General features: G+C 42.1%; 4 protein-coding genes across 6 annotated transcripts; all 4 read left to right on the top strand.

Moving 5' to 3' along the window:
- Window positions 1-47,963: 47,963 nt before the first annotated feature.
- Window positions 47,964-69,133, top strand: RNPC3 (RNA binding region (RNP1, RRM) containing 3). 2 transcript variants are annotated; one of them, XM_074961232.1, is made up of 14 exons: window positions 47,964-48,173; window positions 50,474-50,521; window positions 53,285-53,403; window positions 55,025-55,108; window positions 55,883-55,994; window positions 57,238-57,306; window positions 58,858-59,006; window positions 60,247-60,372; window positions 62,888-63,024; window positions 64,316-64,483; window positions 64,744-64,838; window positions 64,917-64,975; window positions 65,781-65,913; window positions 66,715-69,133. In XM_074961232.1, the coding sequence occupies exons 1-14, from the start codon at window positions 47,979-47,981 to the stop codon at window positions 66,772-66,774; spliced, it is 1,554 nt and encodes a 517-aa protein (XP_074817333.1). In that variant the 5' UTR covers window positions 47,964-47,978; the 3' UTR covers window positions 66,775-69,133. The 2 variants fall into 2 exon arrangements, with proteins under 2 accessions (XP_074817333.1, XP_074817334.1); XM_074961233.1 differs by lacking the exons at window positions 64,917-64,975; window positions 66,715-69,133.
- A 6,658-nt stretch (window positions 69,134-75,791) lies between these two features.
- Window positions 75,792-85,198, top strand: LOC141992882 (uncharacterized). Of its 2 annotated transcripts, XM_074962215.1 has the most exons (3): window positions 75,792-75,873; window positions 83,788-84,184; window positions 84,852-85,198. In XM_074962215.1, the coding sequence occupies exons 2-3, from the start codon at window positions 83,800-83,802 to the stop codon at window positions 85,148-85,150; spliced, it is 684 nt and encodes a 227-aa protein (XP_074818316.1). In that variant the 5' UTR covers window positions 75,792-75,873; window positions 83,788-83,799; the 3' UTR covers window positions 85,151-85,198. The 2 variants fall into 2 exon arrangements, with proteins under 2 accessions (XP_074818316.1, XP_074818315.1); XM_074962214.1 differs by lacking the exon at window positions 75,792-75,873 and having other exon boundaries at window positions 83,657-84,184.
- Window positions 85,199-89,829: 4,631 nt separating this feature from the next.
- On the top strand, window positions 89,830-101,172 carry LOC141992881 (pancreatic alpha-amylase). Its single transcript, XM_074962213.1, has 10 exons — window positions 89,830-90,063; window positions 91,499-91,645; window positions 92,467-92,664; window positions 95,589-95,819; window positions 96,973-97,106; window positions 97,195-97,317; window positions 97,450-97,549; window positions 97,700-97,821; window positions 97,913-98,038; window positions 99,877-101,172. The coding sequence occupies exons 1-10, from the start codon at window positions 89,863-89,865 to the stop codon at window positions 100,064-100,066; spliced, it is 1,572 nt and encodes a 523-aa protein (XP_074818314.1). The 5' UTR covers window positions 89,830-89,862; the 3' UTR covers window positions 100,067-101,172.
- Window positions 101,173-106,825: 5,653 nt separating this feature from the next.
- Window positions 106,826-113,816, top strand: LOC141992879 (pancreatic alpha-amylase-like). The gene is made up of 10 exons (XM_074962212.1): window positions 106,826-107,049; window positions 107,737-107,883; window positions 108,115-108,312; window positions 109,045-109,275; window positions 110,276-110,409; window positions 110,497-110,619; window positions 110,714-110,813; window positions 111,065-111,186; window positions 111,296-111,421; window positions 113,522-113,816. The coding sequence occupies exons 1-10, from the start codon at window positions 106,882-106,884 to the stop codon at window positions 113,709-113,711; spliced, it is 1,539 nt and encodes a 512-aa protein (XP_074818313.1). The 5' UTR covers window positions 106,826-106,881; the 3' UTR covers window positions 113,712-113,816.
- The last annotated feature ends 30,363 nt before the right edge of the window (window positions 113,817-144,179 follow it).

Genomic DNA, 144,179 nt, shown 5'->3' with positions numbered 1-144,179 from the left:
CTTCTTGGGTTATCTCCACCTTCTCATCATCTATGTCTGGTTTTCAGGAAGGAAGTATTATATATAACAGACACAGGGTAGTCATGGAAATCCGGAAGACATTCCCCATAACTCCCACAGAGGATTGAAGTTTTGGGCTTTCTTTTCTGTTTTAGTTGAAATTTATTCATAGACTAATAGCTAGTAGATAGATAATACCTACTTCCAAATATTGGCCATTTCTTAATGGGTGTTAGAAGCTGTAACCGTACACATATACAGAATCAATTATGGATTAAAAAAAGATTACATGGCACTGTGTTAAAATGATGTGTTAAGCAGTGGCCCAAATCTTCGTCCATATCACGCTGAGAACCGTTTTATTCTGTTGAGAATAAATTTGATATTGGTGGGACTACTCGTGGAGTAAGGGAAGGGAAGGTGACAAAAGCTAGCAGAGCAGAAGCCAAAAGAAGAACAACTCATGCTATAGTCTATCAAAGGTATGGGTTTGTGAGAGAGCAGAGGTAGTTAGGGAACTGCCTGGAGGAGACTCGAAGCCTGAAGCAGGCTTGCTAAATGAGTCAACCAGAAACACCTGGTGCAGGGAGGGAACCTCAGACAATTGGTTCCTTATAAGAGAGAGGAAGTAGGCCTTGAAGGGGGTTGACTCTGGTAAGCCTGTAAGGAAAACAGCTCTCAGCTGAGTAGTTGTAAGCGAAACCCTAGACTGGGTCACCTTCTAAGAACTGATAAAAGGGCCCTGTAAAGGAACTTTTTCACTTAAGCAGCCTCTGAGGTAAGAGCTATGCTCCGGGACAGACTTTTGGTATTTTTACTTTTGAGTTCATTTTGTCTGAATGACTGTAGCTCCAATAAGGGTGGTGATTGGGGGATCAAAGTGCATGGAGTCTGTATGAAAGGACAGTGCAGAGGTAGTCAGGCTACAAGGGGTCACATGATGGTAGCCAATTAGTTGACTCGGTTGTATCTTGCAGACATATAGCTCATCTCAGCTTTAGACAATATATAATGTTGGGGTGAGGCTTGCTAAAACATGTTGTTTAAAAAAAAACCTACATTTTTGTATATAGTGACTTGTTTTGTTTTTTGGCTACAGCTTTGACCATAGTTATGTTGTTTTAGGCAATGTTTTTAGCTTATGTAAATAGTAACTCACCCCTCCGCCCACTGGTTTGCTTGCATACACTAACTGGTGCACAGCGAGGCAGAGCTATGGTCCCACCAGCTCCCTTTGCTATGAAGTACCATGCACTCCAAGAGAGTAGAGAGGGAACAATTCCTGTGCTTCTCTGATGAAAGGACTGGATCGCTGCCTGACCTGTACAGGGGCTATACAAGTGTTGCAGGCGGCTACCTTTTTTTCTTCCATCTTGTATTAGGCATCCACCTAATGGCCAGGCAGAATCTGGCACAAGATCGTCCCGCAGATCCCACTATAGCATCCATATTTACAAAACTTGTCCCATGTGGTCAGCAAAGAACCACACAGACCAAGCTGTAATCATGGTCTGAGAGAAAACCACTATTGTAAACATTTGAGCCCTTTCACATTTCTTCAACTTGTCAGACATTTAACGCTTAGGTCATCCTATCAGGGAAAAGAATGAACATGTGATCCTGCTTTGCTCAAATACAATGAGTGTGATGGAGAAAAATCATGGTGTGAAAGTCCCTCACCCATGAAATTTGAAGAGGTTCTTAACATTGTTCTGTCTAATTTCAGGTTTCAGAGTAACAGTCGTGTTAGTCTGTATTTGCAAAAAGAAAAGGAGTACTTGTGGCACCTTAGAGACTAACCAATTTATTTGAGCATAAGCTTTCGTGAGCTACAGCTCACTTCATCGGATGCATATTGTGGAAACTGTGGATTTGTGCTGGAAATGGCCCAACTTGATTATCATACACATTGTAGGGAGAGTGATCACTTTAGATAAGCTATTACCAGTAGGAGAGTGGGGTGGGAGGAGGTATTGTTTCATGGTCTCTGTGTATGTAATGTCTTCTGCAGTTTCCACAATATGCATCCGATGAAGTGAGTTGTAGCTCACGAAAGCTTATGCTCAAATAAATTGGTTAGTCTCTAAGGTGCCACAAGTACTCCTTTTCTTTCTGTCTAATTGATTCCTTAATGAGGTGCTCATTTGCAAGGGAATCCTAGAAATGTAGGGCTGGACCTTGAGAGGTCATCTAGTTCAGCCCCCTGTGCTGAGATAGGATCAAGTATATCTAGATCATCTGTGATTAGGTATCTGTCTGTTCTTACAAACCTCCAGTGGTGGGGGTTCCACACCCACCCTTGGAAACATATTCCAGTGCTTAACCATCCATATAGTTAAGGACTGTTATACTTTCTTTCTATGTTTATGAAAGTCTTCATGCTGAGAGGTGAATCTTTTGCCATTTCCTTGGGCTGATGGAAAGAACATGGAGACATTTTCCTGTGGCTTTGCATGAGACATAAGAGAGGTACATTGCATCTGTCCTAAACTGCCAGCATGAATATGCAGGGCTTCTGTAGGATATATCATCCAGGGAGCATGCACTTGTTGTTCTTGATTTTTTTTTTTATTTTAACCTGTTCCATATGTACTGCTATGCACACAGGTGTCTATCAGTCTCTTTAGAAATCTGCACCATTTATTCATGCACATAGCTAAAGCGTTTTGTGTCCAAAAACAGCTTTGTTTCAACCAAGTTTGAGATGAATTTGATTTGAGATGGAGGGATTTAGAATAGGAGTATGTTAAAACAAAATAAAGACCAAACAACCCCCCCATTTTTTCTCGGGTATTTTTGTGGCAATGCCTCTTTAAAATATGGCATCATCTGGGACATGTCTGTATTCAACCTAAGATAAATCATCATCTCTCTTGCAGAGTTCAGATGAAGACTGCAGTGTAATGGAATCACTTTACAGTTAGAGAGTCCCATGATCAACTACACATATTCAACATCTATGAGATCAACCTCCAGGTAGAATTCAGTGTTTAAAGAATTAGATGAGTACAAACTTCATTTTATTTAACTATTTAAAATAACTGGCTACTACTATTAGCATTTTTGTTACAACTGTGCTCTCTGAGGATTGTAGGGGGATACCAAAGATAAGTTTAATACAGTGAAGAGGCTCTTCAAAACAAATGCCCTTTTTCACCAGACATCAAAAATTGTAAAACAGTGTAAGGAAGTCCTATCTCAATTTTCTGAAAGCAAAGAGGTGATTTTTTTCCAGGAAACAAGGATAATGCTTCAAACCAACCACAGGACAGTTATACCATTTGGTGACATGAGAAAAAGTCTATCACGTGTATTTCAATCTTCCAACCTATAGTGCATGTATTTTATTTAGAACTTTTTAGGGCCAAATCCAATTTAGCTCTCCAACATTCCTTGGCAACAAGTGGGCTTAAGTAAAACCAGAGTTAATATGGTCAACCTTATTAATATATTCACACATCAATGTACTCAGTGTTTATTCACTGTTTACTCAAATCTCACTTGGGCAAACTTTCACTGATGTCAACTGACTTTACTTTGCCTGAGTAAAAATTAAGTACAGCGATCAGAATTTGACCATATACATTAAGGAATTACCACTGAGCATCAACATATTTAACTTTTTAAAATGTTATGCTAATCAGGGAAAGGTCATAAATTGATGGTTAAAATAAACTAACTGTGCTGGAGTTCAACCTTATCACCTTTATGTATGTTGCAAAAGACAATCCAGCTGTCTTCTCCAATGCAGTTTCATGGCAACCCGTATGATTCTAGGAAGCATTGGAGAGCTACAATGGGTGCTCTTAGGGTTTTTGCCATTTAGGGAGAGATTATTGGATTCCAGCAATTCCTTCACCCCCATTTTAAGTAAAGGGAATTTCTCTGAAACCGGTAAAAACCTTCAAAGCAAAAGAACTTTTAAAGTAAGGTGTGGCAACCGTCACATACTTGTGATGAGAAAGGGTTCAAAAATAACCATATTAGGAGCTTGCAAAAGAAAAACATAACAAAAGAACATTCCTGCAACATTTGAATAATTACCATAAAAATATCTGTGATGGGCTTTTCAAACAAAATAAAATTGTCTGTTAGCTTCCTGTTCTTAGAATAGATATACCTTTAAAAATTCTGCTAGATCTGGTGGAATTTCCCCATCTTTTTAAAGATGCCCCTTGAAAGTGGAATTGAATAAACCAAGTCTGCTAAACGCAATTATTTTGTTTTTGTACCAAATATTTACTGGAACACTCAGAAAGAACCAATACATGGCAGATATGTTGTACATATCAAATGATTTGTTCCTCTGACTAATGAAGTGTAATCCCCTTTTTTTTCTTCACAAATTAACTTTGAACATTCACAGTTATTTGGATCTGCTGTGTGAATAACCATTTAAAACATTAGCAACTGTTCAAATCTGTTGTGTGAATATCTGGTTTTTGAGAAGGCTGTCAGAGTACTTTGTGTACAAACTCTTGCCAATATTTATGCTAGCATTCATGAAGCTCTTGCTTTCTACAGACATTCTTATAAACAAAACCGTGCTCACCAAAATGTTTTTGTATAAATGAATATTGGATTGTGAATAGCAGCAAACAAATTGGCAGTTTTTATTTGCAATAATATTCTCATGTACTTTATCTGCTCTGTGCTTGACCAAATGAACCTCTCATGTTCTAATGGCAGCCTAGCTAAAAGCTCCACAGATCCTTAAACAGTACTTCCTGATCCAAAATCCACTGAAGTCAGTGGACTTCCTCTGGCTTTGTATTAAGCAGTTATAGAAGTACCAATTAAAGAGTGTGCTTATCTCTAATAGTCTGTTTATTGGTTGTTCAGTATGTGTAAGGCCCTGGTCACATGACATGTACTACATGAATGGACCAATGTCTACCTACTATAGCTAGAGGATTGGGGCCCTGATTTGTATCTTTGACCCTTAGTCTGTGATGGGGGGAAGTTGTTGAAGTTGTTGAAACTTCTTTATGAATTTCTATGTACTGACTTACATCTGGGTTGAAAAGTGAGAAGGCATTTTGGATTATTCTTTCACCCCACCAGCTTTCTAAAATAACAGGCCATCCAAAATTACTGAGAGCAAGCACAGAACATTTGTATCAATGAGCGGGAACCACAACTACAGAGTGCTGAATGACGCTGATATTTTTCATCCTTGGTTTGACCACAGGAAAGTCCAAGAATAGAAGAGAGAGTGGAGGAAGCTATATTTTTATCAACTGCACCATATTTTCCAAAATCTGGGTAGGGCAGCACAGTCAGAATGATGTCTGATCAACTAGGGCAGGGGAGAATCCTGGCCTTCAATTTATCCTCCTCGCTAAAGTTTTTATCTTATTTTAAAAGCAGGAACCTTTAGCATGCACTGCAGTTTGAAGTGAAAGCCTGGCCCCACTGAAGTCAATAGCAAGACTCCCAATGGCTTCAGTGAAGCCAAGATTTTACACTTGGTCTCTTGAGGCCAAATTTTGATCCCACTGAAGTAAATGGAAATTTTGGTTCTTGATATTTAAAAGGATAATAAGAAAATGTTTTACACAACATATAATTAGCTAGTGACATGCAAAGTCACAGAATGCTATTCAGGCTTATGTAAAAGGTTATTAAAAATCTAACTAAACAAGAATAACACATGCAGTTACAGTACTATAGTACTAGGAAAAAAATATAAGGATTATCAATCCTTAGTCTTCAAAGAATAAATTTCTTCCCTGATGCAGAAAGACTAGTCTTCTTTTGTTATAATATTGCTTAATTAAATACTTTTATACCTTTCCCTGAAATATATCGGGCACTGGTTACAGATGGACACAAAATACTGGATTTGACGTACCAATTATTCTATTCTAGTATTGGCATTTTTTGTATTGTTATGACAAAGTATTTTGTCTTTAGAGGAGAATTTATAACTGAGGTTTAGGAAGCCTTAGTAAGTCTTAATGGGCCTGGTCCAAAGCCCATTGAAATCAGTGCTCCCATCAACTTCAGTGGAAGCTAAATCAAGCCCAAAAGCGGTATCTGTATTTGGTAAATCCATCCTTATTTTTACTCACTCGGTTTTGTGCAGTATTCTCTAACGAGACTGCTGACTGGATCTTTAACTTAATTGTTGGTGGGTTTGTTTGAACCTGTATTCTTTGTTATGTTGAAACTGTTATGGGGGTAGACCTCAGTACTGACACACGTTGTTAATACAATTTTTTTATTATTTGCCTTGTCCTTTACTGAATTTTAGGACATGCTTACAATTGTTTTCATACACGTGATGCCTGGAGAATGATAGCTCACCTGTTTATAGTTTTGTTTCTTGGCTTTGGGGGGTTTTTAGTTGCTTATGACATGAAATGTTCAAGATAATAAGGAACTTCCTATATCTTTGCTTTCTGAACAAGTGACAAGTACCAAAAGTGTTGGGGATAACAACTCTTTTGCCTTAAGAACATTCATTACCTCAAAGTATGTTTAATTCTGGAATGCAGCTTAACCTGTTTTTAACATTCTATACTTTTTTCTTTTATACTGTGTTTTGAAAGATGCATTGGGGTGTTAGCTATTGTGATTTGATTTTTTTTTTTTTTTTGCCTTGCATAGACTATTTAACAGGAGTTTTTAATTGCTAGTTGTAAATGTAGTACAAATGATAGATATAAATGTAGTGGGAACCATTTGGTCAAAAGGCAAACAGCTTACAAGTGAGTCTTCTCAAAGGAGAGGACGCCTTCCCTTATACAAGTTATACCAGTTTGGTATAGACATGATCTTTATTTTATTTCAAGAAATTTGCTTTAGAAGGAACCCTAGTTGTGTACAAGAATATAAGACTATTTTCTGTGCAAGAAGATTGACGCTTAGGATATATTATCAGAGCTATAAAGCTATACCTATGCTCCATGCAGTTCAGACTGCAGAGATGTGCATTGCAGTGTGCACTGAAGTGCTGCACTGTAACTCCCCCATGTGGATGCTGCAGGTGCAAACTAAACAGTTCCTAGTTCTCATTCATGTAATCCTGCTTGACGAGGAGTATGTTAATACAAACTAGGAACCTTTTAGTTTGCTCCTGGAGCATCCACACAGGGGAGTTACCAGGGCCGGCTCTAGGATCTTTCCCACCCCAAGGAAAACAATTTTTGGCCACCCCTGCTCTTTTTTGTGCCCACCCACCCCCGGCTCCACCCCAACTCCGCCCCTTCCCAACCTCTTCTCCAAATCCCTGGCCCCATTTCCTCCCCCGGGCTTGCCACATTTCTCCCCCCCACCCTCCCATTGCTTCCTGTGGCTCCGCCCCCCCTGCAACCTCCAGCCCTAGCTCACCTCTGCTCCACCTACTCCCCTGAACACACCACCGCCGCTCCACTTGTCCCCCCTCCCTCTCAGGTGAGGGAGAGGCAGTGCGTTCAGAGGAGCAGGCAGAGTGGAAGTGGGGGGGGGGGAGGAACCGTTCCTCACCTCTGCTCCACCACGACCTTCCTCGAGTGTGCCGCCGCTCGGCTTCTCCTCCTTCCCTCCGCTACACCTGCCCTGGGAGTTACAACACAGCACGTTGGTGTGCACTGCTATTCACACCCCGATAGTTGAACTGCGGGGCAGTGTAAGCAAGCCCTAAGTCATAAAAGTGAACTTTTTTTAACTCCTCTTTGCAAAGAGAAAAACATTAGCTTTAAATGCACTTAAAGAATTCTAGAACTAACCTTATTTAAACTTATTTCTTTTAGAAACATTTTAAAGTGTTTATTCTTCAAGTGTTAAGGAGAGTTTATGGTTGGGAATGTTTTACAGAAGATTGGTTATTTCCAACTCACGTTTCCACTTAAACGTGAACTTTTTTCTCCCTCAAATGCTTAAGGTGGCATAAACACTTTTTGATATATATATGTGCAAATATTTTGTATTTAAGTTCAAGCCTTCATATACTAACTGCATGATGTCATTAGAAAGATGTTTTGTATACAAAGATAGCAAGATCATTTAATAGTATGACTGTTTTCCAATATAAAGCCATTTGAGTATAATTATATTAATTGAGGAATTAATTAGTTATCTGGCAATGCTCAAGCAACACCTTGCCAAACTCCGACAAAAAGAAACCTGAAGACATATAAAAAGAAAAGACAGTATCCTCTTTTATGACCATCCAAGTTTAAAGACTCTTCAATGATCATTTAAGTTTTACATACCAGACCTTTATATAGAAAATGTTTGGACACATTTGAAACAGAATTTCAACTACTGTTACACCGTTCAGGAACAAAAGGGATAGGTCAGAAAATGAAATGAACAAACAAGCTAAAACTCTGTCTTTAAAGATGCTATGATTTCCCACTACAGAGACAAAAGCTACTACTTCCCTGCTGCATATGCATGAGTGGATTACATACTCATGACCTGAAGATGCTATTAAGACCATTCAAATATCAACTCCTGCCACTTTTTCATTGACTCATCCCATAAAGTTGATGAACCAATGAAAAGGTGACAGCAGCTGACATTTGAACCTAGCCAAGCCCTGAAAGAGGTGTTCCTTTCACCTTCACTGAAACTATGGAAAGAGAAGAGTATAAATCACTCAATTAAGACCAACAGAGCAGTACTTTCATCTCTGCTCAGTAGGTTCATCTGATCTCTACAATCAGGCACACCAGCAACAAGACAGCTAAGAAGAAGAAGCCACAATACAGCACACAGAAGAAGCAACCTTCTAGCCCAGCATGACTTCTGCAAAATGATGACATCACCAAGACTTTTTGTTAATGAGATGAAGTTTGCAAAAGCACAGTCAAGCAATTAGATTTAAATTTTTCTTGGTTCATGATGTATGGGTATGCTTAAGAAGGCTTTGCTTCAATCTATATGGCAGTTAATACTAGGTTTAGAATGGTGCCCTATCCCCTTCCAGTTTACGGACTATTGGTCAGACAGAACGTCCGAAGTGAAAAGGACAGACCTCACTGGGGGTGCGAGAGCCCAAAAGGGCTGAACAGGGAAAGTACTTAAATCATGTGTTCCAGAAGACACTCTTGGATGTTACAAGTACACATGGGATCCCATGGAAAATCACTGTCACCTACCCTTATCTGGGGTGACCTCAGGCTCCTCCTGGCTGTGCAGGAGTTCAGATGTCTGAAGGGATGAAGACAGCGTCTGCATTTAATAGCTCCACATCCATTGTGGAGCATTCCTCAGACTGCCAGGCCTCCTGGTTAAAAAACAAACAAACAAAAAAACTAATTGTTCAAGCTAGGTGCCTTGCTCTATCTCTTCAATGGCAAGATGGGAGGAACTGGTGAGGAATGGTGCCTCGTGCTCAGTGCTGCTGCTGCTCCTGCCCCCTCTCTTCTCTAGTGAGATGGGCAAAGCCAATGAGTAGGGCCCACCCAAATTTACGTCCATGAAAAATGTATCATGGACTGTGAAATCTGGTCTTGTGTACTTTTACCCTATACAATACAGATCTCACAGGGAGATCAGCATTTCTCAAATGGGGGGTCCCAACCCAAAAGGGGTGTGCAGGGGTCACAAGGCTATTGTAGGGGGCTTGCAATATTGCCACCTTTACTTCTGTGCTGCCTTCAGAGCTTGGTGGCTGGAGAGTAGCAGATGCTGGCCAGCCGCCCAGCTCTGAAGGCAGTGCCACAGCCAGCAGCAGTGCAGAAGTAAAGGTGGCAATACCATACCATGCCATCCTTACTTCTGTGCTGCTGCTGGCAGTGATGCTGCCTTTGGAGCTGGGCTCCCAGCTAGCAGCCACAGAGCTTCCTGCAGCCAGGGAAGGTTCCTGGAGGTGAGTCTGACCTGGCCTTGGGAGCAGCCCCTGCAGGGGAAGAGGAAGTCCAGTCCTTCACCAGAACGACCAGGACCCGCAGCTGGAGCCCGGCGTATAGTAGGAGCCCTTGGCCAGGGCCCCCCCAGCAACTTACAAATGCAGACTTTGTTACATAACTGCACTCAGACAAAACAATGTAAAACTTCAGAGCCTACAAGTCCACTCAGTCCTACTTGTTCAGCCAATCGCTAAGACAAACAAGTTTGTTGACATTTACAGGAGATAAATGCTACCCTCTTCTTACAATGTCACCAGAAAATAAAAATGGGCATTTGAATGGCACTTTTGTAGCCATCATTGGAAGGTATTTACATGCCAGATATGCTCAACATTCATATGCCACTTCATGCTCTGGCCACCATTCCAGAGGATATGCTTCCATGCTGATGACGCGCATTAAAAAAATTAATGTGTTAATTAAATTTGTGACTAAACTCCTTGGGGAGAATTGTATGTCCCCTGCTCTGTTTCACCCACATTCTGCCATATATTTCATGTTATAGCAATCTCAGATGATGACCCAGCACATGTTCATTTTAAGAACACTTTCAATACAGATTTGACAAAATGCAAGGAAGGTACCAATGTGAGATTTCTAAACGTAGCTACAGCACTTGGCCCAAATTTTAAGAATCTGAAGTGCCTTCCAAAATCTGACAGTGACAAAGTGTAGAGCGTGCTTTCAGAAATCTTAAAAGAGCAACACTCCGATGCGGAAATTACAGAACCCGAACCACCAAAAAAGAAATTCAACATTCTGCTGGTGGCATCTGACTCAAATAATGAAAATGAACATGCATCAGTCCACATTGCTTTGGATTATCATTGAGCAGAACCCATCAGGATGAATGCATGAGCCCTGGAATGGTGGCTGAAGCATGAAGGGACATGAATTTTTAGCACGTCTGGCATGTAAATATCTTGTGATGCTGGCTACAACAGTGCCGTGAGATTGCCTGTTCTTTCAGGTGACATTGTAAACAAGAAGCAGGCAGCATTATCTCCTGCAAATGTAAACAAACTTGTCTGTCTGAGCGATTGGCTGAACAAGAAGTAGGACTGAGTGGACTTGCAGGCTCTAAAATTTCACATTGCTTTATTTTCGAATGCAGGGTTTTTTGTACATAATTCTACATTTGTAAGTTCAACTTTCATGATAAAAAGATTAAGTACTTGTATTAGATGAATTGAAAAATACTATTTCTTTTTTTGACAGTGCAAGTATTTGTAATCAAAAATAAATATAAAGTGATCACTGTACACTTTGTATTTTGTTTGTAATTGAAATCAATATATTTGCATCCAAAATATTTAAATAAATGGTATTCGATTATTGTTTAACAATGCGATTAATCATGATTAATGTTTTTAATTGCTAGACTGCCCTAGAAAAAATATGCCCTTTCACTTAGGGGATGGAATGCTAGTGAGCCAGGTGAAGACCATTAGTTTTTATTGCGGCTCTTAGGCTGACTGGTATTAACTGTGTGTACTCCAGTGCTTATTATTCAGTGAATCTCTATGCCTCTATTTTAGGAGCCAGGCATGTATTATTCTCCACATTTTAGGTGGGGTAACTGAGAGATCGCACAAAGTCACTTCAGGCAAAGCTGGGAACAGAGCCCTGTCTCTAATAGGGCATATCTAAGTCACACCCACAATCACATTGACTTTGAGATTGAATGACAAATCTATGTAGTTTGCTTTGCTATCAAGAGTCCAGTCCCTTCCAGAGGCAGAAATGTAACCCAGGAATCCCAGTTCCCAATATTCCACTGCTATCTGGTAAATAGTTGTGTAAGTCACTGTGTCATAGTGGCTGGTCCACACAGAGGATAATAGTTGTTTGTTGCTGCTATTGTTTGTGCCAGTGTAGAGGGCTGTGGTGAGGAGCAGAAAGTTCTGAGTTCACACTCTGCTGATAACCCATGCAGGGAGTCAGTATGGTTCCGAATTATGGAATTTCTGATTTTTCAGGGTTTTTTAACAGCTAGGAAATTGTTTTTGTAAGTAATGTTAAGTCTGCAAAGTCAAGTAATCTGGTGTTAGGAAATGCCAGAATTAAGATTGCTTGTTCGTGCTGAAATCAGCCAACCCCCTTGTGTATATGCATTATGATACAGTCCTTAATTACAAGATCACCTACTATTTGTTCTACATGGCCTCTCCCTGAGTAGTCTGGGCACATTTTCTATAAAATAAGACGTAGGAGGCATTTTGGGGGAACACTAGGTAAACAAGTTACCTTTCATAATTTTGAATATCCTGAATCTAAAAAAAGTTTACCAAGCTGGATTTTGAATATTTCACCTTCTAAATGGAGTTCAAAATTTAAGTACAGTTTGAAAAAATTGTGCCTTTGTTTTTGTTCCACTGTATATCTTCCACACTGTTTAGACAAGCATAATTTAAGAGTTCCTACATGAGCCAACACACCCCTTACATTGGTATGCACTGGAGCCCATGAATGTGGCCTTTTGCAGCTAAAGAATTGAGAGATGCTCCCTTTGACACAGGCACAGGTAACAATTTCTGCAGAGCCGTCAGGGATTAACTCCAGTGATATTATCTTGAGTTCCAGTTCTTCAATGTGCTTGGTTCAACCCATATTCTCTGGTGAGGGTAATGTGAGGTTGTTGTAGCTTGCCTGTCTCCGATGACTTGGCTTGAAAGTGAGTACTTTGGATGTGATAGTGTAATGCACCGCTTGTTGGGGGCAGTGCCTCTGGTGATCGACACTTGGAAAACAATATCACCTGTGCCTCATTGCAGCCCTCCTCATCTGGTAAATTGTACATTTTACAGATGAACTTTTCTGCTGCAATGGTTTTTATTCAATATATCATCCTTCTCTAAGTTTCTTAGAAGGCCATGAATTCTCCATGAATAGACTGGCCACCTATGAGGAGTTGCCAGACTGTGTGTATGCTGTTTGGTACACAAGCTAGTGCCTCTTCCTCACTGACGTTTAGCCCATGGTATCCAGGATGATCAAGTATATCTGAGTGTCATTGCAGTACTACATGCACCATTGAGAGAAATTCATCTTCCAGCTCAGTCTTGTAAACTGGAAAGGTTGATACACTTTCTTCTCTTGCACTTTAGAGAAAAGGATATGTCAGAATTTGATAGGCACTGATAATGTTTGTGTCTCCAAAGCAAGTAGATCGTGTAACACAATGAAATTGTAAACAGCATCAAGAAGTAAAATAAGTTTTTCTTTGGAGGATGCCATGCGACTTGGAAATGAACGTGGTACCTCTCTCCACCAGCTTCATTTGAGAGAATAGTAATGAGTCCATACCTGTGAAAGTTCCAAAACAGTCATTTTCTGCACAATGTGCTTAACTCATTATTAAGAAAAACCATTGCCAAGCCATTACCACTGTAAGTGAGTTTGTTACTTTTCTCAAGAAATGCTTAGCAATTAAGGTGGTATTTCCCTTCTGAGCCTTATAAGGTCACTTACACCAGCTAAATGTGCACTGAGCTCATGTTCATACTCAGCTGCCTCAAGTATTTGTTTGTTCATTTTGAATGCTGTTACAGAAGAAAGTTTTTGTTTAGAACTTCCATCCTGGCAGAAAATGCAAAGATTCCAGTTCATTCAGGAAACCTTGCTTTGAAGCTTTGAATCACCATCATTTTGGTGATTGTAACACAAGGCTGGGTTTGCAGTCCATCCTTACAGGTTGATGAAGTAGCTTCAAGGAACCTACAAAGTCTGCTAATTTTACTTTTATCTGTGTTTATTGCATAACTTTTTTTTACCAGATTAATGATTCCCTGCATTCAGACTGAAAAGATGTTAGAATTCTATCAATTTTCTCCCTATTTTGGAAATCCCTGAGTGTCTGTCTTGCATTGGTTCCCAATCTGTGTTTACTAGAAGCAAAAATGGTGGTGTCCTCCTTCACTTGTTGGCAAATAATGCATTGTTTATAAGATACTGTTGGGGGATGCTTTGGGTTCAAGACTGGCTTCACATTTTGTCTATGGAATATCTGACAATTATAAATATAATTACCACATGAATATTGAATAAATAACAAATCTTTACCAGTATGTAGCTTATGTCATAGCATAGGTATCCAAATTATAACCCAACTCACACTGAAGCAAAAGTCATCTTTAGGTTAGGTTAGTGGTTAGGTCTAGTAATTAATTTATATTTTGAAAGAGGAGAACTTAAGGAAAAAACTATATCATACTGTGTTGTTGTCAAGGTTCCTCCCCCACTCTGAACTCTAGGGTACAGATGTGGGGACCTGCATGAAAACCTCCTAAGCTTACTTATACCAGCTTAGGTTAAAACTTCCCCAAGGTACAAACTATTTTACCCTTTGCCCTTGGACTTCCACTGCCACCACCAAACGTTTATCTGGGTTTATTTATTACGAAAGCATTGTTTGGAAACGTCTTCCCCCCCAGAATCCTCCCAACCCTTGCACCCCACTTCCTGGGGAAGGTTTGGTAAAAATCCTCACCAATTTGCATAGGTGACCACAGACCCAAACCCTTGGATCTTAAGAACAATGAAAAAGCATTCAGTTTCTTAAAAGAAGGATTTTAATAGAAGTAAAAAGTAAAAAAGAATCACCTTTGTAAAATCAGGATGGTAAATACCTTACAGGGTAATTAGAGTCAAAACATAGAGAATCCCTCTAGGCAAAACCTTAAGTTACAAAAAGACACACAGACAGGAATATCCATTCTATTCAGCACAGCTTAATTTCTCAGCCATTTAAAGAAATCATAATCTAACGCATATCTAGCTAGATTACTTACTAAGTTCTAAGACTCCATTCCTGTTCTATCCCTGGCAAAAGCATCACACAGACAGACACAGACACTTTGTTTTTCTCCCTCCTCCCAGCTTTTGAAAGTATCTTGTCTCCTTATTGGTCATTTTGGTCAGGTGCCAGCAAGGTCATCCTCGCTTCTAACCCTTTACAGGTGAAAGGATTTTTCCTCTGGACAGGAGAGATTTTAAAGGGGTTTACCCTTCCCTTTATATTTATGACAGTTGTGTATCGTACTTTTTGTATATGGCATAGCAGTGCATTTAACTCTTCACATATCAAAAATACCTGAGGAGTAATTAGTTTACTTAATCTTAAATTTTGTCTTTACTGCAAGACCAACAAAATTCAGGTGCATATCATCACATGACTAGAGGAAGCAGAGAGTATGATCTTCAACAGAGATCATCCCCTGCATTTTTTGATAGCACAGTATTTCAAAGAAAGAATGTATTCCATATTTAGTACCTCTATACTTTCTAATTATTTTCTTAAGTTAAAAATGGTAACTTTTTTTGGTTTTTACTTACCTTAAAGTTCAAAATTCAGCTTGGTATACATTTTCAGATTAAGCACATTCAAATTATGAAGGAAAACACATTTATCAACTTTCCCCCACAAATACTTTGTTTCATTGTTATCAACTTGTCTGGGAATTTGGCCTGCTCTTTAGTGCACATAGATACTGAGTCAAGCAAAGAGCTGTAATAAAAGAAGGTTGTTTTCCTTTTGGTTAAGGTAATGGACTGGGACCCAGGAGAGTTGGGCTCTACTCCTGGCTGTGCCACAGACTTCGCATGTAATGATGGGCAAGGGTCCATCATAATGCGTATGCATAAGAGGGCCAAATTAAGTTTGCACAGACAACGTTAAGTGTTCACAGGCTTCCCTGAAATCACTGCTGGCTTTTTGGAATCACAGCCGGTAGAGTTTACAACAGTCAGTAGGCAGCTAAACTCTGCCAAGACTGGCACAAAAGTAGTCCCAGGATCAGCGAGCCAACAACCAGCTTCCTAAAGTCCCCTCGCTCATTGCACTCACTGGAAACACAGTGAAGCAGAGGCTCAGAATGTTCTACTGATTACACTCTGGCCCCAGTCTTGCCATGTGAACCACATGGCCGCAGGGATTTGTGCTCACGTGTCATACTGCAGGGTTGGTACACGTGTTTCTCAACTTTAATGTTAAATAGCAACTTGAGGTTAGTGGAAATAGAGACTGTTTAGTTACTTGGTTTTTAAAACATTTGACCAATGCAGAGCTTAGGAGCTTTGATAGTTCCCTGGTTCTCCCTGCTCTCCCAAGCTTAAATAACCTTTTATGCTTTCTCTTTGTTGCTTTTTTTAAAAAGTGTTTTACAGTGGGCTAATTAACATATTAGCTATCCCGCTATAAAATCCCAGTGAGACACAGAACTGTAGTTTACCATGAAATGAATTAGTATGGTCAAGTACCGGTCATAGGGTTGACCTCTCCTAGCTACTTCACAGTAAAAACTACCCATGCCTTGTCTCCATTAGGATTTTACCATGAGAGAAGTGTTACTTACTGTGACAGGGTAAGGGCCAGATGGCTATAGAAAAGTAGTGGGAGATAGATATATTAGCTCCAGGCTAAACAAATCCCTGGTACCAGGATAAGTGAAATGGCAGCCACTCCAGGTCAATTAAGACACCTGGGGCCAATTAAGAACTTTCCAGAAGTCGGGGAGAATGCTAGGTTGATTGGGACACCTGAAGCCAATCAGGGACTGGCTGAAACTAGTTAAAAGCCTCCCAGTTAGTCAGGTGGGTGTGCATGTCAGGAGCTGTGGGAGGAAGTTGTGCTGTTGGAGAGACTGAGTAGTACAAACCATATCAGGCACAAGGAAGGAGGTCCTGAGGTAAGGGTGAAGTGGAGCTTGAGGAAGTGAGGGCTGCTGTGGGGGACGAAGCCCAGGGAATTGTACATGTCATGTTTCTAAAAGGTCATCTACCATAGCTGATACTATTAGGGTCCCTGGGCTGGAGCCCGGAGTAGAGGGTGGACCCGGGCTCCCCCCACCTTTTGCCCCCTGATTAATCACTGAGACTGGGAAACAACAGAGACTGTGCAAGGAAGGATAACTTCTCCTCACCTCCCTTGCTGGCTTATGATGAAAATGGCTCAGTAGACTGTGACCCTTGTCTCTAGAGAGAGAAGGGTTATGTGGAGGGTCACAGTGAGCCTCTGAGGCTAGCGAAATCCACCAGGAAATGTGGGACTCACAGAGGCAAGGACAGAGCTTTGTCACATTACCTAATTGTGTGTGGTTTTAAAAAAAAAAAACCCTCCCATTATCTTCAACAGAGTCAGGAATCTCACCGTAGAACTCTGTGGGCTTCCTCCCACATCTCTCTTCAACAAAGTTTTAGGAATTAAGGAGGGTCCCCAGCAACGTCTAGTTCATAGTGTCCTGCAGAGATTTGGAATTTCACAGGGTAACCTGCTGTTCCACTCCCCATGGCTTTAACTGCTCTGTGGGGCTTAGAATCTCAACAGGGTTTGTTTCTTTCCCACCTCTTCTTGTCCTGCATGTACTATATAAAGCATATCTAGGGCCACACATACTTTATCAAGTATGCATCACTTTGAAAGGCACATACTGAATTCTACACAGCCTTAGAAGGACATTTGTGGCCAACCTAAACCTTTCTCAATTAACAAAAAAAATTTCAACATTTTGACTATAACACAGTAGCTATAGAATCTTACATTGTTTTCATTATCTCATTTAAGCTCATCTGTATCTATTTTGAATAAATTCTTGATTGCCATGTGACACTTCTACCAACTGTTCATGCCTCCAATTGATTCTGGTGTCATTAATATTCATGATTACATGAAAGTCAGGTGGATGCATTTGAGCCGTACAGTTTTAAAAGAAACACAACATCTCGACATACATATAATGGCTTATTTGTGAAGAATTGCAGCATAACCACAATAATCTGCATATTCCCTGTTAATAACATTTTATCCTCATCCATTTTGTGTTGACAAAAAAAATACCCATTGTTTTTATAGCTGTATTCATCTTCCCCCCGCTTTGTACTGCTGGTCCTTAAAGACATACAGTAATGTCTATATTCCAAATATGTCGTATTTAGGGTCAAATCACATTCATAGATTCCAAGGCCAGAAGCAACTATTGTGATCATCTAGTCTGACCTCCTGTATAACAAGCTGTAGAAACTTCATCAAAAAATTCCTATCTCATATCTTTTAGATATGTATAATAGCATGAGAACTATCAGTGCTGTTGGGGCAAATGTCATAATCCTCACAGTTTGTCATTCAGCTCAGAAAACAGGGAACAAAAGAATCACCTGTTTGTTGAAAAGACAAAAGAGAAATTAATTTTCCTTACCTGGACTACTGGGCTTTCAGAGCTGGCTTTGCTGATCCAAATAATGGAAGCTTAAAGGAGTGAGACAAGGATCTTTGAATTTTCTGACCTTAAGTTACCTCAATATCAGTGATTTTTTTTTTGTAATATCAAACCAGAATGTACAAACATCTACCCATTATTACAAAACAATGTTGCATACTTGTTACTGTAACTTTTCAGATGCATAGCAAGTTCGGTACAGCCTTATGTGCCTATAAGTTGGTATATGGTTCTGTATTTGTGTTCTAGTAATTTTCATATCACATTTGGTGAGTTTACAATAAGTAGGGGGAGTGTTTTTTTGTTTTTTCCCTACTTGCCCATCCTACAAACACAGCCTGGAATCTGTAAGCTGAGCTGGGTTCTTTCTGGCTTTGTATTATCACTAGTAATAAGGACTCTGCTGGCCAAATTATGGTGTCAGCTTTGTCTGTGTATACCTATTACTTTCAATGGTGTAGCAAAGCTGTAAGTAAGGGCATTACTCAAATGTGGGTTATACAGATAGCACTTAAAATGGATCAGGTAGTAAACAATTTAGTTGAGGATGGGTATGCCAGAAAAGATTCCATTTTACTCTGCCTGAGCTATGTTGGTTCTGGTTGGCCGAAAGTAGTAAAAGGTAAAAAATATGGCAACAAAATATGCCAACAAAATATGCCATTTTTGCATAGTCATGTTTCAGAGTAAAACAACACTTTAAATTCTTAATACATGCCAATTCATATACCCATTAAACGCTTGTATCTTAAGAGTACATTGATTATTTAATTTGTTGAACATAATCACATGATATATTGATAGATTTATTAGAAATAAATTGTTAGTTCATCTGATTAATTCAGCCTTGTCATGAAATATCCAGTCCTCTTAAATTATTTGCTCTTCACAATTATTCACTCCAAAGTTACTGATCTGCAAATTATTCCTCAATCTGGCAAGTGTTTCTAAGAAACATGTGAATTGAGGGATGAACTTGGTTTGCAGCAGCACTTCCTGGATTGTTGAGACAACTTTGATCTATGCATATAATGGTCAGTCAGCAAAAGACAGGCATCAGTAAAAAGCCTTTTTAGCTGATTCATTTCACAGAATGGTATGTGACATGTCCGGTATCACTCAGCTAACTGTTTCCTGCTGTTTCTCAGATACTAAATGTATTTAGGCAAGCCCATAGACCCAGTTTCCTGTCACTTTTCGATGCCAGCAGCATAAAGGGAGGAAAACCCAGGGTTTTTTTTTTCCTGAATGGATTAAAGCATAGTGTCTGAATGGATTTTTGGTGGAAAAGCAGCAAACTGCAGTGCAGAGTAAATCTTTCTATATTAAAGCACAACAAAGGCTTTTTATAGCTGTTAGATCTGGCTACGCTATAGCTCCAGCATGGCTTCCCTGAAGAGTGGATAGGGACTACTGTCAGAGAAACACTCAAAACATATGCAAAAAGACTGAATAAGTAAGTAGCTCAGGGCATGGTTTCACTAGCATGGTTCATGCAGCAAAATTCTGTCCAGACTAGTCAGCACTACTATGCCAGATCTGTAGCAGGGGGCAGGGTTTTATACTGCCAGGTCTAGAACATGGTCAGAGTCTTACACTGCCAGTTCTGCAGTGTTGTCAGAATCTTACACTTGTCTCCCATTCTGCCAGTATAACACTTGACAGCACACTTGTTAGGAAAATAGTAACCAGGAAGCGGCTCAATAGTAATAGAGAGCTTAGAGACAGATTGAGTCTGGCCCCATGCATCCTAGTAGCTCCAATGGACATTATGTCTACCGAGGGAACAATGCCTCCCAGAACTGCCACCGAGGCAATGCAGATCTACACCACCTGAGCACAGTGCTATTCTGGAACGGGACAATGGAACCCATTATTTCCAAATAAATTTAACTTATTATTTAAGTGCTCCTTGAGTTCCAGACCTTGAGACTGTTAAATAAACTTGGGTACAATTTTTTTCTTTTGAGCAGATGGAACAATATGGTAAAGACAAAGAAGGGTTGCCATAAGGAGATGTCCAGAAATTGAGGATCATTCACATGAATTTGCAGCAGAGAGATTTGCCTACCAGTACAATTTGATAGGTTGTAGAATTTCACAAGTGGCTCCATTCAGGCTGACTTTGACCTGTGCAGAGCTTCAGTGAAGCCTGTAATTTTTATATTTTTAAATGCAAGATCCTTCCACTACACTACAAAAATCTGATACCAAAATACCATATATAAATAAAGAGTCAATACTGCATTCCAGGTGTAAGCAAAATACCCACGCTAGGATCAGGCTTTTTTTTTCTTTTTTTTTTTCCTGCCTGTAACAGTCAGCTATGGTTCCATAAAATGAGAATATTTTTCTTTCACTGAAGTCCTAACACTTTGCAGTGGAGGCATGGCCTATATTCATCCTATATTATGGAATGAATCTGCAGATTCTTTCCTGGTATGTGATAAGAGGAGAAAATGCTTCTTTTTCAAACTTAATTGAAAGAGGGTGTCATTTTTAACTGTTAAACTCTCCATTTCCTTATTTGAGTACAACCATACCCATGCACAATTACCAAAGGCAACACATTCCTGTAACTAACTTCCTCTCAGTGTGCAGACACTGCCCTTATTTCTGAACATCTTTGGTAAACCAAGCAAACATGACATACTACATAGCCACATAAAACATGAACAAGTGTAATGTAACATCTACGGATAGCCAATCCATTTTGTGTGTTAGAAATTCAGTGTTAAGTAGTGATGACAGATTTATTTTACAGTGTACAACACATGGGAATTACTCTACTTCAGTGGTATTCAGTGGCAATTACTCTGCTGCAGTGGTGAGTGATTTAAATGGAGAAAGGCATATGCATCACAGTATGCTAACAAATAAAACAAGGCTACTGTTAAATAGTTAATGTCTTAAGAATTGTCATGCCAATACATTCAGTGAAGATACAGTCCCATAGTTCCAGAACATAAAATTAATAAACGGGTCTGTTGTGTGTGTGGTTTTTAAAGCTGTAATTGTTGAATTATGTCTTATTTTCAACTTTAGGAAATCTGCAATCCAATATATTTATATTTTGTGAAATCTGTCACTTTTTCACTTCTTCATTTTTCTAATATAGAATAAAACAACAAGGCAAATTGGTGTATTCATAAAATGGAAGTATGGGTTTGTCTGTACAGCAGCCTGGCTTGAAATTGACACAAATCTATCAGAGCTTTTCAGTGCACTTCACATTTCCCCTCCTGCTGTGTCTTTCTGATCCATAAGAAAAGGACTCTGTATTTACTTCCACATGGAGTCACCTTCAGTGAGTCAAGCCCCTTCCCTGCACTGCTCTTTCTAAGTCTCTACATGATGCTACAAACAACCCATGTTTCAAAACTAAGAGAAAAATAACATGTAAGAATATAGGCCCAGGCCATTCAAACACACATGCTTAATGTTCTGCACTGTGAGTGGTTCCATTGATGCTTATTTGTAACTGAAGACGCAGAGTGTAAAGTTAAGCAAGTGCATGAGTGAAGGGTAAAGTGGCATATTGCTATATAAAAGGCGTGGATTTGAAAGAAGAAAGTTTATTCTTTTATTTTCCTCAAATACAGGTTGTTACCCGCATGTACTTCCTCCTCACAACAGTTATAGAACCTGATCAGCATGAAGATCAATTCTTTACAATTATGTATTAAATATTACTTGTATAGCACTATAAGTCTACTCGGCACTTTAAAAAGCATACAGTAAGATATGTGATCTGTCTGGGAGATATGGTTGCCAGGTATTCTTTTTTGACCGGAACGCCAGGTTGAAAAGGGACCCTGGTAGCTCTGGTCAGCACCACTGACCAGGCCGTTAAAAGTCCGGTCGGTGGTGCAGCTCCTTGAAGGCAGGCTCCCTGAAGCTCCCAGAAGCATCTGGCATGTCCCTGCAGCCCCTAGGCACAGGGGCAATCAGGGTAGCCCTGCGCACTGCCTGAGTGTGGGCTCTGCAGCTCCCATTGGTCAGGAACTGCAGCTAATGGGAACTGCAAGGGCGGCACCTGCGGGTGCAGAGGTGCCTGGCTGCCCCTATGCCTAGGAGCCAGACATGCTGGCCACTTCCAGGAGCCATGTGGAGCCAGGGCAGGCAGGGAGCCTGCCTTAGCCCCGCTGCACTGCCCACCAGGAGCTGCCTGAGGTAAGTGCCACCCAAACACCCTCCCACACCCCCACCCTCCATCCCAGCCCTGAGACCCCTCCTGGAGCCTGCACCCTGTCCTACATCCCAGCCCTGAGCATCCTCCCACACCTAAACTCCGCCTCACATCCCAGCCCGCACCTCGCAACCCCTCCCACACCCAGTCCCCTCATCCCCTGCCCCACCCTAGAACCCACACCCCCAGATGGAGCCCACACCTCCTCTCGCACCCGCACCCCCTCCCACACCAGCCCTAAGCTCCATTCTGGAGCCTGCATCCCCTCCCACACCCCCACCCAAGCCCTGAACCTCCTCCCACACCCAAACTCCCTCCTGGAGCCTGCACCCCTTCCCGCACCCCAATCCAAGCCCTGAACCTCCTCCCACACCCAAACTCCCCCATCCCCTGCCCCACACCCCCTCCCGCACCCAACCCTCTACCCCAGCCCTGAGCCCCCTCCTGCACCCCAAACCCCTCATCCCTGGCCCCCAGAGCCTGCACCCCCAGATGGAGCCCTCACACACCCCAACCCCCTGCCCCAGCCCAGTGAAAGTGAGTGCAGGTGGGGGAGAGCAAGCGATGGAGGGAGGGGGGATGGAGTGAGTGGGGCAGAGGGTCTTCGGGGAAGGAGGGTGGGAAGGGGGCCGGTCAAGAGCGTTCGGTTTTGTGCTATTAGAATGTTGGCAACCCTACTGGGAGAGATGATAGTCTTAACACATTTCTCCTAGGTGGTCATCCAGTACAAAGTCACCCATAGAAGTAATAGCAACTTTGAAAATCAAATCTACTTTACAGGAAATACGATTCAGCTTGTTACTATATGCCCTTTATTAATGCTTAAGGAAAAAAGGATAAAAAGTTGAGCATATTTATAATAGGGAAACATTGTGGTAAAAATCAGGAACGCTTCTAGCTCTCTTCCGAAGATCTATCCAAATTAAAATATTTCATACATGTTCACATCAGAACACCTATTTAAAACAGGCCTAGCAGAGCACAGTAAGTTTTAGAACTGATGGCAAGAAAGTGTGCATCGTGCATATATTTTATGTTTTTATTAAATAACTCATTAATTTAAATTCTTTAAAGGCCTTTCAACATTCTGAATACCGATCTACAACACTGTTTCTATTCTAGTAGCCAAAAGGGACTTTTCTCCTCAATAGGGAGGGATTCTGTACACCACTGCAGACTGGCTATAGTATGTGATTTATCCACTACAGCTTTGATTGGGTAGAAAATGAAATGCCCATGAAGGAACCATTGAATTTAGAATGGAATTGTTTTAATTTATATTTGTGTTACTAACATGTAGGCATGTTTGCAAAGATTGCAAGTTTTATGTCTTACAAATCTAATTAGAACCAGAAGTAGGGGCCAGATTGTGCCTGGTCCAAGCACAAGTGCCCAGAAGGGAAGAGGGTGTAAGCCTTCTAGTAAATAGGCCAACTATAAGAACAGTTCCTCACTCAGAGCACAGAAACTGTTCCATCCTGACATACTTCAGAAGTCATCCCACACAGGAAAGAAAGAGGCAGCGACGGGTCAGGCCAGCTGACCAGCTGCATGGGGAAGAGCAGGCTTTACTATACAAAGGGATGGTGCACTGTGCACATGCTCTTTGTGTAAGAAGGAGCTGGGGAGGAATTCTACCTCCTAAGACAATGCACAAAACACAATCTCACCCCAAGGCTACTGAGTGAACATTAAGATATGAGCTCTACTCATCTACTAGAAAGAAAAAAATGGTTTCCTCTGGGAGTGATATATTTCACTTGTAGATCACTGTGTAAAGCGTATGTTAGATTTTTAGAGGTTCATAATTACCACCATTCTTGTCTTCGAAAGAGAAATTTGTGTAACTGTCAGCTACTTAAAGTTATGGCAGATCACTGCATGCTTTGGCTCCCTTCCCTCTTAGCAGTTCAGCACTGTCATCCATTGCATTTAAACACTAGACTGGACCTCACATTTTGACATTGTAGATCATGCATGGTAAACAATCACTATAGATTCTCTGGCATTTCACTACCTACTTTTGTTCCCTAGATTTCATGAGAAGTTTATACTTGCCCTTTGGCAGCTGTGTGTCACTGAGTTGTGCAAAAAAAAAAAAACACTAAAAACCTGAATGTTGGGGGGGGGGGTTTGCCCCCCCAGAAAGGGGGAGAAAAACCAGTTAGACTGTATGGGAAACTTTCATTTGTGAGCAAAATGTGAATGGGATCTCAATTATCTGCGGTCTGCTAATCTGAACTCTGTAATTTGTTTCAAAAAATGGCAGCCACCCACCACTCCTCAGAAGTCATTGGGCCAAATCCTCAACTGGGTGCTCCCATGGGATTAAGGCAAAAGACTGGTTAAGGCTCCCAAACCCTGGGTGGCTCAAAACTGGTCCCAGCCCACCTTTAAGGATTGTTCTGAATTACAGTCGCTGGCTGCAGTTCCCAAGGGGTTATCCACCATTTGATGAGTTCTGGCTATACCACCTTACTGTCTCTCACTGTTCTCTACACTGAGGGCTGCAAGATTAAAGTGACACAGGAGCCAGCCTCACTAATTCTTTGCCTATTGAGGACTCCTATGTTACAGCTGCTGTCCACCCCAATTGCACCCCTTGAAATGGTCACCCAAGGAAATACTAGTCCCATGGATCTACTAAGTGCAGATTTGAGCTTTTCTCTGGCAAGCCACAGGAGAAAATGACTCCATGCAACTCTGCCTACATGTCTCTCTCTTTCCTTCTCCCTTCCATGCACCTTGTTGTTGATAGTAGCTGGTACTGAGGATAGTAGAGGGAGAGATTTACAGGCAAAGTTGCTTGCGAAGCAGAACTATGCAGACATCTGCTCCATCTGGAGAACCTTTGATGTAAGTCTGGTGTAGCTCTATTGATTCAAGAAAGCTGCTGTGGATTTATACCAATGTGAGTGGGAGCAGCACTTCACCTGTACTACAGACCAGAATATACTGTGTGTTAATATTAAATAGATGAACAATGCATTCAAAACACATTAAGGAATATATTCGCCCCAAGATGTTTACACTTAGGCTCCAGAATTTGGCCTTTTCTTGGGCAAAATTCTCTTTGAAGTCAGTGGGAGTTCAGTCCTTACTCAAGCAGAAGTATTTGACCTTTAGTGAATATACATGTAATGTAGTAACAGAAAGATACAGAAGGAAATTGAAGTCTAAAACTTGCAACAGCATGTAGCTTCAATAACTAGTAGCTGATGCATTTCTGGGTTATTTTAAAGCATTTTTCTTGCACACTACATTAATTTTAAACTGGCTGGAACATCCCTATTAATGCCTAATGTAAAAAAAAAATAGATCTACGATGGAATTTCATGTCCGGAGGGTACAAGATACATTTTAAAGGATTTACAAATGTCAAGGTCATTTTAGCTTTTTATTTGTCAACGTCAGTTTGGGAAGTGGAACACATTTTCCTGGAGAAATTACAGCTCTTTTTTCAACTGAATTTCTGAATTCAGATTTGCCTTTGATGTTATAAAATTCTTTAAAATATTGTTGAGAGCAGAAGTGTCAGTCAGGAGCTTGTTTGTATTATGTCAGTTTAAATTATTTTTTTTCTTGATGGGAATAAAGTTTAGGCTGTAAAAGACTTTTTTTAACATAACACAATACAATAAACTCAATGATGATCTGACCTGTCCCATGTCTGATTAAGAATTACTTTATTTTTAAGACTACTATTATAAGAGAGAAAGGGGATATTTTTACAGTATTCCAATATAAACATATTGTCTGACGTGATCAGCACAAGTTCCATTTTCTTTGTCTAAACTGCAGCACTCATGAGTTGGTTCATTTCATGTAAGCTTGAAATGCTATTTAAGGACTGATTAGTGTGTTCAAATAAAAAATACCTTCCCCTGATTTAGAAAAATATCACATATCCAGAGAATACACCCTTTTAAGGCTGCATCCCAATGTTGTGCAGATGACATCATCCTAAAGCAAAAAAAACTGAATTTAATCTAATATCTATCTAATGTCAAATGACCCTAGATTCTACCTGATTTCAGCTCCATTGGGGTATTAAAGGGGCAGAAAAGTACTGCATTAAAGAATGAAGAGAATTCTATATTGTATTAAGTGATTCATTTATCTCACACAATAAAAGATTAAAGGGATACATTCCAAGGCCATCAACTAAGTCTCCATGACCGGGTAAAACTTTGCATCTGTAATTCAGTGTAGGCACTAAATGACAGGCATGCTTAATAGCATCCATAATTTGTATTCATTTTGAAGCCTAGCTACCTGATTTGCACTCAAAGTACTGGTGACTGCTTTTCAAAATATAGGCCTATATTTTCTTTTTGAATATGAAAGAGCCTGAAGAAGAAAGCAGCCTGTACATACTCATTGGTTAATGCTCTCTGGAAGCATTAACCAGGTGAGGCATCAGTCAAGTAGAGTTTTGGCACAAAATGAGTGGCTACTTATCTGGCCCCTAAATCACAAAATGACAGTCTCTAAATTGCAGGAATCTCATAGAAAAAGAGTATTCTGGGAGAAACAGGAAGGGATGAAGACTGCTAGTGCTATAAGAAAGATTAAGAATATACAACTCTCAGTGGTCAACACCAGGGCGTAGCAAAAACCACTACAAGGAAAAACAAAACCATTCCAGCCTCTGGAATTTCAAAGAAATTAAGCTACCTCACACTTTAAAAGTCGTGGGGGAGAGGGGGGAAACTGGTATCTAATGAGAAAGGGAAAAGACTATTACAAGAGTATGGAAACAAATTCAAGGAGAAGGTTCCATCTAAACCAAAAAAACAAGGCCCTAGATTTCCTCCCCCCGCTTCCTGTGACAATATATACAAGAGAGGGAGCATAGGGCAGAAAAACTCTGAGATTCCCCCTCATGGAGTTGCTTTAAATTTGCTCCATCAAAGGGAAAGATATGCATAGAGCTGGTCCTGCAGTTTCTGAAAAGACGTGAAAAATGTTATGTGGGCAGCAATTCCCCACAGGTGTACATACAAACAATCCCCACTAGCCCCTATCAGCACCACTTCCTCCACCACCCTGAGCTGCAAAACACAAAGCCATGGTCCCTCTGCTACTCCACCTTCATGCTCTGTCTTTGAAGAAAGAATGTGCCATTCTCAGTTTTATGTACCACAGCTGTAGCACCAGGTATGCTTCCACTGTGCCCTGAGATGGGTGATCATTCTCAACTTTCTGCTCCAACCCAATTCTGTCCTCTCTGCCTGTTCCCAAACTTCCTGTCAGTTTTCTCTCTGCAAGGCTCTGGCTCCTTCTTCTCTGCTTGCCCCTCCTTACAAACCCTTTCTTTTTCCTCAATTCCCCAAGCCTCCTACATCAGGCCACTTCTCTTCCCCCAAACTCTTCCCCCCTGCCAGCCCCAATACCTGCAAAATTCCATTTGTTTCAGTGGAATTACTACTGATTTTTGTACTGGTAGCAGAGGAAAAATGAAGCCCGAGGACCCTGTTGTATTCTGTATATAAATAAAGTCAATAGAGTTTACATCAAAAACATTTTGCATAATAAAATGAGCAAAACAATAAAAACAGTGCTGGGGCTTACAAACTCAGATATAAAATTCAATAACTAGTGAAATCGTAGTCAAAATAAGCTAAATTTAAAACACATGACAGGCCAAATGCCAGGCACTGTAGGAGAAGTTTTAGAGAGACAGACTAAAAGGTCTTGCTTTATAGAATTTACATGTAAACCTTGAGTTGCCTCAGCATATCATAAAAATAAATACATGAAAAATGTAAAGGATTGTCAATGAGATTTTTCTGGGCAAAGGCTGCAATGACTAATATATCAGAAGAATGACCTTTTGCAAAAATAATTTTTGACTAACAAATAATGTACTTCTTTCAAAGCAGATAAGAAGTTCCTTTCACCTTTTTACTAACTGAAACTTACACAAAGTTTAAACAGGAAAGCCAATCAATGAATAGCTTCTCTAGTCCAGACGGGAGGGAACATTGGAAAAAACAACCCCAACTATACATACAATATGATGGGGGCTAATTTAGCTACAACTAATCAGGAAAAAGATCTTGGAGTCATCATGGATAGTTCTCTGAAGACATCCACACAGTGTGCAGCGGCAGTCAAAAAAGCAAACAGGATGTTAGGAATCATTTAAAAAGGGATAGAGAAAAAGATGGAGAATATCTTATTGCCCTTATATAAATCTATGGTACGCCCACATCTTGAATACTGCGTACAGATGTGGTCCCCTCATCTCTAAAAAGATACACTGGCATTAGAAAAGGTTCAGAAAAGGGCACCTAAAATGATTAGGGGTTTGGAAAGAGTCCCATATGAGGAGAGATTAAAGAGGCTAGGACTTTTCAGCTTGGAAAAGAGGAGACTAAGGGGGGATATGATAGAGGTATATAAAATCATGAGTGGTGTGGAGAAAATGAATAAGGAAAAGTTATTTACTTGTTCCCATAATATAAGAACTAGGGGCCACAAAATGAAATTAATGGGCAGCAGGTTTAAAATAAATAAAAGGAAGTTCTTCTTCACACAGCACACAGTCAACTTGTGGACCTCCTTGCCTGAGGAGGTTGTGAAGGCTAGGACTATAAAAGGGTTTCAAAGAGAACTAGATAAATTCATTGAGGTTAAGTCCATTAATGGCTATTAGCCAGGATGCGTAAGGAATGGTGTCCCTAGCCTCTGTTTGTCAGAGGGTGGAGATGGATGGCAGGAGAGAGATCACATGATCATTACTTGTTAGGTTCACTCCCTCTGGGGCACCTGGCATTGGCCACTGTCGGTAGATAGGATACTGGGCTGGATGGTCCTTTGATCTGACCCAGTATGGCCATTCTTATGTTCTTATGTTGTTCTTATGAACAAAAGCATGGTAAAAACTCATTCTAGCATTATTCCCCAAATTGGAGGCTGGGCTCTCCATATTGCTTAAATGATTTTCAAACATGTAGTAAAAAGAGTGATGATAGCTGTAAGCAAAATATTGTAGCCATACTGAGGCTAGGTTGGGCTTGGCTGTGTAGGAGTGGTTGAAAGCACAAAGAGGCTTCCCCAAACAACCCTTGCAAAATAGAAGCCAATATACTCAGTGCAAAGACTGTTCTTCCTATGTCGGTGATTCTGCAAATCACTGAGGGGGCTTGGAAGGCCTAGGGAGGAGGCAGAGCCATGGCTGGGTATTTTCATGTCACAGGCTATGCCATCCAAAGGAACAGGGCACATGCACTCCCTCTATGTGCAAGAGAGCTGAGGGAGGGAACTCCCAGAGTTCTCGCATGGGCAGTGTCTCTTATGCCACTACCACCCCCTTCAAAGGCCAGGGCAAAATGTAAATTGGAATCTACTCCTTGGGTTTCAAATCTGAAATATACTGAGCACTCTGGTCTCAGTCTAGTCTGAAGTCAATAGGACTATTCACATGCTTAAAGTTAAGCTTGTGCTTAAAAGGCTTTGCTGTAATGGGATCAGAGTACTCAGCACCTTGTACGATCAAGCCCTTGGTGAATAAAGCAACTGGTGTGCAAATATTTTCATAACCATTATCAGAATTCAGTGAAACTGAATGGAATGCTCATCGCCTAAGGCTAGTCATCTTGAAATGTGTCTACCTTACTGGACTAGGAAAAGAAGCATGAGCTGAAGAAAGAAAGCTGAGGATTCTTCATTTTGAAAGCTCTCTAATAGAACATTCTGTAATGTGGTGGTAGGTTGAGTTGAATGTATCAAAGCCATAGTACAAAGAAGTTGCTCTCAATGGATAGTGTGAGGCAAGAGGCTGGGTTACCCTACAACATACTTCTATTTGTTAGCATGTAAAAAGTTTGACTAGCTTTGCCACAAGCAAAAAATAAATAATCTAATCATTAAACATAAAAATTAGTGATTTTAAAACACTGTACAGTATGGAAAACTGCGTACTTGAAAACTTTCTTAGGAGTCACACTCTTATTCAAAAGCATCAGAAGAATCAAAGATTTCTAGATAAAAGTGCCAATTATGGGAGACGTTCACTTCACAGTTGTGGACTGGAGAACATTTGCTGCTAATAATGGCATGGCCCAGTTACGCCTGGATTTGATAGCTGACCGGTTTCTTCACCAAATATTCACTGAACCAAAAAAAAAAAAGTGAGGCTATTGTATGTTTGGTTTTGGTAACTAGTGAGGACATTATAGAAAAGCTGGTTTTAGAAAACAACTTTTTGGATTGTGTGATTGCTAGCTGATTCAGTATAAGTTAAATGGAAGGTTGGTAACTAAGGCTTTCGGTTTCAAAAATCACAGACCTTAAGAAATTAAGGGAACTAGTTAGTGAATTTAGCTGGACTTCAGAGCTCAAGGACTTTAATGTGGAGCAGGTCTGAATTTACATCCCAAGCATGGGAGGAAAAAACATGTATGGAAGGGCTCCAGACCTAACTGGACCTAAAAACAAAGAAAGAAAGAAAAAAAAACAACCATACCTCAAAAAGGCTATTAGGAATAATTAGAAAGTTTACAAGGAATGGAAAAAGAAATTGACCAGCAACAAAAGCTCTGTCTTAGAGGTCAGAATGAGTAGGGATAAAGTATTGCCAAAAGACAAGCTGAGTTAGACTTTGTAAAAGAAATTAAAAAGTAAAAGTTTATTTATCCACATAAATAAAAAGAGAACAAGAAAAGAAGTGGAAAGAAGGGAATGGGGTAGAGATTAAAGATAATCTAGGTATGGCACAAATGAACATTAAATGAATATGTTAGCCTCAGTTATCAATAAGGATGATAATGTAGAACATGGGGACAAAGGCAGGATGACTAATGGGAATGAGTATAGAAATGGAAATGATCACATCTGAAATGGAAGCAAAACTCTAAAATCTTAATGTGCTCAAATTGGGAGGAACCAGATAATGTCCATCCCAGAATACTGAAAGAACTGACACATGAGATTGCTAGTCCAGTAGCAAAGATTTTTCATAAATCTGTCAAATCAGGGGTGATAATGTATGACTGGAGAATAGCAAACAAAGTATCTATATTTAAGAAAGGGAGGGAAAAGTGATCTGGGTAACCGCAAACCCATTAGTCTGACCTCAATAATATGCCAGGGTTTTGAACAATTTTGAAGGAAAGATTAAAGACAAGGAGTTATATGGAAAATGGAATAAAATGCAATATTCGTTTACCAAAGGTACATCATGCCAGACTAACCTGATATCTGTCTCTGATAACTATTTTTTTATACAAGGGAAATAAGGTAGATCTCATCTATTTGGACTTCAGTAAAGCATTTGATATGGTACCACATGGGAAATTATTAGTTAAAATGGAGACGATGGGGATTAGAACAAGAATTATAAGGTGAATAAGAAACTGGTTGAAGGGGCAATGAGAGTAGATCATGCTGAAAGTAGAAGTGTCAAGCTGGAGGGAGGTTACTTGTGGATTAGTCTCCTCAAGGATTAATCTTGGACTAATCTTATTTAATATTTTCATTAATGATCTTGGCACAAATACTAGGATTGTGCTAATGAAAGCTCCTGATAACACAAAGCTGGGAGACTGTCAATACAGAGGTGGATCAGAATATTATACTGGAAGAGTTGGATGACCTTGAGGACTGACCTAATAGGATGAAATGTAATAGTACAAAGTGCAAAATCATGCATTTATGGACTAATAAAATTTTCTGCTATAAGCTGGGGGCTCATCACTTGCCAATGACAGAGGAGAAGAAAGACCTACGTGTATTAGTCAAATGCAGGATGACTATGAACCAGAAATGTGATGTGAAATATGTTGTTTGGTATGTGATGTGGTTATGTGAAATATCTTGAAATATGTGATTATATATTGTATCGGATGAGGTATTTCCAGTAGAGATAGGGAAGTATTAACACTATTGTCCAAGGCACTGGTAAGACTTCATTTGGAACACTGTGTACAGTTCTGGTGACCCAGGTTCAAGAAAAATTCATTCAAATTGGAACAGGTGCAGGGAAGAGATACTAGAATGATCAAGCGAATGTAGACCCTATCTTATGAGATGAGACATAAGAGCTTGGCTTCTGTAGCTTAGCAAAATGAAAGCAGAGAGGGATATGATTGCTCCCAATAAATACTTGGGGGGGGTGCTAAATATCAGGCAGAGAGAAGAGCTATTTAAGCTAAAAGACAACATTGGCACAAGAACAAATGAATATAAACTGGCATGAATAAATGTAGGCTGGAAATTAAAAGGTTTCTACAGTTGAAGGACTCCAAATAGAAGTAATTGGGGCAAACAGCCTAACTAGTTTTAAAATGGAGCGTGCTAAGATTATGAATGTGGTTATATGACAGGGTTACCTGACCTAGCAGGAGACTGGACTTGATGATCTAGGGGTCCCTTCCAGTCCTATTGTACAGCATTATTCATGTATGTACGTTTTAATATGCATGCTCTGATTTATGTCGATGTGGTATCTTGTATAATTTACCTGGGAAATGGTAATGTTGAAAAAATTTTAAAATCACCATCTTGAACTGTCTAGTTGTTAGGCAGCCATGTTGGCCACCCTTCGTTTTGGAACTTTGAAACCCTTTTGTTTGAGTTTGATGCTGTTTTGTGGAAAGGCGTGAAAAGGACTGCTCAGGTGGTCACTAATCTGCCTAGAGACTAGAGGATATAAAAGCCCCATACACAGGGTCTAAGGTGCTGTCCTCCCTAGCAGCAGCCCATGTTTGCATCATCGGATCAAGAACCACCGGAAGATCTCTGAGAGATACCACCACAGCTACTTACTGAGAAGTGATCCTGATCCTGATCCTAATCCTGATCCAGCAGTCATCAAAGGTCTGAGTCCCTCCTGCGCCGCCTGTCATCCCCAAGCGCAGTGGTAGATCCAGATCTCAAGGCCGAGGCAGACGATCAGGCAAACTTTGATCTGTAAAGTATAAATACCTTTGTCTGTCATTTGTAGAGGGAGAGGGTTCTGGGCTTCATGCCCATACAAGCCACTGAGATATTTTGTCCATATACTTACCTTATGTTAAATAAAGCACCTTTTTAGCTTACCTTTACTTGTTCCTTAACCTTATTTGCACTAAGATCAATTAGGTGATAGATCCTAATTCAGGGACAGCAGTACCTGTGACTTCTTAGCAGGGGTCCATAACATCTTTAATTTCTCCCCTCACATTGATACAATGTAACACTATGCTCCTATTTAGGCTATCACAGCTAGGGTGACCTGGGATGAAATTCACCTCAGTGAAATAAAGTTCTTAACTGTAGTATAAGTGATGCAGAAGAACTTGACTAGACCCTCTTCGCTAGGATAAATTTAATATGCTCTGGGTTTGTATAGACTGCAGTTTTGTCATAGATATTCTGTTATTGTGTCATGTTCCTCTTCTTAAAATTTAGATTCTTGATGCCAATCACAGACTGAAATTTGATTGTATCGCTATATAAAGCAGGAGTTCCCAAACTTTTTGCTGGCACTACCCACTTTTAATTAATTATTTGCTTCTGGGACCTCAAACAGAGAGATGCCATTTGGAAAAGCAAAATGGCATCCTTGCACAGCATGAACTTGTATGTACTTGCTCTACAAAATGGCATCCTCCCCTCAGCATGATCTCACATGCACCATATGCATGAGGTCAAGCTGTGCGGAAGACACCATTTTGTAGAGAAAAATGGCATCCTCTGCACACTAGGGATTGCTGCCCCCATCTGCTAATAGCGCGACCCCATTTGGGGTTGTGACCCACAGGTTGGGAACCACAGATGTAAAGCAACTTTAAACAAATAAATGACTGTTTTCAGACTCCTCCATTTATCAGAGACAAAGGGTGAAATCTGCCATATTCCCCATGACTATTTTATGAAATTTTTCACCCTCCTCTGTGATTTACACAAAGCCCTAGCCATATGTGAGTCACTGTGACTCAAATCAATAAATCTCCAGATGGCATTTTTTTAAAACAGTTGTGGTTAAAAAAAATCCTATTTGCATTGAGGGAGTTTCTCATAAGCAGTGATGTTCTGAAAGAACAGCAAGAAACATGTGTAATATTTTTGAAAAATGGGGTACAGACTAAAATTAAAAATAGAGACCTGTCAATTTAACATCTCAGATATACTAAGAATACAATTACAGTTGAATGCACAGCTCTAAAAGATTAGGATATCAGTCAGATAGTGGTTGGCTTAGCTTTGAAGCATAAGGAATTATAGCCCTTACATGTGATAGTATTAAAATAATTATAACTCTCTCATTATCCATATAAATATTTAATCTTGTTTTTAACCCTATTCAGTAATATCTTGTGGCAATGGGTTCCATAGGTTAATTAGGTATTGCATAAAGTATTTTTCTGTATTCCGTTTAAAATTTGCTGTCTTTCAGTTTTGTTGTTCTTGTCTTATGAGATGGTAAATAGGAATATCTGATTTGACTTCACTTTCCCATTCATTATGTTGTATTCCTCTGTAATTTTCATGCTACTCTGTTCAGGACATCCAGAACTGCAAGGAACTGTGTTGCCCCTCTGCCTTAGCAAGAATGAGTATTATGGGAGATTAGACTTTGTGCCAGCTCCCTGCCACACCAGTTCTGTCAGCCTTACCACCAAACTCCTCGAGACTCTGCCAGTTTTAACCTTGCCTTGCAGGTAACAATCAGTGAACCCCAGTTTCCCAGAGATGTCTCATTGTAGTCTCTAGTCCCTCTCACTGGACACTCACAGAAATTATTATGTTTGATGCCTCCAAAGAGACAGTGTACACACCAACCCATTAAGTTAGCTGAGAACTCTCTGCGTGCTTCAGTATAACATCACTGAGACGGTTTATGATAAAACTAAGAATAATTCTAGTAATAAAGAAGAGAGATTTAAGTGATACTAAGCAAGAGAAAAATAGACAGGACTGGTTACAAACAACAAAAAGAAAACTCTTTCTAGTGCTTAAAACTTAATTCTAGAAATCTATATCTTTGCCTAAAACAGGTTGCTGTAAATAAGAATCTATCAGTTCCTCCTGCCTTTCATGCAAAGAAGGTGCTGTGCGCTGTGCCACCTATATGGCGAATATCTAAACTGTCTTTTTTCATCCCCCTTGTATTTTCCAAAGTTCATTGTTTTTTGTCTTAAGAGCCAGGAGGACTTCCTGGGGGTGCAGATTCAGACCCACAGTGTGTTCACTAAATTGTTTTCTCTGCTGCTTGTCAGCATGATTGCTTTGTTTACCTTATATGTAAAAGTTCTTCCATTGTCTTCTGCCTGTAATCAAGCTAGTCAGACAGGTAAATCCACATTCCTTTGTCTAGGGCAGACTTAGTCTATGCACTGCCTCCCAAACAAATGTTAAGACCATATTTCCAGCACATAAACATAATTCTTGGTACACAACCTGTACATAATCACACCGTGATATTCCTGACCAGTGTGACACCAACGTACATAGGATACCTTATAAGATACCTATCATGACAACAGTGTGTTAGGAGTAGTGAGTATGTCAGGCTGTGATGGAGCATCTGCCCCACACTGGCCTGTAAGGGGTTAATGTAGCCCTAGGGAGGCTGAGCAGAAAGCATCCAATAGGAGAAGGGCTGTGAGGAGCAGCCAGTCAGGACCTGGCAGGCCCATATCAGAAGACTTGCAGAGCAGACCAGTTTCAGTTGCTCCCTGGAGCTTGAGGAGGGAGATCTGGCTGCCTTGCAGGTGGAAGAAAGCTAGCAACTGGAATAAAACAGTGCTGGGCAGGATTGGGGGAGTGAGAGTGAGCTCCTGGCTGGCTGCTAAGACTGGCATGCTGAGGCCCTGAGGTAAGGGTGAAGAAGGTGCTAGGGCTGCGAGGAAGTGGCCCAGGGAAATAGACTGAGCAGTTGGATGGGATGCAGCAAGTAGCAGCTATCTACAGAGTCCCTGGGCCGGGAGTAGTGGGGAAGTGGCTAGACAGTAGACTGCGGTCACCACTGAGAGAAGTGGTTGTACAGGGACTACAGAGATGTCCCCTGGAAGGGGGGAGCACAGAGTGCGGCACAGCCAGAGGTCTGTGTCCTGAAGAAGACGCTGTGGTCCTTGGAACGACACGGGTCCAGGAGCAGAAGTGACAGTGGTGAGATATCACCAGAAGAAGGCACACTGGCTAGCAGAGCTAATCCCCAGGACAGCCAGGAGGAGGCGCCTCAGGGGTGAGATCCACCCAGTCACATAGGCCTGTTATGAGTTACAGTATAGTGGGCCCTTTGCCAGTTGGCACTGATGGGCTCTTAGGGTCACAACATCCTCTCCTATTTATTTCTTCTCTAAAGTAAAGAGTTGCAATCTTCTCCGTTTCTCTTCGGTTTCAGTTTGGCAACTGTAGTTCCAGGATGACAGACATAACTATGAAACTAACGATGAAATTACTGAAGAGTTCTTACAAGAATTCAGAAATAATAAAATGTAAACTGGTAGCAAGTTAATTAATACAAAAGCAGAAAGAATAACAGTACTCTTCTGCAAGCAGTTTGAAAAATAATCAACAAAATGGTATGTGAACCTTGAAAATCTGAGTCCTGGACCAACATAGCTAATAGGATATGGATCAAGTCATCAGATACTTAGAAGAAAGCAACATCAAAAGAATGGTTGGTGGCCTGTGGTGAGAGGGCACAGACTTTAATGCCTACGATGATGGTGAGGCAGATTACTCGTTTCTAGCGATAGTATAGAAACAGACAAATTGTCACCCCTAACACTAGCAATGATTGGAAAATGTTTCTGTGGATTGGATTAAGGTGGTTAAGCACTGGAATAAATTGCCTAGGGAGGTTGTGGAATCTCCATCACTGGAGATTTTTAAAAGCAGGTTAGCCAAAGACCTGTCAGGAATGGTCTAGATAATTGGTCCTACCACGAGTGCAGGGGACTGGACAAGATGACCTCTCGAGGTCCCTTCCAGTTTTATGATTCTGTACCAGCAGACTATACTGGCAAAGCACTCTTTGTGTTGACACAGCTTATACTGGCAAAGCTGTGCTGCCAGAGCTGGCATAGCTTCTTCCCCACACACGCACCCCTCACACACACCCCGCCCCCACCGAGTGAAACAACCTATACTGGCAAATGCAGTTTTGCTTGTATAATTGCATCTACACTAGGGGCTTGGCACAGTTATGTCAGTCTGGGATCACACCTCTTCATACCCCAAGCCAGCATAGTTATGCCAGTAGATGTCCGTAGTGTAGATGTAGCCAAGGAGAGAAGCTAGGCAGAGATGATAGTATTTCTGTATGTGTTTCATATTGTATATAACTAATCTATAAAATGTTGCAGGGGATAAAAAATTCTATCAAATGAGAGAATAATTGGAAAAAAAAAACATCTTAAGACTTCCAGCTTCACACATAGTTGGAGCCAGAGCATCATCTAGTGGTCAGTTATTAAAAATAGAAATCTGGAGCCCAATGCATCACTGCATCTTGTGCAGTCATTGTGAACTGACAGCAAAGTTGGTACAAAATGCTACCAGATCAGGATAGCATATTGTACCCACTCTGCACTGGTGTAAATGACAACAAAGAAATACCACATACTTGTGTTGCAGTTATTATCATCTGCCCTAATATATGTAATGTACACTGCAGTCCCAGTGGAAAAATCTTGAGATCCTTATTCCATGATTAGACTTTATTTAGGTAAACTGTAAATGAGTCAAATCCTCAAAATTTGGTCCATTATATGCCAAGCAAAATGAAATATAGCAACCATGATACTAACTCAGGCAGGGACTGTCTTTTGTTATGCACTTATGCAGTGCCTAGCAAATGGGGCCTTGCACCATGCCTGCAACTCCTAGGCACTAGTACAATACAAATGAATAATAGTAGTAATAAGAACCATTATGCTAACTGTGTGATATTTAGTCCTCTAACTTTACCAGTTCTAATGCCACTTTGTCACAGTACACTATTAATTTTAATACTCAGCCATACAGGATTCCTACTATGAAAATCTGATTTCCCAATAGCATTGTCATTTTGACCCTACTCATGGACTGGTATATTTTTAAATTTTCTTTAATAATTAAAACTATTTTCCCTGAGGCTACTAAAACAGCACACTGTTATTGAAATAACCTCTGCCTACCTAATGTTATCTCACAAGCTGATGGGAGATACATTATGCATAGGAGGACCTGTCTTAAAAATGTCTGAAAATGAATGGCTGGTAATATCCACACCCTTTTTCCACTTCTCTGTTCTGCATAACTGTTACTGGAGAATGGATGGTCTAGTGACCAAGGACAGGGAGTCAGGGGATCTGGTCTGTGATTTTTGGGGTTCTCATAGAGGGTTGTTGCAGGTAGAGCAACTCTTCGTCAGGCCCAGAGTCTAGAAGTGCAAAGACAATGTAGCACGCTAGTCTCTCTGAAGATAACAGCTCAATACTTCTAGTGTGCTGGTCCAATATGAAACTCCACTAGTTGAAGAACTTGAACATGCTGAACTGAGCTACAGGGCTCTGTGAAGTTCCTGACTCAGCAGCTCTGAGCTGAAGTCATGGTGTAAGTTTTTGTGAAATAACTAGCTCAACAGATTTAGCATGCTGGACTGAAGTTGGTGTCCAGCCTTTTGTCCAATTACTAGTTCAATACCTCTAGCCTCATGTCAAGGAATAGGCCTTTGTGAGGTGGTCAGTGATTAAGTACCTCTAGATTGCTTAGCTGATGCCAAGGGGCAGGTCACTGTGAATTCACCAGCTTGCTGGACTTATTTCAGAAGCATAGGCCTCTGTGCATATACCAGCTCAACAGTGAGAGAAAATGGACAAGGGAATACATGTATCCGAAAGGAGTCATGTTCTTAAAATGGGCCAGGACAAGCCCAGCAAAAAAAGTTTTGTGTGTGTACGTGCACATGGGTTAGGAAAATCTGTAGGGAAACTTCCCTTGTTCTACCAATCAATTTTACCAACTCTTTCACTGCTTCACAACAGCATGCCAGGAAGAGGGGAGGAAATTCACAATGTTTTTCCTAGATTGTAGCTACAGATGGAGAACTGGAGATAGCAGGCATTCCCTCTTTGCCCCTCTAGAGAGGAGGTGGAACCAGCAAGGGAACATTAGGGAATATCCTGTAATATTAATAATAGTATTCTAACAGCCCCTTCCAGCCACTAATCAAGGATCAGAGCCCCATTGTGCTGGGCACAATACAAACTTACAATAAGGACAGTCCCTGTCCAAAAAAGCTTACAGTCTAAAAGACAAATGACAATAGGTGAGGTGGATTCAACAGATGGGAAGAGCACAAGTTAACACTGACACAGTTATGATCATTGTAATAAGGGGTCATAGCACACCAGCTACCAGACCATTGTAGCCCCTGTCACGGTTCCTGAGTTAACTGCACTTCTGTCCCCACCATGGTCTTCTCAAGGATGCCACTTTAGGTCTTAGGCCTCTAATTGTCACCTCTTTATGGTTGGGGACCTGCAGCTCTCTCTCCCTCCAGACCTGGAATTTAGGCTTGCACTCCCCCCGCAATTCCCCTATCCCAGGTCTGATTTTAGTCCTACACCTGTGGTTTGCTCTCTCTAGGGAGTGTTTACCAGTGACTAGCCAGCTTTCACAAAGCACTGTATGTTTATTTTTAGGCCAAAACTGTTACAGAGACAACATAGACTAAAACAATAAACAGTCTAGAAGCATGATAAGCTTATCAGGTGTCACTCATCTTCCACTTGCAGACACCAGTAGGTTTCCAGTCCTTCAAACCCTTCCAGCATGGTTATGTCCTTTTGGTTACAATCTCATGTCAGTTTTTTGATCAAAATGAAGATCTCTGAGTAAGTTCATGCTGACCCTTTGTACCAAAAGCCCTTTCTTTGTCTCCTGGGCCTCATGAACCTGGTCTGAACCAGTATATACAATTGCTTCTAGGAAGTACTACTTCTCTGAAGTAGGGGAACGCAGCGCGCTCAGGGAAGGAGGCGGGGCTGGAGCGGGAATTTGGGGAAGGGTCTAATGGGGCAGGAAGGGGGCGGAGTTGGGGCGGGGACTTTGGAGAAGAGGTTGGAATGGGGGCAAGGGAGGGGAAGAGTTGGGGCGGGGCCAGGGGCGCGGGGGCCGAGCAAATTCTCTCTCCCCCCCGTGGAGTGTCCTCTTGTTTGAATGTTCAAATATGGTAACCCTAGATACAAATAATATTTATAGATACAAAAATCGGACTAACCTCTCTGACTATAGTGTCTGGCATATCTCGATATATATCTGTTGAAGTCTGCATGCTTCCAAGGCCTCACATCTGTCACAACCCCCATCAAATTCACTTTGTGTTTAATTATCTGTTCATATCACGCTCTCCATGTGGTGCCAAGCACTTGAAGTAAAATGGAGCCTGTGTCTTCACAGAATCAGTTAGCTTACCCTCAGTCTTCTGGGGATGAGTCTGAGAGTGAGGCTGTCATGGACGGTGTAGCTTGGGCCTAGAACCTGAGGAACTCTTGTGTTTTTGTTTGGATCTGGTGGTTGCTGTCTGTAGTGAGGTCATGTTGGACCAGTAAATTGTATATGCTCCCATCAGGTGCTGGAACTGCTCCACCTGGACATTTTTTTCCCCCACTCAGCCAGCGGATGTAGCCTGCTTCTGTATCAGGATCCACTGATGGAGTTCTGCTCCAAATTATGTACCCTCAGAAAGAGCAAAGTAACTTAATATTTTTAACAGGTGAATACATGATACCAGTCCAAAGATGTACTGCAACTTAATGTGGCAAAAAAATCTTGATCTTCTGAGAATATATACAAGATATTGGGAGTGCACTGAAATTTATGCATGACTTTGATGTTTGCATGCAACATGAAAAACAGAAAGCATTCAAAGCCATTTGGAACTCAGTTTTTTAATCTTGCGATGTTGAAATTGGAACAAAATGTTCCTGGGTACTAAATGATAAGTTAGCCCTGATCCAAGGGTAATAAATGTATATGGTGATGCACATTCCTTGACTGATTAAACTAGGACATTTTTGTCCACTTTGAAATAAAGCAGAAAATATTTGAATTTTAAAAAAGAATGAAAGGGAAATAATGAATTCTGACAAATGTCAAATAAATTTACTCAAAAGGCTGGAGAGGTAGAAATCTGTTCCTTCTTGCCAGAGGTTTGCCTTTTCATGTTGGTGTTTAAAAAGCCTCATGCTTGGATCCCTCTCTTGTTATGCCCTAACTCTTTTGAGAACAAAAACAAAAAACTCCACCCTTTTTTGTCTTCTGTACTCATGCCTCCCACACAGGTAGGTCTATACTTCATATATACTTTTTTGGGGAAAAGGGAAATTCCAGATTACAGTGTCGCACTCTTGCTTGTGGCACCTTAGAGACTAACCAGTTTATTTGAGCATAAGCTTTCGTGAGCTACAGCTCACTTCATCGGATGCATACTGTGGAAAGTACAGAAGATCTTTTTATACACACAGACCATGAAAAAATGGGTGTTTACCACTACAAAAGGTTTTCTCTGCCCCCACCCCACTCTCCTGCTGGTAATAGCTTATCTAAAGTGATCACTCTCCTTACAATGTGTATGATAATCAAGTTGGGCCATTTCCAGCACAAATCCAGGTTTTCTCCCCACCCCCACCACAAACCCACTCTCCTGTTGATAATAGCTTATCTAAAGTGATCACTCTCCTTACAATGTGTATGATAATCAAGGTGGGCCATTTCCAGCACAAATCCAGAGTTTAACAAGAACGTCTGCGGGGGTGGGGGGGGGGTGTAGGAAAAAACAAGGGGAAATAGGTTACCTTGCATAATGACTTAGCCACTCCCAGTCTCTATTCAAGCCTAAATTAATTGTATCCAATTTGCAAATGAATTCCAATTCAACAGTCTCTTGCTGGAGTCTGGTTTTGAAGTTTTTCTGTTGTAATATTGCAACTTTCATGTCTGTAATCGCGTGACCAGAGAGATTGAAGTGTTCTCCGACTGGTTTATGAATGTTATAATTCTTGACATCTGATTTGTGTCCATTTAGTCTTTTACGTAGAGACTGTCCAGTTTGACCAATGTACATGGCAGAGGGGCATTGCTGGCACATGATGGCATATATCACATTGGTGGATGTGCAGGTGAACGAGCCTCTGATAGTGTGGCTGATGTTATTAGGCCCTGTGATGGTGTCCCCTGAATAGATATGTGGGCACCGTTGGCAACGGGCTTTGTTGCAAGGATAGGTTCCTGGGTTAGTGGTTCTGTTTTGTGGTGTGTGGTTGCTGGTGAGTATTTGCTTCAGGTTGGGGGGCTGTCTGTAGGCAAGGACTGGCCTGTCTCCCAAGATTTGTGAGAGTGTTGGGTCATCCTTCAGGATAGGTTGTAGATCCTTAATAATGCGTTGGAGGGGTTTTAGTTGGGGGCTGAAGGTGACGGCTAGTGGCGTTCTGTTATTTTCTTTGTTAGGCCTGTCCTGTAGTAGGTGACTTCTGGGAACTCTTCTGGCTCTATCAATCTGTTTCTTCACTTCCGCAGGTGGGTACTGTAGTTGTAAGAATGCTTGATAGAGATCTTGTAGGTGTTTGTCTCTGTCTGAGGGGTTGGAGCAAATGCGGTTGTATCGCAGAGCTTGGCTGTAGACAATGGATCGTGTGGTGTGGTCAGGGTGAAAGCTGGAGGCATGTAGGTAGGAATAGCAGTCAGTAGGTGTAAAGGATGCCCATTTCGGTATACAACAGAATGTTTGTTCGAAATTTTATAGTTCACTAGTTTCTAATACAACTGTAGTTGCATTGGATGAAAAATATAGCCACTAAAAATATAAAAATGAATAAATAATGAAAAGTAAGGTTTTGATTCTGCAATCTGATCCACATCTGTGTAAGGGGTCAGTGCCACAGCCAAGACCAAAGAGTTGGGCAAGAGGATGTCAGCACGTTTTGAATCAACAATTCAAAAAAAAATGAAGATATTCTTTAAAAATGGAAAAGCAAGTACAAAGAAACTCACTTAGTGCAGCACCTTAGCACTCAGCAATCTGAGAATAGACCCCCTAGAACTATTAAGAAATTTGGCATGTAGTTTTTCTTGGTCATTATATGTGAAAAGCAATTTTTAATAGTTCTTTATTATTAAAATGTAGCGCTTGAAACTAATAAAGAGGAGGTGTTCTCATCAGAAAACTCCTGCTCATATGCAGTAAAATAAATTTAAAGCTGTCACTGGTATAAAAGCCATGCTTTTGCTTTGAACAAAAACTTCAAGTGTTCATCACTCAGATGAATAAAAATGCAACCAGAACACAGGGTAATAAGAAATAAAAAGGTCAAAAGTCATTCTTCACAGAGCAAACCATGCAAACTCTGTTTGGAGAGAAAGAAAGAAGTGACCGGATGCTTTTGTTGGGGCTGCATTGGTGGTGGCAACTTTTTGTTAAGTGCATTGTGATCATGTGGTTAGTATCTGAACTAAGTACATAAATGAGACATACACAATGTGGTGATTTTCTGTCTTGAATAGGACGTCAAGGGATACTGGAGTTACTCGGAAACATGTTTGATACTCTTGAACAAGAAGAACTGATTTGAATTTAAAACTATGCCAATACTATTCCTAAACACTATAGGAAAGATTATCTCTTATACCGGAGTTCTGCTCAGTGCAACAGAGACAGGACCCTCAGAGAGCCAGTTACAACTCCATGATTCTTAGAGCTGACCCTGGCAGGATTTAGAGCTGTTGCCATGCAGCTCTAAATTGCACCACTGGTGGTGCATTTCCCATTCCTACTGCCTTTCTTCCTAAACTGGACAGGAGCTGGGAAAGGGGGACAGAGGCAGTGCTTAATTTGTAATGAAAGAGGTGCTGGGTCTCAAGCAATTTTTTTTATATTGATAACTGATGCAGCAAGCCCAGAGGTGCTGGGACTTTGAACTGGCAAACCTAGAGCTGTCAGCCCTGGTACAAATTAAGCACTGGACAGAGGAGCAGACTCAGCTGTGGCACAGTTCTACTCAGGAATTTGAAGCTAGATTATGGCTCCTTTATCACCATCTGATTGGTGCAACAGGCCCATGCTACAGAGAATTTGGCATTATACATTACAACTATGAAAGAGAACGTTTCTTGAATAGAAAATGTAACTCCTTTTGCCACTAGGCAACTTAGCATCAATTCAAAATTGTGAATTTATAATCAGGAAATAACACCTCAACCAGACAACTGAATGAATGTTTTTAAAATCTAAAAGCACTATGCATTATGCCCATGAAGAAATGCTTTCATCTTAAGTGCATCAACATGAATATTAACTCAAACTTCATTTTCACTGTTCATGAAAACTTATGTTCACTTCACCTCCAAATTGGCCAGTTATTTTCACTGTGAACTTGCTTTCAGTGTTTAGAATTTGTTTGCAAATATCTGCTTGGGATGGCATTGGTACTAGATGGGGGCAATCTTCAAATTGCTTCAAAATTTCTTGTACAGTTTAAAAATTTGCAAAAATATCCGTTTTTTTTAAACTTTGTTAAAATGGTCATATTTAGTTGTGTTTTGATTTCTTTAACAGTAAAGCTCTGAAGTCTCTGGTGAAATCAGACCTATTTGACTGGTTCCTAGCCCACCAAAGACAAGAGAAAAAAATGTGCATCTACATGAGTGGCTTTCAAGTGTTTTCACTTTCACTTCACTTTAGTCTCAAAGTTACCTATATTCCACACAAATATTGTGGCTTCTCACTTCTTGTTAAATTCTTTAAAACAGAAAGTCATGAAAATTCTGGTTAGAGAAACAGCATTTACACTCAAGGAAGGAATTCCACAACTTCAAGTTTCCTTCATAAATAACTTTTGGCTTCCTTTATCTTGGATCTATCACACCTTTGGGCCTTTGCAGCTTGTGAGGCATAGTTTGATACAATACCACATTTCATTTGATTTGTTCTATCCATTTCATTCATAACTGCTGAGTTGAGTGACCTATTTAACTTTTAAACTCTGTTCTCTCCTCTCCAGCATCTCAGAAAAACAAACTTTTTAGAAATAGATGCTTCTTAAGTAAAGAACTTTGAAAGTGACACACACAATCACAGCCAGCTAGGTGCTGTCAAAATCTGTACTGGTCTGCAACTATGAAGTTTATCAGGCCTCCCATGTCTGAAGCAGACAAAGTTTTGAAACTTAGTTTAATTTAGGAAATGTTTGATGAAGACCTATTGGAAAACTGGTGGATCTCAGGATTCAGGAAATGGTAGGGTGGAAGCCAGGACAGTAAAGCTCATACCATGTGCCCCCCCTACTCCGCTCCCATTTAGCATCCCCCAGATGAAAAATGTCCAACAAGGGGTGGCAGACTCATCTCATTAATTCTAAGTTGTCCAAAGTAACAGAAGTCCAACTCCAATCTGTTTAAATAAAATTGTTTCTAAAAGTCAGCAAAAGTTGGAGACAAATAGACTGGTACAAACTGGATTGATTAAGTTAGAAGAACTATGATAAGGGGCCTGGAAGGCTCCAGGTAAAGTCATGGGTTGGCATGGCAATGACTGAAATGGGAGGAAATATTTATAGCTGAAATCACAAACATGTGTTTTGCTAGGATAATGTTAATCTGATCCCCTTCTGTACATTGTTAATATGGGCATCACTAAATGCGAGGGGAGGGGGAGGGAGGAGTGGGACATACAGAGTGGAACGAGTGACCTTTACTATCCCTAGGTTGAAGGGAGAAATGAAAGAAGAGGAAAGTGAAATTATCTGAATACAATGTTACAATACTACTGCACTGTCTGTGTTTCTATATGACATTATCTCACATGTGTACTGTCAAGCTGATTCTTCATTAAAATGTGTGTTTGGAAGTTCTGCTCCTTCTCTGTTGGTGTCAAAGTATTCACACAGCAAGGGATTGAAAAGCAAATTATTCAAAGTGAACAATGCTGGAAACTCAGCTGCCATAAAGTAAACAGTAAAAATGAACACTGGCAGTCCAACTGCCTCAGAGTAAACATCCTGAGAAGCAAATAATCAGTACATTACTTTTATATCCAAGGTAAAAATAATGTAAACTTTCTCCCCTTTAACTTTTATCTCCTTAGTATGCATTCACCATCTCTGCACGTCTCTGCCCGGTCTCTGGGTTCTTCCTCATCAGGACAATGGCAAGTGCAATTAGAAGGGGAAAGATGTGGGACAGCAGACCAGTACGAGTGATGACGGTCTTAACATTTTTTTAGTATGTGGTAGCACTGGAAGATGTGAACTTGCTTGAGATCCCTAAGTGGAAGAGAGAACAGTTGTTCCAGGCTTCTGGGAGCAAATCATCCATTGGTGCCATGGAACTGTTTTGTTGTCTGGTGACTGAGAAGCAGATTAGTGACTGGAATTAATGAGCTACATGGGATGAATTTGGGAAGTTTGCTCTGCCTAGAAACCTGATAGACCAATTCAAGTTTCTCCTAAATGAAAAGTTCTCCTGCACCATGACCTAGGAACAAACTAAAATTCAGGCCAACATAAACAGGCTGAAGTAGGATGCAGAGACATAAAACCATCACAAATGTGTCTTTGCAACACCTCCCTCCCTTCCACCCACAGCAGCTGGATGCCGGACCATATATTTCCAAGAGACTTTGAAAGTGGGAATACTCCAGACTTAATATTGCTACAGGCCATGCATTGGACCTATTTCCTAGGCCACGATTATCTTCAAAGTTCTGGCTGTCTCTGAAAATGCTGTAATGCTATTGCCTTGGTGAGAAAAAGTGAGTAAGTAAAGGTCATTTATCCATGTTTGAACACAGACACTAGCATAGCAGAATTTTCTGAAGCCTTCTGGAGCCACCACCAGCTTTGCAAATTCAGCAGCTGACCTCCCAGTGATTTGTGACATACCATCTACCCATACCTTCACCTGTCGTCCCTACTAAAATGACCTGCCATCATTCCTTCCATGATAACTTTTTTGGGGATTATTTCCATCTCTATGCCTAATGTGCCCAAGGTGTGTGCGGAAAAGCACGCTGCTACATATGTACTCTTCAAAGATGTTTGCTTTTGCAGGCAATACCTGGTTGGTACTTATGTCTGCTTTGCACACATGCAGACAGTGATTTAGTGTGGTGCACACTGATGTTTAATTCCCCCCCCCCCCCGCTTGGAATCCATCTTGGATCACTTGTGTCCCGTGGGGAGAACCTCAGGAGTTCGGTTAGCCTAAGTAGGAGACTCAGCTAGGGACAGGGTTCAACATTCTTCACAGTCTGGTCAACACAGCCAGGCTGATCTAATTTTTCAGCGCCAAGCAGCCAGCAGGCGGCGCGGAGGGCGTGTCTACACAGGGGAACTGATAACTGTGCGGAGCAAAGCTGCCCCAGAACAGCTCCGTGTGGACGCGTTCTGCAAGCGAAGTGACTTCGGACCCACGTGTACTGCGCAGCGCAGCACCGCGCCCGCAGGGGGAGTCAGCGAGCCAGCCACAGCCGCGATTCGCCAGGCTGGGGAACAGGGGAGCGAAGCCCCGGAACCCGTGCAGCCCCGCCCAGGCTCCGCTCCGTGCCCGCCTCCCAAGGCACCGCCCCCTCGTCAGCCGAGCGAGGGCAGCCTGGGCGCGCGCCGGAACAACCCGGAAGCGCAGAGACTCTCGGGAGGTTTGTACTCCCCGCCCCTCACCCCGGGCGTTCTCGCGAGGGTTGTAGCTGCCGTTCCCGGGTGTGGCGGCCGGGCTGGCACGGCCTTTCCGACCCCGGGTCCCACACCCCCGCCCCGCGGCATGGCGGCCCCTGGCGGCTCTGAGGAGGACAAGGCGGCGGCAGGGGGAGGGCCCCCGTGCGTGGGGCGGCGGCGGCGGAGCCGGACGCTGCTGGTGCGGCACCTGCCCGCCGACCTAACGGCCGCGGAGAAGGAGGATCTGCTGAGGCACTTCGGGGCCGCGTCCGTGCGGGTCCTGTCCGACCAGGGGCGGCTGGTAGGGAGCGGGAGCGGCCGGGCGGGCGGGGGGTTCCCGAGGGAGGGTGACCCCGTAGCGTCTGATACGGGCGGGGCAGGTTGTGAGGTTACCCCCAGCCCCTCCCCCTCCTCCAGCGCTCGGGCGGCGCCGTCTTTGCGAGAGGAGGCTCCACCTCTCCCGTCGTTCCCCTGAAGCCTCGGCCCCCGAGGGGGTGGGGAAGGGCCGTCTCCGGTCCGGGGAGAGGACAAGAGCCTCGGCATCCCCACCCCCGCAAGGGAGCCGGGGCGGGGTGCCTGACCCGCGGGGGGAACTGGCCCCTCCTTCCCCTTTCTTGGTGCCAGAGACGCGTTTGTTCTTGTCCGGCCGCCTCGGCGCCGCTCCGTAATAACTATGTTTGAGGCGGAACCTCCCGGCTCTTGGCAACTGTTTGCTGCAGAATTAGATCTGTATGGGGTTCGGCGGCGCTGGGGCTAGAGCCCCAGGTACCAGTCCCTGCATATGTAATTTGGACAGCGAGCAACAGCTCCCTTGGTAGAGCAGGGGTTTGGACCTGCGTCTCCCACAGTGCAGCGGAGCACCCTCCCTAATCGCCACTTTCCCTAGGTTATTCTCGGGCATCCTCCCACCTCTCCATCCTGGACCCAACTAAAGTTTTGTTGAAACTGTTACGTTCCCATAAAACTTCAAAACATGTTGAAAAATTCCCGACTGGCTCTCTCACAGAGCTTAGTTGATTTCAGTGGGCCTCCAGATAGATGCAGGGGTCTGTCCACATAGAGCTTATTTCAGGATCAAGCTTTTGTTGTGACAATGATAAATGGATGACAGAAGATTTGATTCAACCCTAAATAATACACCAAAATTATGCAATATGATTTCCATGCCCAATATTGTTATGAAAGCATTCTGAAAATAACCACATAATTTCAGTTTTTATTGATGTATAGTGGGGTTAGCCTTCAGGGTTATAGGAGTAAAAACAGAGATTCCAGTTTGGGGTTAAAAGTTGTCAAACCCCATTGAACCAGAAATCTGAGAATGGCCTTTATATTAAATAAAGGTATTTCAAACACTAACTTAATTTTTGTCACTACAAAATCCTATTGTAATGGTGCAAGTGGATGCTTCAGATCTCCCAGACATCCAAGATGTGTGGACTGTTGGTTAGAGGTGACAAAGCCAAATTGTTTTTAAAAAACTGCAAGATGATTTAAAAGCCTGAACTAGTGCACTTAATTTATGTTGGACAGTTCCACAATAGAGGGGCTCATTCCGGGATGTAGTAAATGCCCTATTATATACTTGGTCTGTCATCTTGAAATATAAATTTTCTTTATTATCTTCTGTTGGATCCTTAATGCTTTTTCACTATAACAGACTATAATGTTTAAACCTCAGTCTAAAATTCAATTACTGGAGCTACTTGGGAAAATAAAGTTAAGTCTGTGTTTTTAGTGTTTTCAGGATCTTTGTAAAAAGATGGAAAACAAATGCCAAAATAAACTATAATAAAATTTGGTTCCAGTATATACATATAAAATTATGCCAACTAATACAACTTTAGGCTGAAGTCTAAACTATTAATTAAATGATAGTTTGTTTCAGATTTGAAATCTGAGGCGGTACTTTGGAACAAGTGGCTTGTACTTAGGAAAAAGAGGTAAATCATCTATGCTAGAAAATAAGCAGAAAAATCTCCCAAATTTCAGAACATAGCATTAGGTGTGATGTTGCCTTTGTAACAGGAAAGTAGTGTTCGTAAGAATTACTTTGATGAAGATGTTCCACCACTTGGCACTGTTGACTTGGATTTTATTCACCAGAAAAGCCTATATCATAAAATATGTCTAATATACAATTATGATGACTTAGAGATGATATACTCATGTGAAAATCAGGGCTTGATAAACGTCCCCAGTATCTGCTTGGCCACAAACTAAGCATGCTTTAATTTTACATTGGCAAATCTTCACTTCTTCCCCACAACCCTCTACCTCTTTGCAGAGCTCCATTGCCTTCATGGACACAGAGCTGACTGTTTTCCTCCCTCTTGTTCCTTTTTGTGAGCCATGTACTCCCTGGTCATCCATCTCTTGTCCTAAACATACATTTAGTAGACTAAAAACGAGAAAACTTGAAACCTGCAAATAATTCATTAACTTTGACATTTTCATGTATAATTTAAAATCTAATTTAAATGTAATTTCTAGTGCTAAATCTTTGGGAAAAAACTGTAGTCCAAAAGTTTGTTTATATGTCTGAGATCTCTCATACTCTGATCTAAAAAAAACTATAACAAATAATTGTTTGTTTTCCAGAAACATACAGCTTTTGCTACTTTCCCCAATGAAAATTCAGCTGGAAAGGTTTGTATTGGGCTTTTCATTAAATATTTTAGCAAATGGTTTCCAGCTAACTTTTAACATTTCCTGGATCTCCCAAAATTGGGAGTTTGGGAAAAAGATGCAAAACAAATGCCAAAATAAAGTAAAGTAGAGTAAAACTTCTTTCAAGTATATGCATGCTATTCAGACTAAAACAAACACTGTTATATCACAGGTTTGGTTATAGCAAACATAAGTGTGTGTGCAACTACAACTGAACGTTTGCTAGAACGTCTGCTGAAGGACTTCACAGGTGGTGACGTGTGCACATTCAGGACTGCACCCTGAAAAAATCTTTGCCCTACTTTGATAAGAGCGGGGATGTTGCCATGTTGATAGGCACCTTGTAAACACGATAGAGAGGTAATAATAATGTTATATAGCACTTCTTGTTGGCAGATCTCATATTCCACCGAAAAGGAGGTAATATTCATTATGTCCATTTTACAGTTGGGCAAACTGAGGCACAGACGGGTGAAGTGGTTTGCTCAATGTCACCCAGCTGACCAGAGGAAGAGTTAGAGATAGAATCCAGCTCTTCTGAATCCAGTTTTAGGCCACGCTGCATACTATAATTTTCAAGAAAGTGATGTTGAATGTGTCATTTGAATAGTGACTTGGCTTCAAGTGGCTCTGCTGTTCTTTATTATCATGCCACAAATGTGACAAAAATGTTAGTTATCAACTCTAGTTGCTCACCAAAATACAGGCTCGCTGACTTGCCAGAGCTTCATAAATTCACAGTTCAAGAATCTTGGTTCTAGAGCATTGTTTTGTATGCAATGAGATTTGAACCATGCTATCTACAACCAGTACAATAAAATAGAGTATGTAGAGGCCTCCGTATTTTCCTGAGTTGATATGGTTAGAATCCTATAAGGTGAGTGAGTAGTTTACAATTATTAATATTCAACTTCTGCTGTTGTGTTGACTAGCTTGGTTAAAAGTTCCTCGGTCTTCCCTGGACAGTTTTTGATCCATGACAATACTTTCCCTCTCACCACATGACTATTTAGATTCTTTAGTAGCCTCTTGGGAAGAAATTTCTCAGCCTACGTCTACACTGCAACTTAAAGCCAGGATTAGTGGGACTTGAGTCCACTAAGCTGTGTTGGGTGCACTGTTCTTGAGTGTCTGCATTGTATTTTAACCCTAGGTTAAGACTTTTATAACCCAGGTTCAAACCTAGGACTCTGGCATCCACAGTGCAGGGCACATATCCCAGAGTCCCTAGTGTCCCCTCTCCCCCACAAAATATGGCTGCTCTAGCGCTCTAACCATGGTGCACTGTGGGAAAACTTTACTGCCTGCCCTGCACGCAACCAAGAAGCAGCTCGCTGTGCAAAAGGTTTGATTGGATTGCGCTCCATTGCAAACCGAGAAGGTTCTCTGATAGTGTGCCTGCAGATCAGTGATCAGAAGAAAATGGGTGAATGCTGATCTGAGCTGCTGCCATTTGCAAAGGGTGGGTGGCTTCCATTTTTAATAGAGTGGATTGTAGACAGTTGGGATAGAAAGGACTAAGGAAGTTGTCCCATGGAATTTTGGGATACTTTCATCTGACTCCTGGGACCCAAGTCAATGGGGCTGTATCTGCGCTGCAAAGCAATAGGGCTTGGGCCCTGGGTCTCTCCTTAAGTCGAGCTCGGACCCTCCACCCCGGTGGTGTCCTGGGACCCTGGGTCTGAGCCCTGGGCAGTGTTCCCTCTAATTTTTTACATCCATGTGCAGAATGAATTTTGTTATGTGCACCAATATGGAGGTGATGTGTGACACATAACAACATTCATGTGGTGGGGGTGGGGCCAAGGGGTTTGGAGTGGGAGGGGGCTCAGGTCTGGGGAAGAGGGTTGGCATGCAGTGGGGGGTGAGGGCTCTGGCTGGGGCTGCAGGCTCTGGGGTGGTGCCAGAAATGAGGGGTTCAGAGTGCAGGGGGGGCTCAGGGCTGGGCAGAGGGTTGGGATGCAGGGGGGTACAGGCTTGTGTTGCAGTGTAGACATACATACCCTCAAAGGCCTCTTGAAAGTTTACATACATTATGTCAACTGGTTTTGTTTCATTCACTGCTTTGTTGACATATTCAAAGACTTCTAATAATTGGTGAGAGCTGATTTACCTTTGCAGAAACTGTACTGGTTGGACCCTATCATATCATGATTTTTCCAGGTATTCTACCAGTCTATTTTTAATCATTGTTCTATTAATAAATATAGAATATTTAAGTTCTACATGGAGAGCAACAGATTAGCTGAATAGATTTTGGTTTAATAATTAAATTTTGCTTTCTTATTTGAAGGGTATATGAGTGTGTTACTAATATTGATACAGGGGTCATTTTACCTATACAATATCAACATTTTTCAAAAATAACTTGCTATAATCAAAGAGGCTTGATCTTTGTAAGCTAAAAATAAAACATGTAATCACTAAATCTTTGACTGTTGACAGCCTTGACTTAGCACTTCAGAAAATTAATACAAGTTAATGTCTTTCCCTTTCCAAAACCAACTTCCACCCAGGTTGGCAAGTGTTATGGTAGGCTTCTGCCTGTTCTATTATATATAATAGAAGTTTAGGTGAAAATCAGGTTATATAATAAAATGGCAAGGGGCAGTATGTTAGGAAGAAAAATTGAGCCTTGAAAAATGATGAAAATATTATTTTTATTGGAATGTATTTAAATATTTATATTTATTAACTTAACTGAATCTTCGTATTCTTTTTTGCTATTGTGGTTATTTTAAGGCATTGTCAAGACTACATCAGCTGAGACTTTTAGGCCACACTTTAGTTGTTGAATTTGCAAGGGAGCAAGACAATGTTCATGTTCTTAGCCAACCTTCACTCTCAGAGAAAAATAAAAGGTATGTATGTGCATAATAGCTTGTTTCCGTGTTTAGAGTTTTTTATAACTTTGACCATAACAGTAAGAAAAACCATTTTTAAAATGTGTTCACAATATCTTAATTGTCATTTATTTTCAGTCAAAAAATAAAACATGTCCATTTAAAAACATTAACATATTTGAATTCAGTTTCTACAGTAAGAACAATAATAGATCTCTAGACTGAGGGCCCAAATCCTGCCCACATTACTGACTTCAGGTCCAGTTGTGCCACCATTATATAGAATAGTACCCTAATCCAGCGTTTCCCAAATGGTTGGTCTTGACTCACCAGTTGCTCATGGAAAGATTGTAGATGGGTCACAGGTCTGGTGCAGAGGGCAATCCATGAAGGAGAGGGATGGTTGGAGAGTGAGCATGCCCTGCACTCACCCCACAGTGGTGGCTCCTGGGGATGGGCCAGCTTCCTGCTTTGGGCATTGTGACCTGGCATATAAGGTCACAGTACCACTCAGGAGTGGAAAGCTGGGCCCCTTCTCCACTTCACCCAGCGCTCCCATGGGTTGTTGGCGACAGAGGAAAAAGTTTAGGAACCACTGCCCTAATTGATGTGTAGTCCCACTGGTTTCCAATTGCAGAGTAAGTCTCCAGTCCTTCAGTGATCTCCACATGTGCTATCCACTGTTCCCACACAAGGCCCATATGTTAGGGATGGAATATCTTTCACTTCTCATAGCTCATGGGCTACAATTCTCTGTGGGACTGTAACAGAGCACATAGCAATGTGGGGAGGTTTTCTGAGCCCTTCTCCACTGTGAATCTGACTGTACTAGCCTCAGTCCTGTGAGGAACTCCTGCGCAAGTGCACAGTTCCCTTTCATGGAGCTCCTTGCAGGCTTGGGCCTTAGTGATTAATTCATATTATCAAATTACTTTTAAAATTTTCAGTACGATACAAAAATGTATGATTATTCTTCAAAATAGCCCCATTCATTCTAAATCTGTAAGTATATAACCAAGGAGTGTGATAGTTTGGGTCTCATAATCTTTTATATAATACTTCATTTCCAAAGACACATAAGGGGATCAAGTAAAAGAATGAAAGACTTAAAAATTCTAAATTTTTGATTTCAGGTCACAAGATATAATTTGGAATTTTTAAATCAGAATAGATCTGACTACCTGGTTGCCTGACTACTTACATTATACAATATATAAAAAGCTTTTGTCTGTCAAATTTGTGTTTACATAAAATTAAAATCAACCACAGAATAAAATAAACATTTGACTTGTACACACAAAAGAAGAGAAATTGAAATAAGGCTGAAATATTTCTCAAATCATAATGTTATACTTTGGTATTGTACAAACCTCCAAGCACTAGGTAATATGACATTGTTGCATTTAACCCTGAATTTATTTCTTTTTTTTTAAAGAGCTCAGGACAAGTCTTAAAGGTCTAGGTGCTATAATTACAGTACTAATTATACATTGTCTACAAAAGTTGTAAAGGCCAGTAGACTAACCCATTGTATTTTGAAATAAATTATGAATGTTACAAGAGAAACTCTTCTTCTAGGCATTGTGTATTACGTATTTCATGGAGTTTTGCCCAACTTTAATACTAATCTATTTTTCAGGCCAGAAGAACCAGTGGAAGAAGAGAGAGAACGGAAAGAGCCAAGCTGTCCTAAAATAGAGAATGGAATTGCTCCCAGCCATGGGTAAGTACTGATTCTTTGGCTGCTTAACTATTATATTCTTGGCATAGTATAGTTACTGAATTAGCCTCCTATCCGCTAAATACTTACTTAATGTTTTAATAATGTAAATATGTGCATATGGGTTAGTGGAGTTGGAGATTTAATATGGATGTTGAACCACACACAGCTTATTGGTGGGGGCGGAGGGGGGGCGTGCACTGTAATTGTTACAAACTGAGGAAAGAAAAGTCAAAGTTGTCTAGAGTTTGTTGTGGTTAGCATATTTTAACGTATAGGAATTGCTATACTGGATCTGACTCAAAGCCCAACTATCCTGTTTCAAATAGTGGCCAGCATCAGATGATTCAGAGGAAGGTGTTAAGAACCCTGCAGGAGACAGATGATGGAGTAATCTATTTCCCTCCTTTTGTTAGGTCTCATCCTAGTAGTCAGAGATCAGCTTAAGCCCTGAAACATGAGGCTTAATATCCCTTCCAGTGGGTTTTATTTGTTTTTGTTTTGTATCATTAAGTATGATAACTCTGGACAGGAGATAAGTTCTGAAATTCAAGGTTGAGTTTTGTGCTATACTCTTTTTTGGCTGAGATGTCTGCATTTTATGGAGTGCTGTATTCTATTAACCATAGGTGGCTCTGAGGATGTATTTTAAGAGGTATTTCGGAAGTTAAATATTTCTTTAATTTTACCTGTAGGGTTCAAGAAATGTAAGATTATTTGATGTTGCTGCTGGTTTATTGGTTTTTAAAATTTTCTCCAATGTTTATTTTTTCCCAGGCTAACCTTTCCTATAAACTCTTGCCTCAAATATCTATATCCACCGCCTTCAAGTACAATCCTAGCAAATATAGCAAATGCCTTAGCAAGCGTGCCTAAATTTTATGTACAGGTAAGTGAAGAAAGAGAAAAGTAAAGGAATACAAGTCAAACACCAATATTTTCCTTTTTTTTTTTTTAAAGTAACACATACTACAGTAGCTATTATCCTATAGAATACTGCTGTTACTTTAGTTCCTGTGGATAATTAAGACTTGATTTTCCAGTGCTATGAGTTAACATTTTACTATTAAATAAGTTGAGATAAATATAGAGAAGATTTAGTTGGCAAGAAGTGGATGTAATTTCACTAGCATTGAAGACACCACTGGATAATTTCTTTGTACTGTTTTTGACTCTGGTACCCAATACTGTAAATTGGCTCAGAGCAAACCCTTTGTGTTAATTGTACTTAGCCACTGTCAGGTGTCTGGCCTCCATTGCTAACTCATTAGCTACATTTTAATTTTAGTATTTATTTCTTCATAGTGGAATGTTAACTTCGTAAGGTAAGCTTCATATGGGGTTAGCTCTTCAGCTGGTGTAAATTGGCATGGCTCTGACTTCAGGGGAGCTACACCAGTATACACAAGTAGGGATCTCACCCAGGGTACTTAGCTAATTTACTGTACAAATGCTGATGGATTACAATATAAGTGTTAAGTACTTAAAACAAAAATAACAATAAGAGTAACTGTTTTTATTATAGTTGTACTGCATTTTAACGTATACTTCTATTTGAAAATAATTGCAAAAAGACACCCCCGTAGTGGAGTGGAAATTGAAGATTGCAAATAGCTTATATGCTAGAGCCTCAGAGTTACGAACACCAGAGTTACAAACTGACCAGTCAATCACACGCTTCATTTGGAACCGGAAGTACAGAATCAGACAGCTGCAGAGACCCAAAAAAAAAAAAAAGTAAATACAGTACAGTACGGTGTTAGATGTAAAATACTAAAAAAAAGGGAAAGCATCTTTTTTTCTTCTACATAGTAAAGTTTCAAAGCTGTATGAAGTCAATGTTTAGTTGTAAACGTTTGAAAGAACAACCATAAAGTTTTGTTCAGAGTTACAAACAACCTCCATTACCAAAGTGTTTGTAACTCTGAGTACTGTACTGATAAAAGTAACTCGTCTGTACTGATAACATTTCCGCATTTAACAAACATGGCTGTTGTAAAAGTCTGTATATTTTTACCTGTATGATTTACAATTGAGTAGAATACTAAAAAGTCATATTAAAGAGTTAGAAAGTACTGTGCCAAAGAACTAGTTTGTTTATAAAGAGAATTGTTACTTAATTTTTATTTCAGGTGCTGCACCTTATGAATAAAATGAATCTACCCCCACCGTTTGGACCAGTTACTGCTCGACCACCCATGGTAAGAAATTTTGTATATTACATTTAATATGTGTGCCTTGTCCTAGGAGGTTCATCGGTTTTTGCTGTTGATAAGACACTTGTGCACCTGTTGGATGTGTTGGCATGGGCTCCAAACAGGTGTATGTCTATTTTCTGTTGCAAGGAAAATTGAATTTTCCAACAGTATGAGATGAAAACCAGTGTGTTGTGACCTTTTGGTAATATCTTCAGAATATTTCAAAAATAATGGAGGGCATTAAAATGGAGATTATGGTAGTGCAAACAATATCTTGTAACAGTTATAGGAAACATGAAAATCAATTGAATATCACATGGTTAGTCTATTGCATGAAATGTTCTTTGATCTATGCATTTGTAGAGAGTTCTTATGAGATTCTGACTGCTGATGTGAAAACCGCATAATCACTCACTTTGGCTCTAGGATTTAATGGGGGTGTTATGAAGGGAAAAAGCGAGGAAGGACCTGAATCTGTGGCCCCAGTTCTCCACTCTGTCTGGATACAGGGAGCTAGCACCCTGTCTCCAGCAGATTTTGGAGCTGCGGAGGGCTTACTGTAAGTTATGCCATTGGCAGGATCAGGCATAAGGAAGCTCAGGTCCAATACATCCCACAGCTTGCCCTGGCACACCAGCACCTTCTGCTTTTTCAGGGATTGGGAGGGTAGTTTCTTCAGGAGGTTACATGATGCACAGTAAATTTAGCAGACCAGTGAATTTTCCCTGATATTTTTGAAACTATCCTTTGCATCTTATAGGACAGGATAAAATACTAGGAATGTTATGATCAGGTAAAGATTAGTAACAGTTCAAAAGACTCAGTCTCTCAGTAGAAGCTGCTCAGCACTTTAATGTTTTCATTTTCATTGACTTCAGCACTTTGTGCAACTGTCCCCACGTTTGTTCATCCAAGTGGTTGTAAGCTTTACAGTAAAGTGCATTGGGAATCCTATCAGATTGAGGTTATTTTGGCAGGAAACTGCTCATAATATTCCTACAGTAATTTCATCTCTGTAATGGATAACTAATCCTTCCTACACCTGTAGGTAAGTATTATCCCTATTTTACAGAGGGAAGGAGCTTATGGCTTGTTCAGAGTCACAAAGGAGATTCAGCATAATAGCTAAGATTAGAATTTGAGAGCATCTGGCTTCCGATCATATGCTCAGACTATGCTCCTTTCTAGTCTGCAAAACTAAGAATGGAAAAGCAAAACTTCTGGAGAAGCTAGCTGTTTTTCCTTCCTTAGTTTCTGAAGTGCTCTAATTCATCTTTTCTTTCCCTCACCCTTCACTCCCAATTTTAATTTGAAGAATTAAGTATTTTGTTACTATTTTTGAGTTTGAATTGTTTGATGTAAAATCCTTATGAAACTGAATTTGTCAAGAGTGGGTGGGTAGATCTCAATAAACATCTTGTTTTGAAAAGCTTCCTTTACCATCTGCCAGTTTATCACATTTGAGGCTTCTTATTTATGCAGAAGAAATTAAAACATACATTTTTTCCAAAATGAGTGTTTAAAGACTTCGATTTTATGTCTTTCATTGATTAGTATGAAGAATATTTATCAGCGCCTGTGCCGCCGCCACCTATCCCACCACTGCCTCCAGAGGAGCCTCCTTTGCCTGAAGAAGAGGAAGATCAGGAATCTAGCAGAGAAGAATCTGAATATGAAAGTGCTGATGAGGAAGAAAAGGAGAGGTTTGTAATTATAATCAGTAACCAATCATGCTTGGGGGTGGGGGGGAATGCTGTTCTTGTAGGTCTCAATCCAGCCAAAATCAGCCTCTGTGCCTCCTGGCCCACAGAAGCTCCAATTTTGTGACTTGAATAGCCCCAGCTATTCTAATATGTAGTTGGCCTTTCCAGACATAAATTTTAAAGAAGCTGCAGTTCTTAATATTCTCCCTAAGGCTGACAATACTCCTCTGAAAGTCAGTCAGGGCAAGGATGTGCCATGTGGCTCAAAAATTAACATGACTAGTTTCCGTATACTTGTACTCTCCCACCTCTTCTAAAATTTCTATTTATTAGGGTGGATCTCTTATCTGTTAGATGAGATTTTCTGTCTTTCCCCTATGCTCTGAAATTGATATCAGCTTTCTACCCACCTGCATGCTGAGTGTTCAGTCCCATATGTGGGGGAATTAACAGAGCTCTATGCTGAATATGATGCAGGAGGTGCAAAGCTTGTTTGCATGTGTTCTCCTCTCATTAAGTAGCTGTGCCACTTGCTTTTGATTTTGGATTGGCTCTTTTATTTTATGACATTTGTGGAAAGCTGACTTTCTCTAGCCTTCCACCCCACTATTATCCTGCATTGAAGCCGGTGTCAAGGGCTTGCCTTACTTACAAGGCCAGACATTGATTGTGTATTATATGCATTATGCCGTGTATTATATGCATTATGCCATGTATTATGTGGGATTAGGCCTTTAGGGCAGTCTTTAAAAATATTTCCCATTGCTAATCTGTTGCCTCCAATTTAAAAGTATCTAAAATTCCTTGAAAGATTGAAGAATTTAACTAAACTTAATTAGAACAAATACTTTAAACATAGCTTTGAGTAAAGATTTCCTTTTATGAGTCATAATATAGTAATGAAACTTCTGTTTCTTGTAAGTTTACCTTTTTTTACTTTGGTGAACGATTTAGGCAGTTTTTATACACTCTTTCCTCATGTCTGAGTACTACTCTAATTTTAATAATCCACGTTCTCATCAATCTAAATGTTCTACAGTAATATTATTTACTGTATATAAGTAATGTGTAGCTGCATTCTGCTAGTATATCACAAATGTTTTGTGGGATATAATAGAACAGTTCAACACATTTGAGTTTCAGAAGTTCTGGTCAGAAATAAGAGGCTACATTTCTAAAATGGCATCTCTAGATTAAAAACTAAACTGTTTTGGATGTCTTTATTGTGTTTCCAATTTAGAATGACTAAATTGATGGAATTAGCCACTATTCAGCCTAAAAGACCAATATCTACAAAGCAGCGTAGTGTGAGAAAAAAGCAAAAGATAAAAGACTTGCTGAATGCTCCCACATCTGCTCCCCACAGGTATTGTATTATTATTTGTATTTCTGCAGTGCTCATCGTGTATTGAGTGTAAGGAGTAATCACAACAAAGTGCCTGGCTCAGGATTTTTTATTTTTCTACCTCAGAACCTTTAATACAGAGGGTCTTACTTCAAGATGAAGTGCTGTAGGTGATCCCTTCCAATTGTTACTAAAACTTCCCTGAACAGATGACACTTGTATCGTGCTCTGAAATCTCCAAGACTTGAGCTTTGCCTGATCTCAAGCCAGTTCTACAGATGTGGACCCTTTATTGAGACTGTTGTTCTGGCCCCTACCATATCTGTTTTTCTATCAATTTGTTTTATATCAAGTTTGATATAGACCTGAACAGAACCCCAGGTTGCTCCTCTGCCCATTCTGGCTAAAGGCTGGAACATGGATCTGAATAGGCTTAGGCCATCTCTAGTAGAAATATGAAAATACAGAAAATAATAATTTTGTTTAAATGCTTTGGCATCTCCAATTTTATTCCACTGTGTCCCTAAGAAACAGAAGTATTATTTTGATCTCCTGACAATCAACTGTTTTAAAAATGTGTTTATACAAGTATATTCACTTTGCCCTGCACACGTGAAGAAAACTAAATGGCACATTTTTATACTGAGTTAGAATAGCAGAGGACACTTGTTAATATTTTTGCTTTGTGACTCGTTTAAATAATATGACATTTCTGCTTTTGCAGAGCTCTAATAGAAAACTGAAGGAAAGAAAAAAATCACTTAATTTTCTTGGCTTGTTTGAGGAAAAACTAGTCTAGACTTATTTTTGTCCTGGTGATTTAAGAAATTGGTCGTTAAAGATGAGTTGCAAAATATTTTTTCAAAAATTGTGCTGTGCCCTTTTCTGCTGCTTTAAGATAAAAGCCTGGATGTTTTGGAGGGGTGGATTGCAGGGATTATTGTGGTTTAAAATATTTTTTTCTACTTAAACAGTATCAACTAAATTGGTCTAACACCTTCTAAAATTCTAATTCAGATAAGGCAAGTTGTACTTTAGTATGTGCCAAAATAGTGCAATTAATGCCTAGGGGAGAGCCTAAGCTTTAACTTGACAGATAGCTAAAGTACAGCTTGCCCTTTCTTTACTAGAATTGTACATGTCGTTAGTTAAAGTGAATTAGCTAACATGATCTGACATCACACCTTTAAATCCTGGTTTAGAAATAGCCCTGGAAACATCAGGGGTGTCAAGTCTGCTCTTCCGTAGTATTGCTGAAGGGTCCTTGCGGAATCTGAGAGCACAATTAACATGCGCTCATGCACTCTAATTGAAAGGATATTGGTGCTGAATATTTAACAAAGATGTCTTTTACACAAAATGTTAACTAGTCATTGAAGCCAAATAACAATTTTATACAGTCTGCTTCTCTAATCATTTGCTTAACTTTCATTCTTAGTTCTTGTTATGTCATTATATCATTTATTCTCCACTCATGAGAGAATCTTCCAGCCAAGAGAGGACCTGTTTTCTAATATAAAAGGTTCATAGGCTTTAAGGCTAGAAGGGACCACCATTATCATGTAGTCTGATCTCCTGCACATTGCAGGCCACAGAACCTCACCCATCAACTCCTGTAAAAGGCCCATAATCTCTGACTGAGTTACTGAAGTCCTCAAATCTTGATATCAAGACTTTGAGTTACAGAGAATCCACCATTTACTCTAGATCAAATCAGCTAGTGCATCCAGTGCTGCGGAGGAAAGCAAGCTCCCCTCTCTTCCCCCTGGGTATCTGCCAATTTGACTTGGGGAAAAATTGCTTCCCGACCCCAAATATGGTGATCTGTTAAACCCTGAGGATGTGGTGACACCCAACAGCTGAACACCTGGGAAAGAATTCTCTGTAATAACTCAGAGCCTCACCATCTAGAGTCCCATTTCCAGCAGTCATGGATGGGCTATATGTCATTGTTGGCAACTTTATCATAGCATCCCCTCTGTAAACTTATGCTACAATTTAGGTTTCCACCCCTCCTTCCCCCGCTTCTCTCTTTGGAAGACTGTTCCAGAACTTCACTCCTGTCATGGTTAGAAGCATTCATCTAGTTTTGAGCCTAAGATTGAAGCTAAGCTTTTTTTAAAAAAACTAATATTTTTTCAATCCTCCTTTATATAGAGACACAAAACAAGCCTAATTTATTTTTCTTGGCATTCAGTCTTTAAGAAAGTGCATTTGGTGGTGCCTCATATTATTCCATTTAATATTTCTCTTAACACAATTTTCTTTTGTATGCGAGTCTACCTGTAGTGTAAGGTTATCTCTGGTCTTTGTTTTTGCTGTTTGGCAACTAAACATGTCTTATCACTGATGAACTACATGTAACCCACAAAAAGTTGTCTAAAGTTTAAAGTTGCTTTGGAAACAGAAAACTACTGTGCTAACGGTAAACAGCATGAAATATAGTTGGAAAAGATGCATATATTTTGTTTGACCATGCCTGTTCCATTGACCATTTAAACTTCAAGTGAAATTGACATATTGTTGTTTTAAACAGTAATCTGCACCCTACACTATCACCTTCGGATGTGTTTGAGCAGCCACAATCTGTAGGTCATAAAAAAATTAAGTTCCAAATTTCTGCAGACATTCCGGACGTTCTTCAGAAAAGCTTAGAGAGAGACCAAAACAATGGTAAGAATGCTTATCCTTAAATTCTTCTCTTAAATAATTTGAAATATTTAAAGATGCAAAGAACAGGCAAGATGACAACATAACATGTGAGTTGAATATTTTTATGTTCTGTGACTTGGAGAAAGACGGCTCTGTAAATAGTGCTGGTTTATTTTTATATTTATTTAATGTGAGTTTTCTTTTAAGGAATTCAACCCTAAGGCCTGGTCTGCTCTTAAATTTTGGGTCGACATAGCTACAATGCTCAGAGGTGAAGAGCTGTGCTGACCTAACACCTTGTGTAAACTACCATCTCTTGGGGACACGGTGTTCCTACAGCGATGGAAAAACCTCTTCCATCGGTGTGGCTGCATCTATGCTATGGCATTATGGTGGCATAGCTACAGTGCCATAGCAATGCCACTCTGCTCACCATAGTGTAGCATGTCATTCAGTCACTAAACCTGCTGTCTTAAATTTCACTTTTTTCAGGAATTGTCTTTTACAAGACTCTCTGTTCAGTTTCAATTCAGAAGGCAGGATGGGGGTGGGATTTTAAGGCTCTAAGATTGCCTCATCAACACAAGATGTTTTAGTATCCTTGTCTTTTTGAAGCAAATTATGTTTTAATTTTTTTAACCATCTTACAAATTATGTTGAAGACTTCACATGGGGTAAAGAGGCATTTCAAGACACTTGGTGTGTGCTTCAGCTTCTTTTTCAGATCTTTGAAGAGAGCAGCCTTCCTGTAGTTGTCAGTTTCTGTAATGCCCCAATGTGCACTTTGCTCATATTGCCCCACTGTCTTTATAGTGCTGGGGCATAAAGATTTCTTATAGCTTTATTACCCAATATTATGAAGTTCCTGTAGATATTCTTATGGAATATAAAATGAGAATTTAAAAAACCTTATAAAACAGCGTAATAATAATAAGAGGGAAGAATGGGTCTTGCTGAAAGGTGTTTTCTCCACTAAAAAGAAAAAAAAGGAGTACTTGTGGCACCTTAGAGACTAACCAGTTTATTTGAGCATGAGTTTATCTTCTCCACTAAAGTAAATGCTGGAGCATTAAATGAAGCAGACATCTTCTGTCAAAGTAGGAATTAGGACACATTGTTCTTCATGCATCTGAAAAAGACAAATAATCATTATGTATGTACTAAAATGCCTTTCTATCTTGACTTATATTCAGAACTTAACCCCTCTAAAACTTCAGGATTTTCTGGCTTGCAGTCCATCCCTTTCCCCCTTCTTTTGGAATGTGAATCAGCTCTTACAAACATCGAGTACAATATTGTATTCAACTTTCAGACCTTTATGCAACTGCAGAAGAAATAACTAATGCAGGATTTGGAAAGATCTTCCCAGCTCCTAGCTGTAATGATAAAGAGGACACAGAAGATGATGATGAAGATAATGAAATACCATCAGAATTTGTTTCTAGAAGGGAACTGGAAAAAGGCAGACTTTCTAGAGGAGGTATTTTCTTTAGATTAGATTCTATTTTAACTATTATATACAAATCAATAATTTAAAAATATTGATATTTTGTTTAAAATATTAAGTTACATTACTGTTATATAGTCTATAATTTACTATTTATATTGTAAGATATTTGGTTTTGTTACAATGTATAATTTTTTTTTAAATGAGGTTTTAAAAAGCTGTGAGATGAAGATTTATTAAGTCAGATAACATGCATATTGATTATTTTTCCCCGTCTTTCTGTCTTGGTCAAGAAATGGAAAAACTTTCCATTTTCAAAAACTATGAGCCAGGTGATCCAAACTGCAGGATTTATGTGAAGAATTTGTCAAAACAAGTTCAAGAAAAGGTGAGTAAGGATTTATGAAAATGTCTTGCTGTTTTTCTTCGTTTGCTGTCTTTCCTTACACACCCATTTTAATTTCAGGATCTCAAGTTTATTTTTGGAAGATATGTTGACTTTCAATCAGAAACTGAACGAATTATGTAAGTTATTTCAATTCTTGGTAAAATTAAACTGTACACTAACTTTTACAGCAATAGTGAAAACTACAGTTGAAGTTGCAGTCATTTTGAGCCCCCTTTGTCTGCTTCTAATTTTGGGCGGAGAAAATCATTTTGGCCTGAAAATTTTAATTGTTAGGGGAGAGTAGAAATTTTTTGTTTGCAGTTAGCAAGTGGTGGAAACGTGTGTTTTGGGGTTTTTTTAAAGTTACAGTTCAGTACAAAATGCCCAGCTTAAGTATTTTATCTGGAAGTGGTGTACCTATTAACAGAATATTTTTTTACACCTACCGCATAACAGTGGGGAAGGACTGGATAGGTTTTTTTTACTGCAACATTTATAATATAGTCAGTATGCGCACAACTCCCACCTAGTGAGTGGAGTGGTACATCTGGGTCTAAAGACCCTGTTCTGTGCCTTTTAGAACACAGACCCGAATTCCAGTTTCTGGTGTCGCTGGATTGGCCAGAGTGTACAGCATTGTAATGATTGAAGTCCTAGGTGCTTGTTCATCTGTTAAATGTTTGGTTGTATATGCGGTATTTGTTGTAGTAGTACAGCAACTTGCTGTCCTGCCTTCTAATGGTGATTTTTGACAAATTGCTAGTATATTTTTCCAGACAAACTTATCAGTGTCTCATGACATAACCCTGTCTGTACCAGAATGTAGGCATCGCTGCCACTTCTATTCGCTCCTCAACTTTCAGCATGTGACGTTTTATGCCGATTGTAAATTGTGGTGGTGATGAGGTAAACCTTTCATTCCTTTCCCAATTTTATTTCTAGGTTTGATATACGTTTGATGAAAGAAGGTCGCATGAAAGGACAGGCTTTTATTGGCCTCCCTAATGAAAAATCAGCTACCAAAGCCTTAAAAGAAGTAAATGGATATGTTTTGTTTGAAAAGCCCATGGTGGTTGTATCCTTTTCTGAACATTTTCATTTTAGTGCCTTTTAAATTTAGGTCAGTTACTGAAATTCTTGTTTCCTGTCTTATAAACTCACTGTATTTCATAAATAACTATAGAAAAGAATAGATATTTCTTATTAAAATTACATGTAATTCACATTTGCTTCAGTGATAATTTAAAACTTTACAGGTTAGACTTTCATTCTGAGACAAAGTAAATGTGTATGAATAACTGTAAGATTTAAAATAAAATCACCACTTATGTCTTTGTCCTGCAAGCACTTATGCATGTGCTACCTCATTCACATAAGTAGCCCCACTGACTAAAGTTATGCAAGTGTGTAAGTGTTGGTTTGCAGAATAAGGGGCATTATTGTGGAAGATTCTGACTCACTCTCAAACTCTTTACAAATCAACAAGCTGTTCCTTTCCAAAGTTTTTATATTCAGGTTAAAAAAAAAAAAATAGTGATGTAACAAGTTTAAATTCAGAGGTGGTTTTTTTAGTTAATATATGCCAATTAAATCATGGATCACACAGCAAATAATCCACTTTTTAACTGCAGATAAGTGTTGTGGTGGTGAAGTAGTTCCATTTGATTTGAAGAAAGGGTAAGTGTAGCTTCATGTGACTGGAGTAAGAGGTAAAGTTGGATTGAGTACATACATATTACGTATACGTTCAAAACATTCATTCTCCAAAGTTTTATTTACCTTCTAGTGAATTAGTATTCCTCTACTCATTGATTCTGGCTTCCTGCTAACAATTATCACTTATACTTTGGACTTGTAGTCCTTAACAAAACCTTAGCAATTTGCACGATCTGCTAGACCAAAACAGGATTCCAAAGAAGAGAAAAGAAAAAGATAGAACAATGCTAAAGGTAAGTAGATTTAGTGAGAAAGGAAAGAGAACATTCAGACTGATTTAAAAAAAAAAAGGTCAATTATTTGAGCACATAGTGGGGGTGGGGGAGAATTCCACAAAGGAAATCTATCAGGAAGCCAGTATGCAAGGAGGCTGTCAGTTCTGACTTATGTTAACATTTCACTTCTCCCTTTTAGAATCATAGAGCCTATATCCCAGTCCTCAAGTTGTAGTACTGATGTGTGTTGACATTCAGTCCTCAAACCACCAGCAAGGGTGGGATGGGGGGGAGTTTTGAAGAAACTTGGCCATTGACCCTGCAGTTAACTTTAAGGGATTGTGGTACATAGGAGAGCGTAGGATGCTGCCAGTCTAACACCTCAGGATCGTGCTCCAGAAGCAATTACCGCTTCATTGCTATAACCCCATAAATAGTACTTTAGTTTCCTTGCTGGCATCTCCCAAGGAGTCTTTGCTTTGGTCACCCTATGTTTAATCAGTGGGATCTGTGCATCATTGCAGGTCCCTTTTAAGACTTGTTTGTCTAGGAAATAGCATGGTGTTAGAAAATGTTTTAGCTAATGTGATGTTAAACAAGATTTGCCCTTTCTATGGACATGGACAGTTGTGATTAAAAATGTGTTTGCTGATTCTGGTTATCCCTAGGATCTCTGTCCACACTGCCAACAAAAGCATATTTAGAATCATGTTAGTTTGAAAAGATGTTCCTATTTCCTAGTATAGATGAGGTCTTAATTTGAGTGTATCTGAGAAAATATCTCCAAAAAGTGAAAATATCTCCAGAAAGTTCTTATGTTTAAATTTGTTGTCTATTGATGATTGTTAGTTGAAATGAAATTAGCTTCAATGTTGCTGTTTCTGATGGAAAAATAACAGCGTGTTTTCTTAAAATTGTTTTGAGATGCTCAGCACTGCTGTCACTAATGAAGTAATTATTAAAATAGACATTTTATTGTAGATGTCTTGTGTCCGCTGGAGGCCATGCTATCTAACCTATATATTGCCTTCAACGGTATTTCTGATGTTTTTGAATTGTTGATAAGACACCCTCTGAAATTTCTGGCTTGTGCAATATTGAGATGGTGTGTAGTCTACTTTTGAATAAGCTTTGGTTCCATTTGGCAAAGTTAGCTGTTTGATTTTATCAAATTAAAAACACATGCTGTTCACAGGTATTTTCTTACATGGGTTGAAAAGAAACAAAGAAATAAAACTTGGTTAAATTATTCTAAAAGGGATAAAGGCACAAATAAGCTTTGTTTTGAGATCTGTTCCCTATTGTTTCTTTATTGAATTATTCCATTGTTTTAAGGTTATTTTATTTAGTGTGACAAGTGCAGAAAAAAAAAGATAATGGGTGTTGGCAACCATTAATTTTAAACACTGAAAAAAAAATGTACTATAATTGAATTCTAGTCTTCCCAATTTATTCCTTGTGTGTGTGTAAAAAAAAAAAAAAAAAAAAAAAGTCATTAGTCCAGTTTCTGACTGCACTAACTACAAGTTTCAATTGGCATTCAGATTATATAAACAGAAAAGACTAGACCATGGTTTGATCGCTAATCATGTTTTTAACGGTCAATTCAGAGTTAGTACTTTGGAGTCAGCTGTCATACTTGCATGAGCTTTATTTACAATGTAAAAGGATTAGATTTGATGTTAGCACATTAAAAGTCTAATAAACTGTGTTAAAATCAAAACACCTGCATTTAAATCCAGCCTTTTGTATCTAAGTATCATGGAATACATAACACTGTTGTGTGTACAAGTGGCCACTACAGAACTCGGGCAAAGTGGCACAGTGGAGGGCTGAGTTTCATTAACTTTGAATTGTTTTGCTTCTGCTAAAGAATAACAAACATGAACCCTAATTTTATTTGAATATATTTTCTTCTGTCGTTGCCAAGAGCCAAAATGACTTGAGGTACACTAGCTTTTGATGCAAAATAGTGGTTTCTATGGTATGAAATCTGGAGATTCAGGTTTATAAGTACATTTTGTAAATCAAGTAAAATAAAAATACTGTAAAATGTGAATTGTATACACAGCAAATGTAAATTGATACACCCATACTATTTAAGTGCCACTTTATATGGCACTTTATTAGTGTCAGATTATTTTATTAAATTGTAAAAATAGCTAAATTTATTGGACAGTAGTTATTCTAAGTATTACTACTTTCTGCTTTATGAAGATACTGTAATGCACATGCCTTCCCAGAAGATGAAAAATATACAGTTTTGACTTTTCATTGACTGGAATTCCCCTTTCCCATCACTAACTAATGTTTTCATGAACAGTTGGGTGCACAGTTCTGATATAAATAAAATGCCAGCTATATGAGAGAGCATGGAAGAAGCTAATGTTGCAAAGGTTACTGGCTCCAGTGAGAGAGGTAGCCTAAAAGACTGCATTGGATGGAAGCATGATTTAAAAAAGAAAAAAAAAAAAAGCTGATGGAAAAACAGAACCTTATGTAAAATGCAGACCACTGAATGAATGGGTCAGTAAATGCTGACATTTTCCTAATAGTTCCTCGATTTGTAAAGAGCCTCACTTGCTTATGGGAGTGGAGCTCTCACTAATTTGCAGATAAGGGATCAAAACAGCTATATTTTATTGAACAATCTTGTAATAGGTAGTAAAAAAGTTGTGTAAATGCAATACTGAGAATCAAGTAAAATTAAACCACATTCTGCTGTTCTTCTTTAGAAACATTCCTGCGTAAATACTGCAGTAATACTGTCATGCAGAGTGTATCCTTTCTTGTTGTATCCTTTTTTGTGCAATGTTTTCCATAGCACTCAAATACCTCAAAGTTCTCTTTTAGTGTAGGTGCGGGGAGGAATTTACTCTTTTTTTACAATTTTGTAAATCTCTGTTAAAATAAGTAAGATACTTAAAAAATTATAAAGGGAACTTTTTCAGGGAGAAAGTTAGTGAATCAGGTCACTTATTTACTTAAAGCGACACCATGAACGTTTCTAGTCTCAAAATGTGACCTTTCCTCCCTGTTCCTTCTCTAAATTCATAAATTCTTTATTTTATGGGCCAGATCCTGAATTGATGTAAATTGGCCTTGTTCCATTGACTTCAGTGGAGCTATGCTGACTTATATCAGCTGAGGAGCTGGCCCTAGATGTTCCTTTTTAAAAAATAGCAACACCACACTGTGTTAGAATGTTTCAGTTTTGATGGGGTGGTTATAAGCAGAAAACAATCCTTGACGTTGTCTTTTTAAGTAATACATTCATTTAATGACAGTTTGTGTCCCAGTTTATGGGACGCAACCTGTACTTAGTTTCTCTTATAACTTTTTCCTTTTTTTAGAATAGAGAACAGAAAATCTAGCAATGTCTCATAATGAAGTAATGAAGACTGAAGCTAAACTTTATTCATTGCTACCTTTGTTTCCCACTTTCTGGTAGTGTTTTGTGGCAACTAATCTATAATTTTCTTGGGGGTTTTGTATTACAGCATTCTGAGATTAACCTTACTTTTTTTAAATGTAATATAAACTAATACATGCTGTATGTAGTAAGCCAAATTTAGCTGGCTCAGACATGATTCACTAATTTTCTGTATCTTACGATCTTTCAACTTTCCAGTTAAGCTTCTGACAACTGAACACAGTAATTTTTCCAGTCATTTATACTTTTAACATGCCTTTATAATGTTCCAGGTTCCTTTTGTGTTCCATCTTTCAAATGTTACCAAGCCATGGGAAGAAGCAATGTGATCAACAGGACTATTGAACAGTGCGTAGTAGCATTTCAAATGTTTTTAAAACAAGACTTAATTTTCTTCATTCTTAAAGGTTCCAAATGCTTTTAAACACATTGTAGCCTATCAGACAGATATATGAAAAATGTATATTAGTCGGCTTGTTAAATCTCTAATAAATTATTCCTTTTCCCTTCACTTTGTGTTATGCCTGCTCTTTTTTTTTTTTGAGATGAGGTGTTTACCTCTTACAGAAACACAATACTGAATTATTTTACATCTTTATGCCTCAGAGCTTTAATGTCAGAAGACACATTCATAGGTGCCAGGGTGAATGATGTTTTCTTCCTGCCTTGAGGATATTGATGTGCTCTCTGAAAATAAAAATGGGCATAAGAATAAGTTTTAGTGAATCAGGAATTCTTGTTTTGCCTTGGAAACAGTACTGAACTAATGCCCTAGTATTGTATTGGGGGCACAGTACCATCAGAGATTTTTTCATTCAAATGAACGTGAGTTGCTTCTGGTCATTCATTCTTGGATCAAGAATTACGCTGGTATGACCAATGTCAACAAGGAAGGGACCTTTATCTACAAACACACATGAATAGTATCTAGTCCAAAGAGGCCCCAGTCCTGATTGAGGCCTCTGGACATTACCATAAGATAAATACCAAACAATAATTTTAAACACTGCTAAGCCAAGGGAACAATGTAGGCTAGCATTCTTACTCTATTGTTGAAGCAGCAGTGCTATAAATCAATGCTTTAGGCCAGTGGTTCTCAAACTTTTTTTTTTTTGTGTGGACCACTTGAAAATCGTTGAGGGTCTCAGCGAACCACTTCATGATCTTTCCAAATGTTGTTTGTACCGATAGCTAACTATTGTAAAGCACTTTGGATAAAAGCACTATATTAAAAAAAAAACCCTTAATAATTAACGTTTTTTTATTCTATGAATAAAAGCACACAACTCATATTTTAATATCAGTATTCTTACCTTTCTAATGCGATGGATGTGCCCTCTCTCCCCCACAGCGCTGTAGCCACAGAGCTGAGGCTGGGAAAGAGGACCGTCTCTCCCCGGCAGCCGCAGCCCTGGAGCTGGGGAAAGTCTCCTCTTTCTCTGGCCGCTGCAGCCCTGCACATTCCAAATTTCCCCCAACGCCACCACCTCATTTTACATGGCTACCACTACCTTCTCCAGGGTCGAGGCACCTAATTAGTGGAACCAGGCCTGCACGGCTACACTAATTAGGTGCATGGCCCTTCATTCTCTTGTATGTGCCTCCCAGGCACGCACCTTAGAGGGGACTGTCTGTGGACCACCTGAATGGAGCTCATGGACCACTGTTTGAGAACTTCTGCTTTAGGCTATCTGAAAGTATGAGACACTAATTTTCAGAACTGTAGCGAAGCCAAGCAGTTTTATATATTCTAAAATCATGTGGGAAAGACTATGTAACTGTGCTTAATTGGCAGTGAAATACAAATATTTTGAGGAGCAATAAACCTTACCATCAAATCCAGAGCTAGTACTTTGTAAGGCAGGTGGAAGGGGGATATAGACCTCTCTTGTCCCCTCTCCAGTAGCAACAGGGGAAAGAAAGATCACTCTTAGTACTTATTCATTACTATATAAGTAAACCTATGCAATATATCTACATTCTTTCTTCAGTGAAACCTGGCTTTATCATCATTTAAAATACTTTCATATGAGTTCTTGAATTTAAGAAACCCTACTTGTTATATTCTTTAATGCCGACATTATAGAGATGTGTATGTGGGGAGGTTAAGATGACTTGCATTAAAACTTTTAACATGGCGTTAACACCTTAAACAGCACACCAGCCAAATAATCATAATAGTGTTCTTTATTTTGAGTACAGCTTATGGAGATGGAACACTAGCACAAGCTGTGAACAGATATTTTAGAAAACTAACCTGTTGACACGAAAGAGCAGGGAGCTTTGATTTTTTTATAGTCTATCAAATAATTGTCTTTAGTATAACTAAGATGACTAAAACTAAGACACACCCTCATGATGCTAAAAGGTGTTTTTTCCCGCTCACTAGCGTAAATAAAAAAGCTAGTTCTTGTATGTTGGTTTATGTCTGAAGTTTAGCAAACAAAATAATTTAATTGAAGTTGGTTAGTTATACTGTCGAGTTAAAGCCACATCACAAGTTAAGTTACTCAATTTTGCTAAAGAAAAGCAGAATAACCTACCGGAATAAGTGTTCAGGTACCTTTGACTCATCATCCACACTTGAGAAGTAAGTGATGCACCTGCCATGCCTCCACAGTCCATGAGTAATGTCTCTCTCTTTCTACCCTTTTTCACCAACCAACCCACTGAAGCCATGGTGCTTCTGTTATGTCTAAGGTCTTTTAACACTTAAGCCTTGACTTCAAAAGCTTGCTAAATTACTAAATTGTGAGAGCAGCCATGCTACAAAAACAGCTCAGGTTACACAGAGTGATTTGATTAACAGCTCAGAGTTACAGCTGAAGACTGTAGCTTTGTCCCTACTGCATTATTATTAGCTCATGCTTCAGTAGTACTTAAGCATCTACCCACTGCCCATGTCAGACCATCTAGCTCGAATTTAAAGCACCAGATAACTCAAGCTAGAGATTTGTGTGTGTGTGTAGATTTGGGAGTTGGGTTAGAGGCAACTCTAGTTATACCTTGAGCTAACACTGCAGTGAAGACAAGCCATTAGAGAAAATTTTCTTTGAGTTTCTAGCCCATATGTTTATAAACAAAAGCTTAAGTTCTGCAGACACTGATGAATACTCATCAGATGTACTGAAACAGAATCTGTAAACACCAGCTCAATCTTATCATACTTTCTAGTCTTGACATATCCCCTCCCTACTTGGGAAAGAGTTTTTATCTCCCGTGTATGATTTTAAAAGGTTTAAATGCCTTGAGCCTTAACACCTTTTAAATTATCCCTTTTTAGCAAGGCATGAGAGGATGTTTCCCAGACAGTGTGTAAATATAAAATGTAAAGTTCACTCACCTTTAGTAACGAATGGCTTATAAAAATAACAAAGCTTAAATTACACTTAAATCTACTCAGTACAATGTACATCATTTAGATATAGTTACCTATCACTATTTTTCAAGCAGATGCCAGGCTATAACAGTAAAGCACTTGGCTAATTCTCAGAATAGATGTGCTTGAATAAAGTACTCCTGAAGGTTTCTATTAAGGTCTTCTAGCACAAAAGTCCTTGATGCATTATTAGGAACTTGGGACATCAGAAAGTACATTTTCTGTACAGTGAAAATCTAAAACTTGGCCAGATTCTTGGGAATGACTTGATCATTCTGTGCCACAATGAATCTGCCTGTAGAGCAAGTGTATCCAGTCCTCAGAAGGTCACTTGAACCCATGGTAAGTCTAATCATTTTCCTTGAAAAGAGAGCCTTGAAATTAATGCAAATGGATTGTTGTGGTTAAATGGAAAATACATGCAGCTTGGCTGCACTTCTGCTGCAGGAGACTAGAGTTCTTAAAGAGCATTTGCACCCAAAATCAGTTTATTTTTGTGGTATATCCCAAAGAATCATCTAAGTGTCCCTTGAATTTAAAGCTAGCCTCATGTGAAGTGTATGCTGATAGTACGTGAGGAGGAAGAGACCTCCAGTAGCTACAGCAGATCTACTCTGTAAAGAATCAAAAAGAACACCTTCAACTTCCCATCCCACAGCTAGAGCACACAAGAAAACACTGGCCACCTCTACTGCTGTGAGAAACAGCTGCCACTCATGGAGCCGCTTAGAGAAGATTCTGCGATACTGTTGGGTGTAGAGGTACTGAGGTGGAGGGTGGAAAGACTGAAGGGTTTGTCAGGGAAGATTACAGAATGGATTTGGGTGATGACAGGTTAGGGAATGGGACTCTTTCCAGGGAATTGCTGATAGGCAAAAAAATTGTAGCAGAGCCCCTTTTGCGAGGATATCGCTGTGGCTTTGGTGAATTTGTTCCATCATTTTCATTTTAATGGTGGGAGTGGTGTATTTTCCCCCAAAGAATTTCAAGAAAGGGTGGGGTAAGTATTTTCACTACTAATAACACAAATGTTTAGAAAGATGTATGGGATTCTTCCCCCCCCCCCCCATTAAAAAATCCATTCCTGGTTTGGGGGAAGGAGGTTGGGTTTTTTTCCCCAAACACAACGTTTCTTTCAAGGAAACTTGTGGTGTGCCTTACCTCCCGCTGTTTTGTTTTTTAAGTTCCTCTTTGAAGTAGTTTGTTATTAGTATTCTCATAGCAGCACACATTTAGCAAACAAATTGCTCAGGTAATGCTGAGGCTTTTTCCTCTTTGGTGGCACTCTTCTCAGTTTCTGAAACTGGATCCAGTTTGGGTTTGTGTGACAGTGCACAAATGTTTATCCTAGCCCTGGAGCTCTAGTAGTTTTCACCCTGAAGAAAACATTTCTCTACTCCAGCTGCAGTTATCTTAGTGATAGGATGAACTCCAGTCTCGTATGGAGAAGACAGTGTGGCAAGAGTAAAATAGGCTGGTCTATGGAAGACAATATTGGTTGGTCCACCAGTACCACTTCCTGTCATACCTAGATATTCTTTGAAAGGGACTGAATTCCTTAATGAGTTGGACCTGGCATCCTTAGTCTGTCTAACTGACAGGATCACAATACAAAGCAGAATGTAGTCAGGCTACTGAACAGATGAAGTATAAAGCAACAAACACAGTTTACAATGTTTTAAAATCTCTCTGCTGTATTCCCTGGCACACACGTTGCTTCTACATGTTCTGCCAAACAGCCAAAATCTGACAGAATAAAACATTATTCCAGATTCCTAAGGAATCAATAAGATGGAAGCAAGATGGTGGTACATAACAAGAAACAAAACAAATCCCCATTGATCCCTTTTTCAAATCTCAAGAATCGAGACAGGACCCATTGCTCATCAAATGGTTTGAACTTGAAAATAAAGTTTTTTAAAAAAAAAATTTCACATGTGCCTTTGATTTATTATGGTGTTTAAAAACAACCAAACAAACCTACCTCCTAAACAAAATACATGTTAAATAGTTTTTAAACAAAACTGAATTGTTAAATCAATAGCCCAAATAGACCATTAGAGGGCAGCATTCAGAGACTTATGATTACTAACAGTAGTTTCAAGAAGCAGTCCTGGCAGGCATCGGAGGAATGGATTCTATCTACTGCTCCTTTATAGACAGAAAGGTCTGCCTTTCAACGACCGACTTAGTCATATGATATTGCCATCAGTCTACTTCATACTGCAGAATGCTGAGATGGTTGTAATACAGCAGGAAAACTACTGAAAATGCCACCAACCAGTCAAAAATGTATGTCTTCAGATCTGCTTTGTATTTATTTTAGTGAAATAGTATTATAATGAATTTGCTCATTTCTTGTATTTACAGGAAAAGACCTACACAGGGCTATGGTTGATAAAACTTCCTAACAAGAACTTTATTTAGAGATACCTTTATTTAAGGAGACAGGTAATAGTCAGTTGAGAGCAATTCTAAGAAGAACCAACAGATTGCATGGGATTTAAATTACTTCCCTCTGAGGCGATCAATGATTTTTTGATATGCTCATCAGACATAACAAGCCTGGTTGTAATCTCACACTTGAATGCAACTGAGTTAGTCCTTGTCTGTACAATTGAGTTGCACCTCTATAAAACTCGTGTGAGAAAACAATCAGGCCCAATAGATGGATTTTGAGAATAAAGTGGTATCAACTGGTGTCCACTGTGCCAAATGGATCAAACAAAAGCGGGACTACAGTATGATATAAAAGCTCTGAAGAAGTCCCAGTTTTGTTATATTCTAGTTCATTAAACCACACCTAGATAAGTTAATCATAAAAGAAGCACAACACATCGTAGTGATTCCTCTTCCAAACTGAGAAAGAATCTATAATTGCATCCCTAACTGCTTTTCTTCTTCGAGTTCTTGCTCATGTCAATTCCATTCTAGGTGTGTGGGTACCCACGTGCACAGTTGTCAGAGACTTTTGCCTTGGTGGTATCAGTAGGGTCAGCTGTGGCACCCCTTGGAGTGCCACCCTCATGAGTCGGTATATTAGGCGCTGCGCGCCCTCCGCCCTCTCAGTTCCTTGATACCACCGGTGACGATTGGTTGGAGCACCTTGTCTTGCAGATCGCAAGAGCATTAGCAGTTCTTTACAACCTTTATCTTCTTTGTGCACAGTTTGTAGGTACTTAGTTAGCCATTCAGTTAAGTGTTAAGTTAGTTGGTAGTTAGAGTCTTGGCTGGGACTTCGTCCTAGAGCAAAGCATGCCTTGCTGTCCGAGCTTCAAACAATGTTCGTCAAGCAGCAGGCTAATGCCTATCAGTGACCTCTATGACTGCTGCTTGAAGTGTTTGGGGGGGTCCCATAGGAAGGACAAGTGTCAAATCTGTAAAAACTTTCGACCTAGAACCCAAAAGGAGCGGGATATCCATTTGAGGGTCCTCCTCATGGAGGCTGCGCTTCATCCTGCATCAGAGCTCTCCCACTTGGGCTGGGGCAGAGAGTTGGGGTGCAGGAATGTGAGGATGCTGGCTGAGGGTGAGGGCTCTGGGGTTGGGCCAGGGATGAGGGGTTTGGGGTGCAGGAGTGTGCTCTGGGGCTACAGTCGGCAGAGAAGACTCCCTATAGCTCTCTTCCCCCCCCCCCCCCCCGCAGCAACTGGGCTGGGGAAGAGGCACCTCTCCCTGCCGTGGCAGCTCCAGGGCTGGGACCGCAGGATATACACCCCTCCCCTGGGTACTTGTTGGGACACATGACAGCCTGCACTTGCGTGGTCCAGCATATGCTGCTCCGCCTCGGGCCCCTGCAGGTATTGCTGGTGTCGGTCTACGTCCCCAGCAGACACAGCCTGGACTGGGTGATCTGGATTCCGAACTGCATACTGTTGTCACTCACCTGGTGGCAGGATCCTACATTGGTGTTGGCAGGAGTCCCCTTTGCGACTACTTCCCCGTCGGTGACACTCGTCTCCAATGCATTGCACCTGGGGTGGGGCAGTCCACCTGGGCAATCTCAGCACGCAAGGTTATTGATCCAGTCACGATCGATCCCTCCATATCAACATCAGAGAGCTCAGACTTTTTCGCCTGACCAGTCAAGCCTTCCTACCTCACATGTAAACAAAGCGGTCCAATTACTAATGGACAACACAGCAACTATGTTCTATATCAACAAGCAAGACAGCGCCAGATTGTCTTTCCTTTGCCAGGAAGCCCTCAGGTTCTGGGAACTGCAGCACGACCTTCATCTCGTGACCACTCACCTCCCTGGGGCCAAGAACACTTTGGCAGATCGCATCAGCAGGACCTTCTCATCTCACCATGAGTGGTCCCTCCATCTGGAAGGGGTCAGCTTCATCTTCCGTAAGTGGGGAACTCCCCAGGTGGACCTGTTTGTGTCCAGACAGAACAGGAAATGCCATGTTTTCTGCTCGATTTGAGGGATCGACAGGAGCTCCCTATCAGATGCTTTTCTGCTGCCATGGTCGGGCGCTCTGTTTTACGCCTACCCCCCCCCCCACTTCCGTTAATTCAGAGTTCTCATGAAGATCAAGCAGGACAGGGTGAAGGTGATCTTCATAGCACTGGCTTGGCCGTGCCAGCACTGGTTAAGCACACTGCTGGACGTCTCGGTGGCTGCTCCATTACGACTGCTGCTCCAACCGGACCTACTGTCAAAAAACCATGGCAGTCTTCTGCATCTGAACCTGGAGACGCTGCAACTGACGGTTTGGCTGCCGCATGGTTGAATGTGTTGGAGCGGCAGTGTCCAACATGTCCTGTTGGGCAGTAGAAAGCCCTCCACCAAAGTAACCTACCTTGCCAAATGGAAGCGGTTCGCCTGCTGAATGTCGCATAAAGGCATTCAGCCCAAGCAAGCGTCGCTGCAGTTAATCCTGGACTACCTTCTGCATCTCAAGCTCCAAGGCCTGTCCCTTCATCTATCAAGGTCCATTTGGCAGTTATCTCGGCCTTCCATTCCCCGCTCGAGGGTAGGTCAGTTTTGGCCCAGGACATGACGGTCAGGTTCCTCAAGGGCCTCGAGCACCTTTACCCGCACATCAAGGACCCTGTTCCTCCGTGGGACCTGAATCTGGTGCTGTTGCGGCTCCTGAGTCCCCACTTCAAGTCTCTTGCTTCCTGATCTCTCCATCACCTGTCCTGGAAGGTCATGTTCCTGGTCGCAATAACATCTACCCACTGGGTCTCCGAGATTAGGGCACTCACCTCAGAACCGCCCTATATGGTCTTTTACAAAGACGCAGTCCAGCTGAGGCAACACCCAGCCTTCCTGCCCAAGGTGGCCTCTCAGTTTCATACAAGCCAGGATATTTTCTTACCTGTCTTTTTTCCAAAGCCGCATATGTCAGAGGTGTAGCATAGGCTGCATTCCCTAGACGTCAGGTGGGCGCTAGCCTTCTGCATTGAAAGGACAAAGCCATTCTGCAAAACAACGCGGCCGACAGAATGAAAGGTCGCCCAGTGTCTGCTCAAAGAATTTCTTCTTGGATCACCGGCATTCTCTACTGCTATGATCACGCGAAGGTGCAACCCCCGGCGATTGTAACTGCCCACTCGACCAGGGTGCAGGCCTCTTTGGCAGCCTTTCTGGCCCAAGTGCCTATCCAGGACATCAGTAGGGCGGCCACCTGGTCGTCTGTCCATACGTTAACGTCCCACTATGCACTTACCCAGCAGGCCCTGGACGATGCTGGCTTCGGTAGAGCAGTACTGCAAGCCGCCAAACTGTGAATTCTGAGCCCACCTCCGAGGATACTGCTTGTGAGTCACCTAGAATGGAATCAACATGAGCAAGCACTTGAAGAACAACAGATACCTGTCTTTTGTAACTGTTCTGTGAGATGTGTTGCTCATGTCCATTCCATTACCTGCCCTCCTATCCATCTGTCGGAGTTGCCAACGGGAAGGAACTGTGAGGGTGTAACGTCGGCGACGCCTAATATACCAACGCATAAGCGCGGCACTCAACACGGTACTGCAGCTGACCCTACTGATACCAATAAGGCAAAAGTCTCCAACTGTGCACGTGGATGCGCACACACCTAGAATGGAATGGACATGAGTAACACATCTCGAAGAACAACAGTTGCAAAAGGTAGGTAACCGTTTTTTCTTTGTTACTCAAAGTGGTATTCTATTAAATACTAGGGTCGCTTGTTTTAATCCAAAACAGATGACAATTGCATTCTTAGATTTGCTCTGAATTGAAGGGGGAGAGTGCCTACCTAGCACTATTTAAAGCTTGGAAATTTACATACTGAATTACAACAGCTTTCTACAATTAAATGCAAAAACTAAGTTAAGAAGGAAGTTTGGAATGCCAATTTTATGTTTCCAGAGCATCTGTAACTCTCTTAGGCCTTGTCTACACTACAGGGGAAATTCGATCTAAGCTACGCAATATGAGTTCTGTGAATAGCATAATTCAAATGGATGTAACTTAGACCTACTTACCTCTGGATCCACACTACGCGATGTCAACGGGAGATGCTGTCCTGTCGACTCCCCCTACTCGATCTGGTGGAGTGCAGGAGTCCACGAGAGAGTGATCTGCGGTCGATTTAGCGGGTCTTCACTAGACCCGCTAAATTGACCGCCGATGTATCGAACGTCAATCCCCCAGTAAGTGTAGACTATATAGTATTTTGCTGCCTTCTGTTTTTTTTTTTTGTTTTGTTTTGTTTGCATACACATTGGTTCAAAGTAATTACTTTGTAGGAACCACAACTTTGAATTTGTGCATATCAGACAATAAGAAAGTGTCAGTTGAGTGTTTGAGCATATTTGAATAAGCAGGTGACATCTTGTATGTGAGTGAGGTACCATAGGCTGCTAACCTAGTTCAGCATCTGTTTCCCCACACGCACTTTTGTTTGTTTATTTTAAGGCTGACTGGATTTTCACTAACTCTGTTGGTGTTTTCAGGGGAGTGAATAGGAGGCTTGTTCCCCTAACTTGTCACCTGTGGGAAATTGACTAGTGCTCTCTAGAGATTTCAGGAAGAAGTCGATGAGATTGTTCAGAGGGTCAGCCCTGAGCCTGCTCCTCCATGCTGTAGCAGCAGGATGTATGTGCTCCTCTGTGTAGTATTCTGCTCTTTGAATACTGAAAACACACTGTGACCCAGACTCTAGGATCCTGTGAGGTGACAGGATCCCAGAGCTCAGGCTGCAGCCCAAGCACAAACATCTACACTACAATTAAACAGCCCTTTTTCCTGAGCCTGAGTCAGCTTGCATGGGCCAGCTTCCAGTCTAGTTGCAGTGTGTAGAGATATAGTCAGGGTGCACTGAAGGATTTCACAATCACCATCATTAATTGATCTGGCTTTACTGCAAGCTAATCTTCCACCTCATCTCAAAGAACTAGAAAACCTCTGCAATGGACCCTCCTTTCAAACATTAACTGAACTGGGTGAAAGTAAGATCAAAGTTTATATTCAGCTTGCTATTTCATATGGTCTTATTCATTTTACCTATATGATTACTCACTTTACGATGGACAAAAACATGTAACTGTTCTCTTGGAGTTAGGACAGTATAACCAGTCATTGTCACAGCCAGCACACACACACATTAAATAGCCAGTCAGTGCTTTAACCTCACTCTTGTTTGCTAGGATTGCAACTCACAGTTATGGTGTGAATGTAATGACAAACTTAACTTTAAAATCAGATTGCATTGTATCTGATTGTAGAATTGCCTGGCTTTTCTAGCAGTGATGTTTCAGACAAAGTGTGATTCACGTGGCCAGGAAAGAAAAAGATTCCAAATGCCATAATTCTGCCAATCATGTAAACTGCTTCTGTCCTCTCCAGAGAAAATCAAAGGTTCAGTGACTGGATCACAGGTTCTCCCTCTTTGGTACATACAATCTCCTCCAATCAGGGAACAGAAATGATACTATGTGGTCAAGCAGACCTAGCACACAATGATGAATCTACAAACCACAGTTCATATACAATTCCTAGGCTGAAACTTGTTCATAAACTACCCAGCAGTTACAGATAGCCCATTTTTCTGTTTATAAACTGATTTTCATGCTAAATTTGTCAAATGATTCATTCAAAATAGCTCAGTTCCCAATTATGATTGTGAATTACAATAACAGCTGATGGCAACAGGATCTGGCAGCAGAAGCTGCGCGATATAAACTGGCACACTTTGCAGCTGAACAAGTTCCAAAGAGTACAACTACACAGAAAGGGTGAGGTAGTTCTGCCTCACTTGTATTTTATTCAAGCAAAGGGAGGGTTGTTATGTAGAAGACATTTTTTCTTGCCATTTTAGATAGACCTCTTTCCTATTCCGCTAATTTGTTTGGTGTCTGTAACATGATGTGGTTCTCGGCAGCATTTTCCAACCAGTGTTGTTTACAAGTGAAGGCTGTGTGACTGGGGCTGCAGAAATCCTGAAGACTAAGTCTTCCCAAAAAACACATGCTGCACTGAGCTGAGTGTAAAAGAGCCTGTCCTGTTTTTCAACCTTCATTGTGGACCACCTCCACATTGGACCTCCCTTTCAAACATCACCAGAGCTGAACAAAAGTCAAGTCAATGTTTATTTTTATCTTGCTACTTCAGATGTGAACCTTAAGGCTGGTCTACACTGGCAAGTTTCTGAGCAGTAAAGCCACTTTTTGCACTCAAACTGCAGATGGGTACACACTGCCAAGCCACTTCGTGAGCAGAAACTCCTCAATTGCAGCGTTGCAAAAAAAAAAAAAAACTACCTCGAGGAGAGTCATAAGGCTGTTTGCGCAGAGGCTCCAGCGCTCTATTGCCAGTGTAGACACTTGATTGCTTTCTGTGCTGTAATTGGCCTCCGGAGCTGCGCCATAATGCCTCGAGTGACTGCTCTGCTCGTTGTTTTGAACTCGGCTGCCCTGGAGACATATGCCCCTGCCCTTTCAAAGCACCATTTCTGACAGCCCTTGTGTGCTGTGCTGATCTGCTCCGGGACACAAAGCAAACCATTAATGTGGAATGCTCATGCTGTTGAACACAGAGGCAGGTGTCTGTGTGTGAGAGAGAGTTTGCTGTGGAGAGAGCCCGGGGAGGGAGGCAGGGGCTGATGTCAGGGTTTCCCCCTCCCCCGCCTCAAGACTGGTTGCTTCCTGCCACTGTCTGAACTTACAAGACAGCATGCTCTCTCTCATACACACACACACACACACACACACTCTCTCTCTCTCTCTCTCTCTCTCTCTCTCTTTTCCCCCACCCCCACTTCAACTGAAAAGCAGCTGGCAATGTACTAGGATGCCCATGGAAGATGGGATTGAGAAAACTGAATCATGTGATGCTGTGCCTGCCCCATGAGGCATTGCAAACCCTTCCCAAAGCACCCTGTGGCCAGTTGCACAGTGGGATAGCTACCACAATGTGCTGCTGTCTTTGCCATTGCAAGAGCTGCTAATATGGATGCGCTCCAGCGTCACAAGGAGCACAGTGTGGACAGGCAACAGCACTTTAATTCCAGCATTTTAATAAAAGTGGTATAACTTGTGGTGCAGAAACTTGCCAGTGTAGACATACCCTTAGTTCCTTTCTCTGCCCTCCTCTAGCCCAATACTCAGTCCTGACTGTATATGTTGACTTCCTTCATAAAGAACAGCTATTCAGCTTCTTTTCTCTGAATTTTTAGGTCTTGAATCAAAGGGCTTGTCTACACTTGTGAGTTAGAAGGCATTAAAGGAGCTCCGGGCACACTAGCTCACTACCCGTCCACACTGGCAAGGCACGTAGAGTGCCCAGACTCCGCGGCTAGAGCACTCCTGCTACTCCACCTCGGAGAGTGGAATAGTGCTGGATGCACCCCCACTGGAGCACCGCAGTGCCAGGGTGGACGCCCTGGTCTGTTAGTGCACTCTGATTGGCCTCCAGAAGTGTCCCACAATGCCTGTTCTAGCCACTCTGGTCATCACATTTTGAACTCTACTGCCCTGCCCTCAGGTGACCAACCTTCAGACCCACCCTTTAAATTCTCTGGGAATTTTGAAAATCCCCTTCCTGTTTGCTCAGCCAGGCATGGAGTGCTCTCAGCAAATCTTTCCAGGTGACCATGCCTCCACGCGCCAGGCAATCCCCAGTATGGACCAATGGTGAGGTGCTGGACCTCATCAGTGTTTGGGGGGAGGAAGCTGTCCGGTCCCAGCTGCACTCCAGCCATAGGAATTATGATACCTTTTGGGCAGATATCAAGAGACATGATGGAAAGGGGCCATGACTGGGATGCTCTGCAGTGCAGGATTAAAGTGAAGGAGCTGCAAAATGTCTACCACAAAGCCCATGAGGCAAACCACTGCTCTGGTGCTGCCTCTGCGACCTGCCGTTTCTACAAAGAGCTGGATGCGATATTTGGGGGTGACCCCACCTCCACTCCGAATACCACCATAGACACTTCAGAGCCCAGTCCAACAAGGCAGAAGGAGAAGAAGGAGGAGCGAAGCAGGAGCGAGGGTGCTGAGGCAGAGGAAGACACCCCAGAATCCCTAGATGCATACAGCCAGGAGCTGTTCTCAAGCCAGGAGGAAGGTAGCCAGTTGCAGCAGCCAGTGTTTGGGGAAGCACAAACACCAGAGGAGGTTCCCGGTAAGCGGCTTTTATTTTGGGAAGGAAGTTATTCGGTGCGAGCTCTTGGGGAGAGAAGGGTTAGGGCTGCATGCATGCCCAGATGCGGAATAGGGTGTTGATGTGCTCTCTCACATCGCAGTAATCAGCCTCAGTGATTTCTTCAAAGGTCTCATCCAGAAGTTGAGCAATGCGCTTGCGCAGGTTTCTTGGGAGAGCTACTGTGGTCCTTGTCCCAGTCGGGTAACATGTCCACACCACTGTGCCGTGATGGGTGGGGGGGACCATTGCTGCACACAGGCAAGCAGCATATGGGCCCAGGTGGAAGCCGTATTATAGTAGAAGACCCTCCCTTGCTTCCCAGGTCACCCTCAGCAGCGAGATATCTTCCAGGACGAACTGCTGTGGAAAATGTGGGGACAGTGTTCAGTATAGGGGCCCCCTGCCACTGTTGGCTCTCCCCAAGACACAGAAACCCAGAGGACCGTACAGCCATGAAACAATCGGTCACGCTTGACCCTGTGCTTACTCACCATTTTGGGGCTCCCGTGGGTTATGTGTGCTCGCTTTGGGACGGGCAAATTATGCTATTGTGTAGACTGTGCTTGCCCTTAAGTACAGGGGAATCATTGCTCTGTCTGGTGTGAACAATGCTGCCTCTGTTAAGTGTTGCATTTTGCCTTTACAGATGCAACCTTGAGATCTCAGCGGTCCATGTTATCACCAGCCAAAAGTCTCCAAAGATACAGAAAGAGGCCACGTAGAAGCAAGGAAGACATTTTGCATGAAGTAATGCAGCATTCAAGTAATGATAATCAGAAAGTGCAGGAGTGGCAGGACAGTGAAAGGAGGATCCACCAGCAGACTGAGGAGCACCGGCACAAAAGCACTGTGCTCTGGCAGCAAAGCACGGATCAGCAGATAAGCATATGGAGCGCCAAGCGGACTCTATCCCCATCACCATACAGTATAGCCATCCTGAAGTGAAGCACTCATTGCACAGCATTCCAGACAGGAAGTCTGAGTATGAGAACAGGACATACGCAAATCAGTGATTGTACCGTTCCTCACCCTACCCCCTTGCCCTTTCTGTTTCCCAAGCAGTTGTGTTTCTTTTTAATAAATGAATTTTCTTTTCAATAAGTAGATTTTTTTGGCTTTGAAAACATTCTTTATTATTGCATAAAGTAAAAGATACCTTATCCCAGGAAAGAAACAGGCACTGCAAGTCAGTGTAGCAAATACAGATTCCTACTAACATTTGAACCACTGCACTTCACTCCCGTGCAGGGCACCAGACATTACTGGTGGTTTTCAGCCTCAAATTGCTCCCTCAAGGCATCCCTAATCCTTGCAGCCCCGCGCTGGGCCCCTCTACTAGTCATGCTCTCTGGCTGTTCAAATTCAGCCTCCAGTTCCATGCCTGAGTGAATTGTTCACCCTTCCCTTCACAAATGTTATGGAGGGTACAGCATGCGGATATAACCGCAGGGATGCTGTCATCAGCCAGGTCCAGCTTCCCATACCGAAAGTGCCAACGATGCTTTAATTGGCCAAAAGCACACTCCGCAGTCATTCTGCACTGGCTCAGCCTGTTGTTGAACTGCTGTTATACCAATAAAATAAAAACCAGCAGGATCTTATTAAAGGGAATAAGAAAAATGCCACATTTATTGTGAATACAGAAAGAATCATAGTAAGCAGTTAGTTTTAGTTATAGCTATAACATTCCATTTAATTTCATATTTATTCACACATTCATTCACACACACACAGGTTCTGCAAGGTTGTTATCATAGTTACCAGCCTTAGAGTTGCTTATGCCAAGCCACTAGCCAGGTGGCCTGGACACGAGGAGGGAGCAGGGCCTTGTCAGATGCACATCTGGTGCTTCTGGAAGTTGATTTGCAGAAACAGACCCCAAAGTTCTCAGTTTCTAGACTCCATTTTTATAGGTATCTCTTCCTATGCCAGTCTTTGGGAATTGCTTCATCATGCTGTTGCTGAATCAATCAGCAGATGGCACATTCCTGACGGCTCCGTGCTGCCAGATGTTATCTTGTTCTTCGGTTCTCCCATCCTTGAGGCTGTTGGGTAGATTCCAGTCTGCCCTCTGGGAGTCATCTGGTTGTCTTCATTCTGCGCATTCTTCAACCGATCCATACTGAACTCCTAGGCTGGCACCTCCCTGATCATTCATTTATTATCCACACCAAGCATCCATCCACATACATCCTCTATCTTTATTTTAATCAAAATTGTTAACAAAGCGAGATAAATACAACAAAAGGGCGGGGAGTCTCTGTGTGTTGTTTCTATTGTTACAAAGTATCGCTTTGAGTCTCTCTCTGTGTGAGTAGTTGTTACAACGTATTGCTTTGAGAACAGACTCTGTCTTAGGATGTACTAACACAATTAGCAGCTTGCAAGTTTCATACAGAGAGGGAGAGAAACAGTAAAACCAAGAGACCAAAAACCAAGAGACCTTTTATTTAGTAATACCCTGGAATTTAAACTATGGGGAGTCAAACTCATGTGTGATTTTAATACAGAACTTCTTTAATATGATCCAACACCGCTCCTTGCTGCTGTCAAGGCACCCTGTGGAGGGTTTCATGAGCCACGGCATTAAAGGGTAAGCGGGGTCTCCAAGGATCACAATTGGCATTTCGACTTCCCCTACGGTGATCTTCTGGTCTGGGAAAAAAGTTCTGGCTTGCAGCTTCCTGAACAGGCCAGTGTTCCAAAAGATGCATGCGTCATGCAACTTTCCAGGCCAGTCTGTGTTAATGTCAGTGAAACGCCCACAGTGATCCACAAGCGCCTGGAGAACCATAGAGAAATACCCCTTCCGATTAATGTACTCGGAGGCTAGGTGGGCTGGTGCCAGAATTGGAATATGCGTGCCATCTATCGCCCCTCCGCTGTTAGGGAAACCCATTTGTGCAAAGCCATCCACAATGTCATGCATGTTACCCAGAGACACGGTTCTTCTGAGCAGGATGCGATTAATGACCCTGCAAACTTGCATCAACACGATTCCAACTGTCGACTTTCCCACTCCAAACTGGTTAGCGACCGATCGGTAGCTGTCTGGAATTGCCAGCTTCCAGATTGCAATAGCCACCCACTTCTCCACCGGCAGGACAGCTCTCAATCTCTTGTCCTTGCGCCGCAGGGTGGGGGCGAGCTCATCTCACAGTCCCATGAAAGTGGCTTTTCTCATCCGAAAGTTCTGCAGCCACTGCTCGTCATCCCAGACTTGCATGACGATGTGATCCCACCACTCAGTGCTTGTTTCCCGAGCCCAAAAGCAGCATTCCACAGTGGTGAGCATGTCCGTGAATGCCACAAGCAAACTCGTGTCATATGCATTACTCAAGTCGATATCGCTGGAGCCCTCACTGTCACTTTGGATCATAAGGCATAACTCAACTGCCAAACGTGACATGCTGGCGAGACTCGTCAGCACATTCCTCAGCAGTTTGGGCTCCATTCCCACAGCCCGAAAGGGAAGACAGAGTGCGCAGTACAAAAAACGTTGAAATATGCTGCCAAATGGGGACGGAAGCAAAGGGATTGTTGGGATGTGAACCGATGCATCACGGGGCGTTGGGACAGGGCCCAGAATGCCCCGCACCTCCTGCCCTCTTCCCACAAGCCACAGCACCAGAATGGGAAGAGGGGCTCTGTGGGATAGCTGCCCGTAATGCACCGCTCCCAGTGCTGCTGCAAGTGCCGCAAATGTGGCCACACCAGTGCACTTGCAGCTGTCAATGTGGACAGACTGCAGCGCTTTCCCTATTGTGCTCTCCAAAGGCGGGTTTAATTCAAAGCGCTCTACATTTGCAAGTGTAGCCATGCCCCAAGAAAAGCAGTTCAACTCCCTGTTTATAACACAGGGTGGGCAAACTTTTTGGCCCAAGGGCCACATCAGCATTGCAAAACTGTATGGAGGGCTGGGTAGGGAAGGTTGTGCCTCCCCAAACAGCCTGGCCCTCGCCCCCTGTCTACCACTTCCCACTTCCCGCCCCCTCAGAACCTGACCAATCCAACCTCCCCCTGGGACCCCACCCCCTATCCAACCCCTGACAGCCCCCCAGGACTCCCACACCCCTATCCCAACCCCCCGTTCCCTGTCTCCTGACCGGCCCCTCCCCCGCAGAACCTCTGCCCCATCCAACCGTCCCCTGTTCCCTGACTGCCTCCATGGGACCCCCTGCCCCTTATCATGCTGCTCAGAGCGGCAGGAGCTCGCAGCCATGCGGCCCGGCTAGAGCTAGCGACACCGCCCAGAGGCTGCGGGGGAGGGGAGCTCAAGGGCCCAGCAGGATGGTCCCGTGGGCCGTAGTTTGCCCACCTCTGTTATAACAGATATTTATCATCTTATAGGAAATGTGTACAAGTTAACCTAATTCAACTGTCCTACTATCACTGCTACAAAAGGAGAGGCTAAAAGGTGGGGTTCAGGCAACCTCCAATCTGTTAGGCTCTACATCCTTGTTGTGATTGGAGGAAAGAGCCCAGGTTGTTTTCACAGAGGCATTTCAAGAGATCCCAGAATTTTGACAAACCCACCGTTTAGGGAACATGTTTAGGGGACTCTTTATTTTAAACGAGGTCTGGAAACTGAGGACTAAAAGCTGGTTGGCCCTTGCTTGGCTGCACAAAATAATAAGGAGCTTTACAAAGTGTGGAGCTGTGCTACATTCAGAGCTAAGTAACATGAAGTTACTGCACCCAGGAGAGCATAGCACTCCAAAGGTGTGGGAGAGTAGGTAGCCGTGGCTCTGGCCTCACTATGTGCCAGCCTGGAGAGCTGGTTAAGCCACACAGTGGTGGCGACTATGCTGAACCTGTTAAATGGGTGAAGCACTTTCTGCTAGCTCTCCTTTTGTACTAGGGAGCTAAGAGGGGTAGCACAACACAGCTCCACACCACTCCCAGCCCAGGACTGGGCATGAATGACATAATCTACCCTGAGAAACGGGTATTTTGTACATTTAATACATCATTTTGCTCTATCAAGCTGCAGCACAGATGGATGTCAAATATTTAGTATTTCTGGTTCCAACCCACTAAAAAACTACAGCTCTGAGAGACCCTCGGAGATTAGGATTTAGTTGCATTATCTGATGCTGTGTTCAAGTCTGGTTTTGACAATAAGTATTTGTTCACACACACATCACAGTCCTTTGAAATATTGAATTTGTTGACAGCATTAAGACCCAGAACAAAACATTAAGGTTTTATCTAAACACAAAAGTAGTACAGCTGTAACTATACTTACAAGACCCCCTTAGTGCAGATACAGTTATAGCAGTATGAAAGTGCCTTACACCAGTATAACCTTCCTATACAGGACGGGGAATGAGCTCTACTGTATAACACACCTTTATACTGTATATTTGTGTCCACATTAGGGATTTCACTGGTATAAATATAGCTGTAAAAAGCTCACTCCCTCAACCAATATAGTTATACCAGAACAACACCTTTGTGTAGTCCAGGACTGAGCCTTAACGTGTTACATTATTAAAGTTGTCATGAGAGGTTGTGGCATAGCTTCATCGGATAAGCAATTCCAAAACAATCAGAACAACAGCAAGATAAGCAAAATACATGCTAAAAATAGTTCGCCTTTTTAAATGTGTAATGTGTACCATGTACTTTACCCTCTTGCATGAGTATAAAAATCCATGAGAAGAGCACAAGCTATTACGGAAAGAACCATGAAGGCCTTTCTTCTGCTAGCAGCCACTGGACTTTGTTCTGCACAATACAACCCAAATACAAGGCCTGGAAAGACGTCTATTGTCCACCTGTTTGAATGGCGTTGGGCTGACATTGCTCTTGAATGTGAACGGTATTTAGCACCCAATGGATTTGGTGGAGTTCAGGTATGTAACCTCTAATGTTAATAGACAGTGAAATTGCCTCATAGCTGGCACATTTTGCTTATTAAAGTAAAAATCCAGGTCATATGGGACAGGCACCAAGTTCAAACTAAATAAAAATTGGTAAGGGAAGTACTAAATGCTGAAGCAGTAAAAATAGACCAGTCCATCATGATGGGGTTCATTTATTTAATCACTCCAAAGGTGTAACTGAAATATTCCTCTAAGTGAAAAGTAACACCTGAATCTTTATTTACTACTGTGGAAAATGAGGGAGATACCTGTATTTTTTTTTATGACCATTGTATGTACCTCAGTTTACCTGCCTGATATTTTGACTATGCAGAATTAAGTGAAAGGAGAATGTTAGGAGGAGAACAAAAGGAAATGACAGAGATAAAAGTACCCACAGAGAGATACCAAAGCTCCTTAGGAGAGCAATGGAGTGAGCTTTAATTGGGAAATACCCACCTCTCTGACTCCAGCTGGGCTAGTAAGTTTATTTTTCCTGACCCTGGGACCAAAGGAACACTATGGCAAAGACTGCACTGCCTAGGAACAAGGAGGGTGAGCGGGCAGCTGTGGCTGGAGGTAAGTCTGACTGACACACTGAAAGTATGCTGCAGGGGCTGTCTGTCTTTCTCCCAACCCAGGTTTATGGGGTCTGAGCTGGATGGAATTTACTCAAAACTTTGCAAAGAGAGAATAAAGTTTAGGTAAGACATGGGCATGTATCTAGGCCCCTCACTTTTTAACTCACTTCTCAGAGTACTGTGTATTTTGGGGTGAATAAATAATACTTTATTTTGAAGAAGCTGTTTTTAGAGCCTTTAATCAGCCAGTAGTCACAGGCTCCGAGATAAAAAAGGCTGGAGGCCAGGTGCCAAATACCGTTCGGCCTGTCATATTCTCACTGTTGGTAAACAGGGGGCCTGCAGCCCAGAGGCTAACTCTAGGAGTTGTAGGACTGTGTGGTTCTAACCAAAGAGGGATGAGGGTAACAAAACTTGTTACTAGGGGGGTATACTCAAGGAGCTAAAAGGGGTCTAAAGTGCAGCTTGGCCTTTTAGTGTGACAACTACAATTTGATACATACCGTTTCTCAAATGGCTGCACAAACACTCACCACTCACCTATGTCTATTTCATATGCCAGCTTCATTAAACACTTAAATATAAGCAATCTCAGGGGCCTGATCACCCAGTGAGTCCCTGTCTGTAAGGACTGCCTCTGAGATGCTGAGCCGCTTCATCTCCTATTGATTTCAAAGGGAGATGAGAGTGCGGAGCATCTCCCTGGATTGGGTTCTGATAGAGCCAACTCTTTGTCGCAGATGATCAGGGCCTCAGACCCTCTGTCTTTATATGTCTTTTACAACAGTAAACAAGTACATAAGTAATTACTAGTTTATTTTCAAATGACATCACTTTGTTCACAGATATCTCCTCCAAATGAAAATATTGTCATTACTAACCCGTGGAGACCGTGGTGGGAAAGATACCAGCCAATCAGCTACTATCTATGTACACGATCTGGATATTATGATGAATTTAAAGACATGGTGACCAGATGCAACAATGTTGGAGTAAGAGACTTGAAATTCCTCCTATATAAACAGTGTGGGGAGATGTAAGAGATTTCAGGTAGTCCTCTGTCCTGTTCCCAGTGAAAAAAATGTTTATTCTTCAATAATGCCAAGGAGATAAGGTGCCAGTTCTCAACTGAAGTCATTTTTCACTCCTTCGCAGTGGAGGACTAGGTCAATCAAAAGCTTCATCATGCAGCAATAGCTCAACCCAACAAAGTACTGTTAAAGAAAAACCCAGCAAAAATTGCTTTTTTGGGTTGTTGTTGTTGTGTTTTGTTTTTTGGTTTGCAAACTTTAAAACAAGCAAACAATCAGGAGAAATAGTTGCTTTTCAACAAGTGCCTATTTTTAATATTTAGTATAACTGAAAAACTATCAGTTAGCAAAATTGGAGTCATCATTCTTTGAAGATAGAAGAACTTAAGATGGATGCTTACATTTAACTTCTTTACTTCATATGGTCTTGATAGCTGTCTGACTAATGGTATGTAGTCATTAGCACTCAAAATCAGAGTGAGGCACCAGATAACTCAGGAGGGAAGATATGGGGAGATCAGAGTTAAAAAGAGAGATGATCTAATTTTCTCCCAAACAGTCTGGTCTTTCAGATGAGGTGCATATCACTGAATGATAAGCTCACTGTTGGATATTTAGAAAAAATAATACTCTATCACTTTGCTCACATGAAAAAGCTCTAGAAGGAAAAAAAAGAGGGGAGTCAAAAGGGTGGGGAATGTAAATGAGGGAATAAGTGTTATTTAGTCAATGGCACTCAGGTACTGGTTTTATTAAACTGAAATGCAAACATTCCTCTCTAGGTTCATATTTATGTGGATGCTGTAGTCAACCACATGTGTGGGTCTGGTGCTGGTTCTGGTAATAGTTCTACTTGTGGAAGCTATTTCAATGCAGAGACCAGAGATTTTCCTGCTGTGCCATACTCAGCCTGGGACTTTAACGATGGTAAATGTAAAACTGGAAGTGGAGACATTGAAAATTACCATGATGTGACTCAGGTAAACTTAGAATTGTAAAATATATTTTTCCTGTTTATTCTTACTCCCACTCTCTTCTTTACTGGGCTTTGCTGTTACATAAAAACCTCGGAACAGGAAAAACTCAGAAATGGGTGAATAACTGATTTCTCAGTTCACTGGCAATTTAAAAATAATAATATAAAAAAGGTTCCATCTTAAGCTTTTTTAAACTTAAAAAACTAAATTAAATTAAAGGGATATTTTGAAATAAAAGTAGTTTCAAACCAAAATATTGATACTTTTAAAAAAAAAAAAGTCAAAATGAAGTTTTAAAATTTTAAGAATTTCTCACGCGCACACACACACGCGCGCGCGCTCCCCAACAAACAATTTGGCAAAACAGACACAAATTCATTCTTTTCCTTGGAAGAAAATGTTTGATAGAAATTTTTTGCCCAGCTTTAGCAATATTTCACACATAATAGTCCCTCCATGAATTAGTTAGTAGGGGTAGTGAAAATTACGTAACCAATAGGCTACATTTCAGCAAGGTACTTTAAGCATGTGGATAGTCCTATCAAATCAGTGGGATAACTCTTATAATAAAAGTTAGGAATGTGCTTAAGTACCTTGCTAAATCAAGGCCATCCTGGTCATTTCAAAGGATATTTCAGAGTAGCAGCCGTGTTAGTCTATATTTGCAAAAAGAAAAGGAGGACTTGTAGCACCTTAGAGACTAACCAATTTATTTGAGCATAAGCTTTCATGAGCTACAGCTCACTTCATCAGATGCAACACAAAAGCTTATGTTCAAATAAACTGGTTAGTCTCTAAGGTGCCACAAGTACTCCTTTTCTTTTTTCAAAGGATATTGTTATCTTTTAAATGCTAATCACGACTGAGCCTGATCAGTAAATATGGATGCAAATGCCAGGGTACTACAGAAAAGTGTGGGTAGATAGCATTCTTCCTTGTGCTCCCTTATGGGTGAGCCACACAACTGAGCTCTTGACTTTACCTCTTGTGATTACTTGGTATTTGATGGCTCCTTTTCCCACTGTGGGGTTTTAGGTCATCAGCTGTATTCACCAAATTCCATTATGCATTCCATTGCCTAAATTCCCATGGCAGCTTCATTTGGAAGCAATATTCTTCACCCCCCTGCCCTGAACAGTCAGGTAATGGTGCTGTGCATTGCTAAACAGCATCTTTCACCCCATTTCAATGGTACATGAAAGTATTCCTGTGTATATCTCTCTTACTCTGTTTCCCTTTGTCCCTGTCTTGAGGACTGGGAGAGGGGGAGAGATTGTAAATTCATTAAGTGATTGGGCATCATTCAGGATGAAAGATGCTAAAGTATCATTATTATTCACCTCTTCACTGTAATGCAGAGATCAAACACTTGATTACACATTGCCTCTCAGGATTGCCATAGGAAACCATTCTTTTTCTGTGAATATTTTAAAATACTCTTTTAAAATTTTCTATCTCATTGAAAATTCACAACAACAAATTTTACAGGAAGCAAAGATAAAAATGGGCATGAACATAGTCAAAATGAATTTGTTTAAAATTGTGAAATAAAATCGGTGGCAAAATTTTGTATTATGAATCCAGCTAAAATAAAATCTCTCATGCACTCTCATGCTAAGAGAAAAGTAGCATGCAGTTGATCCTGAAGAGAGAAATTTTTATCTGTATATTAGAGCTGAAGTAAAAATGACATATTAAGACAGATTACTTCTCCTAGTTGTACTAAAATCCCATGAGTAGGTTTGGCAGAATTTGATTTTTATTTTGTATAATTTTGATGGATAATATTGTTTATCTGTAAGCCTTTATGTATTTAAATCATCAAAGTTGCAAAAATTGTTTTAAGCATTTTTATATTTATATTTAAAATTTTATAGGTGTGGGAAATGATGGGAAAGGTCACATAATTTTTAATGATAGTCCACATTGAGATTCAAAAAGTTCAAGCTTTATTATCATTAAAACAAAAATCAAATACCAACAAGTTCTCAAGCAGAATTTTTCTCACTGTGCTACCTGTAAATTTCAATTTTTATTGGGGGAAATATTTTTTCATTGGTTTGTGTGTGTATGGTGAAATCAATGTGCACTGACAGTTACTGATAAAAATCTAATCCTTCCAAACCTCCCTATGAGTATAGAATTAATGGACTGATTCTCAGCTGGCATTTTCCTAAATCACTTACACTTATGCAGAGTGGGTGTAAAATATAAACAACTCCACGTGATGCAAAGTAGTAGAGAATCAGGTCCTATATCAGTATAGTAAAGTCTAGTATACGTAATCCCAGTGTCACCTGCAGCCATATGTATGTTATGCACATTGTGTGCCATTGGAAGTGACAACAATGAACAGTGCTGGCTGGCCCACTGGGCACTCATGTTTGTCCCTGCCAGCCCCCCTGTCATGGTAGGGGACGAGAGCAGTGGGGCCAAAATTGAGAGGTGTTGTAACCTGGTGCACAGGGGTCACAGTGCCTTTCAGATCTGGCCCCATGACAGAGGGGCTGTGGGACCAACCTTGAATAGGTACACAGGGCAGCAGGATGGCCAGCACTGATCCTCCTTGCCATTGTCATGGGACTAGCTCCTGCACCAGGATGCTTCCACAGGGGCTTGCCCTTCCTCACCCCACTTTCAGCAGCCCATGTCCCCTCTCAGGGATGGGGAGTGACACAACAGCTGGCGGGCGAGGCTGGAAGATGGGCTGAGCATGGCACAGGTGAGGTGCTGGTGCCAGCAGCTCCCCTGGGCATGGTTCCATGGGTACTGACAGTACATATCATGGGAAAAATTTCTGGGGGCTCTGTGTAATTCTATATTATTCTGTGTTTTTTTCAACAATGGTTTTGCAAGAACTGTGTTCAGGACACTTCATTTAGCACGTGGGATGAAAATTGTCTTAAATCAGCTAATTTTTTAAACAGGTCCGCGACTGTCGCCTTGTCAGTCTTCTTGATCTTGCCCTGGAGAAGGACTATGTGCGTTCGAAAGTTGCTGAATACATGAACGATCTTATTGATATTGGTGTGGCAGGCTTTAGAATTGATGCTTCCAAGCATATGTGGCCTGGGGACATGGCGGCATTTTTAGACAAACTGAAAAATCTAACGACAAAATGGTTTTCCAAAGGATTGAGACCTTTCATTTACCAAGAGGTAATCTCGTTTTCTTAATTTCACTCTATGGAGAAATGGGTTCTTTTATGCAAATACAGTATGGACTTGACCCTGCATGTATGTTAGTGCTTTGTTGTATCAGGACTGAAGTACTCAGCAGCTTGCAAAACTGAATTATCTACAAATCAATGCAAAGAACTAATGTCAAAATGTTCCACTTTCTAATTTGTATGGGCCCAAATGGATCCTTTTGTTTGCAATCAAGTAACCATCTAAATACTTGAGGTGAAATCCTGGCTCATTGACTTCTATGTCAACGCTCCCATTGACTGCTAGGGGCCAGGATTTTATTAATGATTTTACATGTGCATACACATTGTAGATGTCTAAATGGTCACACAAAATGAAAAATAATGGAGAATCAGGCCCAAAAAGTTTTAGTTCCTGTGGATTCTAACCTTTAGTACTTCATATTCCAGCCCACAGTCTCCTATTTTGCTACTAGAGCTTTACGTTTCCAAGCCTACTTGGCTTATTCAGTGCAAAACTTTAAAATGTGTATATTAATTCTTTCAGGCATTTTCTTTTGATTTACTTCCTCCACCCCATATTCATCATTATTCATATAATCCTTAAAAATATACATAGATCTCAACTTACAAAATAAAACTCTAACTTCCGCAGCATCAATAGAGAAAGTATAAATAAATAACTTCGTAAGATTTCCCCCCCAAGTCTCAGCAATATTGTTACATGACTTTTATCAGTAAATGACTGTTTTTAAACCAGAAGACAATCTCTACCAATTTAAAATTTTAAATGTGAATTAATATTTTGAACCTAAACCTACCAGGAATGTCCCTTTAAAGTCAAACTTCTCATTAGATTCTTTTTATTGTCAAACTGATCGTTTCAGAACTGGGTCATGTATTTCCTTACTAATCTATTCATGGTCACGACATATTTGGGAGTGGGGGAGAAGAGACAAGAGGTTTTTAATGTTTTTCAATTGCACCTGAATTTGGGATGCTTTAGGAAGCAATAAGTGGGATTTAGTAAGTAACCCAACTTATTTCTGTTTTAATACATTCAATTGATTTCTTGTTCCCTAAAAGCAGCATTTAGGGCTATGAATTGTATCTTTTTAACCAGGTGATTGGACTATAATAGTGGCTTTTCTTTCTTCTACTAGGTAATTGACTTGGGTGGAGAGCCAATTAAAAGCAGTGATTACTTTGGAACTGGCCGAGTGACTGAATTCAAATATGGTGCCAAACTGGGTACAGTGATCCGCAAATGGAATGGAGAAAAGATGGCCTATTTAAAGTAATATATATAATTTGAATTAATCATTAGATTCCTGCAATATTTGAACTACTAATTTCAATGTGTTTGACTCTGTTTGTTTGTTTAGGAATTGGGGAGAAGGCTGGGGTTTCATGCCCTCTGACAGAGCCATTGTCTTTGTAGATAATCATGACACCCAAAGGGGACATGGTGCTGGGGGAGCTTCTGTTCTAACCTTCTGGGACTCCAGGTAGCTTCATACAGCCAACAGAGTTGTTGTTGTTCTTCTTCCTCCTCCTCCTCCTCCTTCCCCCCTTCCCCACCAAAAAAAAAAAAAAAAGACAGCGTATCTTCATGTGTTTCATTATTCTTTGGTTTACAGACTATATAAAATGGCACTTGGCTTTATGCTTGCTCATCCTTATGGATTTACACGTGTTATGTCAAGTTACCGTTGGCCAAGATATTTTCAGAATGGAAAGGTAGGTTTATGATCAATGAGAACAAGTATGTAGGCTGTTAATTATCCCTGTCATCTTTTATGCTTGATTGAGCTGTCTCCCCAGATGCTTCATTGAGCTGTCTCCCCAGATAGAATGTTTAATCTGTATAACTTTGTGTTTAATAACAAGGACATTAATGATTGGGTGGGACCACCAAGCTCTGAGGATGGATCAACCAAACCTGTTACAATTAATCCAGACTCCACTTGTGGCAACGACTGGGTCTGTGAACACAGATGGCGTCAAATAAAGTAGGACACTGCAAACAGCAATTTCCAATATATTCTTCACCTGATGTGGGGATATTTTAATTAAAGTCAAGCCCATTGGTTGTATTTTCAGGAACATGGTTATTTTCCGTAATGTGGTTGATGGCCAGCCTTTCTCAAACTGGTGGGACAATGACAGCAATCAAGTGGCTTTTGGGCGTGGTAATAGAGGATTCATTGTCTTTAATAATGATGACTGGTAAGTGGGAGGAGTGAATAGCTCCAGAAAAAACGTTACCCCCTGGTCAACCGGTACGCCCTATTACTGGCTATAGAATCTGTGGCAACTGGTTGGTGTGACAGGTCAAGGCTCTTACCTGATGCAACTCCAAACCTACCATCTTCCCACTCCCAAAAGCACTCTTCAAAACCCAGCATTAGCTCTTTAAGCAACACAATACTCTGTTCATGGTTCCTGGTCATTGGATTTGAAACATGCAGTAAGAGGTTGGTCAGTGAGGCATGCATGACCATACAGGTCTGAGAGGTACTTTGGCAGCTACTGGTGTTGGGCCTGGGCCTAAATAGGCTAGCAGACATGGCTGTGAGGAATGGGTGGAGAATTGACTGAGAGTAATGTGGGTCAAGCTGGGATAGTTTTGAGAAAGAGCTGGCAGCTGGGAGTTTTCCGCTTTCTTTTATGGTGAGAAGAGTTGATGATTGGATTGGATATTTTAGAGGAGCACAGTTCTCAGAATTGCATTGCATATGAATTGTTCTCAATCTTGTGTGTGTGTTAAGGTTTGAATCACTCACTTCATTTAAGTGTCTTCCTGCCTTATACAAAGGGCTTCCTGTGTCTAACCAGGCCCACTTCCTTTCTGGATAATCCACAAAGCTCCTGGCAGAGTCTCATCAGGGCTGGCACTTCATGTTAGGGTTATTGTTGTGCTTTTCCAGACTTCTCTAGAGTCAGAGGTGCAGAAAGAGATGTAGGAAATCTGTGATGCTGAGGTAGCCCAAAACAGTATAATATTGGCAGAAAAGAGCCCTCCTGATTCCAATGGAGAGTGCAAGAAATGCTGAGATGACTTAATGGGACTATGAGAAAAAGGAATTTGGGTATGTAGAGAGGGAAGGACTTGGGAGATGAAAAAGAACAATAGGAGCCTAATTATAAGGAAGACTCTAAACTTTTGGAAACTGACAAGAATACCTGAATTTACTGTCCCTGCAGATAATATCATACACATCTGTCTTCATGTTTTTTTCTCTAGTTATTTGGGGTCTAATTCTGTCTTCTGATTTGTATTCACAGTCACCATTGACTTTCTGTGGAAATTATATTCACACAGAGGCACAGTTTATACTAGTAAATACAGCAAGTAGAGTAGAATTGAGTCTTTCATGTGTAAATTACACTGTAGATATCTCCTTCATGCAAAAGGAGGAGGAGCTGTCAGATAGAACTGTATGCCTGAGAGCATGAAAGAGAGACTATCTGTCTGAAAGATACTTCAGCAGATTAACATTTGTACTCATGTCTATCCCAGATGAAATGGGGCTTCAATTTTAATTAATTTTTGCCCTTTCAGAAGTGGGATCGTTCTAAAGATAATCAAAAGCTAATTCTTTAAATGTCCAGGTCAAATGAAAAATGAGTGAATAATTTATATTCACCAGCCTGTATATTGAATTTTAAATATATGAAGCCTTTGTGAATGGGAGTAGATGGATAACCGCTGCTTACTCATGCCTACACATGCAAGGCCTGATGGCATTTCAAACTGGAATCTTTCTTTGTCTAGCAGGGCTGCATGGACACATTGAGGCCATATAGACAGCATATACAATGGCCTTAGTACTCACTGTAGGCTGATGTTGCTCCCTACCTAACACAGACAGGCTCTGCTGTATCAGGGAGTGAAAGACCCCGACCCAAGAGTAAACCCCAAGTGTTGGATATTGTAGTGCAGAACACTATCCCCAAAGCCAGCTGGCTGGCCAAATGAATGACGCTTTATAATAAAAGAGAAATACCTATACTGGAGAGTCTGAATAATCATTTATTCCTTTTCAATCTGTTTTTATAAATAGGAGCTTGAATGTGAATTTGCAAACTGGCCTTCCTGCTGGAACTTACTGTGATGTTATTTCTGGGCAAAAGGAAGGTGACCGCTGTACAGGAATACAGGTGCAGGTTGTAGGTGACGGCATGGCTAATTTCCAGATTAGTAACCAGGCTGAAGATCCTTTTATTGCAATTCATGTTGATGCTACATTGTAATCCATGCAAGAACGAATGAGTCTCTGTGTAACATCTCTAGCAAGGAATAAACTGTATTGGCACAAAAGTAATGGGTTTTTTAAGTCTCATTAATGAAATACTGTGTCATTGCTGTAATATTATTACACAATAACTAGCACTGATACTGATACACATTTTTGAGATGGTGTAACAGGCCTACAAATATGGTTCATTTTAAAGAGTACTTCATTTTATTTCACATGAAGTAAAGGAGAAATTAAACCATGAATTGAGATGATTTTTCTATTGTAATTCCAAAACTCGGGCAGGCAGACAAACAGACGCTCTGTAGGCCGATGTTGCTCCCTACCTAGCACACACAGGCTCTGCTGTATCAGGGAGTGAAAGACCCAGACCCAAGAGCTTGTAACAGCACTTATTAGAGCCTTGGCAATGCAAAAATATTGAAAAAGATCTTGTTTCACATCAAACCTGTGACCCTCTGAAACCCCCATATTCACTACTGTCATATAATTATATGTTTTGTACATGTCTTGTGAGGTATCAGTCTTGATCTGTTGAACATTAATAACCTGTTGGATTGTATGTACTATCCTTGTACATGAAGTTATGAAGTATTACTACATGTGTTACAGAAATATGTTGTGAGGTTGGGAACACCCACAACCAAAGATGTGGCTATTGATGGCTACTCGGCATTAATGGCTCATCAACACACAATCCACTATCCTAGAGACTTCTCTGAGGAGGCACATACACCATGGGGGCAGACTAACTGGCATCATAGCAAAGATCTTTGCAGCAAGCTGGAAGAAAAGAGAGACAGTGACATCATCCCTTGGCCTCTCTCCTCCGCCTCTAGCTCAACACCGGGAGGAATGTCTGGAAGACAAAGATTTGAACTGGGTAAGGGTGGTCCCAGGCTGGAAGGCAGTCCCAAGCTGAGTATTGGGGAACTGTAATCTGCTTGTACCATCTATCAGGGTGAGATATTGTTTGCTTTAGCTCTTGCTTCGAGTAAAAGGTTAGGATTTAAAATGTGTGTTTACTTTTTATTTTCTTAATGTAATCTCTGATCTTTATGCCTACCATGTATAATCACATAAACTCTATTGTTCTGTAGTTAATAAACCTGTTTTATACTTTACCTGAAACTGTTTTGGTGGAAGTGCTTGGAAAATCTCAGTTCAGTTTACAAAGGCTAGTGTGCATCCATTCCACATTGAGGAAGTTTATTTGTGACACACACGCTCATATACAAATAACACGTATTACCATGTACAATCCTTTGCCTGATTATACAAGACAATATTTATTGATTTGATGTGTAATGTGAAACTTTGGGCACCGAAAGGCCAGGTGGTCACGCTGTGGGTAACATTGTAACATATTTCCCTCAATCTGCTTTGGATTAAATCTGGCACACAGTACAGGTGAAAAAACTTGAAGAACACTAGCAAATCTATTGGTTAGCAGGATGGCAAAATAGGGAGGGGATCAGTTTCTGCAGCATGAATTACATTTTATGCAACCTTACTTTCTTAACATTGAAGAGTTATAATGAATTAATTAAATAACATCAATGCAATATTCAAGTTACATATGCAAACGTAAGTGTCAGGAAATGTTAACATTAAGACTCCCATCATGTTAATTTGTTCACATTGTTTAAATATATGCTTTAATAGACAATATATGCAATTTAACTAGTCATTAAAGATGGAACAGCATAACTTTTTCTCATAGTATACAGTTCATTGTGAGGTACGGTAGGAGTCAGTCAGTGGCTGCAGCACTACTGGATCCCCTACCAGGACAGCTGGTGAAAGCAAGAAAAATCAGCTCCTGAAATAGTCTCTTTAGTCTCGCTCACTGTGAGTGGGACTCTTTTGGGGGGCAATTAATTTTACAATAATGTTTAAAATCTCTCCCTGGGGAGGTGAAGGGTATTTTCCATGTTCCATCTCCCACATTCAAATTGTTGCCGCTCCTGGCCTTCTCCTGGTTGCTGTTTGGTCCTTGCTGTGAAAATTAGCGAGTGAGCTGGTGGGATGGGGAGGGGGGTGAGAGCAAGTGACGGAAGGAGAGGGGATGGAGTGAGCGGGGCGGGGGGCCACTGGAGAAGGGGCGGGGTTCTGGGAGCAAGTGTGTTGGGTTTTCTGCTATTAGAAAGTTGGCAACCCTAGTGTGTAGCGGGGTTGGGTGGTGCTCCCGCCCCTGTGGGAACTGGCCCAGGCCCCTTTGCACCCTCTCCCAATTTTGCACCGTGCCCCCTCATGGGGGGCATGTCCCACAGTTTGGGGATCATTGCTTCATCCACCCGCTGGCCTACAACAACAATGCTCCAGGCCCTCCAGACACCTTTCCCCAGCCTACTTAAGTCTGAGACAGGAACAGAATAGACTGAAAAGTCCTGCAAAAGCCACTAGAGCAGTGGTTCCCAAACTTGTTCCGCCGCTTGTGCAGGGAAAGCCCCTGGCGGGCCCGGCCAGTGGCCGCGGTTCACTGCTCCAGGCCAATGGGAGCTGCTGGAAGCAGCGCGGGCCGAGGGACATACTGGCCTCTGCTTCCAGCAGCTCCCATTGGCCTGGAGCAGCGAACCGCGGCCACTGGGAGCCGCAATCAGCTGAACGTGCGGACACGGCAGGTAAACAAACCGGCGTGGCAAGTTTGGGAACCACTGCACTAGAGAGGTTTGTGATGGAGTGAGTAGGCAATTATTACAAGCAGTTTGCTGGGCCCACAATGAGACATGACCGCTAAGCCCCTCAGGCAGAGGACAGCCTGACTCAGAGATAAAGGGACTAGGTTTAGTTTCAATTTTGGTCAAGTCAGGCAGTTACAGACCTGTGGATACCAGTATCCTGGGAGGCACAGACCCAGCTGGTGTTGGCGACCTAGAGCCAGGTGAGACCATAGATCCAGGAGCCAACTCATCGCACTTTACGAAGGCCCTATTGTTTTCTTTAAGCCAGCCAATGGTTGCAGCATTACTACACCCATATCCAGCTGCCTGGTAAGGTGCCAGGAGCTGAAATACAGCTGTGAATGGTGGAAGGGGGGGAATTTGTTATACTATTAATGTTTTAGCATTTAACGTTTTCTGTCTCTGGCGTCTCTGTTGCCTCTCCCCAATAAAGTCCCCCTTTGTTACATTGTTCTTTGTGGGTGTGACATTGAATTTGTTTAGGGTTCCATTATTGAATTCTATTTCTTATGTTCTGGGTCAGAAGCCTTGGTAAGAACAGGAGTATTAGTCATTTTTCCAAGGGACAGCAGCTGCTTGTGTCCTAGGCACAGAGAGGATGCACCTTGGTTGGTGGCACCAGGCAGCACAACAAAGAACCTAGGTCGCTACCGTTGGGGTTGGGGTGGGAGAGAAGACCCTCTAACTAGCAAGCATCAGGGAGAAGGCTTGATCCCCATGAGCCCTTGGGAGAGCGGATACACCAACTTATTTATTTTTAAATACTAAAAGCAGTTTGTGCTGCCTTTCTGCATTGACAATGTTTTGAAAAATATTAAAAATAAAGCATCATCTCGTACAGTCTATGATGAAGCACTGGTGTTAAGAAATTCACTAAAATCTGTACAGCAGCCTATCTACAACGAGACTGGTTTTTCAAAGATAAGCTTTTGTACTGCACCCATCTCCATGGTAGCTGAAGAACCTACAGAATTCCCAGTGCCTGTGATTTAAAATTTCCAAGAAAATAAAAGTAAGAGTGTGTGTGTGTGTGTGTGTGTGTGTGCGCGCGCGTGCACTTCTACACTAGATGCTTTCTGTGTTAAATAGTAAGTGAAGCTTAGATTTTTTTTTTCCACGATGCCTAAGGAACTTGGCTTGGTAGTTGGATGTCCAAATGCCTTAGTCTGCTTTGAAAGGCAGATGGGAGATAAGCACAAAGAATACCAATCTTTATAAATGTTTTTGCATATCACCAGAAGGCTGTTTTATTACAGCACGGTCAGAAGGGTCCTACTTGGATGCATGCTAGGCATCTACATTCCTCTTGCATCATCTAATTTGAGTTTCTCCATGAGGGTTTAGCTGCCTAGTTGAGTTTAATTTTGTGGCATCCATGTTAGAAATTGTAGGTCAAAATATTAATAGATTTTTAAGGCTAGAAGGGACTTTTGTGATCATTGTGTCTGACCGCCTGCATAGCCATAGGCCTCCCCTAAATTAAGTCCAGTTTCAAGGCCAGTTGCTGTGGTTGAACCAGTGCATGTCTTTTAGAAAAACATCCAATCTCGATTTTAAAACCTCTAGTGATGGTGATTCCACAACAGCACTGGTACATTGATCCAATGGTTAATAATTACCCCCACTGTTAAAAGCTTGCACTTCTTTTTTCTAGCCTGATGCTGGCAATTTTTAGCCATTGGATCTTGTTATACATTTTGTTTGCTAGACTGAAGACCCCCCCCAGTATCAAATTTCTGTTCCCTATGTAGGTACATTGGGGATCAGATTATAGCACTGGCCATCTCAGCATTTTAGATGCTCTCTAGGTTTTTTTTAGTTTGAGTTTGGATTTAAAAGGTAGGTGAATTTGACCAGCTAGAGAATATATTTTTTATCTATAGCCATCACAGTAACATGCACTGGCTGTTAGCAGTTGGAGGCTTACTGCTGGAAAGTGGAGCCTGCTCTCTGACAACTTACTGTTCTTGTGATAGGTTTCAGAGTAGCAGCCGTGTTAGTCTGTATTCGCAAAAAGAAAAGGAGTACTTGTGGCACCTTAGAGACTAAATTTGTTAGTCTCTAAGGTGACACAAGTACTCCTTTTCTTTTTGTTCTTGTGATGTAGCCAGGCTTGTGTGTTAGTTGCCCGTGACCAATAAATTCCTGGTGAAAGAATGAGTCTCACAAAGTTTCTCAACTTCTGGCTGTCATTCATTCACATTGTTAAGCTTTCCATCTTCCAGAGTCTCTTTTGAAGTTTAATACATTTTCTTAATATTTACTTTTCTATCTGTTTACTAAGACTGTGGAATTTTATTACTCTTTGTTTTAGTGGGGGACTATGATATGATGCATCTACTTGAAATTCATATTGCCTTTGTCTTCACTGCAAGAACAGATGTTTTTCCATCAAGATAGATATCTTGTAAAAGATATCTATTGGTAAAACCTGTTTCAGGGTTTGTTTTTGTTTTTTGTTTTTTTTGCAGTGAAGACATAGCCATTGTCTCTCTAAAAACCTGACTCACGCCCTCCTTATATCTGCTGTATCATTTCAGCTGGTCTGTTCTGTTATTTCCCTATTGTTCTGAGTCCCTTCCACATTTTGGCTAAGATCTGCTCTCTTTCTAAAAGATAAGCTTTAGTTCATCCACAGGTTTTTGGGCTTCATGTCAGATTTTTTTGTGAAATTTGTGTTCTGCATTATGCAAAAGGTCAGACTAGCTGATCCCAATGAGCCCCTTTAGCCTTAAAAAGCTATGCATTTATAATTCCCTACGACCTCTCAGGCCTCTATCAGTCCAGGTAGTAAAATATTAACCAAAGTCACATTAACCTCTTTCTGTCTGATTCTACTCAATTGTTCCCACTAAATCAATACGGAAGAAATAAGGGTGAATTTAACTTCTGTGACTATAGCCTTGTTGATCACCAAACTGTTATATATGTTGGGATTCCTTCTGAGCTTTTACCACTTGTTTTTTCCAGAATGCCTTGTCGAGTTCTGGGAGAACATTTCATCCAGTTCTCTGGGATCCAAAAGACAGCTTGATTCTCAGGTTACTTTCTGAAGCACGTAACTGCTCTTTGCATATGCTAGCCAGGCCTAGATGCAAGGGTTTTAGGTACAGGGGGATACCATAATTCCAATTCATGTCATACCTCACACCACCTATCCTCGCTACCAACATCTATGCTTGCATGTAAAGATCAATTGCTTTGCAGATTGCATAAGATATGCTTATCAGTTCAGGGTGTTTCTGACTACATTGTTTACTATAAACATAGACACTAACTAGTGTGGTTATCTCCCTTATTTACTGTAAAGACAGTCACAATAGTTAATTGTTTCATAAAGTACATGTTTGGGTTTGTTCAGCAATTACTGACTCAGGCATGTCTTGGCTTAATTTGGGACTGCTCATGTCAGCTAAGCCAGTGCTACAATAAGGGACCCAATATGCATTTTTTTGCAACCCACAAAACTACAGAAAAATACAATTTCTTCAAATATTTTTAGCCTACAGGGAAAAATACATTTTAAAACAGCCAAAGCACAATGCCACCCGTGTATCCCTTGGGGCAGTGTAGTTCCATGCCTTCCCACCCAAGGGCTATCTAGCCTACCTGGCAGCAATTTAGCCCTGAGAGAGAAATTCTGGACTTTTAAGAAATCATGGAGCCCTCTAGAGGTGCAGTGCAGATGGATGTTTAATATTAAGTATTTCTGATTCTATGCCATTGATGCCTTTTAGATCTGTGAGAGCGATCCTCCCAGCTTAGCATTTACTCCTAATCATTGAAGCCACTGACATGTTCATATCTATTTTTAGTCAATGAGTTTGTATCCCCATGTGCACTCACAGATGCCAGAGACCTCTGGAAAACTGTGTTGCCACCCTTAAAAAAACACACAGAGGCTTAATTTGTTTTATTTATAGTTAAAGTTTGTTAGCATGAGAATTTGTTTTCTCTTCACCTGTTGAGCACTTCAGACACAATCAGATAAAATGACAAATGGCTAGTTAACCAAATACTAGGCAGTCATGTGAAATATGTCACATGTAAACGTAACGTGAACTGTACCCTCTTGCAGGACTATAAAGAGCCAGTGAGAAGAGCACAAGCCCTCACTTAAGGCACAATGAAGGTGGTTCTTCTGCTAGCAGCTGCTGGCCTTTGCTGGGCACAATACAACCCAAATACAAAGTCTGGGACGACGTCTATTGTCCACCTATTTGAATGGCGTTGGGCTGACATTGCTCTTGAATGTGAACGGTATTTAGCACCCAATGGATTTGGTGGAGTTCAGGTATGTAGCCTCTAATGTTAGCAGACAGTAAAATTTCTTCATCTTTTGGCATTATTTATTTACCAGAGTAAAAGGTCCAGTTCACAGAGGACAGGCACCAGAGTTATTATCAATTAAAATCGGTGATGGAAGTAGGAAATGTTGACAGGTACGTGCCTAGACCAGTCATTTTGAAGGGGTGATTTTACTTTGTCTCCACTGGGCCAGATCCAAAAAAACACATGCTTTCCACTATGTGTCATTTACATTCTAATTCCTCCAAGTACAAAGTAACAATTTATTTCTTATTTACTATCATTTCAGACATATTTATTCTCCAGTGATGTGCAAAACCAGTAACACTTGTCATCCCAATTGAAAAAGAAACTTCTAAATTACTTCAGTCTCCCAGGGTGGTTTTGTCTTTCTTTAAGGAATCAGTCCTAGGTACCTTTTGTGAGATGGTGAGCTCCTTTAACTCCCATTGATTTCAATCCGAGTCCTCCCAGGATCAGATCTTGTGACAGCAAGCTCCTTGTAGGAGAGAGTGGGCTGGATTACGGTGTAAATCAGGAGTAAAACTGGTGTCAGTGATCTGTGTTTGTTCTCCTCATGTGTGTTGTACAGCACTGAGCACCCTCTCTGCGCTTATACAAATAAATATCAAAATAATTACTAGTTTATGAAATGACATCATTTCATTCCCAGATATCGCCTCCAAATGAAAATATTATAATTACTAACCCCTGGAGACCCTGGTGGGAAAGGTACCAGCCAATCAGCTACAAACTGTGCACACGATCTGGAAATGAAAATGAATTTAAAGACATGGTGACCAGGTGCAACAATGTTGGAGTAAGTGTCTGTGGATTTCCTCCTGTTGAAATAGTGTGGGGAGAAATAACTGATTTCAGATCGGAATAGCTGACTGTCCTATTCCAAATGAAGGGAGAAGGCTGCAAAGAAGTTAGAAAAGGTGAAGGGATGTAAATGGGAGGAATAAAAGGTGATCCAGTCAGCGAAACTCACAATGTCACTTCCCTCTCCTTTGTAAAAACAAACTGAAGTGCAAACATTGCTCTCTAGGTTCATATTTACGTTGACGCTGTAGTCAACCACATGTGTGGATCTGGTGGCGGCTCTGGAAATGGTGCTACTTGTGGAAGTTATTTCAATGCAGGGAATAGAGATTTTCCATCTGTCCCGTACTCATCCTTGGACTTTAACGATGGTAAATGTAAAACTGGAAGTGGAGAGATTGAAAATTACAATGATGTGAATCAGGTAATTTCTATATAAGTATCTGGTTTTACTTTCCCCTCCCGCCTATCTTCTTGACTAGTCTTTGCTGTTGGATGACCATCTTAACAAGGAAAAAAAAATAACAAGATCCTTGTCTGAGCTGAGCAGTATGCACTCAATACAAGAAGGTACTTAAGTATGTGCCTAAATTTAAGCATGGGAGTATGACCATTGACTTCTCTGATGCTTAGAGTTAGGCGCCTATTTATGCACCTGTTAGTTATGTAGTTCTGATCACCCCTAACTGATGAAGACACTGTTGTGTTCAAGCTATTGCCTAAGCATCTAAGGAACTTTCAGCCTGATCAGTAACTATTAATGGGAGACCTCCTTAGAAAACCCACAGTTCTGCAGCAAGTGATGCTGGTAATTCAGTAGGTGACAAGCCAAATTTAGGGATTTTAGCTCCTTGTGTTTGCCAAATTCCATTGTGCAGTCTCCCTTCCTAAATTCACACTGCAGCTACATTTGCAGACAGACAATCTTCTTCACTTCCTGGCCTGACCTGAGAATCACACCCCCTAAACATAATACATTCCAGAGTACATTCTTCTGTATTGACTTTGAAGGAATTCTATTCCAAACAGGTTTGGCATGTGGACTGAACTGGTTTAGTACATGAAATTAAAAATCTGTTAAAAATGAATATATTTTAATCAAAAATGTATAGTTTGGCGTATGACTCGGTGATATCTCAACTAATTTTTAAAACAGGTCCGTGACTGCCGCCTCGTTAGTCTACTTGATCTTGCCCTGGAGAAGGACTATGTGCGCTCGAAAGTTGCTGACTACATGAACGATCTTATTGATATTGGTGTGGCAGGCTTCAGAATCGATGCTTCCAAGCACATGTGGCCTGGGGATATGAAGGCATTTTTAAACAAACTGAAAAACCTAAATACGCGATGGTTTTCCTCAGGAACGCAGCCTTTCATTTACCAGGAGGTAATCTCGTTTTCTTAATTTCACTCTGTACAGAAATGGATTCTTTTATATAAAAATACAAATACAGTATGGGCTGGATCCTGCAAAGCACAAGGTTTTAAACACTCTGGACTCAATCTAGCAGAGTGCTTAAGCATAGGCTTAACTTAATAAAGAGTACTCGGTACTCTGCAAAATCATGCCCTATATGAATGAAAGATTTAAGGGCTAAATTTTAAATTATTTAATTTTACATGATCATCAGTTTGCATATACAAATAAGTGCTTTTGTTTTGAAATCAAGTAGGTGTATAAATATCTGTCTTTTGCATGCAGATATTTATGCATCTGCTCTACACAGGTGCAAATGATGACACAAAGTCTAAGGAACTGGCAAATCAAGCAATAATATTCCCTATGGAGTCTAACCTTTGCCACTTAGGAATCCCACTTTTAGTCTTTTATGCTGACACGGGAGCTTCCCAAAACCCCTTGGAAATCTTAATTGAACAGTTCTCAAGGGCTTTTTAATATGTACAAGTCTAGGAAATTCTAGGAAAGTTAGCTAACTTCTACTGCAGAACCAACAGAAAGACCATAGCATTTATTTTGTGTAGGCCCTAAGCTGATAGACAGAGCTTCGATTTAAAAAAAAAAAAAAATAGAATACTTTACTCTCTCTAAATGGCTGTTTAAAAAGTTGACACTAATTACTTACAGTAGAAAAAGTTTGGGGCGGTTTTTCCTCAAATGTCTCTCGAATTCTCAGACTAAGCTTTCTGGCACCGGGGCAATTCTTTTAACACCCACAAGTGCTAACCATGCTTGCTATATACAAAATAAGACATTTGCAATGTTGTTCATTACATTGAATTTAGGTTGCTTTAGGTAGTAACAATAAATGTGTTTTGTTTACTTGCTCAAATTATTTCTCTTATAATAGAGACCCAGAACTAGTGTTTATTGTATTGCTTTTTAAATAGCTAGGAATGTGTTAACAGCTTTTTCTTACTTCTGCCAGGTAATTGACTTGGGTGGAGAGGCAATTAAAGCCAGTGACTACTTGGGAAATGGCCGAGTGACTGAATTCAAATATGGTGCGAAACTGGGGACAGTCATCCGCAAATGGAATGGAGAAAAGATGGCCTATTTAAAGTATATAGCATTTGGATTAATTGTTAGATTCCTGCAATAGTTGAAATAGTAGTGTCCATGTGTTTGACTCATTGTTTGTTTGTTTAGGAATTGGGGAGAAGGCTGGGGTTTCATGGCTTCTAACAGAGCCCTTGTCTTTGTGGATAATCATGACAACCAAAGGGGACATGGTGCTGGAGGAGCTTCTATTTTAACCTTCTGGGATGCCAGGTAAGGAACGCTGTTGGCTGTGTGAGGTTCTTATTACTTTTGTCCTAACGAAGACAGCGTATCTTCACATGTCTCATTACTCTTTGGCTTACAGACTATATAAAATGGCAGTTGGTTTCATGCTTTCTCATCCTTATGGATTCACACGTGTAATGTCAAGTTACCGCTGGACAAGAAATTTCCAGAATGGAAAGGTAGGTTTCTAACAGTTGAAAATAAATTCACAAGACTCTTAGGATGAACTTTACCCCTGTGTAGAGAGACAGCACTGGGCCTATGCACTACTTAATTCCCATTAACATCCTTAGGGTAGGAGTGGTACTTGAGTGATGAATAAGCCTTGTGTTGACTCTCTGAACAAGAATGAATGCTATCCTGTTTCCTATGTATGGCCTTTTTCCAAGATAGAACATTTAACTTTTATAATTTTACATTTATCAACAAGGATGTTAATGACTGGATAGGACCACCAAGCCATGGTGATGGTTCAACCAAAGCTGTTTCAATCAATGCGGATAGCACTTGTGGCAACGGTTGGGTCTGTGAACATAGGTGGCGTCAAATAAGGTAGGAAACCATAGAGAGAAATTAAATAAAGAGGATGCAGTTTGCAATATATCTTTAACTGAAGTGAGGATATTTCAACTGAAGTCAAGCCTATTTGTTGTATTTTCAGGAACATGGTTATTTTCCGTAATGTGGTTGATGGCCAGCCTTTCTCAAACTGGTGGGACAACGGCAGCAATCAAGTGGCTTTTGGGCGTGGTAATAGAGGATTCATTGTCTTTAATAACGATGACTGGTAAGTAAGTGGAATGAATATCTTCAGAAACATGATAGCTACAGAGAGGATATGTGACAACTTTGTCATCGGACAGATCTTGGCTTTTACCTGTTGCAAATCCAAACCTACCACCTGCCCTCTCCCAGAAACACTTTTCAAAACCCAACATTAGCTTCCTAAGGAACACACCAGTCTGCCACTGATTCCTGATCACTGGATTCATACCCGGCAGTGAAGGTTGGTCAGTCAGGAATGCATGACCATGCAGGTGTGAGAGGTAACTAGCCATGAGCTAGAAGGTGGATGGCTCTAAAGAAATGGGTGGAGATTTAACATGTCAGTAATAAGTAATATGTCAGTCAGGTTGGGATGCTCTCCAAAAGGTCATGAAGGTGGGATTGGGTTAGGTCTGCAGAAGGAGGAGGAGAAGAGTTGATGACTAGATTGGATGATTATAGGGATGGGATTCTCCGCTTTTGAGCACTATTCACTGAATTGTTCTTGGTGTTGTCCGTGTTAAGGTTTGAATCACTTCAGTTAAATGCCTCCCTCTCCAATACAAAAGGCATTTTGTCCCCAGCAATGCCTTCAATCTCTCTGGATATTCACTAGAGTCTTTGGGGAGTCTCATAAGGGGTGGCAGTTTGTTAGGATTGGTGCTGTGCTCTTCTTGGCTCCTCTCATGTCAGAGGTGCAGAAAGAGACTTTGGGAATTTGAGACTCAGTGGAAGCCATAAAGAGTATGACATTGCCAGAAAAAAGTCCTATGAAATCCGCAGTCTGCCAAGGTGCATCAGTGGGATTATCAGAAAAGGTCATTTCGGGTGAGACCTAGGGAGAGGGAAAAGAACAATATATGTACAGAAGTGATAATGAAGAGTCAAAACATTGAGTCTGAACTGAAAACTGAACATGCTATCAAAGCTGGTAAATACAGTAAGAGTCTGAGTTTGTGTTCTCTCTTATTGCTAGGGGCCTAAATTTGCCCTGGGAGATGTAAGCCATGTCTACACTACGGGCACACAGCTAGTGTGCTGCAGCTGTGCAACAGTGTAGACACTTCCTGCAGTGACAGAAGGGGTTTTTCCACCACGGTAGTTAATCCACCTTTCAAAGCAATGGTAGTTATGTCAATGGAAGAATTTTTCCATGGTCCTGGCCATGTCTACGCCAAGGTTTAGGTCAGCTTAACTATGGTGTCAGCGGTGAGGATTTTTCGCACCCTGGAGCAATGTAGGCAGGCCAATCTAAATTTTAAGTGTAGACCAGGCCTTAGGTGAAATTTCTGTGGCTTCAGGGGTGGTTATGCCTGTTATGAGAGTAGTATCCCAGAAATATATGCAGGAGTGAAAGTAATTTAAGGGACATACCGGTACGCAGGGCGGCCGGGGTCCTGAGCAAGGTGGGGAGGGCCTGGGGCCAGACTCCCCCAGCCAACTCTTCAGCGGGGCCTGGCGGCGATTTAAAGGGCCTAGGGCTCCTGGCTGCCACCGCTAGTGCTACCCCAGGACTCTGGCAGTGACTTAAATTTAAACTTAAAATTGCCGCCAGAGCCTCCGGCCACCGCCGCTACCCCAGGGCTCTGGCAGCGATTTCAAGGGCCCAGGGCTCTGGCTGCTGGCACAGTAGCGGCAGCTGGAAGCCCCAGGCCCTTTAAATCGCTGCTGAAGCCATGGGGCTCCTGGCCACCACCGTTATGGTTGGCTGTATACCTGCTCTTGCAGTACGCTGTACGGGCGTACTTGCACCTCTGAATATATGAGGCTTTTGTTCTAATGAGTGACAGGGAACTCCCTGTCTGATTCATGCTGACCAATGCAAGGCTTCACGGTGCCGCAACCCTGTGAACTGCCTATGAAGACTGCCCTGAACCCTTTGAATTCATCACTGTTGCTCTTACTTTGGCTAAAGAAGTCACAGTAGACTGAGTATGCTTCCAATACCAGCACTCCCCATCCCACTGGCCAAAAAGAGTAAAAGACCAGAGAGAAGACTAAAACCCATCTAGCCTTGTAGTACCATCCCATGGGCCACAGGTTAGCATGACATTTACAGAGAAATCTGTATTAGAGAGTCTGAATTACCACTTACTCCTTTTCAATCTGTTTTTATACATAGGTGGTTGAATGTAAATTTGCAAACTGGCCTTCCTGCTGGCACTTACTGTGATGTTATTTCTGGGCAAAAGGAGGGCAACTCCTGTACTGGAACAAAAGTCTCTGTTGCTTCTAATGGTATTGCCAATTTCCAGATTAGCAACCAGGCTGAAGATCCTTTCATTGCAATTCATGTTAATGCTAAATTATAATGTAAACTAGAGGCATCTCTTCCCTTGGTCATTCACCTAGTACTTTTTGTTCTGTGTAGCACACCACAGTGAATGATCCTTTAATTAAGAAATAAATGTTACTGGAGCCAAACTGTTGTTACACTCTATTTCATTAATGAAACTAACTATTTGTACTATCAGTATGTAACTAATAGGGATGCCAATACAGGTTTATAAGAGGCAGTGTAACTGGCCAACAGTATCATTTACCATTACCAGTACTAGTTTGTTTCAGCTGGAGCAAAGGAAAGGACACTGTAAAGACGAAATTAAATTATAAATTGTACTGTCATAAATCCAAATCTGATACATGTACATACACCACTAATATATTTTTGAATAATGAATTTAAAGTAGTGAAACCGGGTGAAACAAACACATACCCTCTATTAAATTATATGATGTCTGTCACGCTGCATGGAGTGGCTCACAATCATGAATGCCTACTTCAGGGAAGACTGTCAAAAACCAGGCAGACACCCCATACTGGTAGTGCGTTCTATAATTAGAATTCACCAGCCCAGTAGTAAATATGAACTTCTAGTAGTAAATATGAACGGTAACAATCTTATCATGGACAGTCCTTTAGGCTCTCCAGTCTATTTTGTCACTCAGACAAGCTGGATTTAGCAATAAATGGTCATTTACACCAAACAAATAAATAAATCACAAAATATTCAGGTTGCTCCCCATCCAAAGAGACCTGTCACTTATCCAAGATCCACTCGTACTCTGGATCTTACACCAAAGAAAATGCCTGTAGTCACTCCTGTAATAAGCTATCCTTAGGATTTAATGTATATCAGCCATTATCTTCAGGTTACATAATACTGAATCCATACATAGATTCATAGATATTTAGGTCAGAAGGGACCATTATGATCATCTAGTCTGACCTCCTGCACAACGCAGGCCACAGAATTTCACCCACCACTCCTGCAAAAATTTCACCCACCACTCCTCTCACCTATGCCTGAACTATTGAAGTCCTCAAATCATGGTTTAAAGACTTCAAGGAGCAGAGAATCCTCCAGCAAGTGACCCGTGCCCCATGCTACAGAGGAAGGCGAAAAACCTCCAGGGCCTCTTCCAATCTGCCCTGGAGGAAAATTCCTTCCTGACCCCAAATATGGCGATCAGCTAAACCCTGAGCATATGGGCAAGATTCACCAGCCAGATACTACAGAAAATTCTTTCCTGGGTAACTCAGATCCCACCCCATCTAATATCCCATCACAGGCCATTGGGCCTATTTACCATGAATATTTAATTACCAAAACCATGTTATCCCATCATACCATCTCCTCCATAAACTTATCGAGTTTAATCTTAAAGCCAGATAGATCTTTTGCCTCCACGGCTTCCCTTGGAAGGCTATTCCAAAAGTTCACTCCTCCGATGGTTAGAAACCTTCGTCTAATTTCAAGTCTAAACTTCCTAGTGACCAGTTTATATCTATTTGTTCTTGTGTCCACACTGGTACTGAGCTTAAATAATTCCTCTCCCTGTCTGGTATTTATCCCTCTGATATATTTATAGAGAGCAATCATATCTCCCCTCAACCTTCTCTTAATTAGGCTAAACAAGCCAAGCTCCTTGAGTCTCCTTTCATAAGACAAGTGTTCCATTCCTCAGATCATCCTAGTAGCCTTTCTCTGTACCTGTTCCAGTTTGAATTCATCCTTCCTAAACATGGGAGACCAGAAACCCTCACACCCTGCACCCCAACCCTCTGCCCAAGCCCACCACCCTCCCCAGCCAGAATCCTCAACCCCCCCACACCCCAAACCTCTGTCCCAGCCTGAAGGCCCTTATTCCCGGCCACACCCCAGAGCTCGAACAAGCAGCTGGAGCCCTACCCCCAACACCCCAACCCTCTGCTTGAGCCTGAGTCCCTTATCCCCAGCCCCACCCCAGAGCCCACACCCCCATCCAGAGCCCTCACCCCCCTGAGCTCCCTCTGCCCCAGCCCCGAGCCCCTCATCCTCATCCCCACCCCAGAGCCCACACTCCCAGCCCTCCCCACAGGTCCCCAACCCCACCACATGAATTTTGTTATGTACACCAATATGGAGGTGGTGAACATAACAAAATTCATTTCACACATGAGTGGGAAAAATTAGAGGGAACACTGGCTTCACAATAAAGCTAGAAGTGTATCTCAAGTGGGGTCCTGCCAGGATCTGTCCTGGGTCTGGTTCTATTCAATATCTTCATAAATTATTTGGATGGCGGCATAGAGAGTACACACAAACTTTGGGGATAATACCAAGGTGGGAGAAGCTGAAAATGCTTTCAAGGACAGGATTAGAATTCAAAATGATCTTGACAAACCGGAGAAATGGTCTGAAATAAATAGGATAAATTTCAATAAGGACAAATGTAAAGTAGGAAGGAATAATCAGTTGCACAAATACACAATGGGAAATGACTTCCTAGGAAGGAATACTGCAGAAATGGATCTGTGGGTTATAGAGGAACACAAACTAAATATGACTCAACAATGTAATTGTGTTGCAAAAAAAAAAAAAAGTTAATATAATTCTGGGATATATTAGCCAGAGCGCTATAAGCAAGACACAAGAAATAATTCTTCCACTCTACTCAGCACTGACAAGGCCTCAGCCGGAGTACTGTGTCCAGTTCTGGGCACCACACTTCAGGAAGGATGTGGAGAAACTTGACGAAGCACAGAGGAGAGGAACAAAAATGATAAAGGTCTAGAAACATGACCTACAAGGAAAGACTGAAAAAAAAAAAGTTTTAATCTGGGGAAGAGAAACCTGAGGAGGAACATGATAACAGTCCTCAAGTACATAAAAGTTGTAAAGAGGAGGATAGTAAACTACTGTTCTCCTTAATCACTGAGGATAGGACAAGAAGTAGTGGGCTTAATCTGCACCAAAGGAGATTTAGGTTAGACATTAGGAAAAAAATTCCTGTCGGGGTGATTAAGCATTGGAACAAATTTATGGAGGTTGTGGAATCTCCATCATTGGAGGATTTTAAGAACAGGTTAGACAAACACAATGTAGGGAATGGTCTAGATAATACTTATTCCTGCCTCAGTGCAAGGGATTTGATTAGATTCCAAACCTACATTTCTAAGGTTATGGCTACACTACAGAACTTACAGCGGCACAGCTCTACCACTGCAGCTTTGTTGCTGTAAGATCTCCTGTGTAGCCATTCCATGGTGGCAGGAATGAGCTCCCCTGCGGGGACAATTCCAGCCGGGCCCACCCAGCATCAGTGGGGGTCCTGGGCCTCACGCCTGTGCCTGCTTCCACCCCCCCCCCCAGCAGCCAGGCTGCCCTTCCCCAGCACCCACGAGGGCCCCGGGCAGCACCTCCAGTTTTATTCACTGGTATCTTTAGTAAAAGTCATGGAGAGGTCATGGGCAGTGAATTTTTGTTTACTGCCTGTGACCAGTCCATGACTTTTACTAAAAATACCCATGACTAAAACATAGCCTTAATTATAATGTTATGTTGAAAGAAGAGCATGCACTAGAATGGCAACAATAAAACAGGTAGATGGCACCCTGTCAAGGTTCCTTCCCCACTCTGAACTCTAGGGTACAGATGTGGGGACCTGCATGAAAACCTCCTAAGTTTACTTTTACCAGCTTAGGTTAAAACTTCCCCAAGGGACAAACTATTTTACCTTTTGCCCTTGGACTTTCGCTGCCACCACCAAACGTCTAACCGGTATTTTTTTTATTAGGAAAGAGCCCATTTGGAAAGAGCCCCCCAAAATCCTCACCAAAACCTTGCACCCCCCTTCCTGGGGAAGGTTTGATAAAAATCCTCACCAATTTGCATAGGTGACCACAGACCCAAACCCTTGGATCTTAAGAACAATGAAAAAGCATCCAGTTTCTTAAAAGAAGAATTTTAATAGAAAAAAAAGTAAAAAAGAATCACCTCTGTAAAATCTGGATGGTAAATACCTTACAGGGTAATCAGATTCAAAACATAGAGAATCCCTCTAGGCAAAACCTTAAGTTACAAATAGACACAAAGACAGGAATATCCATTCCATTCAGCACAGCTTATTTTCTCAGCCATTTAAACAGAATCTAACGCATATCAAGCTAGATTACTTACTAAGTTCTAAGACTCCATTCCAGTTCTGTCCCCAGCAAAAGCATCACACAGACAGACCCAGACCCTTTGTTTCTCCCCCCCTCCAGCTTTGAAAGTATCTTGTCTCCTCATTGGTCATTGTGGTCAGGTGCCAGCGAGGTTATCCTAGCTTCTTAACCCTTTACAGGTGAAAGGGTTTTTCCTCCGGCCAGGAGAGATTTTAAAGACGTTTACCCTTCCCCTTATATTTATGACAGACCCTAATCTACATTTCATGGATGTTTCTCATCTTCACAGATTACATATGTGCATAAGTATTACACCTGTTGCTCTCAGGAAGACTTAAGCCCAGTTAACCCTTATAATGCCTACTTGCAAATGTAATTTTCATTTTAAAAGAGGGCACTGAAGTATAGGGAGAAGGTAGAGTGGCTGCAAAAAGGGAATTTAGTACAGAGTTCAAACAAAATGCATTTGCTAACACATATCAAGCTGCATATGCACAGAAAATGTCCTGAAAACTGACTTAATCTTACAACAGTGAACAGTGTTGTTTACTAGATTGCCAATTTTAATTCAACGTTAACAGCTCCCTGAGCTGAATGAGGTGGAAACACACATGCAAGTTTAACCAAATTAGATTAACAGAGCTGTTTGACATCTGCTACTTTGTGATGGCAGTATCTTGGCAACTGGAAATGACAATCTGAGAGCAAACGGATCCTATAGGGCTGTGCCTATGAAAATGTGCAAGTACTTGCCAAAATGGGCATGAAAATGGCTTCCTTATCTGAAACCTGTGGCAGCCCTCTTGACATGGTTGGGAGGGAACTTGCTGGGGGAATAGCTGCTGAGAGGCAGGACTTGAAAGCTGATCTATTCCCATTGGGACTTCCCAGCAGAAGAAAATGGTGACTGTTGCTTTAATTTCAAAAAATTATGGTAGAAATGGGTTAGCTTGATGCAGAATCTGAGTAGAAAAGTACATTACAGGTATATAAACAATTCTAGAAATTGATTTGACACAAAAATAATTATAATAAAACTACCATGTCAAAAGTATTTGAACCTACTGAAATATAAATCAAGTTCTTCCTTCATGAATCTATCCAATCTTTGTTTAGATATTCTAGCATTTAGATAGTCTAGCATGATGTTGTTAGAGCCCATGTTCTTCAATTTAATAGAGAAATGTTGAGGATCACAATTAAATGAACAAGGAAGGAAAAGGGAATATAAGAAAGGATTGCCTAGTTTGTGTGTGTAGCTTCTTGTGTAAATGACAGTTTGCATCTTCAGCCACAAGAAGCACAGAGAGTATTTTTCTACATTTGGGGGCTGCTTTTCAAAAGTCCTCAGCACTAGCAGATCCCAAAACAATGAGGTCTGCTGGGTGGTGATCTTTTTTGAAAATCTGGCTTGTGATGGGGCACAACTCACCACTGCGGCCCCTCCTGCTTGCTATCCTGGGAATTAGCTCTGGTTCACCAGTGCACCCTCATCTAGTGGCATCTCGCTGACATTGCTTCTGTCAATACCTGTGTCACTCTCAGGATTGCGGGTGTCCTCTTCTGGACACAGCCCTCCAGTTGTGCCCCACTCAGTTCTCTCTCCTCCCCCTATCCTTCCAGGCGGCAACAGGGGGGCAACAGTCCTCTGTCCAGCCACTTGCCTCAGTGTTAGGCTGCAGTCTCGGGTCTAGCTTCCTGTGTCAGTGGCAACTGTGGTTAAAGGGGGGGAGGCAGCAGTCATGCACTGCATCACTTCCAACCCTCACCATCTGTTTCCTGGGCCATTTCCCCACAGCCCTCTCCACCCTTGTAACAGGGCCCCAGTTTGGCAGCAGTCAACTGGGAGCTCACTCATGTTCCCCAGACCCACCCAGCACTGCTCTGACCATGGTGCTGTCTCTTCTCCCTCCTTCAGAGCACCCAGTCCTCCCACCTCAAACTCCAGAGGGTGACTGAAGCTTTTCTGTTTTATATGGCCCAGCCTGGCCCTGATTGGCTGTCTCTCTAACCCTTATCCCAACTACTGTCTCTACAATCCCTTTCCTAATTGGCTGCCTCCTGCGCAGCCCCCCTGGGGCTGCTTTAACCCCTCTTCTGCCAGTGTGGGGCAGATGCCCCACCACATGCCCCCTTAATGTACATGCCTATACGTGAGCTGAACTGTAGAAAATGTGGTCCATTTTTAGGTGCCTGAATGGGTGCTGAGCTCTTTTTCAAACCTGGACTTATATTTCTCTACAAACAGGGGGAACTCATTTACAATTACTTGACATGCCTAAATAAAGAAACAAAAAGTATATTGTTAGTTTATTAACACGTTTCCCCTCAAGCTTAGTCCTTTATAGTAACATTCATTGTCTTTTTCCACCCTCCCCCAAATCATTACAATGACTCTCTGCAGAGGAGATATTAATTTGTTTAGTCTGGATGGTGATGATGCAGACAGTTGGCCCGAGAATTTTCTCATAGATTTTAATGGCTCTTTAAAAGGGTAAATGACATAGGGCCTTTTACTGTCATTTATACCAATGCAAAGTGGATGCAAAATGCTACTAAATCAGAATGGTACCATTTTTACACCCATTTTCACAATGGTACATGACTACACAGGCAAATCAGGCACATTGCTTCCTGAGATGAGTAAAGGGTCTTCTCCAAACTTGTAAAGTTTGAGGTCTTTGTTCTCCAAACACTGAAATCTAAGGCCAAATCTCTAAGGTTTTTGGGTGCCTAACTTGACACATTTGCAGCTTGATTTTTTCAGAAGAGATCAACACCCAAAACTCCAGCTGAAATCTCTGGGAGCCAGAGGTGCTCAGCACCTCTGAAAATCAGATCCAACGTATCTCAGGATAGGCACAAAGAACCTGAAACACCCAAAATTGCATGCCATTTCTGAAACTTTAGCTGCATACTAAATACTCTTTACTTGGGGCTATGTTTGAAAAGGATTCAGAACCTTCAGGAAGCACAGAATAGCTTGCCTCACATTGGCATGTCCCACTCAGGCACATAACATCAGCACTACCTGCTTTGCAACCTGTTTGCTTTTAAGTGCAGATCAAGTTATTGGATGAAATCTCTGTGACCCCTAAGAAGTTTAGCACCCTGCCATGTAAGAGCGTACTTCTTCCCTTTTATTCTACCAAAGGAGCTATAAATACTATACTCACTATAAATACTCTCCTTAGCTGATAGCCGGGCATCTCAGCAAAAGACACACAACTTTGGAAAAAAGTTCCTTCCAGTGATCTGCCATAATCTAAATCTGGTGTGCTTCAGAGCACAATATGAGAAGAACTAGCTGGAAAAAGCCTTTGACTGATGCTCACTAATATTAAGGAATAGGGCTTTTGTGCTGAGGGGTGATGGTAGTGAAGAGGAGGGTCTGTTCTATTTTGTCATTATTTTTTTCTTGGTGTGTAGGGTGTCTTGGTGCTTCACTTAATGGCTTGGTGTATATTTCTAAAATAAAATAAATAATTTTGAGACTGCTTCCAGGCAATTTGAAAGCTTTAATATGCTATTCACCTCTGCTACCATTTGAAAATATTCTGATGTTTACAACATATTTATCTTGTTGGGGAACAGCTTCCTAGTGAATCTGATGTGTATAATGCTTTATTGAAAAAAGCCAATCAAAATAAGTAGTAATTTAACATTTAAAGAGCCCATATGAAAAAAAATAAAGAGTGCGGGCTCTCTCAATCTCAACTGGAATCAACAAGAAAAAAAGACCTTCAAAGGTCTTTGATTAGAAAATGAACAGATGGGCAAACGTGATCTGTTTGCTCTTTTTGTCCTTGAATATAAATTGTGGGAAAGAGAATGATGTTTCTGACGCAGAACAAATAGCTTGTTTTAGAAACAGGCACAAACCAGAATAAGAGTACAGGAACAAAGTGCACTGAGTTTAGATTGGTGTTAGAACTGATGTGATGTTTTGCTGATTCCCCTTCCCCCTTCACCTCCCAGATATCCACCAAGTGTCACTGACATTTTGTTCTTCAAGTTCTTTGGGGAAATCTTATAATTAACAACACAATTCTAGTTGTATATTTAAAGCACTGTCATTGAGTCCTTCATTTTATAATTTTGTATGTCCGTATGAAAGACTAAAGATTTTAAACCACAACTTTAAAATATTTTATAACAACATTAAATGGAGAATTTCCTGGGGCAAACCAGGATGCCTATAATTCATCTTCTTTATTGTTTTGGTTGCTACAATGATGAAATTCAGAGTGACTCATTTGCTTAAGTACTCATTATCTTTTTTAATATTTCAAATATGTGTGGACAAATAGTGTATCAGTCAACTACCCACTGTCGGCCAAAGTCAGGTTACTTTATTCACTCAAATAATACCATTTAATTCAGTTATACGGGATCATGGCATAGATCAGTATTCTAATGATTTGTAGCAGTATTGCCAACTGCAAACATGACAAAATAATGAGCCACAAGATTGACTTAGATATCATAAGACTTTCAAGTAAAATACATTTTGGGTTCTTTTAATCTGACTTCAAGTTTTTGAGCCTATAAGGTGCACTTGAGTCATATTTTCAATCTTTTCTCTACAACCATGAGAACTAGAAATTTACCTGTAAAAGAAAAATGAAAGCAGGGATCCTCATGTAATCAGTTTATCTCTAGCACCTGGGGTTTTATAAAAAACATCAAATTTTGCAAGACTTGTAATACATGCATGCACAAGAGTTGAAAACACTGTTGTAGTAATTATGACTGACAATTTGGTTCTCTTAAAACTTAATTCTGCCACCTAAATTATAACAGAACTGCCTCTAAGTTTAACTGTGAATTATAAGGCATCTCAAACATACTACAAAATAACAGCATTTCAATACTCCAGGGCCTGAATGTTTCAGTTGCTTTTGGAAATTCAAATCTTGCCAGTGGATAGCTGGCCCATTTCCAGTAAATATGTTCCATTTAACTATATGCAGCGGTGTCTGGATGTAGGTTTCAGAGTAGCAGCCGTGTTAGTCTGTATTCGCAAAAAGAAAAGGAGTACTAGTGGCACCTTCGAAACTAACCAATTTATTTGAGCATAAGCTTTCGTGAGCTACAGCTCATTTCATCGGATGCATTCAGTGGAAAATATAGTGAGGAGATTTATATACACACAGAATATGAAAAAATGGGTGTTATCATACACACTGTAAGGAGAGTGATCACTTAAGATGAGCTATTACCAGCAGGAGAGCGGGGGGGAGAAAACCTTTTGTAGTAATAATCAAGGTGGGCCATTTCCAGCAGTTAACAGGAACGTCCGAGGAGCAGTGGGGGGTGGGGGAAATAAACATGGGGAAATAGTTTTACTTTGTGTAATGACACATCCACTCCCAGTCTCTATTCAAGCCTAAGTTAATTGTATCCAGTTTGCAAATTAATTCCAATTCAGCAGTCTCTCATTGGAGTCTATTTTTGAAGTCTTTTTGTTCTAATATTGCGACCTTTAGGTCTGAAATCGAGTGACCAGAGAGATTGAAGTGTTCTCCGACTGGTTTATGAATGTTATAAGTCTTGACATCTGATTTGTGTCCATTGATTCTTTTACGTAGAGACTGTCCAGTTTGACCAATGTACATGGCAGAGGGGCATTGCTGGCACATGATGGCATATATCACATTGGTAGATGTGCAGGTGAACGAGCCTCTGATAGTGTGGCTGATGTGATTAAAAGAATAAATGGACATTAAATGGAGAGTACAGTCCTCGCTGCCCATTGGAATTCTGGGCTGAGCTCCTAATGCCTGACAGGGCCAAAAATTTGTTGCGGGTCGTTATGGGTAAATGTCATCAGTCAACCCTCCCTACCTCCATGAAAGCAATGGCTGACAATCATTTTGCGCCCTTTTCCCTGGATTGCCCAAGCAGACGCCATAACATGGAAGCATGGAGCCCGTTCAGCTCACCGCAGCAGTTATGACCATTGTAAACACCTTGCACATTATCGTGCAGTTTATGCAGAACCAGCACCTGAAAAACCAGGCGAGGAGGTGACGGCAGCGTGGTGATGAGGACACGAACACAGATTTCTCTAAAACCGCGATCCCCGGCAATTTGGAGATCATGGTGTCACTGGGGCAGGCTCATGCCATGGAACGCTGATTCTGTGCCTGGGAAACAAGCACAGACTGGTGGGACCGCAATGCGTTGCAGATTTGGGATGATTCCCAGTGGCTCCGAAACTTTCCCATGCGTAAGGGCACTTTCATGGAACTTTGTGACTTGCTTTCCCCTGCTCTGAAGCACAAGAATACCAAGATGAGAGCAGCCCTCACAGTTCACAAGCGAGTGGCAATAGCCCTGTGGAAGCTTGCAATGCCAGACAGCTACCGGTCAGTCAGGAATCAATTTGGAGTGGGCAAATCTACTGTGGGGACTGCTGTGATCCAAGTAGCCAACACAATCACTGAGCAGCTGCTACCAAGAGTCGTGACTCTGGGAAATGTGCAGGTCATAGTGGATGGCTTTGCTGCAATGGGATTCCCTAACTTTGGTGGGACTATAGACGGAACGCATATCCCTATCTTGGGACCGGACCACCAGGGCAGCCAGTACATAAACCACAAGGGGTACTTTTCAATGGTGCTGCAAGCACTGGTGGATCAGAAGGGACGTTTCACCAACATCAACGTGGGACGGCCAGGGAAGGTTCATGACGCTCGCGTCTTCAGGAACTCTGGTGTGTTTAAATGGCTGCAGGAAGGGATTTTCTTCCCAGACCAGAAAATAACTGTTGGGGATGTTGAAATGCCTATAGTTATCCTTGGGGACCCATCCTACCCCTCAATGTCATGGCTCATGAAGCCATACACAGGCATCCTGGACAGTAGTTAGGAGCTGTTCAACTATAGGCTGAGCAAGTGCAGAATGGTGGTAGAGTGTGCATTTGGATGTTTAAAGGGTCGCTGGCACAGTTTACTGACTCGCTCAGACCTCAGCAAAACCAATATTCCCATTGTTATTTCTGCTTGCTGTGTGCTCCACAATCTCTGTGAGAGTAAGGGGGAGACGTTTATGGAGGGGTGGGAGGTTGAGGCAAATCGCCTGGCCGCTGATTATGCGCAGCCAGACACGAGGACGGTTAGAAGAGCACAGCAGGAAGCGCAAACCACTTTCATGACTGGCCAGGGTACTGTGCGACACTTCTGTTTGTTTCTCCTTGATGAAAACCCACCCCCTTGGTTGCCTCTAAATTCCCTGTAAGCCACCCGCCCTCCCCCCTTCGATCACAGCTTGCTTGCAAAGGAAATAAAGTCACTATCATTTAAAAAGCATGTATTCTTTATTAATTGATTATAAAAATAGGGAGATAACTCACGAGGTAGCCTGGGCGGGGTGTGGGAGGAGGGTAGGAGGGAAGGAAAAGGCCACTTTAAAACTTGTTGAATGCCAGCCTTCTGTTGCTTGGGCTGTCCACTGGAGTGGAGTGGTTGGGTGCTCGGAGCCTGCCCCCCTGCGTTCTTGGGCGTCTGGGTGAGGAGGCTATGGAACTCGGAGAGGAGGGAGGGCTGTTAAACAGGAGCTGCAGCGGCAGTCTGTGATCCTGCTGCCTTTCCTGAACCTCCACCAGACGCTTCGGAGCATGTCCGTTTGATGCCGCAGTAGCCCCGGCATTGCATCCTGTCTCCTCTGATCTTCCTGCCGCCACCTCTCCTCACATTCATCGGCCACTTTCCTGTACTCTGCTATTGTGTCCCTCCACACATTCTACTGAGCTCTGTCAGTGCCGGACGACTGCATGAGCTCAGAAAACATTTCATTGCACGTGCATTTTTTCCGCCGCCTTATCTGATATAGCGTTTGGGACGGAGGAGGGAGGCTTGAAACATTTGCAGCTGCTGGAGAAAAAAAAGGGAGTGAAGTATTTAAAAAGATACATTTTACAGAACAATGGCTATACTCTTTCACGGTGAACAACGCTATTCACATTACATAGCACATGTGATTTTGGTACAAGGTCACATTTTGCATCTTATATTGAGTGCCTGCGGCTTTGGTGTTAGAGATCACACACGCAGTGCTGGGCAACAGAATTTGGCTTGCAGGCAGCCATGGTAAGCCATAGTGTTAGGATATAGATATTCAGGCCTGTCTGCAAAGGCCTGTACTTTAAGAATTTAGGGGTATTCTTATCACTTGGCTAGTTCTAGAAGTATAAAAGAGAGAATCAAAATCACTGTCTGCTGGTGTAAGGGCCTTCTCTTACTGTGACAGTCTGAGGCCCTGTGCTTAGGCTAAGACCTTTGGCTAAGCAGCAGAGGCAGCCATAAGCTAGGAAGCGAACGGTCACATCCTCACATTCCGAACTAGTCACATTGAAAGAAGGTGCTATTGGGCTGTTAGGAATACAATCCTGTCCTGATAATGCCTATCACCTCCAGAGAAAGGGAAGTGCCTAGAAAATGTAAAAAGGAAACAGCATCCTGTCTGGCAAGAACTCACTTATCAATACTGGGATGTGAAATCCTCACTTCTGTATTGTTTTGTCATTATAGTTCCCACTTTGCTATTGTTTGTCTGTATAATCTCTGTCTGGTTCTGTGATTGTTCCTGTCTGCTGTATAATTAATTTTGCTGGGTGTAAACTAATTAAGGTGGTGGGATATAATTGGTTACATAATCATGTTACAATATGTTAGGATTGGTTAGTTAAATTTCAGGAAAATGATTGGTTAAGGTATAGCTAAGCTGAACTCAAGTTTTACTATATAATCTGTAGTCAATGAGGAAGTGGGGGGGCCTTGGTGGGAGGGGGTGGGTGTGTGTAAAGGGGGAAATGGGAACAGGGAATGAGGGTAAGGAGAATTGGAACCATGTTTTGCTAAAGGGGGAAATGGGAACAGGGAATGGGAGTAAGGAAACTGGAATCCTGTTTGGTTAAAGGGAGAAATGGGAACAGGGACACAGGTGTAAGGCTCTGTGGTGTCAGAGTTGGGAAGGAGGATACTAAGGAAGGAAACTGGAATCATGCTTGCTGGAAGTTCACCCCAATAAACATCGAATTGTTTGCACCTTTGGACTTTGGGTATTGTTGCTCTCTGTTCATGTGAGAAGAACCAGGGAAGTAAGTGGGTGAAGGAATAAGCCCCCTAACATCTTGGTGCCGTGACTGACTTGGATGCATCGCATTGGATAGGTGAGTGGCAGCCTGTAAGTCCCCCTCCCCAACAGTCCGCGCAGCTGCTTGGAGGGGGTATCGCGAACTCTCATGATGGTAGTTGCGGGTTCTGGCAAGCCAGGGTAAAGGATTTTTTTGGATAAATGGATAAGGAAGAACCAGGACCCATACCAGGTGCAGGGGTCAACCTGGGATGAGATTAAAAAGGAAATGGAGGAAGTGTTAGGGGACTCAGAGGTATGGGGGGTGGCTGAGGAGCCCACCCTCCTTGGTATATGGGTAGTGGAAGAAGGTCCCTGCCCATGGGGACTGAATGCCTTCCAGGGAAAGGAGGCACTTCAGTCTGCTTGTGAGAGGTTTGAAGTAAGGGCAGCATTATGGGGAGTTGCCAGTAATCTTTCAAGTTTGGTGCTGCTTCAGCAAGGGCTGCTGAAGGGTTGTAAATTAGTTAGGGGTAGTGAAAGATGATTTGGCACAAAAGGGTTTATAGTCAAAAACAGAGTTAACAGACGACCTTTAGAGACTGGAGCTGGGCCTTGGTCCTGGGGGAGTGGAGAGAAAGAAAAAAAGTTTCAAAGTGCAACCTGCCTTTCCACACTCTTTTGTTTTTCTGAAGTTTTAATGGAGGGTACTTTGGATACTTATGTGAGATGTCAAGAAGGAAGTTTTTGTTTAATGATCAAACCCAGTTATATAAATGTAACTGTATGTGCAACTCTGTGCAGTCACATTGGATGGAAGCTTGGTAATTAAATTTTCCAAGGGGGTCAGGTCGAGTGGCTACTCCCACCACTATGTTTCTGTCCCCAGAAGCCTTTACAGCTATTCTGAGGGAAAATGGGCCCTTTTCCCACAGAAATGGTCTATAGGGGACTGCTGCAGGCAGCAGGCGGAGAGAGAATCTGATCAAAATTATTTGACTTTTGGGTAATGTAATCAAAATCACTAAAGGATGGAAGGGGTTTCTATTGGAACTTAACTTGGCTGCCCCTGGTTGTGTCTAGTTGTACAAGATGGAAGTGTAATTGGGGTACAGTTGTGTAAAAGAGTAATCACAGTGCAAGGGATGTTAGGCAAAAGAGAATTTTGTGTGTGCGCACAGGTAAAAGAAAAGGAAAAGGGGAGGAATGAAGGGAACACTGAGCCTTGGGGTGGCTCTGGGGGATCAGATTGTTGCTTTGGTGGGTGTGCATGAAAACTCTGTGGGCATGGGGGAGGCAGTTACACCTTGTGTAAAATTAATTTGGCTAATATGATGTTATGGAGGTTAAACTATATGGAAGGAATGTGCATATTCCCAGGACGTGTGCGGTGTATATTGGAGAAGTCGTAAAAGAAATGCAAATAAAACATGGTACTTTATTAAAATCCTAATAGGGCTCCAAAAGGAGCCACAATAGGTTGTGCTTTCTTTTTCAGATCTGTGTGTTTTGGAGCAGGAGATGAAAGTGGAAAGTATTCAGAACTCTAGTGGAAGTGGAATGTTTCCCTTTTAAGACAGTGTCTGAGCTGCTAACAGCTTTGGATCCAGAAGCAAGCTACTAAGCCTCTGTGTAAATGCAAATTACCTAGCTGATGGGCACAAAGGAGCTGCAAATAATGAATACATCCGGTCAGCAAACAGGCTACTAGAAGACTCAGATTAAGGCCCTCCAGGAAAGGGAGGTGAAAAAAACAAGTCAAGCCTGAAAATAAGGGGGACAGGTTAACCTTAAGGGGTGTGTGTGTGTGTGTGTGTGTGTGTGTGTGTGTGTGCGTGTGTGTGTGCAGTGCTAGAATCTGAAGCTGTGTCTCAGCTATTACCTGAGAATAAACTTAAAGCTTGGTACAGCAGAGAAACTATTGCAAACTTGGTCTGTTGTACAAGAGGGGAAACTGAGGTACACCACCTCATGAATTTCATAAATGACCAGTGAGTGAGGTAATTCACTAGCCTGACTATAGAACAAAATAAGGACAGCCTGGAGGTAATTCTTCTGTTTTTCCTGCAATTAGCAAGGAAATTTGTAAAAGAAAGTGGTATTATTATTAAGCAATAATCTGTCCCCACCAGGGGGGTGGAAACTGTTTCTTTTGTTTTTCAGACACTCTACAAGCAAGCTGGCGCCAGCGGAAGAATAATTCAGAATACCATGGATCTATGTTTTGTGTTTGTCTGTGGTGTTTGTCTTGTTGCTAGCATTGCTGTGTTTCAATGAACAGAAAATCTCATGACATGGGTGGGGGATGGCTTCAAAAGGCTGACCTTGGTGGGAAGATGTGTATGGGAATGCAAAATGCTCACCTAGGAGGCAAGCATCTGTGTAATAGCTACCGTGGTACCTGGAAAAGCCCTATGGAACTAATGAGAAGGGGAGGAGCTCACTGGGAATCAATGGAGGGGTGTGTAAAATAGTGTAAATCAACAGAAGATGTTTGGATGTGCCCCTCTCCTGTGACTATAGAGGAGCCTGTGCAAGGGGTGGACAATTGGGTGTACTGTGTATAAGGGGTTTTGCTGGGAATGTACATATTACTGGGGGCACAATTACACCAGCCCATAACCAAACTACACATATTTACATGCTGCTATCTGGACTTTGGTGCACAAATGGATCTGTGAATTTTATTGCTGTGAATAATCAAACCAGGGCATACTGCCTGATTCCACACCAAGTGGTCAAGCTGGTTTGGACAATGTCCCATTTCTCTGTGAACATTCAATGGACTTATGATATGGACAAAAGCAAACAAAACCTCCAGGGGCAGCTTGTTGCAACTGCCAGCAACTGGACACATCAGATCATGACCCCGTCGAAGGAGGAGAGGCAGTGTTTTGGGGGTGTCTCGAATGTTGGACCATACTGCAGTGGTCAGGACTCAGTGTTGCTGTGGATTTTGTATTGTTAACTGTACTTGTGTTACGTTGCATAGGGAGATAACCTATAAGTAATGTAGTAAGCCCTCCAAACCCTGCAGTGCACTAGACAACCCGGACCCAACCTTCTCAGGCCCACTCTAATGGGAAGTCTGGAACACTAATTGGAATAGGTGTGGTATGCCCGTACGAGAGAAGGTGCAGGGCACTGTACTACACAAGGGGCAGTGGGACAAATGGAATATCGACACCTTCCACCTTGATGCCTGGCCCCATCAGGAAATGTGTCGCCATATGTCCTATGCTTTTCCAGGGATACCTGGGCAGGAGGATCCCAAAAGAAAAAGAAAAAAAAGGGGTGGAGTGTTAGGATATAGATATTCAGGCCTGTCTGCAAAGGCCTGTACTTTAAGAATTTAGGGGTATTCTTATCACTTGGCTAGTTCTAGAAGTATAAAAGAGAGAATCAAAATCACTGTCTGCTGGTGTAAGGGCCTTCTCTTACTGTGACAGTCTGAGGCCCTGTGCTTAGGCTAAGGCCTTTGGCTAAGCAGCAGAGGCAGCCATAAGCTAGGAAGCGAACGGTCACATCCTCACATTCCAAACTAGTCACATTGAAAGAAGGTGCTATTGGGCTGTTAGGAATACAATCCTGTCCTGATAATGCCTATCACCTCCAGAGAAAGGGAAGTGCCTAGAAAATGTAAAAAGGAAACAGCATCCTGTCTGGCAAGAACTCACTTATCAATACTGGGATGTGAAATCCTCACTTCTGTATTGTTTTGTCATTATAGTTCCCACTTTGCTATTGTTTGTCTGTATAATCTCTGTCTGGTTCTGTGATTGTTCCTGTCTGCTGTATAATTAATTTTGCTGGGTGTAAACTAATTAAGGTGGTGGGATATAATTGGTTACATAATCATGTTACAATATGTTAGGATTGGTTAGTTAAATTTCAGGAAAATGATTGGTTAAGGTATAGCTAAGCCGAACTCAAGTTTTACTATATAATCTGTAGTCAATGAGGAAGTGGGGGGGCCTTGGTGGGAGGGGGTGGGTGTGTGTAAAGGGGGAAATGGGAACAGGGAATGAGGGTAAGGAAATTGGAACCATGTTTTGCTAAAGGGGGAAATGGGAACAGGGAATGGGAGTAAGGAAACTGGAATCCTGTTTGGTTAAAGGGAGAAATGGGAACAGGGACACAGGTGTAAGGCTCTGTGGTGTCAGAGTTGGGAAGGAGGATACTAAGGAAGGAAACTGGAATCATGCTTGCTGGAAGTTCACCCCAATAAACATCGAATTGTTTGCACCTTTGGACTTCGGGTATTGTTGCTCTCTGTTCATGTGAGAAGAACCAGGGAAGTAAGTGGGTGAAGGAATAAGCCCCCTAACACATAGTCTTTCGGCTTCTGCAACCTTCATAACAGCAGCGCCCTCCTCTCCCATACCAAGCAAAGCACGTTGAGTTGACCATTTAGTGCTGCGGTTTTCCTGTCAACGTGCAGCAGCAGAAACAAAACTAACCACCCCCCCCCCATCCAATTCTCTGGGATGATCGCTTTACCCCTCACCCCACCGCGTGGCTGGTATCAGGGAAGATCCATGCTAGCCAAACGCGAACAGCTCAGCGCCAATGGCCCCCCCTCCCCCACCACGTGGCTAACTGTGGGGATGATTTCTTTTCAGCCACAGGCGAACAGCCCAGTAGGAACAGCCACCTCTGAATGTCCCCTTAATTAAATTCCCCTATTTTAACCAGGTTACCATGGACGATATCACTCTCCTGAGGATAACACAGAGAGATAAAGAACAGATGTTACTTGAATGCCAGCAAACAGCGGGACCGTACGCTGCCAGGCTTTGTCACGCAATGATACCAGATTACTTGCTATTAGCATGGTGTGGTAAAGTGTCCTACCATGGAGGACGGAATAAGGCTGCTCTCCCCAGAAACCTTCTGCAAAGGCTTTTTTTAGAGTACCTCCAGGAGAGCTTCATGGAGATGTCCCTGGAATATTTCCGCTCCATCCCCAGACACGTTAACAGACTTTTCCAGTAGCTATACTGGCCACGAATGCATCCCAAGTCCGCAGGGCTACTTAATCATTAAAAAAACACTTGCTTTTATAACATGTATTATATTTTAAAAGGTACACTCACCAGAGGTCCCTTCTCTGGCTTGGTTGGGTTGGGAGGGTATTTCAGTCAGCATGATAAAAAGATCCTGGCTGTCGGGGAGAACAGTGTGCTGTGTGCTCTCCTCAAGCTCATCCTCCTCATCTTCCCCGTCCGCAAAATCCTCAGGCATGGCAGAGAGTACCCCATCATTGGCATCCACGGACGGGGAGGGGTAGTGGTGGTGGACCCCCTTAGAATTGCATGCAGCTCAGTGTAGAAGCGGCATGTCTGGGGCTCTGTCCCGGAGTGTCCGTTTGATTCTTTGGTATTCTGGTATGCCTGTCTGAGCTCCTTAAGTTTCATGCGGCACTGTGTTGCATCCCTGCTGTAGCCTCTGTTCCTCATGGCCTCGGAGATTTTTTGAAATGTTTTGGCATTTCATCTTTTGGAATGTAGTTCTGATAGCACGGATTCATCTCCCCACACAGCGATCAGATCCAGTACCTCCCGTTCAGTACCTTTTTCGATTCTGGGACTGCATGGTCACCTGTGCTGATGAGCACGCCTGGCCAAACAGGAAATGAGATTCAAAAGTTCCTGGGGCTTTTCCTGTACACCTGGCCAGTGCATCTGAGTTCAGAGTGCTGTCCAGAGCGGTCACAATGGTGCACTGTGGGATAGCTCCTGGAGGCCAATACCTTCGAATTGTATCCACACTAACCCTAATTCGAAATGGCAATGTCGATTTCAGCGCTAATCCCCTCGTTGGAAAGGAGTACAGAAATTGGTTTTAAGAGCTCTTTGTGTTGAAAAAAATGGCTTCGTTGTGTGGATGGATACAGGGTTAATTTGATTTAATGCTGCTAAATCTGACATAAACGTGTAGTGTAGACCAGGCCTAGGAAACAACAAGTAAATCTTGTCTTATTCACTGTTTGTACCATGGAGGCTGTCTGTAAATTATTATTTATGTCCTTTATTGAATCTAGAGTTGTATGTCCCATGTGACTGATTGGAAGAGGCAACAAGAAGTTGTGATGCTGGGTCACGAATAGCAAAGAGAGACACCCTCACTTTCTGATGAAGTAGCAGTCTACCAGGCTGCTTTTAAATTGGCTGGAAGATGATTTCTAGTTGTGTGTCCACTCCACAGCAGCATAAACTAAAACATGATTGTTTTCCCTTTGAGATCTGAAAAATTCATCCAACCAGAAAATGAAAACCTGTTTGTAATGTAGATTTCTTCAGATCCCTTAGTGCAGGAAAGCACTTCCAGAGCAACCCAGTTACAAAGAGCTCCTTGAGAGGAGGAGTGAGTGAAATCAATCTTTGATTATGGCTCCAAAGGGAAGATCCATCTCCCCCTAGGAAATTTTGTGCATTGGTTCGCCTCCCCTATTGTCTCCCATTTCCCCAATTCACCTTCTTTTCTCTCCTAACTTCCCCTTTTACTGTGCTCTCTTAGTTTCTTGTCCTTCCATTGTGCTTCCCCAACGTCTCCTTTCTCCCTAAGCCCTTCCCCTTCCCCCACAGCATTTTCCTTCCCTCACCGTTCTGCTGCACAACACTGCTTTAGGCACTGCTGACTACCATTTCATTTCCAGCTAGTTCTTCTACACAGACCACCTGTGATTGTGACTCTGTGTTAGGCCCAGGCACCTGAGAAGAGGGAACATCCTGCTCAGTTCTTGTTTGGAGTATGAGATTTCAACAAAACAGAGGAAATGTGTGGGGATGGGAACCAGTGAGTGAGCATCCCACCTACAGTGGAACACTTGGCAGGTTGGTACCTTTTACATTTCCAGTATTTGGGCTGTTCGCTTTCTCTGGAATCTTTAAAAATATTCAGCATCATACCGAGTAGGTAGCAATGAGAAAAGGAGAGGGTGAATGTTTTCTCTCACTGGTTGGAAGCTTTACTCTTTATAGGCACTCCAACCTCAAAGAAACTCATCTCACTCATTAATGGTGAGGATAGACACCTGTCAGAAAGAGCTCTATGCGCAAAGGGCATGAGGTACTATCTTACTGATAACACTCCTTTAGGCAATGTGGGGTCTACAATGACATGATTTGGGAGAGCTAAATTTCATAGACTTCATAACTCAAACTAAGAAGAATCTTGTGTATATCAAGATGTTGTTAAAGTATGTTTTGTTTTGTGCCACACAACATATGGAGGCATTTAAGGGAAATAGACTGGAACAGAAGGAAGATCAATGAAAAGATAATTAATTATGAGTGTAGGTGTGAGATAATGCCTTGATTTATATCACCCAGCTGGTCTATATGTATCCATTATTGGCAATGAAATCTCTCATTTAGATTTACACAACATTTTAAGGACAGTAGTAGTTTAACAGAATAATTTGGGGAGGTGGGGTGAGGAGGAATTGGGGGGGCTATGCTATGATTTAGGACTTTGCTAATACTGGTAGTGGAGTATTATTGTTGTAATCTATTTTGATCATTACATTACATAATTTCCTTTCTGCATTAGGAAAGATCCTTTTTTTCAGTATTTCCAGTCAAGACATACTTTCATTGTGGCAAGTAGGGCAAATGGGTGATGGGTTAGAGCAGGGGTGGGCAAACTACGGCCCATGGGCTGGAGTGCGAGCTCCTGCTGGGGAGCGGCATCTGGGGCTTGCCCCGTTCCGGCACTCCGGCCGGGGGGCCACACCACACAGTTCAGCCCCGCTCCGGTGCTCCGGTCGGGGCCACACCACGTGGCTCAGTCCCTCTCCTGCCCTCTGGCAGGGTCGGAGGGTTGGGGGCCGCACTACGCAGCTCCTGGAATCCAGGTCATGGCCCCGCTCTGGCTCCTACGTGCTCCAATTGGAGCTGCAGGGGCGGTGCCTGTGGACGGGGCAGCATGCAGAGCCACCTGGTCACGCCTCCATGTAGGAGCTGGAGAAGGAACATGCCGCTGCTTCCGGGAGCCGCTTGAGGTAAGCGCTGCTCGGAGCCTGCACTCCTGAGCCTCTCCCCATACCCCAATCCCCTCCCCCAGCCCTGATCTCCCTCCCATTCTCCAAACCCCTCGATCCCAGCCCATAGCACCCTCCTGCACCCCAAACCTCTCATCCCCAGCCCCACCCCAGAGCCTGCACCCCCAGCCGGAACCTGCACCCTTCCCACACTCCTGCCCCAGCCCTAATCCCCCTCCCATCCTCCAAACCCCTGGGTCCCAGCCCAGAGCACCCTCCTACACCCAAACTCCTCATCCCCAACCCCACCCCAGAGCCCGCACCCCCAGCCAGAGCCCTCACTCCCTCCCGCACCCCAACCCCAATTTTGTGAGCATTCATGACTCCCCATACAATTTCTATCCCCTGATGTGGCCCTCAGGCCAAAAAATTTGCCCACCCCTGGGTTAGAGTAAAAGAACAATTAGCTATTAAAGACTGAGTACCTGTAGGAAGCTTACCAATTGGAATGAGATGTTATTCTCATTTAACAATAACGCTTGCTAGCAAAATCACTTAGGAATAATTTATCAGTGATAAAAGGTTTTTCTCACTTTGTGAATTGTACTTGTGTTTAAGTGTGTTGTAAATAAAACTACATCTGTTGCTTTCCAAATAAATGTTGTAATGAGCTATTTTAATTGGACTGGGGTGGGAAAAGGAATGGCATTTTGCCAGTTCTATAGGTGTTTAACACTTAATGTTCATTTAAACCTTCCACAATTAGACCACAGAGAAAAGAACAGAAAGAGGTAGAGTAGCAGCAAATGTGGTTTTCTTGCTGTGGCCACTTGTTTTGAGCATATGTTCTTTCAGTGTATGGAAAATAACTGGATTAAATAGCATAAAATAGTTTATTGGTTGATGTGGTAGCTGTGCCATTTCCTTATATTCTTTGCATAATCTATTCAGATCATCAAGCATTTCCAACATTTGTCAATCCCTTTCCTTACACAATACATTAAATGTTTAGTCTCGAGCTATAGCTACCGAGGCTGTGATCTTGGCACAAGCTAAGGGACAGTCCAGTGAGTATTAGTACTGAATAGTTATAGCAGTATAGTAACATTTTTACTTAAGCGTGCTAAAATAATGGTAACCAAATTGTTTTCTGTGGTGTCTAAAGATGAGTATCTAGGGACAGGGGAGAATGTTTCACGAAATGTACATCATAATAACTTTTTTCAACTTTCTCTGAAGCATCAAGTTTTGGCCATTCCTGGATTTAGGATATTAGATTTGGTGAAACAGTGGAAAATCCTATTTTTTAACTGATTCTGAGTAAACTGAATTATCCCAATTTTCTGAAAGATAATTTAACACAATATACTACTTTGTTCTATTTGAATATTTATTACATTTGATTATTTCTACTTTTATATAAACTAAAAGCACCTTTCCCAGATGCTGGGTTCTACTGAAAAACTTTAAACCACAATTCTTAATAAACAAACAAACAAACAAACTAGTAAATCAAGCATCTTATCCTGCTCACCCACATCTCAGAACTAGATAGGCCAAAAGGTAATATGAATATATTAGATAACAATAAGCCACAAGCTACCAAACCTTAGCACACCCTAAAATCAGATATAATAGATGGACGTTGTACTAAGTCCTGAAGGTGAACACATTTGGGCTTCTTCAGACCAAATGGAGATGGTGTGGCAGTGTCTCAGCTAACTTTCTTTCTTTCTAGCTAAGGGCTTGGCTACATTTGTGAGTTAGTGCACATTCAAGCAGCCTCGGGTGGCCTAACTCACCATGTGTCCACACTGGCAAGGCACGTAGAGCGCCCGGACTCCGCGGCTAGAGCACTCCTGCTACTCCACCTCGGAGAGTGGAATAATGCTTGATGCGCCCCCCTTGGAGTGTCGCAATGCCAGTGTGGACGCCCTGGTCTGTTAGTGCACTCTGATTGGCTTCCAGGAGTGTCCCACAATGCCTGTTCTAGCCACTCTGGTCATTTTGAACTCTACTGCCCTGCCCTCAGGTGACCAACCTTCAGACCCGCCCTTTAAATTCTCTGGGAATTTTGAAAATGCCCTTCCTGTTTGCTCAGCCAGGCGTGGAGTGCTCTCAGCAAATCTTTCCAGGTGACCATGCCTCCACATGCCAGGCAATCCCCAGTATGGACCAATGGTGAGGTGCTGGACCTCATCAGTGTTTGGGGGGAGGAAGCTGTCCAGTCCCAGCTGCACTCCAGCCATAGGAATTACGATACCTTCGGGCAGATATCAAGGGACATGATGGAAAGGGGCCATGATCAGGATGTAGTGCAGGGCAGGGTTAAAGTGAAGGTGCTGCAGAATGCCTACCACAAAGCCCACGAGGCAAACCACCGCTCCAGTGCTGCCCCCGCAACCTGCCATTTCTACAAAGAACTGGATGCAATACTTGGGGGCGATCCCAGCTCCACTCCGAGTACCACCATGGACACTTCAGAGCCGAATTCAACAAGGCAGGAGGAGGAGGAGGAGGAAAGCGGGACTGAGGGTGCTGAGGAAGAAACCCCAGAATCCCTAGATGCATGCAGCCAGGAGCTGTTCTCAAGCCAGGAGGAAGGTATCCAGTCATGGCGGCCAGTGCTTGGGGAAGGACGAACACCAGTGGAGGTGCCCAGTGAGCGGTTTTTATTTTGGGAAGGAAGTTATTCGGTGCGGGCTCTTGGGGAGAGGAGGGTTAGGGCTGCATGCATGCCTGGATGTGGAATAGGGCATTGTGTGCTCTCTCACATCGTAGTAATCAGCCTCAGTGATCTCTTCAAAGGTCTCATCCAGAAGCTGGGCAATGCGCTTGCGCAGGTTTCTTGGGAGAGCTACTGTGGTCCTTGTCCCAGTTAGGCTAACATGTCCGCACCACTGTGCCGTGAGGGGCGCGAAGACCATTGCTGCACACAGGCAAGCAGCATATGGGCCAGGGCGGAAGCCGCATTGTAGCAGAAGACCCTCCCTTGCTTCCCAGGTCACCCTCAGCAGCGAGATATCTTCCAGGATGAACGCCTGTGGAAAATGTGGGGACAGTGTTCAGCATAGGGGCCCCCTGCCGCTGTTGGCTCTCCCCAAGGCACAGAAACCTAGAGGACAGTATGGCCATGAAACAATCACTTCCCCTTGACCCTGTGCTTACTCACCATTTTGGGGCTCCCATGGGTTATGTGCATTCACTTTGGGATGGGCAAATTCTGCTATTGTGTAGACTGTGCTTGCCCTTAAGTACAGGGGAATCATTGCTCTGTCTGGTGTGAACAATGCTGCCTCTGTTAAGTGTTGCATTTTGCCTTTACAGATGCAACCTTGAGATCTCAGTTGTCCATTTTATCACCAGCCAAAAGACTCCAAAGAATTAGGAAGAGGCCACGTAGAAGCAAAGAAGACATGCTGCATGAAGTAATGCAGCAGTCCCTTAATGAGAATCTAAAAGTGCAGGAGTGGAGGGAGAGTGAAAGGAGGATCCGCCAGAGGAATGAGGATCGCTGGCACAAAAGTGCGGAGCTGCAGCAGCAAAGCACAGATCGGCTTATAAGCATCATGGAGTGCCTAGCGGACTCGATCCAGGACTCATAGCCATGCAGGTGGATGTGACAGGGTCAGGCCAGATGGCTATAGGAGAGTAATAGAAGGCAGATATATTAGCCCCAGGCTAAGTAGGTCCCTTTTCCCTGGGTAAGGTAACAGGGAAGGTTCCAGAAAAATCAGGAACCTTCTGGAGACAATTCAGACAGGCTGATTAGAACATCTGCAGCCAATCAAGAAGCTGCTAGAATCAATTAAGGCAGGCTAATCAGGGCACCTGGGTTTTAAAAAGGAACTCACTTCAGTCTGTGGTGTGCGTGTGAGGAGTTGGGAGCAAGAGGCACTAGGAGCTGAGAGTGAGAACACGGACTGTTGGAGGACTGAGGTGTACAAGCATTATCAGACACCAGGAGGAAGGTCTTATGGTGAGGATAAAGAAGGTGTTGCAAGGAGGCCATGGGGAAGTAGCCCAGGGAGTAGTAGCTGTCGCACAGCTGTTCCGGGAGGCACTCTAGACAGCTGCATTCCACAGGGCCCTGGGCTGGAACCCGGAGTAGAGGACGGGCCCGGGTTCCCCCCAAATCCTCCCAACTCCTGGTCAGACACAGGAGGAGTCGACCTGGACTGTGAAATCAGAAAAACGGCCAAGCTGAGGGCTGCCATGAAGCTCCAAGGTGAGCAAATCCGCCAATAAGCGCAAGACCCACCAAGGTAGAGCAGGAACTTTGTCACATGGAGCACTACCACACGCAACCCAACCCAGCAACCCTTGTCCCAAAACTCTTTCCCTTGTGCCCTGTGTCACCTCCAGCCCACTTTCCCCAACATCTGGGTTCTTATTGCCACCAGCTGCCTCCAACACTTGTAGCTTCACCACCCAGCCTGGAAAACTACAACCCTTACCCACTACACTCAACCCCCATCACCATGCAGTGTAGCTATCCTGAAGTGAAGCACTCATTGCACAGCACTCCAGACCAGAAGTCTGAGTATGAGAACAGGCAAATCTGTGATTGAACCATTCCCCATCCCACCCCCTTGCCCTTTCTGTTTCCCAAGCAGTTGTGTTTCTTTTCAATAAATGGATTTTTTGGCTTTGAAAACATTCTTTATTATTGCATAAAGTAAAAGATACCTTAGCCCAGGAAAGCAAGAGGCACTGCAAGTCAGCATAGCAAACACAGATTCCTACTAACATTTGAACCACTGCACTTCACTCCTGTGCAGGGCACCAAACATCACTGGTGGCTTTCAGCCTCAAATTGCTCCCTCAAGGCATCCCTAATCCTTGCAGCCCTGCCTGGGGCCCTCTAATAGCCCTGCACTCTGGCTGTTCAAATTCAGCCTCAGGTCTTGAACCTCCAAGTTCCATGCCTGAGTGAATCTTTCACCCTTCCCTTCACAAATATTATGGAGGGTACAGCACGCGGATATAACCGTGGGGTGCTGTCATCGGCCAGGTCCAGCTTCCCATACAGAGAGCAGCAGCAGCCCTTTAAACGGCCAAAAGCACACTCCACAGTCATTCTGCACCACTCAGCCTGTTGTTGAACCACTCCTTGCTGCTGTCAAGGCTCCATGTGGAGGGTTTCATGAGCCACAGCATTAAAGGGTAAGCGGGGTCTCCAAGTATCACAACAGGCATTTCGACTTCCCCTACGGTGATCTTCTGGTCTGGGAAAAAAGTCCCAGCTTGCAGCTTCCTGAACAGGCCAGTGTTCCGAAAGATGCGCGCATCATGCACCTTTCCAGCCCAGCCTGCATTAATGTCAATGAAACGCCCACAGTGCTCCACAAGTGCCTGGAGAACCATAGAGAAATTCCTTTTCCGATTAACATACTTGGAGGTTAGGTAGGCTGCTGCCAGAACTGGAATATGTGTCCCATCTATTGCCCCTCTGCAGTTAGGGAAACACATTTGTGCAAAGCCAGACACAATGTCATGCATGTTACCCAGAGTCACAGTTCTTCTGAGCAGGATGCGATTAATGGCCTGCAAACTTGCATCAACACGATTCCAACCACTCCAAACTGGCTAGTAACCAATTGGTAGCTGTCTGGCATTGCCAGCTTCCAGATTGCAATAGCCACCCACTTCTCCACCAGCAGGACAGCTCTCAATCTCATGTCTTTGCGCCACAGGGTGGGGGGGCGAGCGCCCCACACAGTCCCATGAAAGTGGCTTTTCTCATCTGAAAGTTCTTCAGCCACTGCTCGTCACCCCAGACTTGCATGACGATGTGATTCCACCACTCAGTGCTTGTTTCCCGAGCCCAAAAGTGGCGTTTCACAGTGGTGAGCATGTCCGTGAATGCCACAAGCAGTCTGGTGTCATATGCGTTACTCGCGTCGATATCATCGTCGGAGTCCTCACTGTCAGTTTGGATCTTAACTCAACTGCCAAACATGACGTGCTGGCGAGACTCGTCAGCATATTCCTCAGCAGTTCGGGATCCATTCCCGCAGACCGAAAGGGAAGACAGACAGCGTGCAGTACAGAAACCTTTGAAAGATGGCGCCAAATGTGGATGGAAGCTCAGGGATTACTGGGATGTGAACCAATGCATCATGGGGCATTGGGACAGGGCCCAGAATGCCCCGCACCTCCCGCCCCTTCCCACAAGCCACAGCGCCAGAATGGGAAGAGGGGTTCTGTGGGATAGCTGCCCATAATGCACTGCTCCCAGTGCCACTGCAAGAGCTGCAGATGCGGCTATGCCAGTGTGCTTGCAGCTGTCAGTGTGGACACACTGCAGCACTTTCCCTAATATGCTCTACAAAGGCGGGTTTAACTCAAAGCGCTTTATATCTGCAAGTGTAGCCATGCCCTAAGTTACTACTAGTACTAACTTAAATACAAATCCCTGAAAATTGTTCTTTCCAGACAATATATATAACAGTCATTCACCACCACACACACTGAGTGTGACCATAGGCACCCCTGTAGTCACATGCTACACACTACTGCAATAATATCTGTATATAAAATGTCTTGTAAGAGAGGTATCAAACAACATGCTGGCTATTAATATCACTGTAAAATACAGGTGTTAATGTAAAATGTGAACTTATGAATTCCTTCTGTATTATGTTATGAGAACATGTTTAAGACCAGACAGCCTAGCCTAGATCAAGATGATAAACAGATCTGTCCGAGACAAAGCAATGTTGATTTACCACAATTTACATAATAGCTGTAAACAAAGCTATTGAATTAAACCAGTTTCCGTTTCCTGAACGCTAGAGAAAAAGAACTAAATGGCTCCAGCACCCCAGAGAGAGACACAAGACTCAACCCCTGGGTCTTCTTGAGGGTATGTCTACACTGTCACTTGGCTGGCAAAACTTGTGTCATTCAGGGGTGTTAAAAGACCCCTCCCCCCAACGACAAAAGTTTTACTGACAAAAAGCACCAGTGTGAACAGCGCTTTGTGAGCAGGAGCCGACAAAGCTGCTGCTGCTTGCTGGGGGGAGGAAGTTTTTGTGGGCAGGAGAGCTCTCTCTCCTGCCGACAAGCAGCAGCTACACTGCACAGCTTTTAGTGGCACAGCCGTGTAGCTAAAAGCTTCGTAGTGTAGCCATAGGCTGTGTAAGGCGAAAACTTCCCTTTAAGGATATAAGCAAGAGAGAGAGAGACACTCCATCTTTTTCCTTCACCTAGGAGACAAAGGCCATGTCTACACTATGAAATTAGGTCAAATTTATAGCAGTCGATTTTTTAGAAATCGATTTTGTACAGTTGATTGTGTGTGTCCCCACTTAAGACCATTAAGACCATTAAGTTGGCAGAGTGCATCCACAGTACCGAGGCTAGCGTCGACTTCTGGAGCGTTGCACTGTGGGTAGCTATCCCACAGTTCCCGCAATCTCTGCCGCCCATTGGAATTCTAGGTTGAGATCCCAATGCCTGATGGGGCAAAAAACATTGTCGTTGGTGATTCTGGGTACATGTCGTCATTCCCCCCCACTCCCCGTGAAAGCAACAGCAAACAATCATTTCGCGCCTTTTTTCCTGGGTTACCCGTGCAGACGCCATACCACAGCAAGCATGGAGCACGCTCAACTCACCGTCATTGTACGTCTCCTGGATGCTGGCAGATGCGGGACTGCATTGCTACACAGCAGCAGCTCCTTGCCTTGTGGCAGCAGATGGTGCATTACGACTGGTAGCCGTCCTCGTCGTCTCCTGGGTGCTCTTACCGGCCTCAGTGAGGTCTGTCAGGGGTGCCTGGACATAAATGGGAGGGACTCAGGTCATTCTCTTCTTTAAGTTTTGTCTAATGGAGATTCAGTCCTACCTGGAATATTGGCAGAGGGATAGCTCAGTGGTTTGAGCACTGACCTACTAAACCCAGGGTTGTGAGTTCAATCCTTCAGGGGGGCCATTCTGCCTCTGGCTGCCCTCCCAGCCAGCAGCACCGTGAGCACTCAGGAGACGATGACAACTAGCAATCGTACTGCACCGCCTGCTGCCAGCCTACCCCTTCCTACATGAAAGCAACGGCTGATGATCATTTTGTGCCTTTTTCCATGTGGGCGCCATAGTGCTGTCATCATCATCATCCACCCGCTGCTTCCGCTGCCACTCTGCTCTCCCGCGGACGCCATACCACGGCAAGCATGGCGCCCGCTCAGATCGCCGCAGCAGTTATGACTGTTCTAAACACCACGCGCATTATCCAGCAGTATATGCAGAACCAGAACCTGCAAAAGCAGGCGAGTAGGCAACGGCAGCGCGGTGAGGACATGGACACAGACTTCTCTCAAAGTATGGGCCCCAGCAATGTGGACATTATTGTGGTAATGGGGCAGGTTCATGCCATGGAACACCGATTCTGGGCCCGGGAAACAAGCACAGACTGGTGGGACCGCAAAGTGTTGCAGGTCTGGGACGATTCCCAATGGCTGCGAAACTTTCACATGCATAAGGGCACTTTCATGGAACTTTGTGACTTGCTTTCCCCTGCCTTGAAGCACAAGTATGCCAAGATGAGAGCAACCCCCACAGTTCACAAGCGAGTGGTGATAGCCCTGTGGAAGCTTGCAATGCCAGACAGCTACCGGTCAGTCAGGAATCAATTTGGAGTGGGCAAATCTACTGTGGGGACTGCTGTGATCCAAGTAGCCAACACAATCACTGAGCAGCTGCTACCAAGAGTCGTGACTCTGGGAAATGTGCAGGTCATAGTGGATGGCTTTGCTGCAATGGGATTCCCTAACTCTGGTGGGGCAATAGATGGAACCCCTATCCCTGTCCTGACACCAGAGCACCAAGGCAGCGAAGACATAAACCGAAAGGGGTGCTTTTCAATGGTGCTGCCAGCACTGATGGATCATAAGGGACGTGGGATGGCCGGGAAAGGTTCATGACGCTCCCATCTTCAGGAACTCTGGTCTGTTTCAAAAGCTGCAGGAAGGCACTTTCTTCCCAGACCAGAAAATGACCGTTGGGGATATTCAAATGCCTTTAGTTATCCTTGGGGACCCAGCCTACCCCTTAATGCCATGGCTCATGAAGCCATACATAGGCAGCCTGGACAGTAGTCGGAGCTGTTCAACTATAGGCTGAGCAAGGGCAGAATGGTGGTAGAATGTGCATTTGGACGTTTAAAAGCACACTGGCACAGTTTACTGACTCACTCAGACCTCAGTGAAACCAATATTCCCATTAAGAAAAGGAGTACTTGTGGCACCTTAGAGACTAACACATTTATTTGAGCATAAGCTGTCGTGAG

Source organism: Natator depressus, chromosome 8 (assembly GCF_965152275.1).
Source record: "Natator depressus isolate rNatDep1 chromosome 8, rNatDep2.hap1, whole genome shotgun sequence".
In the NCBI taxonomy this organism is placed as follows: Eukaryota; Metazoa; Chordata; order Testudines; family Cheloniidae; genus Natator; species Natator depressus.
This window is presented reverse-complemented; position numbering and strand designations above follow the sequence as displayed.

Coding starts and splice junctions, on each gene's coding strand:
- LOC141992879 (XM_074962212.1), top strand. CDS start 106,882: ATGAAGGTGGTTCTTCTGCTAGCAGCTGCTGGCCTTTGCTGGGCACAA. Junction 108,313..109,044: donor ATTACAATGATGTGAATCAG/GTAATTTCTATA, acceptor TTTTTAAAACAG/GTCCGTGACTGCCGCCTCGT. Junction 111,422..113,521: donor GTCTTTAATAACGATGACTG/GTAAGTAAGTGG, acceptor TTTTATACATAG/GTGGTTGAATGTAAATTTGC.
- RNPC3 (XM_074961232.1), top strand. CDS start 47,979: ATGGCGGCCCCTGGCGGCTCTGAGGAGGACAAGGCGGCGGCAGGGGGA. Junction 55,995..57,237: donor TGCCTAAATTTTATGTACAG/GTAAGTGAAGAA, acceptor TTTTTATTTCAG/GTGCTGCACCTTATGAATAA. Junction 59,007..60,246: donor GATGAGGAAGAAAAGGAGAG/GTTTGTAATTAT, acceptor TTTCCAATTTAG/AATGACTAAATTGATGGAAT.
- LOC141992881 (XM_074962213.1), top strand. CDS start 89,863: ATGAGAAGAGCACAAGCTATTACGGAAAGAACCATGAAGGCCTTTCTT. Junction 97,107..97,194: donor GAAAAGATGGCCTATTTAAA/GTAATATATATA, acceptor TTGTTTGTTTAG/GAATTGGGGAGAAGGCTGGG. Junction 97,550..97,699: donor GATATTTTCAGAATGGAAAG/GTAGGTTTATGA, acceptor TTTAATAACAAG/GACATTAATGATTGGGTGGG.
- LOC141992882 (XM_074962214.1), top strand. CDS start 83,692: ATGGTGAGGTGCTGGACCTCATCAGTGTTTGGGGGGAGGAAGCTGTCC. Junction 84,185..84,851: donor AACACCAGAGGAGGTTCCCG/GTAAGCGGCTTT, acceptor TTGCCTTTACAG/ATGCAACCTTGAGATCTCAG.